We start from the raw sequence: 126,455 nt of genomic DNA on the forward strand, positions 1-126,455 counted from the left end.
TAGAGTGTTTGGAGGTGTATACTGTGAAATAAAATTGGAAAGATAGGTTTAAGCCAGATTGTACAGAGCCTTCAATTATAGGCTGAGAAGTTTTTATTTTATCTTATAGGCGGTAGGGTATCAGTGAAGCTTTTTGAGCAAGGGAGTGGCATAGTAAGCTTTTTGCATTAGGAAGATAATTTTGGCAGATATGTGGATGTGAAGAACAGATCAGAAAAGGGAAAAACAGAAAGCCAGATGACCAGTTTGGAGGCTATTAGGGTAATTCAGGTAAAGAAGATGACAATTTTTTTGAATGGAGAGGATGGATTAGGTTACATTCTAGTGGAATATAGGTTCTTTAAGGGCAAGGACTGTCCATTTATCCCTGAGGCCTAGTATAGTAAACTCTTCTTTTCCCCCCACTTGACACACTTTTAAGTTTAATCTACATAATTAACATTTTCTCCATCACTTTAGGTCTAGCCTGTCAACAAAACAATAAATCAAGTCAATTTGTAGTTTGCTGATTTCTGAAGTGTTAACTAACACTGCTAACACTGACAGTTTAACAATGGGCTGTCACTTGCTGTTCAAGAAATACCCTTGGAAATGGATCATAGTGTATTGTTTTGCTTCTACTTGATTTTCCACTTTGATGGTTTCCTATATTTCATCCATAATATTCTTCAGATTTGTCATTTCTCATGTCCAGTAATATTCCATTACCTATACATGTTATAATTGTTGGACACATGGATTGTTTCTAGGTTTTTTTCTTTCTGTCATGAGGAGTTGGAACATTTTTGAACAAAGAGGACTTTCTCCTGTTGATCACATCCTTAGAATGTAATCTTAGCAATCAAATCAGTAGGTTAAACCTTTCAATTTTGTATCTCTAATATATAATAATGCCACTACCTTCAGTTTTTTCCTACCTACTTTGGCTTGGACTGAAGTTCATACTGACTACGGTGCCAAAAGATGGCCTATAAGCAAATTTTTTTCTGTTTATGTTCTGTTTAAGAACCAGTTTTACACTTGATGGACTGAACCATCAGTGTGTATACATATATGTATGTACCTCTGTGAAAAAGGAATGTAAGTTCCTTGTGGACTGGTATGTTTCATTTGTTTTTGTATGCCCAGTATCTAGTAGAATGGTGCTGGATAAATGGTTGTTGAATGAATGAATGACAGACACTGCGTATGAATGAGTTGGGCCTAGAACTGAACAGGAGTAGAAGGAACAGACTGTATTGTCCTCAGGAAAGTGCCAACTTTAAAAAAAAATGACCTCAAGCTTTTCCCTGAAACAAACCAGCTTCTTCCTATCAATTAAAAGCTAATATTTTCCCACTGATGTTATATAGCTACAAGTTAAATAACACTACAGCCTATAGAAAAATTGAAATTGAGGTTCCTTCTCCCAAAGGGCAATTGAGAGGCATGTGTTACAAAGGACATCATCATTGATATGTACAGTGCAGTGCAAATTAACTGGGATAAAGCATAATAATTTGACACTATCAGCCTTCCAACATGTACTTTTGCTGCAATCACTTCTTTTTCACAATTCAGCATTGAGTTCATGAGATTTTGATACATCCCTTAATTCCTTATTAAACCACACTTGATTTCACATTGGATAATAAGTATAGCTTTGGTGAACAATACAGTTTCATCAGTGTTTTCTGTTGAATGTGTGCAAGACATCTTGAATAGGCTTGGCAAGATGTGGCAACTTGCTAGCTGAAGAAGAGGAAAGAGATAAAGACTATGCCAAGACTGGCCGAGTAGAATGGTGGCATTATCGATCAAAATGGCTGGTTGGAAGGAGAGGCAAGATCAGCAAGAAAGCTGATGTGAAGAAGCATAGATTAATTTGTTGAATTTTGATTTAGAAAGGACATTAATAAGCTTTGAACATCCAGTGTAGGGCATCCAGAATGGTGAAGGGCTTTGAGTCCATGTAATGTGAGGATTCACTGAAGGAACTATTTGTGTATAGCCTGGAGAAGAGGGAGAAAGAGAAGAGGAAGAATGGAACATATTTGTCTTCAAGTACTTGGAATGCTATCACGTGAAAGAGGGATTAGAGTTATTTTGTTTGGTTTCAAGAACATTACTAGAGCAATTTTAAGGAGGCAAGTTTAAGCTTAATGTCAGGAAAATCTTCCTAACATCTAGAACTATCCACAAGTAGAATGGATTAGTCCAGGAGGCAGTGGGTTCACCCTCAGTGGAGATTTTGAAACAAAGAATGGACAACCATTTTTCATGTATACTGTAGTGGGAATCCTTTTTGGGATATGGCTTGGACTAGATGCCTGCTGAGATCTCTTCCAACTATAAACAATTCTGTGAAGTGGAAATGTTTAGAGACCCAGAGAATAAATAATTATGGTATGGTAGAATGACCACTAGATCTGGATTGAGATTCTAGCTCTGCTCTACGTCTGTATGAACTTGAGCAAGTCATTTCCCCTCTTTGGGCCTCATTTTCCTCCTTAGTAAAATGAATTTAGTTAGTCAGCCAACAGGCATTTATTAATGAGCACTTCTATGTGTCAGATTGTTCTAAGTGCTGAAAGTACAAAGAAAGGCAAAAGCAGTCCTTGCTCTCAAAGGAGCTCATATTTTGATGAAGATATCATGCCAATAACTATATACAGACAACATGCAGTGTAAATGGAAGGTAATTTTAGATGGAACGACTGGGAACGCAGGAAAGTAAAGCCTTCCACAAAAGGCTGGATTTGAACTGAGTATTTGTAGCAATCTAGAGAATCAAGGAATCAGCAGTGAGGAGGAGGAGGGAGCATTTCAGGCTTGAGGTGACAGCTTTACTATCTTACTGTCTCACTTTATAGCCTTAAAGACATGGAGTGGAGAGGTGGAGGGCATGAGTAAGGAATAATAAGGTTCTTGGGTTTTTTTAAAGCTTTTATTTAGTATTTTATTTTCCCCCAGTTATATGTAAAAACAACTTTTAACATTCATTTTTAAAACTTTTGAGTTCCAAATTCACTCCCTTCCTCCCCCTCTCCCCATTGAGAAGGCAAGCAATTCCATATAGGTTATACATGTGTAGTCAAGCTAAACATATTCATAATAGGTATGTTGTGAAAGAAAACATAGAAAAGAAAAAAAACTCAAGAAAAATAAAGTTAAAACAAGTATGCTTTGGGGCAGCTAGGTGGCACAGTGAATAGAGAACCAGCCCTCGGGTCAGGAGGACCTGAGTTCAGATCTAGCCTCAGACACTTGACACTTACTAGTTGTGTGACCTTGGGCAAGCCACTTAATCCCGATTGCCTCACTAAACAAACAAACGAACAAAGTATGCTTTAGTCTGTATTTAGATACCAACAGTTCTATCTCCGGGCATGGATAGCATTTTTCATTTTTCATGGTAAGTCTAAAAAGGTTCTTCTTGTTACTGGATTGCAGAATATGTGAAATAGAATGAAGTGTGTAAGAGAACAGGAAACTTGGGCAGGGGCCAGGTCGTGAAGGGCTTTTAAAGTGAAAAGGATTTCAGATTTGATCCTGGAGGTAACAGGGAGGACTTTAAAATGTTGGAAGATCTTATAATCCTGGATGTAATTGGGAACCATTGGAATTTATTAAGGAGGTAGGGCAGGGTGAAGTGGTTAGATCTCTTGTTGGGAAGATTATTTTGGCATCTGATTGGAGGATGATTTGGATCGGAGGTAGAGACCATTTAGAAAGCTATTGCAGTAGTATAGGTGGGTTACCTTCCCACATAGATGCTTTCTTCCTTAAAACTAGGATCCTAAAGGAGCATCATTGATTGTAATGGGGAATAACATACATAGGATTGTACTACAGTGTTGTATTATTTTTTAAAAGCATTTAGCCTTCAATATAACCTTAATTTTTTTAAGTAGTTAGAAATTTTTATTTAGGGTGGGTCCTATTTTTTAATCATTCAGACATATTCACAGCACATTCACATTAGATAGTAAAAACACAGGTGGTAAAAAAACAACTAGCATCTCAGAGGAGGATGGAATGGCTAATATTTTTAAGGAGGGAAAAGGTAGAGGATGGGGAGCTTCCTGACTTAAGTGTAGAATTGATTACAGTAGGTAGAGTACTTGCTAAAAAATGTAATGAGTAGAGACTACACTTTCAGGTTTTAATTCAGAAGTTTAAACTATTTTTAGGAAGAAACACATCCTGCAGTGTATTGGGAATATATAGTGTTTTACAATTAATCACTAGTGAATTATTTTAAGATGTACAGTAAGTCCATAAATTCCATTAAAAATGGAAACGTGATTGATTGCCCCATCTCATATAGGTACTTATCAAGAGTAATAGAAATGTAAAAACTTTTTTTGTAAATGTGAAGAACTCAGATGCAGAACTCTGGTTATCCAAGTTAAGTCTGCAGATTTGGTCCATACACTAAACCCTTTTTTCAATTAGGTTTTTTTTCCTTCCGTTGATTGTCTACTGACTGTGCATTGTTTAGTCTTTCAGCTTCAGATAACAAATGAATGATGAGTAGCTGTGGTAGATAAAGAAAAATTTTGTCATTTTTGGAGATTCTCCACTGATAGGAAATGCATACTAAGAAATTCACATCCTGATGTGAACATCTGAACTTTTTGTCAAGTTAAAATGTGCAAGATTTTGTCATTAGTAGAAAGGAACAATCCCATGGGTTGTTATTCATCAGCCAAAAATTCAGGAGGGTTTTATTTCTATATATATAGTTGCATTTCTTTAGCATCCTACTTCTCACCTGCACAAATCTAAAAAACATAGATGTGATTTTATGAATTTTTTTTTCACGTCTGTAACCTTTCAGAGCAAAGCAGTTTGCCAATATTTTTCCACATCTAAAAATTATATTTCCAAATTAAGGCTATACTTAATTTAATTAGTCAAATGATCTGTCATTAAGTAATTAAAATAAGTGAAAGAATATGTTGGTGCCTTGCAGCATATTCTTCATTTTCCCTGGCATTATTTTTCTGGTTTTCAGAACCTTTCTTCTTGGTGTTCCCCTTCTACTCATATAGGGAATTAGTGGCAAACCCTTCCCATCCTTCCCAGATACTCCTCCCTGGTTCCCTAGGAAGGAGAGTTAGGAACGGAGCCTTAAGGCCCGCCTCTGATTGCCCCAACTCCTGTCTGTGACCTCTGGACATGTTCAACTACCAGGCCTCCAAGGTCACTCCTTTTAAGTTTTCCACAAGTCTTGGCACAGGCCAAGGCGACTGGCACTCTGGGACTGCAAAGCCCTTCTTCAATTGAAGGGTGTTTGGGGAGAAGGGGGTAGGTTGAGCCCTGGCAGGGCTGGGGGCAGGCGGGGATGAGGGAGCGCAAGCTGGGCGGGCGAAGGGCGGAGGAGGGGGTAGCAGGCGCGCTTGGAGAGGTCGGGGCTAGCGACGATTGTACAGCTCCCACGAAGACTTCGTGTGCAAGGCTCAGGGAATCGGGGTGCGTCTTGCCTGCCCCGCCCCTCCCGTTTCCAGAAGCTTCAGCACTGGGGACCAGGACGCAGAGAACTGGGGAAAAAGGAGACCCCAGTCTGAGAAGCGGGTCCGAGGGCCTACTCGCATCTGCCGGTCGATTTGGCCTCCTAGAACTGAGGATGGGGTGGGGTTGGGGGGCGGGGGGGGCAAAGCGCCTCGCGCCGAGAACTCTGCGCCTGCGCAGTGGTATGTAGCGGAAGCGCGTGCGCGGTGACGTGGGAGGGGGGGTGGTGGTGCGCGCGCAGTCTCTTCAGCTGGCTGCAGACACACGGTGTGCGAGCGGAGCGGAATAACCCGCCCCCCACCGGGATGTGAAGGACTCGGGGTGAGCTCTACTGCACCCAGTACGGTAACTCTCGGGCCTGGGTGGAGGGCATTTGTTTAGTACTGGCCCGATAGGGGCTTTCGAGAGTTCGAAGCTCCTGGGTATTTTTTGACTCTGCCGAAGCACTCAGCGGTGAGAGCTTCGCGCGCCCTACCCAGGCCGGGCCCGACGCGGGGGCAGCCTTGGGTGCGCGCGCTTCTAGGCCCCCGACCGAGACTGCGCATGACACCTCTTGCGCGCCCCCGTTCCCACTTCCGGACTGCACTTCTGACGAACTGGAAAAATCGACGCCAAAGGGATCGGCCACGAGGCGGGCGGGGTGAGAAGCGCCCTAGGCGCGGCCCTGCCCTCGCGTGCGTGGGGTGCTGCGCGGCGTGGCACGGTCTGCGTGACGACACTCTCTAGAGTGTGAGTCTCTTACGATTGTGGGCAACGCTTTGAACCATAAGTGCAATAAGCTCCACATCGGGCATCCGAATCGCTGAGAGGGGACGTTGGTAATCCTGTTTTTCGTTGAGGCAGAGCCTGGCTTTGACACCTGTGCACACGTCTCTTCTTACGAGTAATACCAGAACTGATTCTTTGAGGAGTAGCCAATGTACAAAGAAGGAGCCGTCGGCTGCTAGCTGGTGAGGAAGGGAGCAACGTCTGAGCGGGAACTTTAGTAAACAAAGGGTTGATTGCTTGTAAGTGCTTATGAGAAAGGGCTGGGAAAACAGGTGGGGAGAGGAAGTGCTATTTTCTCTTTCCATCAGTGGGGGCAGTCTCAGGCTGCTGCAGCTTTTAAACTGGCCGAGAGTACTGAAATAGATCTTGCACCTTTCCCTGCGTCTTTTAGGTGAGGGGGTGGGGTGTGAATAAGACCTCTCCCAATCCTGTTGCTCTTCTTGTAGTTAGGGCATCTCTGTTGTGCTTGCGAAGTGGAGTAAGTAGAGGTGATTTCTAGTGGTTGAAAGGTGGAAAAGTGTTGTAAGCTTTTTGCTGTGGTTAATTTCTCCTTCGGAGTTTGGGGCCTCTACTTGTAGCGTGGTTCCCTCCATCCAGCACTTAAGCTAGGTGGGGTGGGGTGAAGAGAGCTGAGAGGAGTGGCAGCAACCGAAATGCTGAACCTTTTGAAGTTACAGTGTAGAGAACAGCTCGTCAGGCCTGGTTTCCGTCGCCAGAGCCGACACGTGGATCCTGTAAGAACTTTCGAACCCACCCGAGCTGCATCCGCGCGTGCTGTGGCGGCCTTTGCCGTGGCTTATGCTACTGAGTCTTACGGCTAGCCCTGCAGCTTTACTCCTTACTCCTGGGCACGACGCCGCTTAAGGGCTGCAGGGAAAGTGAATGGGGGCGGGGTGATGGCTCCTCGGATAGGGGCGGGACCAGGAGGGCTTTGAAGCTTTCTGTTGTCTCCACGGTAACAGAATGCTGCACGGCTCCCGCGGAGCTCTTAGCAGGTTCCGGCGGGCTGCACGTGACCCTCGGTGCTACTCTTCCCCGGAAGAGCTTTTTCTGCTGCGGTTCTTCACGTGGTACCCAGCCAGTCAGACGTTGTCTGTGAGAATTACTGACGGAGCTGGCCTTTAGTAGATTATCTGGCCGTTTCTCCAGGGGTGGATGACTTGCTTACATTCCTTTTCGGAAAAATGGACAGCCATCACATGGCCGGCTATTCTAGCTAAATGTGTGTGTGTGTGTGTGTGTGTGTGTGTGTGTGTGTGTGTGTGTGTGTGTGTGTGTCTTGAGCCACCTTACTAGTGGGTAAACGTTTAGAATTTGATGAAACCCTGTATCCTGGGTGTCTCGACTTACCGATCGAGAAGGAGGGGCAGCATCATTTAGGTCATTGTGAGTTTAGTACCCAGAAAAAAAAAAAGCATGAAATTGCCTTCTGTTGGAGAGAGTGAGGTCCTAGTTTGGATGATTTCTAAGCAGGAGAAGCTTCTCTTTACAGGTTTGCTAGGAATAGGAATGAACACTTCTAGCCAAAAAGGGGATTTGCATTAGAGTGGAGGTGCCCTGATTTTGGGAAGCAGAGTACCATCCAGTAAATTGCTTAGATTCTAAAAGTTTCATTTATAAATTAATCTGTGTTCGAAAACAGACTGAGAACATGCTGTGTAGGTGTTTTAAAAATTCCATACTCTCTCCTCCCATTCCGACCTACTGCTTCATAACTCTCCCTCACCCTCCTTTCGAATTTTAAACTTTTAGGGGACTTGGGAGAGGGAACAACTAAATATAGTTTGAATGAATTTGTTTTCTCATCATATCCTCTGAGCCTTAGAAGCTGGAGTGAAAAATTATATTGGAGAGTGTAGATAAATGGAAAGGTTCTTAGAAAACTTCTAGTCCTACAATAAGTAACATCTCATGGGTGTTATGGAGGTAACATTCCTTCTGTAACATTCAGGTCATATTTAAATTACCCTTTCAAGTTGTATGCTTGGTGAAAGCATAAATCTCATTTGGTAATAAATTTTGGGTTTTTGAAAGTCTAAAAATGAGTTCTAGAAATACTTGGTATTTTGTATGTCAGAATTTGATGGTTAGTTGTATATTTTAAAATTTGACTAGGATTTAAGGGACTAGGAATGGAACCTATGATTTTCTTGGTAAACAAGGAATTCCTTGGTGAAAAAACTCCTACTAATGAATATAGTCTTTAGAAAATTTCCTTAAATTAACTTGCTCAGAGTAACACAGGCAGTTATGTGTCAGAGGTAGAACTAAAAATCCAGTTCTTGGCTTGGAGACCAGCCTCCTAGGCCATGCTGTCTCTGTGCATAGGATTTAGTCATTAAATTAGTTAACTCAATTGTAGTTTGAAAGGTGTTATTTTGCAGCCAAAGAGCAATTAGCAGAAAGATCCTGGGGAAAAGTAGATTTAAACTCAGTTTGAAATTGTAACCTTTTGCTTATTGAAATTGCAACATTGCTTCAGTTCAAAATACTCCCTGAGAAGACTATCTTTTTGTTGATTATGTAACTATGAAGACAACTGATAAGGATGTATCATTTCAGAATGTCACTTTGTTTTGATTTTTCCAGATTTAAAATTCTAGTTACTAAAATAATTCTTTGCATACCTAATAGAGAAATGCTGACAATTCTGAAAACTTCTGAATTGTGTTTGGTACTCAAGGCCTGCCACATAGTTTGTGCTTAAATGTTTATTGATTGACAACATCCAAGCCCTGACAGCTAAATCATATTGGATCAATGCACAATGCGCGGTTTCTTCAGTTGCATTTGTGTAGGGGTTCCCCACCCCCCTCCCTGAGGAAACTCCCTCACCAATGCAGAGTAATATCTATGGCAGTTTATAGCCTGAGAATAGCATGGGACCACTGAGAGGTTAAGTGACTTGTACTGAGTCACACAAAGCCTGTAAGTTATTGGAGGTGAGGTGTGGGAATATATATAATCACTTTAAAATTGTACGTTTTGCCCATGCTTAGACATATATCTGGTGGGGATATTAGTACCCCACTTTTATAGTATTGATCTTCCAAGAAGCCCCTATGAAGTGGGTCCATAGGTCAAATCTAAACAAGCTCCTCACAGTCTACAACCCTTCTGCTGCTTTTCATGGTTTCTGCTTATGTGGCTTAAATCCTTGGTTAAAGATACCCAAATATACATTTCAGAGTAGTTGCTTTTAGTTAAATTCTCAGGGTCTGCTATCATTTACATAATTATTTTTGAGCCTGAAAGCAACAACATAACCTCATTTGAATATCTTTCTAATTTAAAAAAAAACATCAAAATTTGTTTTAAAATGCTAGCTGGACTTAGATTTGTTAATTTCTCATAGGATAACGTAAGATTTTCTCCTAAGAAGAGAACTATCATAACATTGCCTTTTTCTTAAAAACATTGGTGTATAAATGGAAGTTATTGTGATTAGGAAATACTGTTGATTTTGATACTTGGAAATTTTTCCGCAATATGAGGAGGAAAGGTAAGTGAATGAAGGGAGGTGTGGCATTAGAGTATTTGGGTATGAATTCTACTTCTGATGCTTAATACTTGTGTGACCTTGGGCACTCACTTAATCTTCCTAAGCCTTAGTTTCCCCCACTGTGAAATGAAGGGATTGGATTTAGATGGCCTCTCAAGTTCCTTTTAGCTCTAGGTCTATGATCTCATGAACCTCCTATTTTAATTCTTCACACATTATTTTTGTGTGTGCAAAAAGTTAATGAAAATAAGTATCCTGAAGTGGAAGTAATTAAAAATTATTACATGTGTCCTATTTGATATGTAATTTTACATAGAATTTGTGCTGTTATTACATGAGTATGTTGTCAGATGATTATTTTATATTTTTTCTATTCTTAAAATTTAAGTGACAAATTTTAATTCTCTAGGGAAAAAGAACTGATAGTATATTGAGAATTAGTATTTAAAGTGAAATATGCCCATGCAGTCAAAATATATGTAACATATAGCTGTGATTTTTTTTTTCTTTTGGTAAATATTTGCACATTGAATTATTACCCCTAAGATTAGAGATGTCACACTTTCAGCCTGTACAAAACTCCTGGCCAGAATCAGATTAAATGTAATTGGGAAACATTTAACAAAATTTAAAAAATACAAACCAATATAGGTAATGTTAATTTGTGATTTTCTAAGTCAGCTTACAGCCTGCAGGGATCTATTTCTATTTAAGTTTGATACTTCTTTCTTAGATTATGACCTCATAGAAGGTTTTTTTTTCTGATTAGTCTTAAATTGGTATTGACTCCCATTGCTTTAAGTTTCTCCTCCCTCCCCCTTCCCATAGTAATGATCTGTAAAGAGATATTATTATATGACATCTTTTCTTTATTCATCTTGAGCCTCTCCTGAATCATGTCACCAATTCACCTATTAGATGTTTCTAACTAGCTGTACCTTAGGCATATCCAGCCCAACATGTCCAAAATATTCCTTCTTCCTTCCCCAAAGCCTCTTTTTTCCCCCCCCAACCTTCCCTATTTCTGTCAAGGGTGTCCTTCAAGTTACCCAAGTTTGCAGACATAGTTAGATTCAGCCTCAGTTCACTTGCTATATCCAATCCAAGTGTTGGCAACTACTCCCTTTTTTTTTTCAATCATATGGCTGCCATCCTACCTCAGACCTTCTCAGACTGTTACAGTGACCCCCAAGTTTGTCCCTCTATCAGTCTGTTCTCTGCACAACTGCCAAAGGGACATTCCTAAAACAGGTCTGACTATAGTGATTTACTTGCTCAAAAAGCTCGAGGAGTCTTCCTTGTGTCCCTGTTGAGCATTCCTTTACAATCTGCAGTTTAAGGCATGCCACCTCCTTGGAAGTTTTCAGCCAGAAGCTGGATAATCGCTTGTTTGATGTTATATTGAGGATTCCTTTTGTGTGTGGGTTGACTTAAGTGGCTGCTGAAGTCCCCTCCAACTGAAATTCCGTGTGATTCCGTGTTACTTTGCTCGGCTTAATACACATCACCCATCTTTATCTACTTTACATTTTAGCAGGACTACTTATGTGCTATAACTAGGTTTCCTTGCCATTCCATAGCTGTCCTCCATGTGTGTAATGCATTCCCTCTTTATCTCTGCCTTCCTTCAAAGTTTGTCTCAAATGCCATATTCATGAAGCTCTCCCCCAAGCTGTTGAACTCCACTCCCCACAAATTCTTGTGTTTATTTTTCATTTTCATTTTCTTTCTTTTTTTTGGTGAGGCAATTGGGGTTAAATGACTTGCCCAGGGTCACACAGCTAGTAAGTGTCATGTGTCTGAATGCACATTTGAACTCAGGTCCTCCTGACTCCAAGGCCAGAGCCCTATCCACCTAGCTGCCCTTCCATTTTTCATTTTCTTAACATTTGAATATGCTTTTCATTTTTAGAATCTAAGCTTTTGGAGGTTAGGTGACTTATCTGTTTTTGTATTTGTTTATAGATTTATATTAATATGTGGTTTTCTAAGTCAGTATATGTCCTACAAAGGATCATAACATGCAATTTAGTGGCCTCCATTTCTCTTCAAAGAGAGCTACTGCTCCAGGCTGTTTGCAGAGAAGATGCTTTGATAGGAATTTCCTCTTCGGGAGTGCCTGATAACAATGAAATCACAGGTATCCAGTCTCTATTCCTTCTTTAAAATAATTATTCTCTTTAAAAAGACTAATAACAATAGGCACAGTTTTAGGAAAGACAAGAGGCAGCAGGATATGCTCTAAAGCAGGAAGCCAGGGAAGCCAATAGGAAGAGACAGGAGGGTGAGCATTGCAGGCTTGGAGGACAGGCAGAGAAAATGCTTAAGAGGGGAGAGATGGAGTATCTCATTTGTGGAACAACAGGGAGATTAGTGTCTCTGGATTGGAGAGTACTTCTTGGTGTAAAATTGGAAAGACAGTTTATTGTGTAAGGGGGTGACATGGTATAGGACCTGTCCTTTAGAAAAATCACTTTGGTGGCTGAGTGGAGGATGAATTGGAGTGGAAACAGACTTGAGGCAAGCATTCCCCTCAATGAGCTAGTTTAATCCACAGGGGCAAGGTGATAAGAACCTGGACTAGAGTGTTGGTGGCAATATCAGAGGAGACAAAAGGGGTGTATTCAAGAGATGATTTAAAGGTGAAATCGTCAGGCTTTGGCAACAGCTTGGACATGGAGGATGAGAGACAGTGAGGAGTCAGGATGACTCCTAGATTGTGAGCCTGAGGAACTGGGAGGATTTGTACTGTACTGCAGTAATAGGGAAAGTAAGAAGTGGGGAGGATTTAGGGGGAAAGACATTGAGTTCAGTTTTGGACATGTTGAGTTTTAGATGTCTACTGAACATCCCTTTCAGGATATCTGAAAGGCAGTTGGAGATGCAAGATTGGATGTCAAAAGAGAATTTGAGGCAGGATAGGTATATTTGAGAATCATCAAGCACAGAGATAGTAATTAAATCTGTGGGAGCTGATGAAATCATCCAAGTGAAGTGGTATATAGAGAGAAGAGGCCCCAGGACAGAACCCTATGGGAGACCTACAATTAGAGTGAATGTCTGGATGAGGATCCAGCAAAGGAGATAGAGATGAAGTGGTCAGATGGGTAGGAAGAGAACCAGCAGACAGTACTATGCTGAAAACCTAGAGAGAAAAGAATAACGAGGAAAGAGAGGATGGTCATAGGTGTTAGAAGCTTGAGAGGAGGTCAAGGAGAATGAAGACTGAGAAACGACCATTGAATTTGGCAAGAAGCAATCATAGGTAACTTTAGAGAGAAGAGTTTTGGTAGAATAAGGCTAGAAGTTGGATTGTAAGTAAAGCATCTGTTTTAGACAGCCTTAAAGAAGTTTAGCCAGAAAGGATAGAAGGGATATACGAAGATAGTTATAGGGGATAGAAGGATCAAGTGAATGTTTTTTCAGGATGGATGAGACATGGGCATGTTTATAGGTAGTAGGGAATGAGGCAGTAGGGAATAAGTGATAGAGGGGGAATGACAGAGACAAATATAAAACACATAAAAATGAATGTTACCTTATTTTTTAAAATACAAGAAAAAAGATTGTATATGATATAATGGACTTGTATTGCATATGACTTTCTTAAAAATAAAATTTTAATCAGTAGTTTTGACACTGAGCTGCTTGTCTCCTGTTCTGAACTACTTTTTATTCTTTTCTAACCATTTTTTGGTTTCACTGACATTCTTTTTCTTGACTATTCTTACATCAAAACAAAAAAGAAACACCATTGTTTTCGCAATAAAAATCTCAGAATGTAGTTTTTTGAAGATTTGGAATAAGCCTCACTTCACTCACCATATCTAGTCTGGTCTTGGAAGTAATGTCACAGTTTGTTTAGGTTGGAACTCACTGTATAGAGTAGAGTAGGAAGTTTTTTGTGAATTGAATTTTTATAGATCTAGAAGAGCTAGATATTTAAAGGAACCCTATGTTGGATCTTTTTGTGAAGCTGAAGACATTTTGTAAAAACACCAACAAAAGTCTTGTAATAATTTAGTGAGCTTGGATCTTTAAGTACTGGGTTTTGCTAAAATAGGGCCATATACTTTTTTATTTGTCGAGATAAGACTTTATAGAATAATTGAGAAATTGTTTGAAATAGATTAAAATAAACTTTTAAAAAATCATCATTAAGGAAATTTACTTCAAACTATTTTCATCTTTAATTTTACTTCAAATTCATTTCCAAATATTTTCTGTCCTTCCTTATCCAGTGTGCCTTGCTTTGTGGAAAAGATTAAAAAAGAAAGAGGAAAGATAAACAGTTTGGTAAAATGAATACATTGACTTTATCTGATAGCATTTGCAGTATTTTCCCACTTCTTTCCCCCCCCCCCCCCCGCATTCCCTGGAAGGAAGGGGGCATGCTTCATATTTCTTTTTCAGGGTTTGTCATTATAATTACATAGTACTTGGTTTTTATTCTTACTCTCTTTCTGTATAGTTGAAGTTACTAGGTATATTGTTTTCCAGGTTCTGCGTAGTTCACTCTACTTTAGTTCATAAAAGTCATCTCATAATTCTCTTAACTTCTTGTCATTTTTGATGGCACAACAGTGTTTGAGTAATTCATGTATCACAATTTGTTCAGCCATTCCTCTACTTTGTTGTCAACCTTTGGCTACCATAGAAAGTGCTATTATGAATATTTTGGTGTATATTTGACCTTTCTGTCACATTTGACCTCCTTAGGGGTACACACCTAGCAGTGGGGTCTCTGAGTCAAAGGATATGACCATTTTAGTCATAGAATGGCTATTACAGTTTTGTAGCAATCAAGTGGTATAGTGAAAGAATTAAGGTATACTTATTAGAATACTTCATCCTTCTCACTATTCAGATTCATTTTTAATATCCTTATTTTAAAAGTAAGTTGTTATCTGTATAATTTTTTGCTAAAGAGGCTTCAGTTATTTATTTTGTTTGTTTTCAGGATGGTGAGAACACAGGACGGGCTGTTTCAATTGTGTGTTGTCTACAGTTAGTTCAAGAGAGAATTTACTACTGAAGTTATTATGGAGCAACAGCAGGTTGCATTGGGTAATCAAGATGGTGGGACTATATCAGCAGCAGCGCCTGCCTTTTTTGTCATCTTGAAACAGCAGCAAGGAAATAGTAAAACTGATCAAGGCATTTTAGTAGCAAACCGAGATGCCTGTGCTTTAGCCAGCAGTGTGTCATCACCAGTAAAAACTAAAGTCAAGACATGCCTTCCAGCTGATTGTACCTCAGGGGGCATCACTGTCACCCTGGATAACAATAGCATGTGGAATGAGTTCTATCATCGAAGCACAGAAATGATTCTGACTAAGCAGGGAAGACGCATGTTTCCTTACTGTCGTTACTGGATAACTGGCTTGAATTCAAATTTAAAGTACATCCTTGTAATGGACATCTCTCCTGTGGATAACCACCGTTATAAATGGAATGGCCGCTGGTGGGAGCCCAGTGGCAAGGCAGAGCCTCACGTCCTGGGGAGGGTGTTCATTCATCCAGAATCTCCTTCTACGGGACATTACTGGATGCATCAACCAGTGTCTTTCTATAAACTGAAACTTACCAACAATACATTGGATCAGGAAGGGCACATTATCTTACACTCTATGCATCGTTATCTGCCACGGCTTCACCTGGTACCTGCAGAAAAGGCTACAGAAATTATACAGCTAAATGGCCCTGATGTCCATACCTTCACCTTCCCGCAGACTGAGTTCTTTGCAGTGACAGCTTATCAGAACATTCAAATTACCCAGTTAAAAATAGATTACAACCCATTTGCCAAAGGGTTTCGGGATGATGGATTGAACAGCAAACCTCAGCGAGATGTGAGACAAAAGAACAGTTCAGACCAGGAAGGGAGTAGTGTTCCCAGTTCTCCTGGTTATCGAGGCCATCTTACTGAAAGTGATGGATCAGAGATACAACAAAGTGTCCCAGATACTGAATTGAGTGGCCATGAGCCATCAGAGGTAGACTTGGAGAAGGCATCCTTTAATGCAGAACGAGATTTTCTTGGTTTTCTAAATTCTGGTTTGACTTCTGATGGGATTCCACAACTAAAGCAAGAAGCTTCTGAAAGGTATGACAGCGTATTTTTGTTTTTATGGAGTGATAGGCGATTATATTATAGTGGCATTATGGAATGATGATTATGGACACTTGGTAGATAGTATATCATACTTGAATTATACAGTAGTAGTTGTTAACTAATGACCATTTCTCATACTTTTCATGCAATGTACTTTTTTCCTTATGAAGGTCAGTTGAATTTAAACATTTCCCCCTCATTATTTATCTTCCTTCCTTTTGGGGGAATTGGTGTGTGTCATCAGTATAAGGAGCTCCCAGTGAGGAACCCCAATCAATGAAGTTTGATAGTTGTCTGGGATGCATTTTTTTTTTTGGCTTCACAGTGGGGTTAAGTGATTTGCACAGGGTTACACAGCTAGTAAATGTTATGTGTCTGAAGCCAGATTTGAACTCAGGTCCTCCTGAATCCAGGGCTGGTGCTCTATCCGTTGCATCACCTAGTTGCCCCTCTGGGATGCTTTAAGACAGAAGTGTCAAACTCTGGTGGCAGCAGATCTTAGCATTAACACCTCAACCAGATTAAAATGACAAGTTTAACAAAATTAACAGTACAGTATAGATAATGTTAATTTGAGATTCTCTAAGTCAATATAGAGCTCTGTTTCTGTTTGGGTTTGACACCACTGCTCTAAGAGGTTAAGTGATTTGCTCAGGATCACAAAGCTAGTTGAATGTGTCAGAGGCAGACTGGACTTAAAACCACATCTTATCATCTTGCAAGCAAATTGCATAAATATTTTTCTCCAGACTTAGTAACTAAAACATGTCTTATTAAAACTATCACGGGTAGTTTGTATTCAGTGTGCTTTGGATTTCAGATATCTGCAAGTTGGTTAACATGGGTAGTACATTACAGCTGCAGTGGAGGCTGAAGTGAGGTTCTGAGTTTAATCACTAAAAGGACCAATGTTAAAAATGTTCAACTGGTATACGCCAGGCCAGACAGAGCCTGGAAGTATGTAATTGATGACCACTTTCCAGTTTTAAAAATTGAAATTTGTTGCTTATTTTCTTTTCCTTCAGATTACATTGAGTAATGTTTGCTCAGATACTTAAAACTCTGTAGAAGTTCTTTAATCAATATTATTGGGGGGGTGATATAATTGTTTTGGGGTTCTTGCATTAGTTTTATACGTATTTTATTTTTTTGGAGTCATTTGGGGTTAAGTGACTTGCCTAGGGTCACACAACTAGTAAGTGTCAAGGGGCTCAGATTTTTAATGAACTAGCTATTGAGAAATCTCAACCCCATTTCCATCTTGAAGGTTTTCACAGACCATTCGAGGCTTCATTGATCACACAACCAAGGACCAGTAACATATTGAATGGATTATGAGACCAGTTAGCTCTCTCATCCAATTATTGATTATACAGTTTGTGAATTATCCATACCCTAAATTGCTTAAATCTCCCTCTTCTTAACTTTTCATCATTAGTACTTCCACCAGAGGCTTAGAGAAAGGAGGGTAGGTAACACTGAAATAAATTGTGGGTGTTTTTTTCCCTTTCTTTCTTTCTTACCTTTTTTTGGCCCCTTAATTGTGGTTAAATAATTTGTTCAGGAGAAGAATGAAACTAGTAGTGAAAATGAGATTTTTGGATTATCTAGATATCTCGTATCTACTCATCCAGTTTCTCATCTTTATCGGTAATTGATAGAATGAACAACAATAGATTGTTGGCTCCTTCATTTGCTTATATCTTTTACCATAGTGTGTGTTTATGTTTCCACATCTGTTTCTCAAGTTTTTTTCTCCCATCTAGGAAGGAGAAACAGCTTGCCTAAAAATTAACTCTTTTTCTTTTCTATTTCACTCTAAAGAGATTTTAGGATGTAGATCTGAAAGGCATCTTGGGAATCATCTAATCCAGCTTCTCACTTTGCAGATGAGAAAACTAATACCTATGGAGTTTTCCAAGATAGTAAATAGAGCTAGAATTTGAACCAGTGTCCTCCAACTCCAAATCCAGTGCTCCTTCTACTTTGTCAGTCATAGATTTATTTCCTTTTCTTTTTTAGCATCTCTAGTTTTTCTTTCTATGGATTCCTTCAAATTTGTGTAGGTCTCTACTTTCTTGAAAACAAAATTCTTATTTCAGAGTTTTATTTATGATTTTTGCTTTTACATGAGCCATTTTTTAAATTAAAATTTTTCTTTAGTTAACCAAAATCCATCTCCCCCCATTGAAAAAGAAAGGAAAACAGAGTCCTTACAACAAATATGTATAGTTAAGCAAAACAGTTTCCCTGATTGGCTTCGTCTAGTAATAGATCTCGGTCTGTGCTCTTGAGTACATAATCTTTCTGTCAGGAGGTAGATAGCGTGCTTCATTATGGTTCATCTGAAATGGTAATTGGTTATCAAGTTGATCATAGTTTTCAAGTTTTTTTTTACAGTATTATTGTTATTGTATAAATAGTCCTCCTTGTTCAGCTGACTTCATTCTTCATCGTTTTGTATGAGTCTAGGATTCCTAGGTTTCTCCAAAATTGTCCCTTTAATCAGAGGTATTAAACTTGCAGACTGAAATCAGCCCAAAAAACTATTGAGTGCTGCCTGAACCAGATTAGAATGTAACTGGGAAGTGTTTAACAAAATAAATTAAAGTACAGTATAATCTCAATAATGTTAACTTGTGCTTTTCTAAGTCAACATAAGCCCTTAGGGTTCTGTTTTTATTTGAGTTTGTCACTACTGCCCTTCATCATTTCCTGCATCTGTCATTTCTTTATATATTCTCTAACTCCTCATCCCACTATTCAGTTGAGCTTTCCATTGTACCAGAGAAAGCTGTAAGAGAATCCGAGGGACACAGCAACTGTCTGATAATAGTATATGTACTGTTTCGCACTTGTAGTCCTCTTTTATCACCTCTGGGTCCAAGATTGGTCATGCTGTATTAAATAGCATTTTTTTGTTTTCCTTCCTTTTAGTGTTATTTTAATCATCAGTGTGTATGTTGATTTCTTCATTCTGCTTACTTCACTCTGTACCATTTCGTAGTCATATTTTCAAAATTCCTTGTATTCATAATTTTACAACACAATCAATTCTGTTACATTCATGTACCAAAATTTGTTTAACTGTTTCCTAATTAATGGGTGCCTATTTTGTTAACAGTTTTTTGTTATTACAAAAAGTGTTGCTATAAATGTTTTGATATTCACAGGGCCTTTCTGTATCATACTTTCTTTTATTAGCTCCCAGATTTCATGTAAGCAGGCAATATAGCTCTGCCCTTTTTCTCTTTTAACTCTTTACTAGTAGGAAGTACTATTTTTACTATACCTCATATACATACATACATACTTGAAGGTCACTAATCATGGACTATTCAGTTGGAAAAGATTTCAGAGGTCATTTAGTCCAACCCATACCTGAAAAAGTAAATCTGCTTTACAACTCCCAGTATACCTTACCATTTAGCCATGTCTTTAAGTCCTCCAGTGATAAGTGATGACTCTCTTTGGAAGTAACCTATTCCACTTGAATAGATCAAATTTGTAGGAAATTTTTTCTGTATAGTAGTAATTTAATGGAAGGAGCACTAGATTTGTTGTATTGACTGTGTAACTTTACCAAGTCAGTCTCTCTGGGCTTTAGTTTTCTTATTTTCAGGTCCCTTCTAGCACAGAAACTGTGATCTCACTTGGGCCTCATGCAGTGCTGTGAGATATATACAAGGATTACCACCATTTTGCAGATGCCAAAACAGAAGGGCATAGAGGTTAGTCAACGAATAATCATTAAGTGGCTACTGTGTGCCAGGCACTGTATTAGGAACTGGGGAATTCAGTAACTATGTGATCCTGTGGGTATCAGAGGTAAAATTTGAACTACTTTTTTGACAGAAAATGCCATCACACTCTCCACTGTTGTGTTGCAGCAAGATGCAGTTACATTCAACAAGTACTTACTAATTACTGTATGACAGGTGCTATACTCAGTGCTGGAGACAAGAAAGACAGAAAATGATAGCCCGTCACCTCAAGGAGCTCATATTTACTGGAACATAAACCATTACATTTATATTCTTTTTTTTCTGTAGGAGGTGGCACCTGACTTGTGCTCTGAAGGAAGCTAAGTATTTATGAAGTGGAGATGAGGAGGGAACTTACTCTAGTTTTAATACTGATTGAGAAACAGTCATTACAATTAGATGGGTTCATGAAATTCCTAGCGTACCCCAAAAGTCAGCTCAGGTCTCATCTGTTAAATGAGGTGTTTCCTTATTTCTTCTCCTCATCTCCTTTCAGTTGCTAGTGTTTTCCTTCTTTAAAATCCCTGCGTATGGAGCAGCTAGGTGATGGTGTGGGTAGAGCACTGGCCCTACAGTCAGGAGGACCCAAGTTCAAATGTGGCCTCAGACCAAACACTTGACACTTACTAGCTGTATGACCTTTGGCAAGTCACTTAACCCCCATTGGGCCCCCCCCCAAAGTAACATCCTCACAAGAAAAGCAAAAGAAAAAATGCCTGTGTGTGTGTTGTATCCTCCTTGTGGAATGAGTTTTCTACTTGAGGGCAAGGACTATTTTTTTTTTTTTAGTATTCTCAGTTTATAGTAAAGTGTCCCTTCCCTTCCTCTTTCCTCCCTCTTTCTTCTTCCTCCCTCCTTCTCCCTATAATACCCTTATCAGCTGGTTATTCTGCCCAAAGAAATGTAAATTTTGTCCCTTGAAACCTCCCTAGATAGGGGGTCTAAAGGTAGATTTTTACTTAGCCACCATGTCTTAAACACAAATCACTCTGGTGCTCATTGATTGGCCAGCAGTAGGTCACAGGCCAAGCCCCACCTGGTCACCATTTTGGGCCCTGATTGTCTCCTAGTGAATGTAAATAGCTGTTGTTTCTGTTTTGGTCAGAAACCCTGAGGATCTTCCCCTCCCAGATTGATTTTTTTTTTAATTTAGGTAAAAGAGGCCTTGACTGCCTCCTTACTTACCTAGCCTTAATCACTGAATGGGCCTTTCCTCAGTCAAACTGAGACAGATTAAAGACCTTACCTCAGTAGACTGGCCAATATGACAAAACAGGAAAATGATCAATGTTGGAGAAGATGGGGGAAAATTGGAACACAAATGCATTGTTGGTGGAGTTGTGAAATGATCCAACCATTTTGGAGAGCAATTTGGAACTATGCCCAAAGGGCTATAAAAATGCGCATAACCTTTGACACAGCTGTATCCCAAAGAGATCATACAAATAGGAAAAGGACCCACATGTACAAAAATATTTATAGCAGCTCTCACAGTGATGGCAAAGATTTGGAAATTGAGAGGATGCCCATCAATTGGGGAATGGCTGAACAAGTTGTGGCATATGAATGTAATGGAATACTGTTGAGCTATAAAAAATGATGAGCAGGTGGACTTTAAAGAAACCTGGAAAGACTTATATTAACTGTTGTTGAGGGAAGTGAGCAGAATCAGGAGAACATTGTACTCAGTAACAGCCACATTGTGCAATGAATAACTTTGATAGACTTAGCTCTTCTCAGCAATGAAACAATCTAAGACAACTCCAAAGGACTCATGATTGAAAATACTATCCACATCCAGAGAAAAATTATGGAGTCTGAATGCAGATTGAAACATACTATTTGCTATTTTTTTCTTCTGTTTTGTTTTCTCTTTCTTGTACTTCCTCCTGTTGGTTCTAATTCTTCCTTACAACATCACTAATGTGAAAATATGTTTAATAGAAATGTATATGTATAGCCTATATCAGATTGCATGCCTTCTTGGGGAGGGAGGTTGGGAGGGAGGGGGGAAAATTTAAAACTCAAAAGCTTATGGAAGTGATTGTTGCTAAATCAAAATTAATTAATTTTTTTTTTTTGGAAAAAGAACAATCATAAACCCAGGGGAAAAAAAAGACTTTACCTCAGGCCTGTAGGGGGCCCCCAGGCAGCTTGCAGTTCCAAAGGATTTCCTCTACCTACAAAGGCTGTTTTCCTCTGCATTTTTCTGCAGGCTGAAAATTCTTTGATTGCTTCAAACTGAAGGGGTCCTGCAGGTTGTTCAGGCCTGCCTTAGCTTAAAAGGCCAAGATCTCTCACTGCATCCAAAGCCATCTTCAGTCCTCCTGATCTGTATCTTTCCACTGGACCCAGTTGGCTCTGGGGGAGAAGGTGAGGCTGGCTTTGCACAGCCCTCCTTACTTAAATCCAGTTCACTTTCATATCTTGGCATCACCTCCCTGATGTCATCCTCTTCAAGAAGGAAGGACAAACAACCTCAGTGACTAGTGAACAAGCTACCCTACTGAGGACCCAGCAGGAACTGGCCAGCTGGGCACCACAGCTCCTCTCCTTTTCCCTTGAAATGTAAATTTTTATTGCTGAAGTCTTGCAAAATATCTTGGGTCTGTGGGCCAGATTTTTTTCGGACCATGCCTTAAACACACACCCATTTTGGCTCTCATTGATTGGCCAGCAATAGGTCCTAGGCGAAGCCCCATTTGCGCCCTTATTGGCTCTGAGTGAATGTAAATAGCAGTTGTTTCTGTTTGGCCAAGAAATTCCCTGAAGGTCTTCCTCTCCTAGATTGCCTCTTTTTTTTTTTTTGACTAGGTAGAAGAGGCCATTCTCTGCCTCCTTTCTTACCTAGCTTTAATCACTTTGCTAAGTTTAGTTCTTTACTGGGTGTGTGGTATGCCGTAGAGGTTTTTTGTTCCTTTAAAAATTTATTTAGACAATAAATATAAAAGCAAGAGTGTTACAAAAGCATATTAAAAAAGGAGTATAGGAAGTGAAACAAAAAAGATTGTAAATGATTAGGTATATATTTGTAACCTTCTGCTGTTTAGATATTAATACCACCCTAAAAGATATTTTTACTGACTTTGACATAGTATTACCCATGTTGTCCTTTACTTCCTGATCTTTTTTGAACCACCTTAACTATGTGTATAACATGAACTTGTTGCTGTTGTTTTTAACTATGTGATTGTAGTTATTATATAAGTTTATTATTTTGGTAATGTTCTTTTTACTCTGTATCACTTCATATAACTTTCCATTTTCTTTTAATTCATGTGTATTGTATCTTGTGGTGCTTTAATCTTTGATTATCTTATATTCATATGCCATGCATACATAAATAATAATTTGTTTAGACTTTTCCCAGTTGATGATGAGCCTCATTTGTTTCCAGGTTTTTACTCTTAAAATAGATTTTTCCCCTCCTTTCCATGTTGTTTTTGATGTGTAGCCCCAGCAATGGTACCGTTATGTCAAAGGATGTGCACAGTTTCTGTAACTTAATTGTACATTGCTTTATAATTGGTTAAACTCTACCAGTAATGTAGGAGCCTTTCCATTTTACAAAACCATGCCAGTACTGATTTTTGTTCTCTTGCATTATCTTTTCCAATTTAATGGGTGTTAGGTGGACTCTGAGTTGTTTGCCTTTCTCTAATTATTGGAGATTTTGAACTTTTTTTTTATGTAGTTGCTAATTAGTTTCATATTTTGAGAACTACCTGTTCATATATTTACTGCATATATATTACTATTATAAATTTGCAATCTTTTCTACATTTTGGATCTAGAAATATTTGCTACAAGTTTTTTCCGGTTTTGTTTCCTTCCTTATTCTGAATACATTGGTTTATCTTGTGGAAAATATTTTTATGGAATCAATCTTTTTTTCTTTTACAGTTTCCTCTAATTTACATTTTAAGATGTTATATATTTCCCATAGTTGTGACGGCTGTAACAGTCTTTTGCCCCATTCTTGAATTTCTTCACATGAGCATATCAGGATAATTTATTCTGCAACTTTTCCTTTTGAGAGCTGGGACTGTTTTATTTTTTGTCTTTATATCCGCAGTGGTTTGCACACAGGTGCTCAGTAAATGATTGTTGAGTTTAATCTTCTTAATACACAGTGCCACTTATCTTTTTAAAAATCTGTTTGGCTAGGTGGTGCAGTGAATAGAGCTGTGGCCTTAGAGTCAGGAGGACCTGAGTTCAAATGCAGCTTCACACACTTAACACTTACTAGCTGTGTGACCCTGGGCAAGTCACTTAACCCGGATTGCCTTACCAAAAAAAAAATCTGTTCATTTTTTAAAATAAGCTATACATTACAAATAGCTATATATTTCATTCTAATCATGAGTCCCATTCCATCAAGTGTCAGTGTCAATATAAAATTGATTTTCTCTCTGAATCAGGATTGCTAGTTCATTCTGTTTCTTACTTGTACTTTTTATATTTGTTTATAGGAGACTGAGAGTTTTATGGCTAGCTTCCTCCTTGGATTTCATTTCCTGTGGACTTCTGGACCTTTAATTAGTGTTTTTCCTCTTCATTTGTTTTAATTGCTTTGTCTGTTTTCTGTCTTAGGATACAGGGCCATCTAGCCCAATCACTGCATTTTACAGATGAGGAAACTGAGAGTCAGATAGGTTGAGTAACTTGTCTAAAGGGATACAAACTTAGGTTCTTTGACTCTAAATCTAGCATTTCTTTCTATTCTGTCCTGCTCCCATGTGAGTATGTGTGTAAAATCACACCCACACACCCACACCAGCCACCTCTGTATCTGCCTATCTATGTAGAATTTTGTCCTTCCCAGCCCTCTTGATCAGATTTCTAAGACACCTAGCCAATATATAGAATCACTGTGTTTATATAATCCATTTCTGTCCAAAGGACTGATTAAGGCTTTGATGTTAAATTGATTTTGAGGACTGAATATCTAGCTTCATGTGAGTATCTAGGTGCATGGCTTATATGCTGTTGATCACCTGCTATAAACAAAATTAGCTTTCATGGCCAAATCAGGATAATAAACAAGTATCTTTCTTTTGTAAGCAAAGGATCAGAATTTTGGAACATGGTCTCACTGTCCCTTCATTAAAGGTATATTTTCTTTGCAAGCATAATGCTTTATATGTCCTACTAGAATGTAAAAATTCAGGGCCTGGTGAAAATTGAATAAAATAGAAATCATGCCCCCCCATACTAGAAGTTAGATCTAGCGATTTGGAGATGATGGAATGCCCATGAATGTGAATTCTGAATTTTAAGAAATAGGATACCACTAAAATATTCTAACAAAATTGAAATTATTAGGTAGGAAAGATAGATCACAATATTTTGAGGGGAAATAGATGTCTATATAGAGGTCATCTAATATTAACTGGAAGAGCAAACTGAGGTCTAGAGAGGTAAAATCATAGAATAATAGATTTAGAGCAGTAAGGGATCTTTGGCTCCATTTAGTGACTTGCTTAGGGTCACACAGGTAGAAAATAATGGACTTAGGATTTGAATCTAGATCCTCTGACTCCAAATCCAGTGTTCTTTCCATTAGGAAACAAGAAAATTGCCATGGCCTTCAAGCAAGAGCAGAGAGATGGCGAAGACACATTTGTCTTTGAAAAATGTTAGACAGGAACTTCGTTTTGCATCCTTTTATCTTTGGTGCTAGTGACTTTCAATAATCCTTTCATCTTCTACCCCTTTTCTTTTTTCTCTTCGTCCTGCCCACCATCTCTGTAAAAGTCACTCAGGTTTCCACCTTTTTTGTCTCAGTGAAAGATGGCATTTGTGAACTTGTAGTCCTGGGGATGCATAATGCAGGGCTAGACTGAGAATTTAATTCAGGGCTTTTCTTTGACATGTGTTAGTTTCACCTTGGCAATAAATTGAAGACGAGTTATTTATGTCAGTTAAGCAAAAATTTATGTTAGTTAAGCACTTTTTGTTGTTGGGAAGTTTTATTGTTGCCCTTTGATTTACCATTACAGTCTGTTTCCAAAATAAGTAAAACCAACCAATCAAGTGACTCTCGCAGCTTCTGCAGCAGCATATAGTGCCTCACTCCTGTGTCAAGAGATGGGAAATGTTTCCTCAAATGTTCCTTGGGACAAAAATTGGTTTTTTACAATTAATTAAAATTCAGCTGCCTTTCAGCATTATTTTCATTTATGTTGCTGTAGTCTTTGTGTACATAGTTTTACTTCTGCTTTCAACTCCCTGTAAACTACACCTGTGTAACAGAGCTACACTTGTTTTTATGTGAGTTATTTGTTCTTATGTGAGTAATCAGAAAACTTTTGAATACTAGAACTTCAGTATGTTAGTAATAGGAAAAGTGCTTAATTATGCTTTACATTTGCTGAATTGATGCCAACTTATTTCCCATAAGCTAGGAGCACTAATTAGCAGTTGAAGATTTTAAGACATTCTTTACGTCCACTACCCTCATCTTTTATAGAAAATTTAAGAAACTAATCCCAAGTGGGTGAGAGTTGTTCACTATCACTATACTCTGATTCTAGGTCTGCCCCCATTATTTTGACTTTTATCTCTACTTTTCTCTCTAAATTCTGACCCAGATTCCCCTTTCATGCTTCCAGAGGTATGAAAGACATACCAAGTTTTAGGTCTTTTTTTTCCTTTTCCTTTTCTATTCTTTTTTTCCTTTCCTTTTTTCTTTCTTTTCTTTTGGAAACTTGGAAATGTAGGGTAATAACTGCTTTTAAAAGATTATAGAGTTTGATAACCCTTCAGTATAGTTTAACATTCAGTATGGCTTAATATTTTTACCCTTCCTTATGTATGTATGCATGTATGCTGTTGATCTGGATATAAGCCATATCTCTAAAATAAGATCTCTGGCAAGGAACAATAAAGATACACACTGAAAAAAAATCAGCTTATTCCACTCGATCTCTTTTCTCAATGATCCAGTTTGGGTCCTTGGTCTTCCTTCTTGAGCAACTACAGGTGCTTCTTTTTCCCAGTTAGTCATTAATGGTTAGGGACATGGTCTTGGCCATATTCCATTGAATTTTTAAAAAATCAGTGCTAGAATGATAAAGGTAACCTGGTTTCACATCTCAGTTCTGCCCCTTATCTATTATCTTTGTGACTTTGAGCAGATCACTTAACTACTCTGTGCTTCAATTTCCTCATTCCTAAAATATAGAGATTGGACTACATGAGCACTATCGGGTTTTTTAACCTCTAAATCTGTGGTTCTGTAGTATGCTTGTCAAGTTTACAAGTATCATAAATATAGGTTAATTAACTAACATGATGATGGATGTCAGTGAAGGATCTAAAAAATCTTGGTTGTCCAGAACAAGGGGTCTTAACGAAAGGTCCATGAACTTAAGTTTATTTTTTAATAACTGTAGTTAGATATAATTGATTTCTTTTATAATTATCTATATTTTATCTTACATATTTAAAAACATTATTCTGAGAAGGGATCCATAGACTTCTTACTAGACTGTCAAAGGAGTGCGTGATAACAATATGTGGTCTAGAATATTGAGCCAAATCTAGACTTGTTCTGCTTTGTCCCAGAGGGAAAAACTAGGAACAACAAGCAGAATTTGTGAAGAAATACATTTAGATTTGATATAGGAAAAAAAAATGCTTTAGGAGAAAGCAAGTACTGGCGTCTTTGAGGTCTTCAAGCAAAGGCTGGGTGCCCAAATGTCAGATATTGTATAGGGAAGTCTTAGTTATTCATGTTTTGTACTAGGTGACCTTTAGAAGGTCCACTGTTTTTAATGTGGGGAGCTCTAGTGGAAAGAAAATGAGTCTGTATACTCCAGAGAGAGGCATTACAAAGAATTCTCTTTTTTAAACTTTTCATAAAAGAGTATCTTAGAAATTATAAAAAAAAATTTGCTTATTTGAATCAGGAGAAAATAGTGGAAGCTGTTAGCTGTTAATAAAAACTACTTCTAAAGTTCTTTTTTCCCCTCTCACAGCTTTAAGAGAAAAGCCCACTTTTAACTGGCCTTTGTTGGCTTTCTGTCACTGATACGAATTTTGAGAAAGGTGCAGCTAAGAAATAACTTTGTGGTAGGTTCTGATTTTGAAATGTGTTATTCTAAGACCAGCTTGGTGAGTTAGGCAGTGTGCCTGATTTGAAAAATCTAATTTCAGCTGCACTATTTTAGTGTGAAACCTCAGATCTTTTATGTAACTATGAGAGGAGGTAGTATGATATTTGGCGTGCTATGATCCATCAAGTCAGGAAGAGTAGGATATGATTGAACGAATAAACAACAGTATGATATCACTTATAATGTTCCACAAATCTAGGAAAAAGAATTGGAGTTGAAGTCAGAATCCCTGTGCTTGATGCTACACTTTTAGCTTTTGACTATGGTCAAAAGTTTTCCTTGCCTTTTTAAGCCTTAGTTTCCATCTGTAAAATGGGGATGATACTTGTACTATTTGTATTGACCTCATCTTCTAAGAAAATGCTTTGTAAATTATGTAAATGTGAACAAGGTTCATATGAAATAATAATAGCATTTATATAGTGCTTTAAAGTTTGCAAAACACTTCATATATATTATCTCATTTGATCCTCAAAACAACACTCTGAGGTTGATGCTTTTATTACCCCTGTTTTGTAGCTGAGGAAACTTTAAACCAAGGCCATCTAGTGACATCATTTATGTAGCATTATGCATTTATTTTAAATGTATAAAATTAGCTGGTATATTTAAGGCACTTCCTGATGTTTGTCATTATTCTTAGATGTGTTGAAAGTCGGTTTGCTTTTCACTGCTGATAAGCAGATAATTGCTTTCTAGGTTTTGAAGTGGTTGAGAGTCATCTTTCTTCCAGTTTTGAGACCAGTTAAAGCATCATTAGGAAAATAAATGAGCTATCAGCAGTCTATTTCTCTACTTGGGGGAGAGCAAGATTGATTTATTTAAAAACTTTGTTCTTTAATGGATATCATGTAGTTGATAGAGTACTTCACAGAACCTTCATTACACAGTTCAGCTTATTATTTTAAGAATGGATGTGAAAAGGTACTTTGTCTCTAGCAGTATCTTAAGTTGTTTTTATATTGCTTGTATACAATTATAGCTTTTTTTCCCTTTCCCCTCCAGTCCTGTTGCCAGTAGTTTTGAAGACAACTCTCATGTAGCATCACCATTAGACCCAAATGAAAACTTTAATGTGGTCATTAAAGAAGAACCCCTAGATGAATATGACTATGAACTTGGTATGTGCCCTGAAGGAGTTACAGTAAAGCAAGAAGATACTGATGAAGAAACTGATGTGTATTCAAACAGCGATGATGAGCCCATACTGGAGAAACAGCTAAGGCGCCATGGAGAAATAGATGACTCAGATGTTGACCATTCTGCCAAACGGCCACTCAGTAGCCCATCGGGTGTTGCTAAAGCCAAAATGTTAAAACTAGATAGTGGCAAGATGCCAGTGGTCTATCTAGAACCTTGTACTGTAACTAAAAGCACAGTAAAGATCTCTGAGCTACCTGAAAATATGTTTTCTCAAAGTCGGAAAGAGAAGTCTCCTGTATTGACTGAATTAGACTATATGCCTGCATATATGGAGAATTCCAGGAAAGCTAGCTTCTGCTTATCCAGAGAAATAGAAAAAGAACTTAGGAAACAACCACCAGAGCTCAGAGCACCACAGAAATACTCCTGCCTTAAAGATCCTGATTGGAAATATTCTGATTTGGGTGAAAACAGCACATCAAAGACACTTAACACTAATCCTAGAAGCTTAGATGGTGATTTTTTTTCAGAAAAAGATGACTTGGGCAGAAAGAGAACAACTGTGTTAAAAATTACAGGGGCTCCAAAAGCCTCCAGTACTACTCAGAATGTCACTCCAAGTGTTCCCGGAAAGAGAGGAAGGCCCAGAAAATTTAAACTCTCCAAGGCAGGGAGACCACCTAAAAGTACAGGAAAATCTATAACAGCCAACAAAACTGCACCTGTGGGACCTTCGAGTGCCTTTCCAGATGTGAAGCCTGATCTCGAAGATGTAGATGGTGTCCTTTTTGTTTCCTTTGCATCAAAGGTAAATTTATTACTTTTAGCATTTTTTTAGGTCGTATAGGAATAATTATAATAATTTGCTTTAACTCTATATTGGTAATGTACCTAGAAATCATAGTTCTTATCACTGAAACCACAGGAGTCCTTCTGAAGTATACATTTTTAAAACATTAGCACCTATTACTATCCTGCTTGGAAATTTCATCATAAGAACTTCGAAGATAAATCCAGGTTAAATCAATATGTATGATTTTTGCTTTAATTGGAAGTAGAATTCATACTATTTAATTTATTGGCATTAAATCTGTAAAGACTTTCATAAACTATTAAAAGTGAGTGTTTTCAAAGATGATAAGGCCATGCCCCTTTTGAGAACCAGAGATTTTCTCTGTAATCAAAGTTACTCTCTATAACTGATTTATATAAAGCTGATTTTGCACAGTAGTGTAACCAAAGTGATTTTCTTCTCTGGCTTCTCCTTTTGGCTCCCTTCATAATCCTTCTCCTATCTGATCATCAGCTCTGTTATCTTGTTGACCACTATGATATTGAATCCTCTCACTGTTTTGTCTTGTTCCCACTGCATCATGGTGTTGAAATGGCTACTGTAATATGGATCCCAACTTTATTGCCCACAAAAAATTGAAGCATATTTAAAAATATATATTTATAATAGTGTTATGACATAATAATTGGTCAGTTAACTATGAGTTTGATATTACATGTAACCCACCTACTTCACTTTTAAGCTCTCACTGTTGCTTTGAAATCTTGTATTTAGGAAGCTCTGGACATTCACACAGTTGATAGAGCAGTTGAAGAACCCACCAATCTTCAGGATTCTGCCACAAGTGATCCAGGTATTCTACATAGCATAAAATTCAGAAATACTGGTATGATTTGACTGTGGAGGTAGATAGATTATAGATAACAAATATTTATTAAACACCTGCTGCTATGTGCCAAGCACTGTATTAAGCACTTTAAAATTATCCTATTTTATACAATAATTCAGGGAGGTGTAGATGCCATTGTTATTCCCATCTTACAGATGAGGAAATTGAAGCAGAGGTTAAGGGACCCCAGACTCCAAGTCCAGGTCTCTAAGTACTGATAATGTAGGATTTTCTTTATTGCATGGTGTACATTTATGCAGCATCTCCCCAGCTGTAAGGACCTAGCAGAGCTCTTGATTAGCACTGAAATAAAAATTATCCTAGAATTTGCCCTGCTCATTCAGAATATTTCTTTACTTAGATCTGGGGTTTGATTCTTGCCTGGTAAGCTAAGCACAGGCCCAGTGATTGACTGTGTTCAGAGGGTTAGTTTAGCTAAGTTTGAAGAGGTTCTATAACTGGTTTGGCTTTAGCGTGATAAATTATTTGTCTACCACAACCTCAAAAGTTTATCTGCTAAGCTGTAGTGAGATTGTAATCTGTCAGTTGAGGGAGTACTCTAAAGTGACAGTATCATAATTTTTGAAATGTTGAAGTATGTGACATAGATTTTACTCTATTACATCTCTACTTTCTGAGCAGGTCGAAGAGCAAGGATTTGCCAGCTGGAACAGGAGTTGTTAGAAGATTTGAAGTCCTTGAGGCATAAACAAGTGATCCATCCTGGTCTTCAAGAAGGTAAGTAGGGAATGGGAGTGGGGAATGGTTTTTATTATAGTTCTAAAAAAGAACTCTTAAGTGAAGTAGATAAAATATTCTCTTGCATAATTCTTTTTTTATTTTGTTAAGTAATTAACAGAATTTATTAACTTTTCATAGAGACAACCTTTGGTTTAATTTGTCCTTTTTCTTATGTCTCTTATGTTTTTACTTTGTTTCCTTTCTATGTTCAATTTATTATGTTGGTCTTTTTCTTTTTCACTGATGCTAGTATTTAGGGCTATGCATTTTCCTCTGACTACAAGTTCTGCACCAAGCTGAAAAATTTTCATATATTGTATTTACATTTTTATTATTAGAAATTATTTTATAAACTAAATTTTGTCTACAAGCTTTCACTAGAAGGATTAATTTTTTTTTCCTTTGGGAACTTTTTTCCCTCTAATATTTTGTGTATTATCTCAGACTGGTATACAGAATTGCTGTCTTTTAAAAGTGTAAATGTATCCTTGTGGACCAGTGTATTTGAGTATTAGTATTGCCACTTACTCTTAGTGACCTTGGGCAATCACTTTATCTTTTTTTTTTTTGGTTTGTTTGTTTTTGCTTTTTGGTGAGGCAGTAGGGGTTAAGTGACTTGCCCAGGGTCACACAGCTAATAAGTGTCAAGTGTCTGAGGTCATATTTGAACTCAGGCCCTCCTGACTCCAAGGCCGGACTTATATCCACTGTGCCACCTGGCTGCCCCTCACTTGCCTTTTTTCAACTTCAGTTTCCTTGTCTCCGTGCTGGGAATAATGTTTGTTCTGGCAGCTAGATGCATGGTAGATAGAGTGCTAAGCCTGGAGTCAAGAAGACCTGAATTCAAATGTGGCTGCAGACACTTAACTAGCTGTGTGACCCTGGGCAAGTTACTTAACCTCTGTTTGCTTTAGTTTCCTCATCTGTAAAATAAGGATGATAATAGCATCTACCTCCCAGGATAATTGTAAAGATGAAATGAAATAATAATTAATTATAAAGTGCTTAGCACAGTGGCTGGAACATGTTAGCGGTCATCATCATCAGTTACCTCATAGGGATGTTCTATGTAAAACTCTTTGTAAAATGAGTACTACATAAATGTAAGTTATTATTTAATGCAGTCAGTACGTATTTTTTTAAGGCTAATTTAGCTCATTTATGTATACTTTTAAAATATATACTAATCAAACAAAATATAAAACTTTTATTTTTTAGTAATACTGTTTTTTTTTTGCTTATGTCTTTCTAAAAGGACTTTAACTTGTATTTCCTTTTATATTATATTAGAAAATAAAAGCATCTTTAATATGTACAGAGAAGCTTCATTATCATTGTTCATCATGCAAGTGCCTGTACTTGTGACGGTTGCATTTTTTTCTCCGTCCAGATCATGGTTCCATATGTTTAGGGATTTCCTGTTGAGAAATTTACTTTACCAGTGCATATCAGAAAAAGTTCTACAGCTGATTTGCACAGGGATAAAGAGCCAATATATGACAGATGGTGGTGGGACTTAAACCTAGGTCTTCCTGAGTTGAGGTCACACAAGTTAGTGTAGGGAAACAAAACATTAAGACAAAGGAATTTTCTCAACTGACTGACTACTTAAAACATTAATCTTTTCTTAAACATCACTACCTTTCTGCTTAACATTAGTGTTTATCTCCAGCTGTTGTCCTTGATTTTGGACATTTTCTTCTGTAATTAGAATATATTTTTTGTTAAATATTAGTACAAACCAAATACTTCTGATTAAACACCTCATGGAATCATGAAAACATGAAAGGTATAGTAATGATATGAAGTTAGAAGTTCCTTAGAAAAGTAGCAAATGAGTAACTGATAAATCTCATGTTCTTTTCACATGCCAGAAGCATGAGTAGTGAGACAGATTGTGAAAACGGGGCTAAGAGGTATGAGAGCAAAACATTCTGAGATGAAAGGTGAAGTGATGTGATAGATGGAAATGCAATTACCAAAATAGAACACTTAGATCTTATCCGAGAATGTTTTACATTTATGTGAAGGCATGTTTTAAATCATTGATAGATATGATTAATTCTGCTTATTAGTAGAAATGCAAACTGATTTGAAAAAAAAAGAGTCTTTAGCTTGTTTATAGGAGTAAAAAGATAGCCAGTCATGGTGGCACAAGCCTGTAATCCCTGCATTATCCGCTTCCGGAGGAGGCTGAGGCTGGTAGATCATTTGATCTCATGAATTCTGAGCTGCCTATAGTTAAAGCCAATCAGATATTTGCTGCCTAAAGAGAGGCAAAATTACCTAGGGTGGAAAGGGAGGGAGTAGCTCAAAACTTTCTTGCTGATAAGCGATGGAGTCCAGTCCATGAGTGCCCCGTTTTACTTCCAGCATGGGGAAAAATAGGGAGGGGGGGAAGGAGAGGGAGGGAGAAGATAGATATTCATGAGTTTTGACTAGTTTAATAAGGTGTTTTTTTTTTCCTGCCAGAAGTTTAAAATAAAAGATGAAAATATAAAGTTCAAGGATTCTTATTTTAGATCATAACCCTGAGCATATTGTTGACACTAATAACTGACAAATGAGGATCTGATGAAATTAGACCACTTAGCATTTGGAGAGACTATCGAACAAGTGCATTCTACATCATAGGGACTGGGAATACAATGTGGTTATAGAAAATTAAATAAAAAATATATGCCAAGTAATTTTCTGTAGGAGGGCACTAACAGCAGGCAGGGTGTTTTTAACCCGCAAGTCCATGGAGGATAGATTTCAGGGGGGAAATTACATCTTTATTTTCACTAACCTCTAATTAAAATTTAGCAGTTAAGTGGTATGAGGGGTCGAATGCTGGGCCTTGAGCCAGGAAGATTAGAGTTCATATCTGGCCTCAGACAGTATCTGTGTGACCCTGGCTAAGTCACTTCTGTCTGTCTCTGTTTCCTCATTTGTAAAATGGGGATAATAGCACCTAAATTCCTGGGGTGATTGTGAGTATCAAATGAGATATTTGTAAAATGCTTAGCACTATGTCTGATAGGTAGAAGGTGCTTAGTAAATGCTTGTTCCTTCTGTTTCCTTCAATTATGAACGTAGGTAACAAGCTAAAGTAGTATTAGTGGTACTTGTGACTTTATTATTACCAACTGAAATATTTTCATTACGTATTATAGTTGTTGCTGATATCTAGAAATATTGTTTACCATCATTACTATTTCAAAATTACTGTAGCTGTTGGACCTGATGCTAGATTGCATGTGATTGCAGTCCTCTTGTCCATAGGCTATATTTTAATTTAATTAAAATGCTCTGTATTTTATTTTATGCATTTAAAAGCATTATGAGGGGTGGCTAGGTGGTGTAATGAGTAGAGTATCAGCCCTGGAGTCAAAAACACCTGAGTTCATATCCACCCTCAGACATTATGTGACCCAGGGGAAGTCAGTTAACTTTAACTCCCCCCAGAATTTAAATAAATAAAAATCAAGGCATTATGTGAGGGATGCATAACGCAAAAAAGGCAAAGAATCATGTTTTAAAGGAAGCTAGGGATCCTTTGGGCTTCTAGAGAAATAACCAGGGCAGGAATCCCAGAGCAAAGGGAAGCCTTGTAGTTCTGTAACTCTGAACCAATGGAGCTTCCCATTTGGCTGACAGTGACTTGTGTCCAGCAGCAGTTTACTTTTGTTCAGACCCAAACGTAGGTCACGAACTTGTAGATCTCAGACCACGGAGGCAGCAATGAGACTTTGTTCTGGTTCAGACTGCTTTGAAACCTCTGAAAACTTGCAAAGTCTTGGGCCTGAGCTATTTCTGAAATACTTAAACAACTCACCACTCAGTACCCAAAGCAGCAACAGGAATATACCCTAAACCTTCCTTCCACAAATACCCAGAACCTGGCTCTAATATGAGGTTCGTTTTCAGGACCTCAGCTGGAAAGATGAACAAATAAAAAAACAAATCCTACCATAAATAGTTATTATGGTGACAAGGACAGTTAAGACATGAACCCAGGAGAAGACAGTGATTTCCAATGCATTTGTAAGCAAAGCCTCAAAGAATAACACAACGTGGGTACACATTCAATTAGAATTTCTGGAACAGATGCATAAAGCAACTGTTTTTTTTTAAAGGTTTTAAAATGTTTTTACCAATGAAAAGGGAATGCTAGAGGAAAAAAATTGGAAAATTAATGGGATATGAAGAAAGGATTATACAAGGAATGAATAACTTGGCACAGCAGGGACCAAAATCAAATTAGAATGGACCAAATAGAAGCCAGTGACTCTATGAAGCAAGAAATATTAAAAAGAACATCCGAAGACTTAAAAAGAAGAAATTTTGTAAGGTATTTGAATAGCAGAAGGAACTGACATGAAAAAGACATTGAGAAGAGAAAATTTAAGAATCATTGGACCACCTGAACACCTTGAGCAAAACAAGAGCCTAAACATCATATTTCAAGAAATCTTAAAAGAAAACTCTCTAGATTTCTTGGAATCAGAGGGCAAAATGGAAATATAAGAAATACATTGGTCATTTCCTCTAACTCCTAGGTGGAAACTCCCAAGAACATTACAGTCCAAATCCAGAGCTTCTAGGACAAAGGAAAAATAGTGTAAGTGGCCAGAAAGAATGAATTCAAGTATTGGGGAGACATGGTCAGGATCACACATGATTTAGCAATTACTGGTATGAATTAGTGGAGAGCTTGAAATACCATATTCTAAAAGATAGAATAAAGACTTATATCCCAGAATTAGTTAATCAGCAAAACTGAGTATAATCTAATATGTGAAAAGTGCACCTTTAATGAAAGAGACTTTTAATCTTTTCCTGATGGGAAAAAAAAACAGAGCTGTGTAGAAACTTTGAAATTCAAACATAAATGAACAAAGATATAAAAAAGTAAGCATGAATGAACTATGATAAAGAACTAAACAAGGACAAACTGCTTACATTCAAATGTGGAGAGATGATATATGTATTCTCTCTCTTCCCTTTCATTAGAGATGATAGTGTCTAGTTAGGCAGACGGCCTAGGAGTAGTTGTGTTGTCTTGATGATCTTAAAAGAATAATGGAATGGGAGAGAAAGAGGAATATACTGGACTACCAGGGTAGGATGAAAGAAGGAAAAGCAAGTTAGGGAAAATTACTTCACCTAATCAGGGTGCACAAGTAGATATCTACCCAGACAAGGGGGGTTTGGGAGGGAGTGACTGACACTTGAACCTCATTGTCATCTGAACTGATAAAAAGAAGGAAGAACACACACACACACAGTTGGATACAGAAATATATTGCTCTCAACAGGGAAATAAGAGGGAAATGGTAGAAAGGTGAAAGAAGAAGGTAGATTAAGTTAAAGGATTAATTCTAAGGAAAACAGACCATAAAGATGTTTGAAAACAGCTCTTTGAGAGGAGAACCTGAGGAGATGCTTATAAGTTGGGAAATGGCTGAACAAGGGTAAAGTATATAAACATGATGGAATAATGTCTTATTGGAAGAGATGATGAACAGGCTAGTTTCAGAGAAAACTGGAAAAATACATATGAACTGATTAAGAACCTGAGCAAGTTATGGAAAGACAACAAGATGATAAAGACAAATAACTTTGAAAGAATTATGTAATGACTATCCATGATTTCAAAGGACTAATGATGAAACATGCTATGTATCTCCTGGTGGAGAGGTGAAAGAAAGAATTGGAACACAGACTAAGATATAAATTTTTTTGGCATGACCAGTGAGGAAATTTGTTTTGCTTGGTTATACGTGTTTTTAACGAGGGTTTTGTTTTTCCTTTATTAGTGAAGTAGGGAGTGTTTTTCAGGGATGGGGATAAGAAGGTGGATTTTTGCTGATAGGAAAAAAATAAAATGTAATTTTAAAAATAGAGACAAAAGATCTGTGGTGTCGTCGGTGCAGGTATTCTTATCTTTAGAGTAACCCCCCCCCTTTTTTTTTTGCTTTTTGGTGAGGCAGTCAGGGTTAAGTGACTTGCCCAAGGTCATACAGCTAGTAAGTTCAAGTGTCTGAGGTCAGATTTGAACTCAGGTCTTCCTGACTCCAAGACCAGAGCTCTATCCACTGTGCCACCTAGCTGCTCCCCCCTCCCCCTTTTTTGGCTTCCTTTTAGTTTCTCTAAAGTAGTAAGATTTTATTTTAATAATAAGTTCAATGATCATAATATTTGCTTTGGTTATCTAGTTGCATTGTTTGGTGTGTTTTTTCCATTGAGGCAAAGAGCTTTGCCATATTTTCTCATTCTGTGTAATTGTTACTCTTTTGTTTCCATAATAATAAAGGAGATATCCCAACATACCAGAGTTGTTGTTCTGATTCTTTTATCACATCAAGGGTAGGTAGCAGTGCAGCATTACGGCTGTCTGGAGATGTTATAGGACTGTCCTGTAGACTTACAGATCTAGAGCTAGAAGGGACCTCAGAGGCCATCTAGTCCAACCCCTCTATTTTACCAATGAAAACCTAGGCCCAGGGAACTTAAGTCATTGACCCAAGGTGACCCAGGCAGGGAAGCATCAGTGGTGGGACTGAAACCCAGGTCCTCTGATTCCAGAGCCAGAGTTCTTTCTCCTGTACCACTGTGCCTCTTTTATTTCTTCAGTCATACTGTCCCAGACTCTTCTATTGATCTCTTGTATACAGATGCTCAAGATGTAAGAGTAATCACTATTTGACACGCCTTGTATTTCTGTGGTTGGTGGGTACGTGCTGTGAATTTTAATTGTTAGAAATGCTGTATTTACTCCAAGTTAAACTGATATGTACAATATACTGTTCAATAATAAAGCACTGAGTTACTTACCAGGAAGGGTAAAGCTTCTTTCCATGTTTCCATGTCACAAAATGGAAACTTCTTAATACTTCTACACTTAATGTGGAGATTCTCTGCTGGGTATTAGTATCACTCAAAGAACAAATTTTACTGCGCTCAGGATAAGGGAAAAGTGTGAACGCTTGAGGTCTGGGAGTATAGATGGCTGGAGTAATTGCAGGCAGGCAGGTCTAGAGCTGTGGACAATAATGACTGGAAGTTAGATGCTCCCTGCTCTTGTCTGAGTAGTTGCAGTAAGTTCCTTCATGCTGCTGGGAAGCCTGAATCTCACGCTCTGGTTCTTAACTGCATAAAGGGCTCATGTCGATGTGGGCTTCTAGGGTACCACAGCCAGGCTAGAGGCATCGCTCAGTATTGCTGTACTGGATCTGTCTGATCAAAGGTGTTACCGTAGGCCTACCATGGCAGTTCAGCCAGACTACTTAAGAATTACGTAATAAACGCTCAGTTCCCAAGGGTGTTAGGGCCAACAAACTAATATGCTGGCATTGTTAGCACAGGTTATCATATACTTAATAAGAACTTAGGCTAAATATATGTAACAGTTATCTTACGTTCATAGAACTGTTAGCTATATTCATGTAAGACCAACATCTAGTTATCATGAGTTACATGGACATATTGCTATATTGCTTATATTCTTTAAAGTGTTTGGGTGTGCTCGCTCCCAGTTCATGACTGAGTCACTCTTGTTAAGAGCCTTTCTATATACAAACCTATTCTCTGTGATACCTTTTACGCTGTTACTTCAGTGCAGATTGGTCTTGATTTTTCTGTTGGCCTTTGGCTTGTACTTCTAAAATTATAAATAGTGATATTCCATGATCTACATATGTGGAGCATCACCAGGAGAATATTAATCTCAGGGATATACTCTTTTTTTTTGGATATTTTAAAATTCAGTTTTATTTTCATTTTCAAATTTTCTCCACCTTCTCACTGATTGAGGAAAGTAGGAATCACAATATCTACATATCTATAACACATATAAAGTTATTCAAAACATATTTCTACATTGGTCATGTGCCAGGAAAAAATAAAAGGAGAGAGGGAGAAAGGAGAGGAGAGGAGGGGAGAGGAGGGAGAATAATACAAAGTTTTAGGGTACGCTCACAGTGAGCATGGCATGGATGATGAATTAGCAAAGGAGGCTTGCTCCCAATTGTCTAACAAACAAAGGACAAATCTTAGGGATATACTCTTGCCAGCAGTTTAGAATTATTAAAAGCACATTTCAGTTACCCAAACAGAATATAACTTTATTTCTTCCTCAATTCTGGGCCCATCTTATTGTCTGTCAGAAGCATCTAAGTGCCCACTGAGCATGTGATATAATCAGTTGTTTCTGGCATGTGAAAAGAACATGTGATGTCAACTTATTTTATATGTCTATATTGCATACATATATAGCTTATGTTTATACCATACTTATCTTTAGATTTTTACAATTATCTTCTAGATGGATAGATAAACACAACACCAAAGTGCCCTTGGTTTTTTTTCTTGTTTTTTGCTTTATTTTTTTATTTCCTGAGACTAATTGGTACTGGAAAAGATTACTTACAGTGAATCCAATTAAAACAGGGACCAACATTTCATAGGAAATAATGGAAAAAAGTTCTGGCATGTCATATTGAAAAGTGAAATTAAAAATTAGGAAAATAAATAAATATCTTATTTTTTAACAACATTTAGGTTATAATCTCAAACATGCTAATTCCTAGAGTGAATAAAGAATGAATCAAAATATGTGGATTTTTGAGGGAGGTGGGTGGCAGCCGCGTAATTTCCCAACAAAACATGGTCGCATAATGTGACTTGGTTCACATGAAGCTTCTTCCCATTTCCAATTCTTTTTGTCCCTAAAAACAGTAGTATTTTCAGATCAGTATTTCCTTTTGGTCTTTGTTTTTCTGCAGGGCATGTGATATATAGTTGATGCTTTTTTGATAAATCAAGTTTTAGGAGTTTGGAGGTGGTTTTTTTAGTGGGGGATAATTTCCCCTACTCCCAAATTCCATTATAGCTTGATAGGCCATCTTTTATTTCAAGTTTGATTTTTTCCTATAGGATCATAAAGATATCAGATAAATATTATAGAGGCCTCATTAATTTCTTTTCCCCCAAAGTCTTCTCTTGATGCTTTCATATTCAGATCATTTTCTTTGATGAGCCTATAGGTTCATCCTCCTCCATACTCTCTTTAATGGTTAACTGATGTAGCTTTGCCAGATCCACATTTGTTAAAGTTTCTAGAATTGAGATGCGTTGCCTATGGCATTATTCAAAATAAGAGCCTTCAATACCATTTTTTCACCTTATTTTTTCTTTCTTCTGGGTGAACGAAATCTCAGTAAAACATACTTTATGTTGTGACTTGTATTTCTGATAGAGAGCCCTTAGGTTTGTTTTTCAATGGTAAGAGATTTTCATTGTATTAATAAAGGCTTTAGTTTTGGTTTTTAAATTGCCATTTACATTTCTGCCAACAAATCAGAGTTACTGAAATTTTCCTTGATTGAAAATCCCTCTCAGGTTGATTTTTATAAAGATTTATCTGTATTATTAATTATATTTCCATTATCTCTTGACCAATGCTCCTTCTATATGTTGATTTTTACACATTTATTATCATTTTAGATCTGCTTTCAGTATCTGCATCATTATTCAAAATAAATGTAAACAGTTGTTTCTGGTATGTGAAGAGAACATGTGACATCAGCTCATTTGTTACATTTTAAAGGATAGTGGCTTCTAATTTAATATCAGCCACAATTTTTACATTTTAATATGCTTCTGTGATGTATTCTATGTCTAACACTTGACTTTAAGCTCGTGGTTATTAAAAAAGAAAGAAATATTTTCTAATTGCAGAAGAAAGTGTTCATAAATAACCAAAGAAGTCATAAATAGCAAATATGTTTACAACATCTGATATGCAGGTTAGTGACAAAGACATTGATATGCTAGACAGGGATATAAACGCTAATGTTAAAGTATTTAAATTAGTATTGGAGAGGGAAACTAATTTTGAAAGTGTTCAAGTAAAGTGAATAATTTTGTTTTATTATAATTTTTTCTTCTGTATACAACTCATAGGGAGGCATTATGGTGTAGTAAATAGAATGTCTGCTTCAAGTCAGGAAGACCTGGGTTCAGGGTCCCACCTTTTATGCATATATGGACTACTTGACCACTGAGCAAGTTGCTTAACCTCTCAGTGCCCAGTGCAACTCTCAGACTGTAAGATGTAGAATGGTTTTGTTGAGTGATACTGTGAGAAGAAGAATATACATCCCTAGAGAGCGCTGTACAATTATGAAACCACAAATTTGGATTAAAAAAAGATGTTTGTGTGTATGTGTGTGTGTATGTGTATTATATGACATTAAACTCATCGTGCTTAAGTTATAACCTAGGAAATTCTGCTTTATTTTTGCAATATGGCCAGTCTCTTAAATTATTTTGGATTTAATTGAAGGGTGTTCGTGGGCTAGATAGTGTTGGTACCATGTTGTCTTTGAATAAGAACATTTGGAAAACCTTATGTAGCAATAGGAATTTTTTCCTTTTTGGGCATATGAATAGGGTCTCTTCCAAGATAATAGTAGACACCTTAGAAGAGAAATTGCTTCCTGTTTTATAGCTTGATGTTGGTTTTCTTTGGATTATTAATTAGCATCATCTGTAATCGCATTTATCAGTCATATTTGTGGGAGATCGCTTACACATAGAGAGTTTGAGGGCAGCAATTTGGTGTCGGTTTAAAAAAACGTGAATAAAAAGGCACAGTTGGATCTTACGTTCTTTATCAATTTTGTGACTATGAATATGTTGTTTGCTATAGACTGAAAAAACCTTATCTTTTGGTTAATTCAAAATTTTCTAAAACTAAGCAAAGAGTTATATCAGTGGGTAATTACTGATTCTTGGTTGCTGATTTCTTGTTATTATTGTTGTTGTTGTCTTGCCTGATCTTTTCTCTTCTAAAAGGCTTTCCTCTAAGTTGCCATGACCTTTGATTCCTGAATGTCCTTTAAATAGAATCACTTTCAGCACAGATTTCTCCTGGACATAGTACATAGTGGATCAGGTCTACTCTCTCTTCCTAACTTCATCTTATGTGCCATCAGCACTTCTTCATATAGTACATTGGGTTACCAAGATGAAATAGTCCAAATGTGGGGTTTTCACTTTTGTTAAAGATGATAATAGATGATCACTTTTACATTTCTGGCAAATCTGTTGTATTTTGTGTTCATTTGTTGTCTTCTTCGAAGTTTCTTCTATAAAAGCCCTTGGAATGATTTGTCTTAGGTGAATTTGATGCCAAGTTTTCTTCAGGCTCTCATTTTCTTTTGAGCTGGTGTTTTATGAACCAGCACTAACTACAATGTTCTGTCATCTTTGTCAGAAATATATTTAATCTGTACCTTCTACTACTTCCATGTGCCCACTGCACAAATTAAACCAAACCAAACCCATAAAACAAATTCCTTGGTAATTACAGCACCTACCTGTATGGGGATCAAATGGGATAATATATGTAAAGAGCTTAGCGCATTACCAGGTACATAATAGGAATGAATAAATCCTTATTCTGTTCCTGCCCCATTATTATCCCCATTTTACAGATGAAGAAACCGAAGCAGACGGGTTAGACTTGCACAGGGTCACATAGCTAATAAATGTCTGAGGCTAGATTTGAATTCAGATTTTCCAAATTCCAAGTCCAGCATTCTGTGCACTACTCTACTATTATAGAAGTATGTGGAACCTTAGATTTCATCTTGTTCAGTCACCTCATTTTGCAAATGAGGAAGCTAGGGCTCAGAGAGGATAGGCTTTCATTCATTCGTTTATTTATTTTATATTCACGCAGCTACAACTGTCCAGTGAAAAGCACATTCTTTCATTGTTTCTTCTGTGGTCTGCTGTTGATAGGAAACTAAGACATGAATGAATACTTATATTGTATAGTGTTACTTTTTTTTGTGTTAGAAATTCAGTTTTGTTTTTGTTAGGTATTTTCAAATAGTCTCTGGTAAAAACTTTGTATTTTGGAGTTAGGCTTATTAATGCCAGCTTTTTTTTTTTTTAACAATTTCTTGAGACACCTTTTGTATGGCTGTGTGGACACTTGGCATATGTAATAGCTTCTTAAAGATTTCTCTTACAACAACAGCTGTTCATAGAATATTATGTGAATTGAAATTGTCTTTGAACACTTCTGCTTAGAACTTCTAGAAATTCTTAATATGTCTCAAGTATATCTTAATATGATGCTCCATTTGATATTATTGGTGGAATGGCCATGGGAAAGTCATTTAACATCTCATTGTAAAATGTAATGTTTTTACTTACATTTGTTTTTGAAAGATTATTTCTTTTAATGCTATATTATGTTATTTCTGACAGTGGGTTTGAAACTGAACTCAGTGGATCCAACAATGAGTATTGACCTTAAATACTTGGGGGTACAGCTGCCTCTGGCTCCTGCCACTAGCTTTCCTCTCTGGAACCTTGGAGGAACCAATCCTGGCTCTCCGGGTGAGTAAATAGCATTTGAAAACTCAAACACCATTTTTATTATTTAGGGCTAAGGTTGTATATGATATGAATGTAAGATAATATTTCTTGAAAAGCAAGTGAAATCAGATCTTATGTGTAATGGTGTGGATCTTACCAAATGACATGTTAAATAGTTGATTGGAATTTTAGTGACTGACTATATGTTGGGTTCTTTCTTTTTCAGATCCTGGATTTCCTTTTGTTTCCAGGACAGGGAAGACCAATGACTTCACGAAGATCAAAGGGTGGAGAGGAAAGTTTCATAGTGCTTCTTCCTCTAAGAATGAAGGTAACCAAACATTTATTTATTTATTTTTTAGGTACCCAAATTTTTAGAATGAAATAATTATTCCCAGAAAATGTTCTATGAAACATGTAATTTGATACTTATTCTTTCCTGCTCCTTCCCTTATAATTTAAATTGAACCAGAAATTGTGAAAAGAAATACATTTTTCTTATATTTATTCTGTTCCCTTCATTTTTGCAAGTATAGCCTTAGTTCTTATTTTTAAGCAATTCAGAATCAGATTATTGCAACAGCTTTCTTATGGCTGCTTAATTCTTTCCATTACATACATGACAACAAAGCAAGAATCATCTTCTGTGTTTGAAGAAAAATGTTTATTTTTCAATTATCAAGTGTCCCCCCCAAAAAAAAAAAGACCTCTGCCAAAAAGAAAGAAAAAATCCTTGTCACAGATATGTATGGTCAAGCAAGACAAATTCACATATTGACCATTTCCAGAAGTGTGTGTCTCGTACTACATGTTAGTATTATCCTCTCTTTGTCAGGAGATAAGTAGCATTCCTCATCTTTGGTCCTTTGAAATCATAGTTTATCATAGCATTGATCAAAATTCTGAAGCCTTACGAAATTGTTTGTTTTTACAGAGTTTTTGTTATAAATTTTTTTCCTAGTTCTTTTCGCTACTCTCTTTTTCAATTTGTACAAATCTTCACAGATTTCTCTGTAATTATATTTTTCATTATTTCTTATAGCACATTAATGTTCCATTATATTCATCTGTCTTAATTGGTTCAATCATTCTCCAGTTGAATGGTACAGTCTTAGCTTCTACTTTTTTACCACTACAAAAAGCTACTATAAATATTTTTCTCCTCATAGGTCCCTTTCAGGTTTCTTGAATCTCTTTGGGGTATAGGCCTAGTAGTTGGAGAATCATCTACTTTAAGCATGATTTTCATCATGTCAGTTATGTTTTCCTTTAGAACCTTTTAAAAAAATTATTATTTTTACATGTTTTTGTTTTTTTATTTTTGTTTTTTAAAATTAATTTATTTTTAGTTTTTAACATTCACTTCCATAAGCTTTTGAGTTTTAAATTTCCTCCCCTTCCCTTTCTGCCTCCTTCCTCAAGATGGCATGCAACTTGATAGAGGCTTTACATATACGTTCCTGTTAAACATATTTTCCATTAGTCACATTGTAAAGAAGAATTAGAACTAATAGGAGGAACCACAAGAAAAAAGAAACAAAACAGAAGGAAAAAATAGCAAATACTATGCTTCAATCTGCATTCAAACTCCATAGTTCTTTCTCTGGATGTGGATAGCATTTTCTATCATGAGACTTTTGGAGATGTCTTAGATGCTTGCATTGCTGAGAAGAGCTAAGTCTTTCAGAGTTAGTCATCTCACAAAGTGTCTGTTGCTGTGTACTGTGTTCTCCTGGTTCTGCTCACTTCACTCAGCGTCAGTCCATACAAGTCTTTCCAGGTTTTTCTGAAGTCTGCTTGCTCATCACATCTTATAGCATAGTAGTATTTCTTTACATTCATATACCACAACTTGTTCAGCCATTCCCCAGTTGATGGGCATCCCCTCAATTTCCAATTCTTTGCCACTGCAGAAAGAGCTGCTGTAAATATTTTTGTACATGTGGGTCCTTTTCCCATTTGTATGATCTTTTTGGGATACAGCCCTAGAAGTGGTATTGCTGGGTCAAAGGGTATGCACATTTTTATGGCCCTTTGGGCATAGTTCCAGTTTGCTCTTCAAAATGGTTGGATCACTTCACAACTCTACCCACAATGCATTAATATTCCAATTTTCCCCTGTCTTCTCCAACATTTGTCATTTTCCTATTTTGTCACGTTAGCCAATCTCCTAGTGTGATGTGGTGCCTCGGAGTTGTTTTGATTTGCATTTCTCTAATCAATAGTGATTTTAGAGCATTTTTTCATATGACTATAGATAGCTTTAATTGCTTCATCTGAAAACTGCCTGTTCATATCCTTTGACCATTTATCAGTTGGGGAGTGACTTGTCTCTTATAAATTTGACTTAGTTCTCTATGTATTTTAGTAATGAGGCCCTTATCAGAGACACTGGTTGTAAAAATTGTTTCCCAGTTTTCTGCTTCCTTCCTAATCTTGGTTGCGTTGGCTTTGTGCAAAACCTTTTTAGTTTAATGTAATCAAAATTATCCATTTTGCATTTCCTGATATTCTCTATCTCTTGTTTTGTCATAAATTCTTCTGTTCTCCATGAAACTGACAGCTGTTCCCCCAGTTTCCTTATAGTGTCAGCCTTTGTATTTAAATCATGTACCCATTTTGACTTTATTTTGGTATATGGTGTAAGATTTTGGTCTATGCCTAGTTTCTTCTGCCATACTGTTTTCCAGTTTTCCCAGCAGTTTTTGTCAAAGAGTGAGTTCTTATCCTAGAAGCTGGGGTCTTTGGGTTTATCAAACAGTAGATTACTGTAGCCATTGACTACTGTGTCTTTTGTATACTTAAACCTATTCCGTTGATCCACCACTCTGTTTCTTAGCCAGTACCAAGTAGTTTTGATGATTGCTGCTTTATAATACAATTTAAGATCTAGAATGGCTAGAGCCTTTTATAGTAATATCCCAGAATCATTATGAATAAGACTTCTGGAACATCCTATGTAAAATACTTTGTGGTAGGTGTGAATATTCTCATTTAAGAAATGTACAAATGAGGCTCAGAGAAGCTAAGTGATTGCCCATAGTCACATAATTTAGAGAGTAGGACAGCTAGAACATGAACACAGCTTTCATCTCTGCATTCTATTCCTCCTCAAACCTCTCCAAGACACATTTTCCTCACTGAATGAAGAAGCCTTCTCTGGTAGCTTCTTAATCACTCCAGCCACCCCTTATTTGTCTGCCTAGACTTAATTATGTGGATATACTTTTTTTGGTTTGTTATCTCAGTTGTGTGTTCTTATATGTATTGTCGCTTCCATTGAAACATAAACTGAAAGATAGAAACTTTATTTTCTACTTTGACTTAAAAACAAAAGAAAACAAAACTTAATCAGTATGAATGAATGTTTAATTATGGTTTTTTCCCCTGTAAAATAATGAAGTTAAACATTGTTGAACAAGAATATGAAGACATAAAAGATTTGCATATGAAACCATGAATCTCTCTTACAGGTTGTTTTTTAAAGTTTATTAAACTTAACATGATTAAACTAACATGGCACTATTTGTGGTCTTTGTACCCTTTTGAATTTCCTTTGATTTGAGATCCTTATACTTATTTATTCCTTTTTATTCTTTAGTTGCTGTTTTTCTCTTCTTCTTTTCCTAATTAAATTTTTAAAGATGAGAAACAATTTTTTAAAAATAGTGTTTTAATTTAATAATGCCTTGTAGATTACCCCTGGCCTCCTTTTTCTCTTGTGCCTCACTCTTAGAAATGCTAATTCTTTAAGATGATGGAGAGGATAGAGTATCAGAGGAGTTTTCTTGTTTCTGATTGTGCAGTTTTTTACTTTCATTTGCAGAGGACAATTTATTTTCTCATTTGCCATGACATCTTCTCTCTGGGTCCATGCCTTCACACTTTTATGGGTGCCAGTTGCCTTCAGGAGTTCTGTTTCCCCTTCTCCTGAAGTAGGATAACTGGTCTCTTTAAGCGCCAAATCCCTGTATATTATACTTACTGTAAGCTCCTATTTCCCATTATCTAATATCTCTCTTCTCCTCATGGGAACATCCTTCAGTTGGATCCTTTCCCACAGATGAAATGAGATTTCTTCCACTTTTTTAAAATTTGTTTTTTGGTGAGATAATTGGGGTTAAGTGACCTGCCCAGGGTCACACGACTAGTTAGTGTCAAGTGTCCGAGGTTGGATTTGAACTCACGTCCTCCTGACTCCAAGGCCAGAGCTCTGTCCACTGGGCCACCTAGTGGCCACCCTTCCACTTATTTTAGTCCCTTCTTTTGCCTTCTCAGTTGTCCTATAAGCCTTCTCACCCCAAGGTGGCTGGTGGGTAAAAGGGCTACTGAGCGAGTAAGGGATTTGTCTTCACTGCTTTTAGTTCATCATTCTTGGTGTTTTAGACTATGGATAATTAAAATTACTTTATCTGTTGTGCATAATTCTTATTTCAAAAAGATTTGAGAGGTCATGAGGGTCAGAGAAAGTCTTGTCTTCTATCTTGTTGGTCACATGACCAGGAAACCCCATTTGAATTTTATTCACTCTTCTGCCTATTTTTACATGTTTCGTAGATGACTTTGTCTTCTTGTTTTGTATCACTGTCATTGCCACCCATTTCTTTCATTTCCCCCCCCCCCGCAAAAAAAAAGTGCTTTTAATAAATACAGCCAAGGAAAGGAGATTCACCCTTTGGCTCATTCTCATTGTGCACCTCTGGTCCATTACTTTTTCACCTAGAGGTAGGAGGCATGCTTCATCAGTCTTGTAGAACCATGATTGTCATTGCATTGACTGGAATTCTTAAGTCTTTTAAGGTAGTAAGTGACAAACTTAGAATGGCATGATAGAGAGGTGGGGAGTCTTTGTTTTGATAACAAAAGCTCTCTGTAATTTTGAGTTAAAGTATATTTTCCTCAACTTTTGAAGACTTTATATCTGCATTGGTAGAGGAATTCCTTTCACTGATGAAATGGCAGATCCCTGAGTGTTCAGGGCATTTTACTAAATTATTGGCATGCAAAAATAGACATGATAACTCTCAGATCATAAGCTCCCTGAAATAAAAGTTTATATTAAGTTCTATTTTGGTATGGGCATGGCTTATTTCATATGCCCAATGTCCCGAACGTTTATGGGCAGGTAGGGGAGATCTCCTTCTCTTTCCCTCCCTTCCTCCTGTTCACACATGCACATGGGACTGTTCACAATCTTCAGAAAATTGGTGATAGAAAGGAGTCTCTTTGACATGTGAGAGACAATTTGAGGAAATATGTAGAAGAGAGAGCAGGAGGAGTCAGTGAAAGATAATACTATGAAAACTAGAAAGTTAGGTTAGAGCCACATAGTAGAGAGCCTTGAATAAACGAATCTAGAATTTGAATAGGCATTGAGGATTCCTTTAAAGGCTTTTGAGAAGAGTTGTGATGAAATTAGTGTGGTGAATTATGAAGATGATTTGAATTGCTTTTTTAAGCGTGAATTGGAAAAGGAATACACAGGAGCAAGAAAATGATACATTTTTTTTTCCTTTTTGGCGAGGCATTTGGGTTAAGTGACTTGTCCAGAGTTACACAGCTAATGAGTGTCAAGTGTCTGAGGCCGAATTTGAACTCAGGTGCAACTGATTACAAGGCTGGAGCTCTATCCACTGCGCCACCTAGCTTCCCCAAAAGATAGAAGTTTTAAAATGCATGGGTTATAGGATTAGTCATTTTTTGTACTACTCTTTTTTTTCTTCTTTCTCAGAATATCTTGTCCAGTAAGTAATGTTCTATTCCAGTGTTGCTCAAAGGCTTGCTTTTTTTATAGTGCATTTTCCAGGATTTATAACTGTACTTTTCTCAAAAATGTGTGTTTTAATTTTAGGTGGCAGTTCAGAGAGTTCCCTGAAGAATCGCTCTGCCTTCTGTAGTGACAAACTTGACGAATATTTAGAAAATGAAGGCAAGCTAATGGAAACGAGCATGGGCTTTTCATCAAATGCTCCCACGTCACCTGTGGTATATCAACTACCAACCAAGAGTACTAGCTATGTACGAACATTAGATAGTGTTCTAAAGAAGCAATCTATAGTTACCCCATCCACATCTTACTCTTCGAAGCCTCATCCTGTACCTTCTGTCCCTCGTAAGACCAAGTCTCTCACTAAACAAGCAGTTTCCAGTGGCCGAACTAAATCATCCTATAAACCCATTTTGCCGTCTCCTGTTTCACCAAAGCAGAAATCATCTCATTTAGCTCCAGGAGATAAGGCCACCAAGACTTCCCCAAATAGCATGTTGGAAAGTCAGGGGGAAAACTTCATTGGACCAACTGTGGATGAAAATGTGTTGCCAAAGCAGATCAATCTTAGGCAGGCACATCACCAACAGCACCCAGCAACTCGTCCTCCAGGACTGTCTAAATCTCAGGTGAAGCTGATGGACTTGGAAGATTGTGCCCTGTGGGAAGGGAAACCACGGACCTACATCACTGAGGAGAGAGCAGATGTGTCTTTAACGACTCTGCTTACAGCTCAAGTATGTACTTTTCACTTTCCAGAAAGTATAAGCTTAGGTGAGAAGGGATGTGATTAGTTTTTTGTTTATTTGTTTTTGGTGAGGCAGTGGTTAAATGACTTGCCCAGAGTCACACACCTAGTGAATATCAGGTCCTCCTGACTCCAGAGCCAGTGCTCTATTCTCCGCGCCACCTAGCTGCCTCCTGATTAGTGAAGGGAGGTTGGAGTGAGGCTTCTCAACAAAAAGAATCAGTTAGTTCATAGCATTTAACTTACTTTATATCTTAGTTACAATTACAAATAAGCTAAGGAGATATACACGGGTTATAGATCTCCTCCCAGCAGAGGGAGACAGTATAATTGTGCTTTTGAATAACATCCCTCTCCTGTGTTAAGGTAGCTTGCTATTCTGAAATCTCCAACTTCAGTCCCCAGAATGTGGATAAGTACATTTTCTGATCTTGTTAAAACAGCTTTGAAAAGTTCTGCTTATAAGGTACTAAATCTCAGAAATTTAATTAAATTTATGACTCTAGGGAGAAAAAGGTAACATTTTGGTTTAAAATTTTTCAATAAGAGTTTTTAAATCGGTACTAATATATACAGTGGTCTTTGGGTACTTGTCAATTGACATTTGATCATATCTTTAAAAAAAAACAATAAAAACAATGAACATAGCACCTTCCACTTTTAATCTTTCGTTTCTTAAATGGAAAATTAGTCCAAAATCTAAGAGGAAGGAGAATCTGATGAGTCTGTTAACCTGGGTTTTATCAGAATCCCAGGGGGACTAAATTCTTTAACTGAAAATCTTTTCATTCAGATGTTGCAACTTTTCTTTGTAGGAAATATTTGTAATTGATAGTCATCCCTAATGCCTAATGAGGAACAAGGGTGTAGTTTATTGATTCTTAAACCCCTAATGCTCCCATTCTACATATGTTGTATTCTCCCTCATCTCTCTTACCTGTTATGTAGAACTCTGCGTGCGTGCGTGCGTGTGTGTGTGTGTGTGTGTGTGTGTGTGTGTGTGTGTTTTCAATTGAGAGTAAGTCCATTCTTGTTGATAAGTTTAATAAGAACATTCTCCTACTTGTCTGTAACCATGAATTCTTGAGAGATATTGCTCCTTGCCCTGGCTATGCAATCACTTTGTCCTTTGAGTTCTAGATGAAAATCTAGATGGTAGTTTTTAGAGATTCTCAAATGAAGAATGGTGTTTCAACGTAGTTATAATGTGGAACGTATTAAAGTTGTAGTTGTGATATTGATGTAGATTATGTGAGACTGCATTTAGTGATGGTTAGGGGTGATGTTAGCAAAAAATTTCAGCCGAATTATAAGTGTTTACTTTAATTTTAGGCCTCTCTCAAAACTAAACCCATCCACAAAATTATCAAGAAACGAGCTCCCCCCTGCAACAATGACTTCTGCCGACTGGGCTGTATATGTGCTAGTCTAGCCTTGGAGAAACGCCAACCTGCTCATTGTCGTCGGCCTGACTGTATGTTTGGCTGCACCTGTTTGAAAAGAAAAGTTGTGCTTGTTAAAGGAAGATCCAAGAAAAAGCGTTTCCTGAGGAAGACTGCTCGAAGAGACTCAGTATTTTCTGGCACCCTTGAGGATCAGAAAAAGGAAGGAGGAAAAGAAGTGACCAGGGAGGAAGATCGGTTGAGAGAAAAAAAGAAGAGAAAGAAGGTGGAATATAGTGAGTATTAATTGGAGTTGAGCAGAGGGGGGGTTTGTGTTATTTGAGAAATCTTTATGAGAATATTTATGTATGTTATGGTTATTTCAGAATTTATCAGTGCATTAGTAATCTATATGATTCTTTTCCACTCAGTGGATTGATGATTTCTGATTTGGAAATTCTTTCCATCAATTCATGTTGCATCCCATCCATACTTGGCCATCCTGTGCATATCTTCTCATAAGTTTGACATGAAATCTACCTGGCTTACCAGAGATCTGCTTTGATTTTTCCTGATATCTTTAGGGTACCGGTAGAATAATCTGGCTGTCCACCTATCATCTGTTGATTAACTCATCTTCTCTTCCTATGATTCAGTTTCTTGATGATATCTTTTACTCATGTTTTTCATAAGCAGCCTGTTTATATCTACCATGCAATTTTTCATTGCCCTCTGTATGTGAATTCACTTTTAATTCTTTGGAGACTTGTATTCCATAAATTTCAGTACTATATATCCAGTATTAGGCATCAAATTTTAAAATAGTTCTTTGTTTTATTTAGTGAGTTTTCTGTCTTTGCTTTCTATCATGCCATTGAGTTATGGTTCTGGTCTTTCATTAGGTGGGCAGAAAGTCCGAAACAGTTTGATTGGCTCAAGGTCAGTTTACATTTCAGAGACCATTATATTGGTTATTTTTGAATGTGTTTTTTCTCTTTCTCTCATTAAGGTAATATGCAATTTAAATAAACAACACACGTTAAGCACTTATGAAGTGTAAGACATTGTGTTAGGTTCTGAGAGTATAAATAGAAACAAAAAAGGGTCCCTTCCCTCATATATGTGTACTCTTGGCATTTTATTGAGTTTACAATAAACCTGGTTTCGATTTACACTTGGGTTTATTCTCTTCCCTTTTCTGTCTTTATAATTAGTTCTCCATTAACCATTATGATAACAAGTTGATATAACCAGCTTCAATTTATTAGAAAATTTAGTTTACCCAGGCTCTTGCTATTGCTTGTCATTCTTAGATGTAATACGACTCATATTAATTAATATGACACCTCATCCAGAGCAAGTGAAAAATCAAACTTGTCCATTTTAATGTACTTCTTGGTCTTTGGGATTATTTCTGGATTCAGTTTTCTATCCCATTCCTTTTACTCATTAGCATGACTAATAGACAAATTTAATAACAAACAAATAAAACCAAATAACAAACAACAGTGTTTGTTAAGCACCTTCTGTGTGTTAGACACTGCACTGAGTCTAGGGAGACAAAACAAAATTGTTACTGTCCTTAAGGAATATTTTACTTTTTATGTTGACTTTACTGGGTGATAGAGACATGTACCTTAATAGATAGAGAGCTAAAGTATTTAGTTAGCATTTATTATATGCCGGGCTTGGTGCTAAGTATAGGGTGTAGGTAGAAGCAAGAGAAACCCAGCATTCACAGAGCTTACATCCTAATGGGAGAAGACAATAACTAAAGGGGAGCTGGAAAGGAATGGAGGTTTAGGTGGAATATGCATGCTTTGTCATGGTGAGGAGATGGCCAGGAAATGGTATGGAGGCTGTAATCCTGGCAAGATAAGGTGAAAGTCTGCCTTTCAGAGCTTGGGGAACCAAGATTGGGGTTGGGGAGTGGTAAATAAAGATGATGGCTGGAGTGTAAGCATTGTGGTGAAGGGATGTGTAGGAAGTGGCATACAGGGTTGACAGCATAAGACGGAAACTTGGCTATCAGTTGGGGGGCTTAGGGATGCCCCAGTTCCAAGTTTGGAATAGGAGGTATGGGGATGTGGATGATGGCTGAGTGTGTGGCAACATGGTGAGACATGGTTCGGAAGTGGTATAGAGGCCATCATCTGTAGATGAGTAAAGAGAAAGTATGTAGTGGGTTTTGGTAGAAGAGTAGAGGAAGAGCAGTGACAGATTTGGGAAACCCATCTTGGATTATTGCTCCTATCGTCCGCCTCCTTTGTTCTTCCAATTCCTGTGCTACTAAATGTGCTGGAGAAAATTGTGGAATGGTTAGGGTATTTTTGCTGTATAATCTCCCCTTGTTGCAGCAGTGCACTCTTTTTACATTTATGTTACTGATTCTCTATCCACTCTCTGCTGTGGCTGTTCAAAACCTTTTCATCCTTCCTCAGGTCTCTCGCACCAGTGCCCTCTCTTATCCTCTCAGTTGAGAACTTTACTTCATACTTTCCCCCCAAAATTGAATCCATTCAATGAGAGCTCTCTCTTCTCTTCTCCACTTCTCATATCACTTATATATCTTCTCCCATTGTTACCTCCTTCACCTCTGCCTCAAATGAAGTGGCTCGTTTCCTTCTCATGTTCTTTAGCAAATTGCCCACACCTTTATTCCCTTTCTTTCTAATTTTCAGTCTCTTGTCTACTGGCTCCTTCCTTGAAGCCTATAAGTATGCCAATATCTCCCTCATCCTTTAAAAAAACAAACTTGTTCTAACTATCACTCCTAGTTATTTCCCTTTATCTTTCCTCTCTTTCTTGGTTAAGCTTTTTTTGTTTTAGGTAATTGGGGTTAAGTGACTTGCCCAGGGTCACACAGCTATTAAGTGTCAAGTGTTTGGTCTGAGGCTGGATTTGAACTCAGGTCCTCCTGACTTCAGGACCTGTGCTGTATCCACTGTGCCGCCTAGCTGCCCCTTGGTTAAGCTTCTTGAGAAAGCTGTTTATACTAGATACCCCTCCTTCTATCCTCTCATTTGCTGCAACTACTCTATCCAAGATCATCAATTATCTTATTAAAAAATTAACAAATATTTATTTTCTCTTCTTCCTACCTTCTTCCACATGTTTGTTAGGTTTTTAAAAATTTTATTAATTTATTTTGATTTATCAGCAATCACTTCCATAACCCCAGAATCCTTCTAAAAATACACATCAGGCAAAACAAATTCTTATATTGGTCATGTCTAAAAATAGAAATCTTATCCAGCATTTTGAGTCTTCTGTTAGGAGGTCGATAGTACTCTCTATTATTGGTGTTCTGGAATGGTACCTGTTCATATTATTGTTTGGGCTAATTAAGTTTTTCAGAGTTGATTGACTTCACGTTGTTGTTGTTGCATAAATTTTTCTTGTGATTCTGCTTACTTCATTTTGCCTTAGTTCAAATAAGACTTCCTAGATTTCTCTGAAAATGTCTCCTTAGTTTTTTTATGGTACAATAGTATTCCATTACATTCATATATTATAATTTGTTTAGCTGTTCTTCAGTGATGGATGCTTCCTTAGTTTCTGATTCTTTGCTTTGATAAGAAAGATCTTCTATAAATATTTTTATGCATATGGGTCCTTTTCCTCTTTCTTCATCTCTTTAGGGCATAGATGTAGTAGTGGTATTGATGCATCAACAGATAAACACAGTGACTTTTAGGGGCTTATTTCCAAATTACTTTTTTTTTTAAATTTAATTTTAGTTTTCATCATTCATTTCCATAAGCTTGAGATTTAAATTTTCTCTCCTTCCCCAAGATGGTGTGCAACTTGATAGAGGCTTTACATATACGTTCCTGTTAAACATATTTTCACATTAGTCACATTGTAAGGAAGAATTAGAACCAATAGGAGGAACCGCAAGAAAGAAGAAACAAAACAGAAGGAAAAAATAGCAAATACTATGCTTCAATCTGCATTCAAACTCCATAGTTCTTTCTCTGGATGTGGATAGCATTTTCTATCATGAGACTTTTGGAGATGTCTTAGATGCTTGCATTGCTGAGAAGAGCTAAGTCTTTCAAAGTTAGTCATCTCACAAAGTGTCTGTTACTGTGTACTGTGTTCTCCTGGTTCTGCTCACTTCACTCAGCGTCAGTCCATACAAGTCTTTCCAGGTTTTTCTGAAGTCTGCTTGCTCATCACATCTTATAGCATAGTAGTATTTCTTTACATTCATATACCACAACTTGTTCAGCCATTCCCCAGTTGATGGGCATCCCCTCAATTTCCAATTCTTTGCCACTGCAGAAAGAGCTGCTGTAAATATTTTTGTACATGTGGGTCCTTTTCCCATTTGTATGATCTTTTTGGGATACAGCCCTAGAAGTGGTATTGCTGGGTCAAAGGGTATGCACATTTTTATGGCCCTTTGGGCATAGTTCCAGTTTGCTCTTCAAAATGGTTGGATCAGTTCAAAACTCCACCCACAATGCATTAATGTTCCAATTTTCTCCTGTCTTCTTCAACATTTGTCATTTTCCTATTTTGTCACGTTAGCCAGTCTCCTAGGTGTGATGTGGTACCTCAGAGTTGTTTTGATTTGCATTTCTCTAATCAATAGTGATTTTAGAGCATTTTTTCATATGACTATAGATAGCTTTAATTGCTTCATCTGAAAACTGCCTGTTCACATCCTTTGACCATTTATCAGTTGGAGAATGACTTGTCTCTTATAAATTTGGCTCAGTTCTCTATATATTTTAGACACTGGTTGTAAAAATTGTTTCCCAGTTTTCTGCTTCCTTCCTAATCTTGGTTGCATTGGCTTTGTGCAAAACCCTTTTAATTTAATGTAATCAAAATTATCCATTTTGTGTTTCATAATGTCCTCTTTCTCTCTTGTTTTGTCATAAATTCTTCTGTTCTCCATGAATCTGACAGGTGAGCTATTCCTTGCTCTCCTAGTTTCCTTATAGTGTCAGCCTTTATATTTAAATCATGTACCCATTTTGACTTTACTTTGGTATATGGTGTAAGATTTTGGTCTATGCCTAGTTTCTTCTGCCACACTGTTTTCCAGTTTTCCCAGCAGTTTTTTTTTTTAAGGCAGTTAGGGTTCAGTGACTAGCCCAGGGTCACACAGCTAGTCAAGTGTTTTTTCTGAGGCCAGATTTGAACTCAGGTCTTCCTGACTTCAGGGCCGGTGCTCTATCCATTGCGCCCCCTACCTGCCCCTTCCTAACAGTTTTTGTCAAATAGTGAGTTCTTATCCCAGAAGCTTGGGTCTTCCAAATTACTTTGTAGAATGATTGTACCATTTAACACTAACGTGCAATGCACTAACGTGCTTATTTTCCCACAGCTCCTCCAACGTTTGTCACTTTTCTTTTTGTAGCTTGACATTTCTGATGGGAGTGAAATAAAGGAACCTGAGTTGCTTTAGTTTTTCCTTTCCCTTGTTATTAGTGATTTGAACAGTTTTTTATATGGCAATTGACAATTTAGATTTCTTCCTTTGAAAGCTGCCTGTTCAAATTATTTGACTATTTATGAATTTGAGAATGATTTATTCTTAAAAATTTGGATTAGTTCTGTATTTTGGAAATCATACCAGATAAACTTATTGTCAAGATTTTTTCCCCAGTTATCTGTTTCCCTTGCAATCTTAACTGCATTTGTTTTGTAAATTTTATATAATCAAAATTACCTTTTTTTATATCATCTGTGTTCTTCTCTATCCCTTGTTTGGTCATGAACTCTTCCTCTTGCCATAGATTCAAAAGATAGTTTCTTCCTTGCTCCTCTAATTGCTAGTCCTTGATTTGCCCCAGGTACGTCACACCCTCCTCACTATCCCTCTGCTCCCCACCCTCCTTTCATGACCTCTCGACATTGATTCACCTGTGGACAGCATGTGGCCAGGCTCTGTCCATCATGCCCCAGGCTGACCTCTCCTCTATTACCTCCACATGATTTCCACCTGTACTCCTGTCTCTTTGTTTAAGTCTTTCTGTGGGGTAGCTAGGTGGCGCAGTGGATAGAGCACAGGCCCTGAAGTCAGGAGGATCTGAGTTCAAATCCATCCTCAGACCAAACAGTTGACACTTGCTAGCTGTGTGACCCTGGGCAAGTCACTTAACCCCAATTGCCTTTAAAAAAAAAAGTCTTTCTGCTGTCACTCTGTTAGTGCTCTTGGCTGCTGCATTTGTTCATCTTACCTGCATTTTGTTGCCTGGGCTGTTTGAAAAGCAAATAATCTCTTCAGGTCTGGTTATCTTTCTGATAATGTTTCAAATATCTCTTTATTATTGAATGTGCATCTTTTTTCATTTATAGTTCACCTCAGATTTGCAGAATAGATCACCTGGGGCTTGCATTCTAAACTGTTGCTCTTCAGAATTCATTTTTCCATTCCTTCTTGAGTTTTCTAGTTGGTGCAGAATAGTCTTGTGTTGTTCAGAATTCATTTCCTTTTTATTTGAAAGTCTTTCTCCTGTTCAACTGCAAAATTTGTTATTTCTGAATAGAATTGTTCAATTTGACTATTCTCTATCCTTAGAGTTTGCATGCTTGGTTTTTTTTCTGGTAGGCGATCAATGTATTCTTTCAGTTGATATTTAATTTGTATTCGGACGTTCTGGACAGCGTTGTTGCATTATTTCTTTCATTGTAATGTCCTGTCTTAGAGATCAGTGTAGATAGAGAATACATTTTCTTTTAATGTTATTCTTTTTTGTTCCTTTTCTAGATTGTCCTTCACTTCTGTGTATTTACATTCCCAGTTCATTGTTCTTTCTTTTGTTTCTTTCATGAGACTTGCTGTCTTAGATTCAAGCTTTTCTTTTTCTCTTCTATTATTTTTGCTTTGCAGGCTGTACATTTTATTGTCATAACTCACATTTCTCTTTTAAACTACTTGGGAAGAGCATATTGTTCCACGTTCTCCATTCCCCAGCCTTCTGTCTCATCAAGTGTTGGATCATTTTCCTTTGTATTGCAGTATTTATTCATAGATGTCTGAACTCATTTACTAGCTCTGGAGGCCATATTTCCTTCTGTTGTTAATGTTTTCCCAGTAGACTTATCTGTTTATATACAAGGTCTTTAGTTTTCCTCTTCTTGAGATATTTGTTAGTTTTGTTCTCTCCTCCAGCTCCCTTATTTTCTTCTATTGGTCCCTTCTTACAGTGCCCCCTCTCATGGTAGTTTTCCTGGTGGCTGGATCTCAAAGTGCCTAAGTCTTCTCCCATTCTGGATAAGCCATGGGTTCATTAGCCTAGATCTCTGCCCCAAATAACTTTTAAGGGAGACAGAAGTGACCCCAGCTGGATGCTGGGCCCTTGACCTTCAGCTTAGTGAAGTGCTATACAGTCCCCTTGCACAGAGGGTCTTGTCCCATTCCCTCTGGCAGTCGTCTGGCGTGGCTGTTCAGAGGGCTGCCACACTGGTCACACTGTCGCTGAGGATGATTTCTGTGTTTTGGAGATTGGGTCTCCAAGGCTATGGGAGGAGGAGAGAGTTGGGGTGTGGGATTGACCTCTGTTTCAAATCCAGACACATGCCCTGTCCCTTACTCTGTGTTCTTCTCCTTTCTGGTAGAAATTTTTTGCAGTACACAAGTGCAGACCTGTGCTGCTGGTCACTAAGGCCCCAGAAAATACTCCAGAGAGTATTACTCTGGAGTCTTGTTCTCTACAACATTAGAAAGAGGGAGGTGGGACTGGGATATGGGGGTTGAGTTTTGTTGCAAGCCCATAGTTTGGGTTGGCTAGTGCAGCTTCATTGCTAGTAGTTTAATGGACCATAGGGAGGGAGAAGAGGTGTTACATGAGCTTGAGGTTGACATCAGTTCATTTTTTAAAATCTTTTTGGGGGTTCTTGGGTGTCCTAGACAAACGGTGTCAAACTCAAATAGAAATGGGGGCACTGATCCATACATAGGGATCCCTGTGGGCCACGTGTTGATTGAGTTTTAAAATGCAATTTCATCTATACTTTTATTTATTTTGTTAGATATTTCTGGATTACATTTTAATCTGGTTCGAGCCACATTTGGGAGTACTGGTCTGTATATGTTTGATATCTATCTCCTAGACTATGGAAACAGCTGAAGTTTTTTTATCTGAGGTTTATAATTTCTCTTCTGAAGAGGTTTGAATGTTTGTGGGGATTAGAGAAAATGTCTGACATTCCATCCTGTTGGTAACATGATCCAGAAGTCCCCTGATGATCTCTTAATTGCCAGATCTTAAAGCTTTTTCTCAAACTCTTATCATTCTTGATCTCGCTCCAGCATTTAACACCATTGATAACCCGCTTTTCTTGAAAACTCTCTTCTTTAGGTTTTCATGACTCTCTTCTCTCTTGGTTCTCGCCTGTGTATCTGACTTTTGTTAGTTTTCTTCGCTGTACCTTCATCCATGTCTCCCCTCACATAAGCAATCTTCACCAAATATTGTCATTTTAACTTTCACATCTCTCATGAATGTCCCTTTCTCTCCACTCCTACAACTACCATCCTTGTGCATGCCCTCCTCACCTCTCACTCTTCTGATTGGTTTCCCTGCCTTAAGTCTCTCTTCACTCCAGTCCATCCTTTACTTAGCTCTGAAAATGATGTTCCTAAAGTGAAGGACTGACCTTATTCCCTGCTTGCTCAATGAGCTCCAGTGTACTTATTTTACCTCCAGGACCCTGTGTTTGGCATTTAAAGCCGCTTAAAACCTGGCCTTTTCCTACCTTTCCCTTCTCGTTTTATTACTTTATGATACTGCTACGCTGGCCTGCTTGCTGTTCTCTCCACATGAGACTCCATCTGTCTGCTGACTAAATGCATTTGCACTAGCTGGAATCCTCTCATTCACCTTTGCCTCCTATCGTCCCTGGCTTCCTTCAAGACTAAAAGTTCCACTTTCTTCAGGAGCCCTACTTCAACCACCCCACTCCCTATATCTTGTCCCTGTCTTGCAAGATTACCTTGTGTTTGTACTGTACGTAATTTGTATGTGCATATTTATTTGCATTTTGTTTCCCTCATTAGAATGTGAACTCCTTGACAGTACAGATCATCTTTTTTGCATCTCTTTGTATCTCTATTGCTTAGAATGTTGCTTGGGACATGCAGAGAATTTAATAAATGCTTATTGAGGTTGAGTCAAAAAAGACTTCTTCTAGGACCTGCCCTTGAACTGAAAGAATTCCAGGACAGTGTAGGTGAGGGAGTTCATTTTTATCACGGTGAACCGCTTCTTCAAGAGTCCAAAAATAGTATGTTGACTTTGGGGAATATCAAATAGGACAATTTGACTAGAAACTAGAGTTAGTGAAGACAAGTAATGAGAAATCAATCTGGAAGGATAGGTTGGAGCCAGATTGTGAAGCATTTTAAATACCAAACATAAGTTTGTATTTTATTGTATTTTATTCTTATTGGCAATAGGAAGCTTTTAAATCTTTTTCAGCAGGGGAATGACATGATCAGACAGTCCAGTTTGGCAGCTGTGTGAGTTGAATTGGAGCAGGGAGAGACTGAAAGCAGGGGAGCTAATTAGGAAGCTGTTGCAGTAGCCCAGGTAAGAGATAAAGAGTGAAGCTTGAATTAGGCTGATGAGTATTTCAGTGGTGATTGTGGAACAGATACAAAATATAGAATCAATAAGATACGGCACCTGATTGGATGGTGTGAGGAAGACATAGGATGATGAAGTATTCGAGATGACTTTAAGGTCACCCATTTGGGTGGCTGGAAACATGAAGGTGCTTTTGCTAAAATTAGGCAAGTTAAGGGGAAGGGTAATTAGTCTTTTTTTGGCTGATGTTGCATTTGTCATGTCTTTGGGTATTGTCTGGTTGGTGATGCCAGCTGGAGCTTAGGGTTGGAGATAAGAAATAGATATGTAGATTTCAGAGTTATCTGCTTAGAGATTATAGTTGAACCCATGGAAGTTGAGTTCACTGAGAAAGGTTATAGACAAAGAAGAGAATCTTCATGCACGTGTGAGGTAGAGCATGGTTGATGATCCTGCACGGGAGAATGAGGGATGGTCAGGCAGGTTGGAAATCAAGAAGAATTGTTAGAAAAAACCTGGGGAGGAGAAAGATATTATGAGGAGGAGGTCGTTCACTGTGTTAACAGATATTAAGAAGGCTCTAAACGCCACAGAATATTTAGCATTTATGAGGTAAGAGGTATTCTTTCTTGGAAAGAGTAGTTTGGGTGAGGTTGGCAGCCATATGGCAAGAAATTGAGAAATGAGTGGATGTTGGAGAAATGAAAGCAGCAGAGTAGAGATGCCTTTTAAAAAAATAAGTTTTTATTAAATTTTTTTTTAACATCACCATAGTTTCCTGAAGTATCCCTTCCTTTCCCATGGGGTTGTTAGCATCAAATGATATATTTGTGAAGCACTTAGCACAGTGCCTTGGGACATAGTAGGTGCTTAATAAATGCCTGTTTGTTCCTCCCTCCTTTCCTTTTTTCCTTTCTCCCGTCATCCCATATAACAAATAATGTTTTAAAAAAAGATGGAAGAGGCAAAAATCAGCATAACTGATAAATAGATCAAACAATTCTGAAGACGTGTAATGAGCAATGCCCGTGAACCTCTTCACCTTGCAAAGAGTTGGTTTTGGGAGTTGTTTCTCACATCTCTTCTTTCAGACCTTTCTTGGTCTTTATAATTTTGTAGTATTCACTTTTGATTTTGTGTGTGGGGTTTTTTTTCTGTTTACATTGTTATAGTCATTGTGTATATTTTCTTGGCTGTAATTCACTATGAATCAATATTCATGTAGCTCTTTCCATGCTTCTCTGCATTCATTTTATTTATCATTTCTTAGAGTACAGTAATATTTCATTACATTTCATGTACCACAGTTTATTTAGCCATTCTTCAAGCACAAGGCATCTTTATTTCCAGTTCTTTGCTGTCACACAAAAAGGCTGTTATAAATATTTTTGCGTGTATATAGATACTTTATTAATAGTAGAAGCTTTTTTCTTATCAGTGTTCTCATTGTAGTATAAGCTCAGTAATAAATTCTCTTGATCAAATATTATGGAAATTTTAGTCACTTTCTTTGCATAATTCCAAGTTGCTTTCCAACATAGATGTATCAGTTCACAGCTCCATCAACAGTGCACCGTTGTGCCTTTCCACAATCTCTCTAATATTAACTGTTGCATTGTAGATACCTTCTTCCAGGAGTTTGGCTATGAAAAAGGGATATATAAGATGATGGGATGGTAGGGCCAATTGGAAATTTTTTTTTTTAGAGAATCAGGGACATCAAGTCATTTTTGTAGAAAGTATGAAACAAGCCAAGGATAAAGAGAAATGTTGGAAGACTAGAGACAATGGAAGGAGCAAGTTCCCGGAGGAAATAAGAAGAGATGCCTGTTGGGAAGGGGTGGGGTGTTGATGTTGACAGTAGAAAGGCTACCTCCTTATCCAAGACTGAGGCAGAAGAAGAAAGAATGGAAGGGATTTAAGATATGGATTGGCTGAATGGGGGACTTCACAATGAATACTTTATTAATTTTTTTCATTTAAGTATGAGGTAAGTTTCTCTGCTGGGGAGGAGTGAATAGGAAATAATGGTGGAGGGGACTTGAAGGAAGCAAGGTGTGAAACATGCTGTTAAAGGTGGGTTAGAGTCAATGAGGGTAGAGTAAAAGGCCTGGTTGAGATTAAATAACACATTTGAGGTATACCTAGTCAGCACAGTTAGGTGACTTAACTCTAGCAACATTGTTTAGTAGAGTGTATAGGTGGGTGGTGTGAGTATTTGGCTTGGAGTTTGGAAAAAAGAGGAGCAACAAGAAGTTGGACTCAAGGAGGCATATGGAGTCGAACTGGTTAACTCTTAAAGTCAGAATTTTGAAGAGAGTGCAGTGAGACCAGTCTAGGGCAAGGGGCATCGGACTTTGAGAAGTGGAGCGATGTTTGATCCATTTATTCAGATTTTAAAATCCTACTAATGAGGCCACCTTTATATATGGCTTTACCTTTACAAAGTGCCAAATGTTTCCTCATTTGATGCTCATAACAACTTCGTGAGATTGACAATGGATCTATCATTATTTCATTTATGAAATATCTTGTACTTCGATTGTAACTTTTAAGGTCAGACACATGGCTAGGTAATTAGTGGTGGAACTAGGATTAGAACCCAGGTCTTTTGATGTCCATGCCTTCTACCAATATATTTTAATACTTGTTTGATGGCATCTCAGTAACTAAACTATTACATGAAAATGTAGTTTTAGATGCATTATAGATTTTAATTCATTTAGTATGTTTCTTTTCCAATATCCATCACATACTGGGATAGTTTAGCGTGCATATGAATGAAAAAATATATTAAACGCTTAACTGTGTCCAAAGCAGTGTGTTAAGCGCTAGGGATACAAATAGGAAAGCAAGACAGTGTTTGTTCCCTGAGGAGCTCACATAATAGTGAGGAAGATATAAGAAATTTCAGTAGCAAGTTAGATGAAAAGGTCTCAAGATCCTTTAAATATAGTAGCAAAGCAGATGGTAATAAATATTTTCTTTAATGCTATTTCCATTGGTAAAACATTTTTGATGTTGAATCACTTGACAGTGCCAAGGATTTTGATGGAGAAAACTTTCTTTTTGGGATCTTGAGTAGCTATGAGTGCTGAAGGGGCTGTAACACCTATAGTAGCAGTTGCCAGATTGAATCTCCAAAAAAGATGAAGCCCTAGTTGAGATTAGATACCAAACTTGTAGTATACCTAGTCGGCACAGTTAGGTGACTTACTCTAGCAACATTATTTGGTAGATCATGGATTTACTGGCTTTTGGATTGTGGCTTTTGGGGCTGTGTTGGGATCAGGGCTATTGGTTGGAGAGTGGGGTGGCGAGCTATTTCTTGGGTTCTTAGGTTCATTGATCTGGGCTGTCTATGTAAGGATATGAGGGGAGTTAGTGGCAGTGATGTAATCTGCCAGGCACATGCCACCTCAAGTCTCACCCTTAAGCATGTCGTACTACTTCTGCTAGGCTGGATTTCCAGCCTTTTTGGTGGTATGTGGTTGGCATTTGATGGCATTTATTAAGGGCCTAGTACATTTCAGACACTGTGGTAAGTACCGTGGATATAAAAATGGCAAAAGACAGTTCCTGCGTTCAGGGAGCTCATATTCTAATGGTGGGGTGTGGTGTGGTGGGGAGACACAACATACCAGCAACTGTGTACAAATAAGCTCTATGTATGGGGTAAATAGGAAATAATCAACAGAAGGAAGGCACTAAAATTAACAGAAACTGGAAAAGGCTTCTTGTAGAAGGTAGGATTTTAGTTGACACTTGAAGGAAGCCAGAAATTGCTCCTTTCAATATTGGGTGTGGGAACTGGACTGGAAGCAGCCAGTGGTCTTTTGGACACTGTTAGCCCAAGTATTCTCAGGCTGTCTTATTGATGGTAGTTGGTCATCAGTTCATAATGGTGGGTCAGTAGGTTGGAAGAAGAGCCAACAGGCTTGGATAAAGGTCTAGAAAGGCAAATTAAGGGTAGATTGTGGAGGATGAAAAAAATTCGTCAACAAACATTTATTATGTGTTCACTGTGTGCCAGGTGGTGTGCTAAGCACTGGGAATAAAAAAAGGGGCAAAATCACAGGAGGAAAAACTAAGGAGTTGGAACTCATTTATAATACAGACACAGAAGAACCTTTAAAGATTGTCGAATGGCAGTTAACATAATGTTTTAGGAAGCTTAATAATGAATAATATACGCTGTTTTTCCTATTGCCTAGCATAATGCCTTATGTATAAAATAATAGGAATAATTAATAAATGAGTTTTCAATTGAATTTAATTATATTAATACTACATATTTATGTAGCACTTTCAGGTGTACAAAATGCTTTTCTCACAGCTCCATTAACTTTATGAAGTAGTAGCAGAGAATTCAGATCTTTAGCCTTCACTGAGTACCCCAACCCACCAGCCTCCCATAAGCAGGGCGCACTGCTGGTGGTCTGGGACCTACTCAACAATTTCTCTCTTGCTATGATATAGGCCTTGCACTCTGCACTATCCATTATCCCAGTTTTCTCTTACAAGCAGTGGACCTCAACTCTGTCTAGCCAGGAGTGGGGGGATCCTTATTTTAGGGGATAAAACTATGAGAGAGAGACAGAGAGAGAGGAGGATCCTTATTTTAGGGGATAAAACTATGTTTTACAGATGAGAAAAAAGAGGCTAAACAACTTGCCCAGGATCACACAGACAGACAGTAAGTGTCTGAAGGTTCAACTCACTACCTCCAATATAGTGCTCTTAAACTATTGTTTTACTTAAGTTGCTCCCTCCTTCTAATTTACAGGAGAATTCTATCAAATTTTTAGGAACAATTACTACCTACACATATTATTCTTAAAAATTTGGAGACACTTTCCAAACTCCTTTTGTGAGACAAATATAGTCCTAATATTGAAACCAGAAAGGGCAAAAGCATAGGAGACCTATAGTTCAATGTCATTAATGAATATCAATTCAGAATTTTAAATAATGTTTTGTGAAACAGACCATAGTAATCTTACCAAGAAAACCATACATTATTATGAAGATGGATTTATATTAGAGATCTGTTATGCCTTCTCCTACCAGCAGGTGATCAAAGAGCATGACATTCCCCTGACCTGGCTTTTTCTTGCCAGCAAGGCATCAAAGAGACCCCTATTCAAGTCAGTAACGACTCAGTAAATATTTATTAAATACCAACTATATGTCAGAAACAGTGCTAAGCATTGGCAGAGGGATGCCATTCCATAGTGTGCTGGTCTCTTCTCACTTGCAGGGGTACCTTCCTATCTATTTGCATAGGACAGGCACTGCTCTTTCCTGTACTTCCCCGCCTATCTTCTGCCCTCGCCTGGGGGATAGGAGAGAAACACCAGTTTATAAGTGCAGAAACCTCTGTAACCCTTCCCCCATCTCCTTACCTGACCTGCCTTAACACCCTGAGTAGACTCCTAAAGCCTGAATACCTCCTAATGTTAATAACCCACCTGAACTCAATTTGTGAATGACTAACAAAATCCCACTCAGCTTATACTCTTACTCATTCCATTAATCCTGAACTCTCTAGCTGCCATTATTCAGACTTATTCTTTTTTTGTTTTGTTTTGTTCTGTTTTTTTTTTTTTTTTGATGAGGCAGTCAGGGTTAAGTGACTTGCCCAGGGTCACACAGCTAGTAAGTGTTATGTGTCTGAGACTGGATTCGAACTCAGGTCCTCCTGACACCAAGGCCAGAGCTCTATGCACTGTGCCACCTAGCTGCCCCATTCAGACTTATTCTTCATCCCTCATTGTGACCTATATCCTTTCACTCCTTATCTCTTTCCCAGGCTATCACCCCTTCTCTGGCTATATACTCCTGCTGTCACCTGTTTATGAACATTTTCAATGCTGTACTCTTCCTTTGAGACTCTTGCCACTTACCATATCACCAGTTCTGACTTGCCAAATTCAGCCCTGGATTACTCTCACCATCTTCTGCCTTCAGTCCTTCTTAAGTAATACTGAATGAAAAGTACCACTGGAGAAAATCATGAAGTTGTGCTGACTAGGTCCACTATAAATTTATGTTATAAAACCTCAACTGGGCTCTCACAATGAGAAGGCAGTCCTTTTATACCTCTCTAATCAACTCACTTTTCCACTCACTATAGCGCTTTTCCAAACCTTTTCATTCTGCTTCAAATGATAGCTTCCATTCCCCCCATCTAAGAATCTTGCCTCATGTTTCACTGAAAAAATTGACCATTCACTAAGAGAGTCCAGTTGATTTTACTTATGTGACATATCTCCTATGTGTCCTTTCTCTCCTCTAATACTGCCACCAACTTGGTCCAGGCCTTTATCATCTCATACCTGGATTATTTTAGTAGCTTTCTGGTTGATGTCCCTGTCAAAAATCTCTTCCCACTGTGGTTCATCCTCTATCAAAGATCTTTCTAAAGCACAGATCTGACCATGTTACCCCTCACCCCCACTCCCATCCCCCCAATAAACTTCACTGACTTCCTATCACTTCTAGAATGAAATACGAATTCTCTGGCTCTGAAAGCCTTTCATAACATGCCCTCTCTTTCTTCCACCGTTCTCATCTTCTTGTTTTTTGTAGTTCAGTGACATTGACCGCCTTGCTGTTCCTCAGATATAGCACTTCATCTCCTGACTCCAGACATTTTTACTAGCTATCTCCAATGACAGGAATGCTCTCTTTCCTCAACTCTACCTACTGGTGCTTCCTTCAAGTCCTAGCTAAAATCCCACCTTCTACTGGAAGCCTTTCCCTTTCCCTTTCCCTCTTAATTCTAGTTTCTTTCCTCTTTTGATTATCTTTGATTTATCCTGTGTATAGCTTGTTTGTACATAGTTATTTCCATGTTTTCTACTCCATTAGACTGTGATCTCCTTGGGAACAGGTACTCTTGCCTTTCTTTTTATTCCTAGTGCTTAGCACAGTGCCTGTGAAATAGTAGACATTTAACAAATATTTTCCAACAAAGATGCACGTGATGGTTTAATGTTAGGAAGAAAATAAACATTTAATTATATTAAGCAAAAACATGCAGAACCTCATGATTATCCTAATGCAGAAAAAGCTTTTGTACCAAACTCATTTATGCCTTGAAAAAAGTGTGTGTGTGTGTGTGTGTGTGTGTGTGTGTGTGTGTAATATGCAGAGGGGGCTGTTGGATGTCATAGAAGCATTTAAAGTCAAAAGGAAGTATCATATACAATGAGAGTACACTAGTAGTTTTCCTAGTAAATACAAGAGTAAGGCAAGGCTGCCCATTCTCTTCACTGTTGTTTTATATATTATAGAAATGCTATCAATAACAGTAAGACGAGAGAGAAATTTAATGTTTAAAGAAGGCAAAGAGAAGATAAAGCTACTCCTATTTACTGTTTGTATTTTTTACCTAGATAAACCTAGGGGTTCATTGAATAAACTAATGGCTTCAGCACAGTTGCAGGCTACCAAATAAGCCCAGAGATATCAATAGCGTTTATGTATAACAAACATAAAAACATGAGGCAAAAATAACTGCATTATGTATAAAATATTTTGGAATAAATCTACCAAAGCAAACGTGGAAATTGTATGTACCCAATTACAAAGTCCTTATTAAAGACATAAAGAACTACTTAAATACCTGTGCTCATGACTAGACTGTTGCCAGTATTATAAAAATGATGATACTACCAAAGTTAATTTACAGTTTTAATGCTATTCCTTATGGACTTTTCAAAGGAATATTTTATAGAATTAAATTATTTGTAGGAACAAACTAAAATATGGGAGAAAATAATGAAAAAAGGGAAGGATACTCTTCAACTACATTATCATGCTGCAGTTATCAAAACCATTTGGTATTGTTTACAAAATATATAACTAGGAGTAGCTAGGTGGTGCAGTGGATAGAGAGCACTGGCCCTGAAATTAGGAGGACCTGAGTTCAAATCCAGCCTCAGACCAAACACTTGACATTTAGTAGCTGTGTGACCTTGGGCAAGTCACTTAACCCCAATTGCCTTTAAAAAAAAAAAGTAAAAAACGTATAACTAGAGGAGAGATTCAGAAATACTGGAATTCAACCCAGTATTTAATAAGCTAGAAAACGTACGTGACAGAGGGAAAAACTTTTTTGTTAGAATTTCTGAGAAAACTTTTATGTATTCTGGCAGACATTAGGCTTAGGATAGCATTTTATACTTTATTCCACAGTTAGTTAAAAAAGGATATGTGATCTGAATGGTAAAAGATGATACCATACAAAAATTAAGAGAAATAAATTATATACCTTTCATAGCTATAGTTAAAAGTTCCATTCTTATCCAAAGTATGGAAATACTTCCAAAAGAGAAAATAGGTGATTTTGATTTATACAGGTCTTCCAATTTCATACAATCAAAATTAACCATTTTCTCTTTTGGAAGTATTTATATGTTTTGGATAAGAATACAACTTCTAGCCATATCTGTGAAAAGTTTATAGTTGTGTGATGTGGACAGACAGGGATGCCAGTGTGTTGTTGATGGAGCTTTTACAACCATTTGGAAAGCAGTTTGGAATTATGAGAGTAAGGTGGCTACAATGTCCATAGCCTTTGACCTAGAGATTCCACTGCTGGCTATATACTTCAAGGTCATTGATCAAAAAGAAAGGCCCCATATACGCCAAAAAACATGGCAGCATTTTTTGTGGTAGCAAAGGAAACAGAACTGAATTCCCTGTACGTTGGGGAATGGCTAGATGTTGGTAATGAATGTAATGGAATATCATTATGCTATCAGACACAATTACTATGATGAATACAGAGAAGTATGGAGAGACTTACATAAACTGATGCAAAGTGTAGTAGCCAAGAAGATAATATACACAATGATTATAACAATGTAAATGGAAGGAACAACACCTGCAATACAATAAAAAATGAATGTTTTAAAGTTATAAAGAACAAGCTTGACTGCAAGGAAGCTGTATGAGAAGACAACAGCTTATCCTTTGAAGGGTGGGAGAAGGGTTAAATTATATGGCTAAGAGAATGTTGACAGCCACTTATGTGCAAATGTCTAAATCTACATTACTCATTTTTCTATTTTCAGCTATTTACTGGACATTTCCACTTAAATGTTTTTTTATATCCTAAACTGAGCATCTTTTTAAAATTATGAACTTGACAGACATTAATAAAAATGAACACATCCACATACAAAAAAACAGAATATGAGCATTGTATAAGAATTTGTTGATCTGTTATGTACAGGGTTTTTTTTTACTGCACATATGAAATGTACCGCTATAATAACACTACCCTACTTGTGTGTTTTCCCATCTGAACTCTGTTCTACTGTGTATTTTTAAAAGTGTTTTATTAATTCTCCTTTCTTATAATCACTATCATTCCCCTACAACTCTCCCACCCCCCCCGCAAAAAAAAAAAGAAAAGCCTTCCCTTTGTAGCAAAATAGTCAAACTCACACATTGGTTGTATCTGAAAATATGTCTCATTTTGTATCTCTAGTCTGTTAACTGTCTCCTGAGATGTGAGAAGCATGCTTCATTGCCAGTGTAATGGAGTTATGATTGCTTGTTGCCTTAATCAGAGTTTTCATTTACTTCTTCAAATCATTTTTTGTCAACTTCTCTAAAGGACAGTCTTCAGGGCCTCAATTTCCTTGTCTGTGAAATGAAAAGGCTTGGACTAGATGATTTAAGATGTCTCTGATGTTCTCTAAACCATTGAACATTGTCTGGTTTAAAATTTTGGAGTCATCTTTGACTTACTTTCCCCCTTTATTATCCTTTCTCAAGGCTGTCTTAATCTTTCTTGTGAAATATATATGATATCCTTGCCTTTTGCACTGTTACTTCCAGTAGCCTAGTCTAGATCTTTATCATGTCCTACTTGGATTGTTACAGGATATCCCTGATTAGTCATGCTTAATCATATCTCTCTTTCATTCATTTTTCACCTGCCAAACTAATCTTTGAAGGACCCCATAATCTTTAATACTGCCTATGCTTACTTACTCTGTTTGCTCTAAGCTTCTGTGTCTTTTTGATGTTTTTTCATTCATATTCACCACTTCTCCCCATTTTTGACTCTTCACCTTTAGTTTGGTCAGGCATCACCCTGTCCCAGAATATGCTGTGTTCGTTCTTTCTATGCTTTCATTCATTGTTTGTCTCTTCTTGAATACCAACATTTTTGTCTATCCAAATACTATATATTCTTTGAGACCTGGTTCAAATCCGATTTCCAGGAATCCTTTTGCAACTTTTCCTTCCAACGTTGATCTCTCTCTGTTTCCTCTGAACTCTAATACTAGCCACACAGTTAAATAGTCTTATGATATAATTTGGCACTTAAATGTTTATTGTTTTCTATACTTTTCATGAGTGAATTACATTGTAAGTAACTATGTTTAGGCTTTTGATGTTTTCATTTAGTACAATGTTGCGAATATAAGTAAGTGCTTATTAGATAGCTGTTTGAAAGAATTAGACTTGATCTTAGCAATCCAGGAACTTTGTCCCACTGGGAAGGTTTTACAAAAGTAACATTGTAAAGCAGTAAAGGATGTACCAAATGTGGTACTGACAATATATGATGCAGGAATTCAGAGATGAGAAAGAATACCTTGGACTAAAGTACATAGGGAAGAAAAAGTTGTTTGAGTGGATGGATTTGAGTTGGGTCTTGATAGGAAAACAGAAGAACAAATAATATTGTTAGTTATTCATCTTTTTATTCTTAAATCTTCAATCAACAGGTATGTATTAACTGTTTACTGTGTAATGTAAAATAGAATATGTGGGGCTATAAACTCTCCCACATTTTTAGTATGCATGACATGCTTACAGAGTACCTAACTTTGTAATAAGTAAATTTGTTAATTGATTAAATTCTGAAAAGATTTTCTCCACATTTAGTATTTCATGCTAATGAAATTTTTCTTTTATTCTGTTATACTTGCCACACACACACACACACACACCCAGCCACCAATGAAGTAGGACAATTTTGCCTTGTGACCTTTGGTGAATCAAAAAGCATGATAAGGAAGTAATTGAAGACCTTCTATTGGGGACAGTTTATTTTTCCAAAGTTTCATGAGAGTTTGAATCATAAACCTGGCCCTTTTTCTATGGGTGTCTTATTTTTATTATCCTGGCAGTGTTTTGAGGAATGTTATTTAGAGAGAGAGTTTGTGTGTGGGGAGGGGGGGTAATTGGGATTAAGTGACTGGCCCAGGGTCACACAGCTAGTGAGTGTTATGTGTCTGAGGCCGGAATTGAACTCAGGTCCTCCTGACTCCAGGGCCAGTGCTCTATGCACTGCAGCACCTAGCTGCTCCTTAGAGCTGAACTTGTTAAAGTCAACCATGGTTTTTGTCTTCTTTCTTTCTTTAGCTATCTGTGATACGGAACCAGAACAGCCCATTCGTCATTATCCCTTATGGGTGAAAGTAGAAGGCGAGGTAGATCCAGAGCCAGTTTATATTCCAACACCTTCTGTTGTTGAGCCCCTGAAACCAACAGTTCTGCCTCATCCAGAGAGTTTGCCTACCAGCAGCAAGAACAAACTTACCAATGGAGTTAAACCAGTGCGTGTGTATACTCCCAAACCCAACCCTGTGGTAAGCCTGGGGCTTCCCTTTTAAAGACAGGACCCTTTTCCCTTTCATATGTAAAAATAGTGCATTTTTTATCAGATTTTTAAATTCTCTATAAATCATTTCTTGTTCCTTTTATTTGACATGTTGTTTTTTCATTTACAAATTGGAGTTCAAAGGTCAGCAAAGGGATAGAGATGTGATATATTGTGACTTCACTTTCTACAGATAGAACTGCTTAAACTAAAAGTTGTAGTCTCTTTTTGATATCCTTATACATAATAATCATTTAATTTTATCATACCTTAGTTTGTAGTATTTTCAGAAGTCTGTTCTTTTGGACTTTTTTTGACTAGGATATACCTTTTGTTTTTCATTACTGAGGTTCATTCATTCCACAGTTCATTTGTTGTGCTTCTGTTATGTGCAAAGTCCTAAGGTAGATGTTTGATAAAGATTTTGATGCAATGTAGCAAAAAGGAGCCTTGCACCATGCTCCTACTTCCCTCACTACCTCAAATTCCGTATTAATGGCCCATGCTATAATGTGAAATCTGTATTGGTACCAAGGACATTTTTCTGTTAGAGACCTTTGTGAAACATTTCATAGTTAGAAACATTAAGTTCTAGATTAGAAAATAATGAGGAACATTGTAATCAGACAGCTGATAGTGCCTGAATTGTATGTCTTGGCAAAGAACAAATTCTTTACCCTGAGGATAAATCTTCCACTCTGATGTGATACCTGTTCAAGAGGCAAGTATCATGAAAATGGTATAGTGGTAAAGATACTGTGAAAGAGTATTTATTATTCATGGTATAGTGAAAAGAGTATTGACCTTGGAGTCAGGAGGCTTGGATTAAAGTCTCATCTTTTGTACTTGCTAGCAGAGTAAATTGTATTGCTTACCCTATCTATCTTACACAGTTATTGTGAGAGTCAAATTTAAAAAAGCCATATAGATGTCACTTTTAAAAAGAATTAGAAAATACTTTATATAAAAACATAAGGTGATGGTATTATGATTATTATCCCTGACATTGTCTAAGTGCTGTTAGCTGTCCTGAAGCTTTGCTTATGCTTTTAATGTTAGTTACTTGTAGTATTTAGTCTTAACTTGCTCTGAAACATTCAGTACTGACAGCAGACATTCATATTTTAAATTCTGAATTTTATTCGTCTTGGTCATTTTTAACTTGTGATCTGGAGTTTGCAAAGCACCTCGATTGCAGTATCACAGTATATATGATGGAATTCTCTTTTATGTAACTTACAGATTCGAGAAGAAGACAAAGATCCTGTATACTTGTACTTTGAGAGCATGATGACTTGTGCTAGAGTTCGAGTATATGAACGGAAACTAGAAGAAGGGGAGCAACCATCACCATTGAGGCAACAAAACTCATGCCAATCTAGCACTAAGAACTATAGCGCAAAGGTGAGATACTGCTTATTCTTTTCTTTTTTAAATAAAAATTAAAAAAAAAATTTGTGTTCATTTTTTTGTTTTGATTTAGAAATTTTTTTCCCCACCCTTGAGGCCCTCCTGTAACCTATTGAGAAGGCAAATGACATAATATCCCTTTTACATATGAAGTCATATAAAGCATTTCCATATTAGCCATGTTCTTCTGCCCCTACCCAAAAAAAAGGCACTAGCCAAGAAAAATAAAGAGAGGATGTACCCGTTTTGACACTATCTTGATATGTGGTGTAAACTGTTGGTCTAAGGTTAATTTCTGCCTGAGTACTTCTGCAGTTTTCTATGAATAGTGAATCTTTGCCCAAAAAGCTTTCATCTTTGGGTTTATCAAAAATTAGATTATTGTCATTTATGTGGTATGTTGTCTATCTAATCTGTTCCACTGATCTACCACTGTTTTTCTTAGCCAGTCACCAGATTGTCTTCATGATTACTACTTTATGAAATATAGTTTGACGTCTGATACTGCTAGGCCACATTCCTACGTTTTTGGTTGTTGTTGTTTTTCATTGATTCCCTTGGTATTCTTGACCTGTTGTTCTTTTAGATGAATTTTGTTCTTATTTTTTCTAGCTTTAGAAAATAATTCTTTGGTAGTTTGGTATAGCACTAAATAAGTAAATTAATTTAGGTGGAATTGTCATTTTGATTATATTGGCTTGGCCTGCCTATGAGCAGTTAATATTTCTTCAGTTGTTTAGAGATGTCTTTATTTTTGTGAAAAGAGTTTTGAAATTGTGTTCATATAGTTTTTGCATATATTTTGGCAGGTAGACTTCCAAGTATTTTATACTGTCTGCAGTTATTTTAAATCGTATTTTACTTTTTACCTCTTCCTGCTGGGTTTTGTTGGGAACATATAGAAATGTTCATAATTTATGTGGGTTTATTTTATATCCTACAACTTTTCTAAAGTTGTTGTTTCAGCTAGTTTTTTAGTTGATTCTCTGGGGTGTTCTGAGTATACCTTCATATCATCTGTAAAGAGTGATAGTTTTGTTTCCTTGTTGCCTGTTCTTACCCTTCAATTTCCTTTTCATATCTTATTGCTATAGCTAGCATTTCTAGTACAACATTGAATAATAATGGTGATAATGGGCATCCTTACTTCACTCCTGATCTTATTGGGAAGACTTCTAGTTTATCCCCAGTACAGATAATATTGTTCTTTGTTTTAGGTAGATATGACTTGCCATTTTAAGAAAGGACCCGTTGAGTTCTGTGTTTTTTAGTGTTTATAATAGGAGTGGGTATTTTATTTTGTCAAAGGATTTTTCTGCATCTCTTGATATAATCATATGATTTGTTGTTTTTGTTATTGATATAGTCAACTATGTTTATAGTTTTCCTAATTTAAACCAGCCCTGCATTCCTGGTATAAATCCCACCTGGTCCTAGTATATGACTGTTGTGATATACTGTAGTCTCCTTGGTACTAGCATTTTTATTTAAATTACTACTTAAATTTTATTTAAAATTTTTTTCATTGATACTCATTCCGGAAATTGGTCCATAGTTTTCTTTCTCTGTTTCTGCTTCCTCAGTTTTAGGTGTCAAAACCATATTTATGCAATAGGAAGCATTTGGTAGGATTCCTTCTTTACCTCTTTTTTTCAAATAGTTTATATAGGATTGGAATCAAATTTTTTTTTTTAATCTTTGGTAGAATTCAGTTGTAAATCCATGTAGTCCTAGGGATTTTTTTTCTCTGGGATTTTCATTCATGACTTGTTCAATTTCTTTCTGTAAGATAGGGTTATTTAAGTATTCTGTTTCCTCTTCTGTTAATCTAGGCGACTTATGCTTTTGTAAATATGTATCCATTTCTGTTCTTTTCCTTTAACTATCCTATTCCCTCCCTTTACTCTTCTTTCCCCATTGAAATAATAATTAGCATTTCTATAGAGCTTCATACTTTTAGTGACATGTAAATGTTAATTCTGCAGTAAGCCTGTGAAATACAGTAGAAAAAAAAACACAAAGTACATAGTTTTTTATATGCCTCTATACGTTCTCTGTAGGCAATTCTGTTCTACATAAAATAACTAAGATCCGTTTCCTCTACGAGTGGAATTCTAAAATGTTTGAAAACTAAAAACTTCTTTGTTTTCTAGCCATATCAAGCAGATATGGTAACACCTCATTTATCTAATGTCTGGTAGAATTATCACAAATTAATTTTTCAGATAACTGACACTTTAAGTGCCAACTTTTTAAAAAAATTTCAATAGAAATCTTAAATGTAATATATGTTTTCTTGTATTTTAAAATAGAAAATGCTGGACAGAATTCAACCTTTATGACTCAGGATCATCCTTATAAACATTAGTTATTGTTCTGTACTGTAGCAATCAGTCATCTCTATCAGAGCATTTGAGATATTTTTGCCTTCCCTAAATGGTCCTAGATTTCAATTGGATTTATATATTTTCTTTAAGTCTGGAATTTATGGAGTTAATAAGTTTTTTAAAAAATTTGTGCCTGCTTCTCACTACACCACCCCATTCACTGATCAAACACCAAACAAAATGTAAAAAAACAAAACCTCAACAAAAAAATGAATTCCTCATTACAAAACTTCCACATTATCTGTGTCTGAAATTGTGTGTCTTATATGAATTGTGTGTTTTGTTTCTTTAAGTTCATCACATCTCTGTTAGGAGGTGGGTGGCATGTTTAATCTTCATTCTTTTGGACTCATGATTTATTGTTTTGTTAATCAGAATTCTGAAATCTTTCAGAATCATTTTTCTGTATAATGTTATCTTTATATAAATTGTCTTTCTAGTTCTGCACACTTTGCTCCATTGATGAAAGTTTTCCAATTTTCCTCTGAAATTGTCAATTTTACCCTCTCTTCTGGCACAGCAATATTCTATTACATTCATGGACCACCATTTATTTAAGTATTGCCCAATAAGGAGGACAGCTCCTGAATCTCCAATTGTCATCTACCAAGAAAGGAACTTTTTAGTATGTAGATTATTTCCCTTTTTCTTTGATTTCTTTGAGTCGTAGACCTAAAGCTAGGCCAAAGGATATACTCTGATAATTTCCTGAGCATAGTTTCAAATTACTTTATGGAATGGCGTAGACCATTTCATGTTGTGCTAGTGTACCTATTCCTGCAGCCTTAGAATATTTGTTATTTTCTAATTTTGTCATCTTTGCTGTTATTGGAGGAGGCACAAAGTGGAACGTTGCTTTAATTTGCATTTCTCCAGTAACTAGTGATTTGTAGCATTTAGCAATATCATTATTGATAGCTTTGGTTTCTTCTTAAGAAAATTGCCTGTTCATATCTTTTGACCATTTATCAGTTGGGGAATGGCTCTTAGTCTTAAATTTTTTAATCAATTCCTTATATATCTTGAAAATGAGACTTTTATCAGAGACAGTTATTAAAGAGATTTATTTTTAGTTATTTCTACTCTAATTTTTATTATGTTGAATATATTTGTGGAAAATTTAATTTTTTAATTATTGAAAATGTCCATCTTATCTTTTGTGATCCTTAAACTCAAGTAGAAACAAGATCACTAAACTGTATGTAAGGGTCCCTGGATGTAGCATATTGACTTAGAAAAACCATATATTAACGTTGTTTGTGTTCTATTGTATTTTTGTTGATTTTGTTAAATATTTCCCATTTATATTTTAATCCCTGCACGTCTCTACTCTGTATTAACTTGTTATTTATCAGGCTTTTGTACTTTTTTGGGTTTTTTTTCCTCCTCTTAATTGTCACAGCCTGACCTTTTGCTTCTTTTAGTGTGCTTGCGTCTTTTCTTGTTTCTGCTTTCTATTTCCAGTTTGGTGTATTTAGAAAACTAGATAGGTAAACTTGTTAGAATTTGGTCCTGTGTATAAAGTGCATGTGCTTTTGTGAACAGACTGCTTACTAATGGTAATATGAGAAGAGCATCAGTAATAAAGCTAGAGGGAGGAGTTGATAGGAACGAAGGAGTAATTTGCTAGTAGGCTAGAATGAGGAAGAACTAGCTATGTTTATTCCCTCACTTTCTTTTTCTTCTCTTATTACTAGTATCAGCATTTCTAATACTATGTCAAATAGAAGAGGTGACAGTGAACATCTTTGTTTTGCCTCTTATTTTATTGGAAAGGGTTCTAATTTATCTCTGTTAGACATAATGATAATTTTTGGGTTTTTATATTTTTATTATTTTAAGGTATATTCTATTCCTATATTTTTTAGTACTTTTAACAGAAATAGATGTATTTTTCAAAAGCTTTTTCTTCATCATTTGCTAAAGTCATATGATTTTGATACTAATATGGGTAATTTTATCATTTTTATAATATTAAAACAAACCCTATGTTTCTGTTATAAATCTAATATGGTGATATGTTTTAATATCTTTGCTAATATTTTAGTTAACTTTTTTTCATCAGTGTTCATTGTGGACATTGAGTTACAGTTTTCTTTTTTGGTTTTGATTCTCTCTGATTTATGTATCAAAAAGAAATCTGTGTTAAAGAAGGAAGTTGGTGGATTCATTCTTTTGCTGTTTTTGCAAAGGTTCTGTCATAGAATTAATTGTTGTTTGAATGTTTTAATAGAATTTACTTGTTAATCTATCTGGTTCTGGGATTTTTTTTCCTTCAGAATTCACTTATGGCATGTTCAGTTTCTTCCTCTGAGATTTTTGTTGTTTAAATTCTATTTCTATTAATTTAGTTATTTTATAATTTTGTAAGTATTTCTCTTACATTATCAATTTTATGGACATGTAGTTGGACTAAAATAGTTTTAAATAATATCCTTTAATTCTAATTAACTTGTAAATTCTCCTTTTTTATTGTTGATACAGATAATTTAATTTGCCACTTTTTTCTTAAAAAAATTTATTTTGATTTATCAACAGTCACTTCCATAAGCTTTTGAGTTTTAAATTTTTCTTCCCCTCCCTCCCCACCTCCCTGCCACTTTTTAAACAGCTTAGCTAGTGGTTTATCTATTTCATTTTATTCCCTCCTTCCCTCCCAAACAACAAAACCCACTCTTAGTTTTATTGTTCATTGTTGTCAGTATCTTTAATAAAGTGTATGCTTATTTCTATTATTTGTTCTTTCACTCACCCATTCTGGGAATAATTTGTTTAGTCTTTAGTTGATATAAAATATTTTAAAATAACCAGGTTACCATGCATACCTGAAAAAATGCGTATTTTCTGTTTCCATTCAATAATCCTCAAACATCTATAATACCTACTTTTTCTAAGATTGTATTCAGGTTGTTAATATCTTTTTTGTCTATGTCTTGGTTAAATTTATTTAGGACTGATTTGGGTCCATTGGGTTTCCCTTTTATGGTTTTATTCTTTCTTTTTCTTTTTTTTTTGTAATTCATTTAGGTTTTCCTTTAAGTATTTAGAAACTCTGCCATTTGGTATATGTACACAAGTCAGCCAGTGATGCAGGGCCATATACTGGCTCTCTGATCCTGGTGAAGTCACTTTGACTCTTAGGCCCTTAGGCATGCTCTCTAGCATTATGACTGATTCTGATCTGCACTAGTAGATGTTTTCACAATAAGTAGTTCTTCGGGTCATTGAAATCACAAGTCTAGTCCCCTCCTGTCTCTGAATAGTCTGTATATATTTATATATGTATATGTTGTTGTCTGCCTCTCAACCCCCCCATCTCTCTCTCCCTCAGTTTAGATATTTGTACCATGATTGTCATGTGAAGGAGTTTAGTAAAGTGTTTTCTTTCTCAGTTCTTGAGACTAATTTTTGCAGCATAGGTATTAATTGATCTTTAAGTGTTTGCTAGAATTCACGCATTAATCTGATTGGATGAAGGATTTTTTCCCTTGATAGTTCTTTTATGGCTTGTTTAATTTTGTTTTTTTCACATTGTTTTTTTTAAGATTTTTATTTTATGTTCTAGCTTATATATCTTATAGATAATCCATTTCCTTTAAGAGTCTCATTAGACTATATAATTATGTTCCGTGGATTTTGATAATTTTTGTCTCTGGCTGTTGCCCGTTATTCATATTTGATTTTCCCATTTCACTTTTGGCCAGGTTAATTAAATGTTGATCAAGTTTTTTGTCATTTTTAGTCTTACAAAGGAATCAGCTTTTAGTTTTTCTGTTGTCTTTCTGTTTTCCATTTTATCTAATTCTTGAGTTTTCAAGATTTCCCCTCTGCTTATTTTAAGTTTGTTTACTCGTTTATTTTCTGTTGTTATAAATGTTTTCAGAGAATTAATTTGACTTATTTAGACTTTAACTTGCATTCTAGAAATTTTAGTGTGTTGTCTCATCATTTTCTTGCACATAGTTAATATGTTTCTGTTATTTATCAGGAGCATTCATTATTTTGGGTGTTAATTCTGTTGAGTAAATTTCGTGTTTCCTTTGTTATTATTTTTATTGCATTGTAGTCTCTGATGGGGATATTTAGTTATTTCTGCCCTTTTCCATTAATTTGCAATTTCACCGTGTTCTACCACAAGGTCATTTTTTGTGAAGGCACCATATGATTCTGAGAAATACATACATTATATATTCTTTAGTGTTCACTTTAGCAACCATTAATCTTGGAGCTTTAACTTCTCCCACAGTTTGATTCTGTACTTTAATTTTCGTTAACCTTGGTTAGAATTGTAAGAAAAGAGTGTTAAAATACCCATATTTTTGGCTAACTTTTCTTTCCCTTCTGACTTTGCCATTTGGAGTAAATGTTGGGCATTGATGTTTTGCCATTTGGAGTAAATGTTGGGCATTGATGTTTTGTCGTTTGTGGCAGTCTGAAACGAGATTAAAATGTAATTAGGCAGTCTTTAACAAAATAAATAACACAATACAGCTGAGATAATTTGTTAATTTGTGGTTTTCTATCTTAATATATGGCCAGTGGGCATATATTTCTATTTGAGTTTGACTGGTTTATGAGTGCCACTGGTCTTAGTCACCTTTAAAAATAATATAATTTCTCTGCCCCCTGTGTGTGTCACAGGGCCTGAAACATAGTAAGCAGTTAATAAATTCTTGCTGATTTATCTGTCTTGATAATTAGAAACTATTTTTATTGTAATATGGTGATTTCAACTTAAGCTTTTCAAAATCATCAGATACATAGTAATTTGTTCCATGCTCTTTTTGATTCTTTATGTTTCTTTTTAGATGTGTTGTTTATATACACCAAATTGTCAGGTTTTGTTTTCCCATACTTTCTATCATGGTTTTTTTTTTCCGTTTTCTGCCATGTTTTTTTCATTTAATTGGCTTGTTTAATCCATGCATATTTTAGATTATGATTATTCAGCCTGTGTTTTCTTCTTTGTTGTATTGCTTTTGTATTGATTTTTTTATTCTCTTCCTCTTGTCAATACTTTGTATGATAGTTTTATTTATGCCGTTTTGGTGCTCTCCATTTTCTTGCTCTTCTTTGAATTTAAATGAATAAGTTTATTTTGTACTCATTTTTCTCTCTCTTTTTGAATCTTCTCTTTTCCAGCTAGATTTGTGGTCCAAAATTTCCCATCTCATCCTCCCCTCCCACCTTTAATTTAAATAACATTATCTTCCAGCATCCTTTTCCAGTGAATTTTCCTTTACTTTGTCTTCCTTCTTTATTCTCTTCTTCTTGTCAGAATTTTATTCTCTAGGGTTTGTTTATTCATAATTCTTTCTATGGCTCTCAAGAGGGTAGAGTTTCAGAAGTACCAAATTGATCCCCTTCTTCTGTGTATTTGTATATACACACATTTGTTGATCTTATCCTCTCTTTTCCCTTCTTCCTTTTAGTTATCATTCTCAATTCATAAAAGAAGTAATATTCACTGGAACCTGCCTTGTTACATGGGATCCACTCTTGAGTCCTGAATCAGGAAGCCTGATTCTCCTCCCTGCCCGTACCATTGTCACACACCATTCCTAAGTCCAGATTATCTTATTTCTCTTTTATGTCTCCTTTTCCTCTACACTCTTAACACTGAAAATTCTTAAGGACTCATTCCCCTTAATCAGTAAAAAAGAATTTGTTAAATGCTTCCTGTGTGCCGGGAATTTAAACTTCACTTTGGGTAATACAAAATATAGAGACAAAAAGGGAACAATCTCTGCCCTCAAAGAGTTTACATTCTGTAGGGAGAGGCAGTGCAAGTGTGCGCGTACACACACACACATACACGCATGCATATACAAAGTAACACAAGGTTATTTTCCAGGTAGGGGAGCACCAGCACCTTGGGGGATCACATCTTCATAAAGAAGGTAGTTTTAAGGAGACATTTCTTGGGGGTAGGATGCAGTTCTAGTGGTATAAGACTTTCTTAGAGAAGGTAGCAAATTACTACCATTTTAAGTTCCCTTAACTTATACTATAGACAAAAATCTTTCTCTGGCTAGATGGCATAGTGGACAGAGTACTGGGCTTGAATTCAGGAAGACCTGAGATCTAGTTTGACCTCAGATGTTTATAAGCTGTATGACTGAGCAAATTATTTAACCTCTGTTTTCTCAGTTGTAAAATGGGAGTGATAATAATACCACCTGCCTCTGAGGGTTGTTGTGAGGATGAAATGCAACATTTGTAAAACTCAGCACTGTGCCTGGCACATAGTAGCTGCTATGTAAACGCTATTGTTGCTGTTTTCCTCTCCTCTTCAGTCATGATACCATCTTTTTTCTCTCCACTTCAGGTTCTCCCCTCCATTGCTTTTATTTTTTCCTACCATAGCCTCTGCTCCTTTTAAGACTTCAAAAGTTAAGGTACTTTTCTCTGGTCGTTGGGCAGGGGTAAGGAGTTGGAAGAAATGGCCATTTTTAACTCCCTTTCGTTTCTTATCTCCCCTCTCCCTATTGAGGCAACTTATTGTTATCCTTACTAAAATGCATGGATTATTATTTTTTAAAAATTTACCTCTTTCTTCCCCTATTCCCTGGTTCTTAAAGTTACCCTTAAATTTTTAGTTCCTTCTGTCCCTTGTTAATTTAATCCCTCCTTTTTTTTTCTATGTTGCAGTTGAATTTCTTTTTTTTAAACATTATCTCGTAAACACGAGAGAATTGATTTCATTATTCTTTGTAATTCTTCTTCTGCCTTTTTGATTGGAGTCTGCAAATCCAGTATTCTGTTTACTTCTGTTTGTGTTTGTTTTCTAGCAGTCCCCCAAATCTCTCTTGTTTGTTAAAGCTCCAATTTTTTTCATTGATGATCAACCTTAGTTTTGCAAGATATATTTCTGTGGGTTATATAGGTTGAGATCCTTTGCTTTTTTGAATATATTTTCTTATTTTCTTTGTTTTCTTCTGATTATGGTGAAATAATCCTAAACTATTTAATTTTTTTATCCATTTATCCATCTATTTGTTTATTTATTTATTTTTGCTTTTTGGTGAGGCAGTTGGAGTTAAGTGACTTGCCCAGAGTTACACAACTAGTAAATGTCAAATGTCTGAGGCTGGATTTGAACTCAGGTCTTCTTGACTCCAAGGCCAGAGCAATATCCACTGTGCCACCTAGCTGCCTCTGGCATTTTTTATATGATGAAAAAGTGATTGCTTGTTTATTGACATTATGAAATTTTACCATTACATACATATCTGGGGATTTTAAAGATGGTTATTTTTCTCTGTAAGTTATTTTTAGATTCAGTTGATCAGTACCGTTTATGTATTCAATAGTTCATTTGTATTCTCCTTTATAGTATTCAGGTTTCTTGATTTATTATGCTCTTCCTGAAGACCTGTGATCTCTAAGTTAGCATTCTGTCTTTAAGGCTAGTCACATATAGAATTAATGTGTTTTATCAGTGCTAGTGCCTCTTCTGTATTTTTGCATTCCAACTCTGCTGCTTTCTCTTTCAGAACCTCTGCTTCTTTGAAGAGATTCTCCATAATTTTTTTCCGTCTTTTTAAATTCTGCATTGAGAGCTCTGCAAATCTTATTTCACTTATCTTCTTAAGTCAGAAAATATAATATCTATGAACCTCCTACCTCTGCCAAAGAGTGGGGCAGAAGTATGCTTTTTCTTTGTAATTTTGCAGCCTTCACTTTTCATTGTTTTTTTGTAATATGCTAAGAGCTTAGACTATTACTGTAAATTTGGAACTGTGCCTAAAAGGCCATAAAACTCTGCATGCCCTTTGACCTAGCAAAGCATTACTAGGTGTGTATCTCAAAGAGTTTAAAAAAGGGGGGGGACAAATATGTATAAAAATATTCATAGCACCTCTTTTTATGGTAGCAGAGAATTGAAATTTGAGGAGATTCCCAAATTGGGGAATGACTGAAGTGATTGTGATGGAATACTGTTGTGCTATAAGAAATGAGGAGCAGGATGCTTTCAGAAAAACCTGGAAAGATTTATAAGAGTAGGTGCAAAGTGAAATGAGCAGAACCAGGAGAACGTTGTACATAGTAATAGCAGTATTGTATGATGATCAACTTGTCACTGACTTCAGCTATTCTCAGCAATATAGTGATGTAAGTGATGTAAGACAATTCCGAAGGACTCATGATAAAAAATGTTATCTACCTCCACAGAAGGTATGGTGGTGTCTGAATGCAGGTTGGAGCTTACTTGCCTTCTCAATGAGGGAAGGGGATGGAGGGAGAGAATTTAAAACTCTTTTTTTTGGGTGCATTTTCTTTCTTTTTTTTTTTTAATTTATTTATTTGAGTTCCAGATTCGCTCCCTTCCTCCTATCCTCCCTCATTGAAAAAGCAAGCAAGTGTATATAGGTTATACATGTGTAGTCATGCAAAACATTTCCATAATAGTCATGTTGTGAAAGAAAACATAGACCAAAAACAAAACTCAAGAAAAATAAAGTTTAAAATGTTTGCTTTCAATCTGTATTCAGACACCATAAGTTCTTTTTTCTGGGGATGGATAGTATTTTTCATTCTAAGTCCTTCAGAATTGTCTTGGATCATTGTATTGCTGAAAACAGCTAAGCCATTCAAAGCTGATCATCTTACATTATTGTTGTGGAACTCAGAATTTTAAAAAAGAATGTTAAGAATCTTTACTTGTAATTGGAAAAAAAATATTATTAGAAAATAATACTATTGCAAATAATAAGAAAGACAGGACCTGTCTTCAAAGAACTTACATTCGGGGCAGGTAGGTGGTGCAGTGGATAGAGCACCTGCCCTGAAGTCAGGAAGACCTGAGTTCAAATCCAGCCTCAGACCAAACACTTGACACGTACTAGCTGTGTGACCTGGGCGAGTTACTTAACCCCAATTGCCTTTAAAAAAAAAAAAAGCAAAAAACAAAGATGGGAGAAGATAACACAATCCAGGGAGCTGAAAAGGGGGGTAAGCTGAGTTTGAGGAGCATGTTAAATACCTGTCCATAGGCATGGTGTTGAAGTCCAGAAAGTCAGAAACAAATCCCAGGGAGAAACGCTCGGCCAAGAATGGGGAACCTGCAGCTCTGAGGCCATGTGTGGCCTCTACGTCCTTGTGTGCGGCCTTTCGACTGAGTCCAGGTTTTACAGAACAGATTCTTTTATTAAGGGGATTTGTTCTGTGAGGTTTGGATTAAGTCAAAGGGCCTGCACTTGAGGACCTACAGGGCCACAGGTAACCTCAAGGCCGCAGGTCCTTCACCCTGGCTGGGCCTCTATTCACAATGAGAGCTCTGGAGGAACTCACCCATGGGAAAAGAGATTCAGCATGGTGGAAGAATGTTTTCAGAGTGAGGAGACTTCACTGTAGTCATTGTGTATATTGTTTCCTTGGCTCTGCTGGTTATTTCTTCTGTTTGAGCCTTGTACACAAGTAATTTGGGGGTGGAGGTGAAGATGCTCAATGAAAGGAATCTTTATATTTAAATTAGGAGGTCTTTCCCTTGGTTGGCATTTGACTTATTTTGGTAAATCAGCCTATATATGGTTCATAATTCCTATTTCTAAGATTTTTGTGTTGGAGAAGTTTGCAGAAAGCGGTTAATTATTCATCTGCTGTAGTCTTTACTTAGAGTACCTGTATGCTACTTTGCAGTGACAGAAATGTGCTCAAGTATAATTTGTTATGTACTTTGTAGATGCTAAGTAAATTTGCTCAGTTTCTTTTTCTCTAATCTCTCTCATAGGAACATGATTCTGAACATCAACCCATGAAGCAGAATACTTATGAAATGGAGAAAGATATTGATAAATCAGGAGGTAAAAACTAAAACTTTCTATTATAGTGTAGTTGCCTTAAGTTTCAATTAAATAAAATGATCCATTTCTCTGAAACCAGACTTAGTATACCTGCCCCTTCACCTAAGAATAAATGCACTAAATTAAAATTATTAGTGGGTCTCTTTTATAAATTGCAGCTTTTATTGATATCCTTTGTTTTTATATCACTTTAATTCCACAATGAATCTCTTAACCCCCCCCCCACAGTAGTTATCCATTATTATAAAGAATAAAAAATAGAAAAATTAAACAACAAAACAAAAACCAGTTCAGCAAAATTTAAGCAGTGCATCAACCAAGTTATTGGTAGTCTATGTTCTTTACTTATGGTCCCTTACTTTTACAAAGAAGAGAAGGAGATACATTATCATAGCTCTTTTTTGGGGCCAGCCTTGGCTGTTAACAATTTTTCACAACATTCAATTTCAAATTTTATTTGTGTTTTTCCATTTACATTGTTGTAGTCATTATGTTTGTATGTTTTCCTGGTAGTGCTTGCTTGCTTCAGTTTGCATTGGTTCATATAAGGCTTCACATGCTTCTCTGTATTCTTCATATTCATCATTTCTTAGAACAATACTAATCAATTAATTCATGTAAGCACAATTTTTTAAGCCATTCTCCAGTAGATGGAAATCTACTTTGTTTCCATTTCTTTTCTCCTATAGAAGTAAACTTTTTCAGTTAAAGCATTTTCTTCCTTCAGTGGTGAAACAGTTATTTCAGGGGGGGATACCAGGAGGATTTAGTTATTAAAGTAGACTCCTTGCGGGTCTGACTTGGGGGAGAAACATTCTTTTCCAATTGATTTTTACCCACCCTCTCCTGGACAAAGGTACTTTGTCTGTAGGAGCTTGTTTCCTCAGGAATGAGGAAGAAAGATTGTGTCCTGGAATAGGTGTGAAGGAAAGAGAAGTGACTGTGGTTTTCTCATTTCCATAGGTACCTAAATGATTAAGAGATAGTAGACTGGAATTTGTTGGGCAGTTGCTTATTAAAATCTACCTATCTTTATTGCACACTAATAACTACACAGCAGATGAAGTGGAGGCTAGTGAGGAGGTGGAGATGCAAGAGCCTTATGTAGAAGCAATTTCAGAGCAACTTGCAGTAGGAACCTTTGAAGGTAGAATATGCAGCTTGTTGCCATAACAACATCTTTTTTGATCTGAAGGACTAGTCAGACTCTTCGTATGTTAAATGGCTAAACATCTTGTTCATGCTTGATTTGCATTTATGAATGGTAGAATATGACAAAAGCTTAGCCTTGGTTACAGACCTGTCAAGAAAGCTCTTTCTAATGTAGGATTTTCATAAAAATTCTGTTAACACGATTTTACAGGCTTAAAATTTCTACTCAGTGGGGTAATGAAAGTGTTGGTGACCTCTTCTTCCTGGATCATATCCTTGAGAAAGGGAAAACCTGTCCTCCTAAAATGGAAAATTGTGGGACTGACACTATCTGTTTTAGAGCCACACAGAGATGAAATATACAGTGCTATGTTTGCCCAGGTGCTTTTTTGAACTGTTAGAGAAAATATGAATTGATCACAGTTTAGCCTCAAGATGGTTTGATAAAACTTATTTTAATTCTTTATCAGAAAAAAGCTGGAGGTCCTCCTGCAATGAAGGGGAATCATCTTCTACCTCGTACATGCATCAGACTTCCCCTGGTGGGCCCACCAAACTGATAGAGATCATCTCAGACTGTAATTGGGAGGAAGATCGAAACAAGATCTTGAGCATTCTGTCCCAGCACATCAATAGCAATATGCCACCACAGTCCCTCAAGGTGGGCAGCTTCATAATTGAGTTGGCTTCTCAGAGAAAGAGTCGGGGTGAAAAGAACCCTCCCATTTATTCTTCTCGGGTGAAAATATCTATGCCATCATGCCAAGATCAGGATGATACCGCTGAAAACTCTGACTCAGAGACTCCCGATGGTTCACCATCACACAGAAAAGTAGATGATACCACCTTTGAACAGACAAATGCCCTAGAAGCACTGAGGGAAAAATTGCATGGAGGCAAAGCTCTGCCTTTCTATGCTGGACTTTCTCCTGCAGGGAAGCTAGTGGCCTATAAACAAAAACCCAGTTCAAGGACATCAGGACTAATAGAGGTGAGAACTATCTTTAATCTGTATATAACATTTGCTACTTAATTTGGAAAAATAAATCTGCTTTTATGACCCTTTGTGGTCCTAATGCTATTCTCATGTGTGGTAGCTGGGTGGCAAATAATCAAATCTTTCATAAATGAGGAAAGCCAGGCCTTGGCTAGAGGCATGAATTGGCCAAAATCACAGTGGAAACCAATAACAAAGCCAGAAATAGCTGTAGAGATAGATACCTTGCCCAAGTATTAGGCTGCATTTTCTTTTTGATTTTCCCATGAACTTCTTACTACGAACAAGATTAATTGGAGTGTAATCTGTACACTATAATTTGTCATTGATAATAGTCAATTATTAATCCATCTTTAGGATGGGGTATTTTATTGAATAGTTGCTTCGATATATTCATTCCTAAAATAGGAAATATACTTGCATGTTTTTAGATATTTAGGTTTTTTGTTTTTCTAGTGGTTTCAGGAACAAAAGAAGATGGACTTTTTCCAGTAGTTTTATAAGTTGATCGTGTGTCATCCTGACTTCTTAGCACCATAGGATACCTTCCCTAGTGTCATTTAGAACATAATTTTTGGGACATTGTAACAGCACTAATTTACCCATCTTATCCACTGCAAAGTAAATTAGACCAGATTTTGTTTTAGAAAAACTTAGAGATGGTGAATTCTCTAAGTAGAAACTGAAGGCCTAATCACAGGGCTATTTTTTCCTCAATATATCTACCTTTTAGCTGCTACTCATCATGTGAGAGAACCTATTTGCTACAGGCCATTGTTCTAGTCTTTGTGACATACATGAGGAAAATCATAGCCTGCAAATCCAAGCATACCCTGTCTAACATTGATTGCTTTTGCAAAAATATATTGTTAGGTGAAATGGGCAGTTGGTTCCATAGGAGCAGGATTCTGCACGGTCACTTTAAACTTTCATAACTTTATGGTAAGGTTTTGTTATAACTTATTATGTTTCTGAGAAACAGTTTGGATCAGTGGCAATGTTACATAGATGTGCCTGTGATAACTTTATAATTTATGGCTATTGAGTTATCTGAGTGCCTTATATCCACATTATTAACCGTTTCTCAGGAAGTGCCTCAAAGGAGAAATTGAGTATTCTATTTTACGCTAATGATTTTACAGATGGATAAATTTGAAGCAAAGTGATCTCTTGTTGAAGGTCTCATGCTATGAGATTCTTTTCCCTGAGAGCTGGTTACGGAAGTCTTTTCTTTCTCTAAGAATCATTAAACTATTTTGGGAAGCCAGCTTACTGTAAGCAGGTTTATCAGGCCAATATAATCTGCACTTTTGAAGTTATTGACTAGTCTTCAGGGGTTGTCCTTAAGAAGTATATCATAATCTGGATCTCACAAAGCCTAAAAAGTTACATTGAGGTTCTTGGTGAGAAAGAAAGATCTCATTCTTTGCACTAAACTTGAACTTTGCTGATGTAGTGTTTCTGGCATTGACCCAGGTTATTTATGTCAGTTGTCAGAATCTTTAGGACAGGGAATTTTGTTAGCCAGTTCTTATTTTTTCTTGTCACTCATTCTGTTTTGGTGAAGAGACAGGAGTTATTTCTCTAACTTTATAAATGGAAAAATGGAGGCACAAAAATAGTGCATCTTATTTAGAGTCACCTAACAAGTTGATAAACAATAGGGAAAGAAATATTTTGTTTCTTAACATCCAGATGTATATTTTTTCTGTGCTATCTCTTATGATAATGATAACCTATTTCTTTAACCTAGGTGGTAGGTTACTATATCCTCTTCCTAACTCCACCACTACTTACTTACTCTTGCTAGTTTGATTTTTCAAATGAGCTGGGTTGAATCTCAGCCAGTTGTCTTATTGCTAGCCCAGCTTTGTTAAACCTTGAGAAAATGAGGTATCATTCCTGATTTTTGACGACTAAAAACTGATTTGACTTAGCAGCTGAAGCTGTAGAGGGCTTACTTATTAAAGTGAGGTTGGACATAAGAGGTAACAGAATGAAAACCTTTGGTATCCTGCAAAAAAGAGCCTCAGTAGGATTTTATGGTACTCTCTAAAGGAAACTTTCAGGAGCATAACTCATTTCCCTCTTTCTGGCAATTAAATTATTGAAACATAGTTGATTGTTAGCAAGCAAAAATCCTGGTTGATTTGATATCATTTTCCCTCAATTGCAGTGCTGAGAAATAAACAGCATCTAACATTCTCTTTTTTCAGACTACCAAGTGAACACCAGAGACATTTAGGATATTTAGATAGCAGTATTCTCTCTCACCCCTTGATTACTCAGATCATCCTGAGTAAAAAGAATCTAATTTTCCCTTTTTAAATTTGAAAAAAAGGCCCACTGAAATAGTGTGTTTTTTTTTTAATAAGCTGCACTTGTCAAGGGAGGTGAGTTAGCAAGAGAATTTTATTTTTACAGAATTTCTCTTTGCCACTTGTTTCAGGTTAATGGTAAAAGTTACCCGCAGGCTAAGTTGCTATTGGGACAGATGGGGGCATTGCATCCAGCCAATAGGCTAGCTGCATATATCACAGGCAGGTTGCGACCCTCAGTCCTGGACCTCTCAACCCTCAGTACTGTCATCTCCAAGGTAGCATCCAATGCCAAGGTGGCTGCATCCAGGATACCACGCACCCAGGTGCCTTCGCCTTCCACTTCCCAAACGATGTCCTCCAGCACTACAACAGCCTCTACGATGACGACTCTGAAGGCGTTCGTCCCGGCACAGAGGCCAATTGGTAAGTTAGAACTCATTTGTCTTTCTATATGGTTTGTAGCTAAGTACTTCAAGGTTAGGTGCAAATAGAGATTAGGAGCAAGAGTTGTGTTCTTGATGTCTGTTTTGCACAATATTTTTCCTTTTTCTAGTTCTCTTAAGTAGTGTTATTTTTGATAATTGGTTGACCTAGAGCACCATATAATTTGAATTTTTACTAGATGTCATGAGCTGAACTTTGCATTTAGGAACTACCCTTTTTACAGGTTGTTTGCAGATCTTTTGGATCGCTGGGAATATTAGATTCAGCAATATTCTGTTAGACTCAGACATTGATGGTAGTGCTGATTGAGATCTCTGAATTGGCCAAAAGCTGGAGTTGTGCCAAGGAAGATGTGTTGTGTTCCTTGACAGATCTCATTTTCACTTATTAGGGAACAGCTTTAACTGATGTTAAAAATGCAGTCTTCTCCTGCCCTTTTCTCAAAAGGATATATGGATGGTTCAGGAATATGAAGGACTCTAGTCCTGACATTCAAGAGTCAGGCAGTGAAGGAGGTGGAGGTGCTGGGAGAGGAGGAAGATGGTGAAGAATATCTTGCATAAGAGTTTTAAGAGAAATCTCTTAGGTTCTCATGCTGCATCTGTTCCATGTGATAAGATTGTGTGCTGCTTTATATTGTCTTTCTAGTGTCACAACAACCTGAGTCTTTTATATGGCCAGAAAAAAATAAGTTCATTAGGCAGACTGAAAAAAGCCCTATTCTCTGAGTAGTGAAAGGGGGTTGGACATCGAAGAGAATTGCATTAAACTTTTATGGGTGGAAATTGGCATGTATAATGCAGGTAGGTGGTACCTGTAAGAAGATTGACCCAACAGTGCATAACAAATGTTAACAAACACAGTCACTCAGAGGGTGAAGGATGGGAGCCTGTTGAAATTTTTGACCTGCAAATTTTTATTTGCAGCAGTTCGACCCTCTCCTGGTGGTGTGTTCACACAGTTTGTGATGAGTAAAGTTGGAGCCCTGCAGCAGAAGATACCTGGCGTTAGCACACCCCAACCCCTAACAGGGCCACAGAAGTTCAGTATCAGGCCTTCTCCAGTAATGGTCGTCACACCTGTGGTTTCTTCCAAGCCATCTCAGGTGTGCAACCTTGTGACGGAACCAGTCACTACCACCACCCCTCAAGTATCTTTAGAAAGTATTACTACTGTGACATCTCCTGTGACTGCTGTTTCCAGCTTGGGAACTAAAGAAACTACTCATTCTCCTTCTGGCACCACTTCTGCAGGGACTGTTGAGATCTCTGAAACTAGCGTCAGCACCCCTATTACACCCACCCTGCCTTCAATCACTGTGAACGTTACCAAAGCTACTGGGATAGCTGCCCCTATAACTACCATTGCTTTACCTAAACCTATAGTATCTTCACCAACCGTCACTCTTCCTGTTGCTTCCACTGCCTCCACCTCTGTAGTCATAGTGACCACAGCTGCATCTTCTTCCGTGGTGACCACACCAACTTCATCTCTTGGCTCTGTTCCTATTATACTCTCGGGAATTAATGCGAGTCCACCAGTGAGCCAGAGACCAGGTAAGGCCTAGATGCTATTAGCTGATTTGCTGTATAAATGCTGTCATCACTTTTTTGGTTTGGTTGTGATAGGATTGTAGATGTGTCAAGTGAGAAAGTACAGAAAATGGAACGCCTTAATAGGAGTGGACCCCCACAAACTCATGTCAAATGCTTGTATTCAACTCAAGGCAGCAAATGACAGAATGTTTTAACTTTTACTTGTTGACTTGGTCAGATGAATTCTTAATGGGAATTTCTTGTTTTCTGTTATTAACTTTTTATCTAAAACATTTGATCAGCAAGTATTGATTAAGAGCCTGCTCTGTGCTAGACAGTTGCATGTGATTTGTTTTATTCAGAAGAGAAGTAAGATGGTCAAAGTAAGGATCTTTGAAAGATGTGTGTCTTGGTCCTGTTCACGCTGGGTCCACTGCTTCTCGTGGTAGCACTTCTACTTTAGTTTCTGGTTTTTTTCCTTCCACTGAACAAATCTTGTTTTGAATTTAGCTCATATTCCTGATGGTCCACTAAAATATGACTAGCTAAAGGGGTCAGTGATACAACCAGAACCAGAATGGTGGGGGTATACTCCTGTTTGTTTGTTTGTTTGTTTGTTTGTTTGTGTTTGTTTTTACCATATAATAATAAGAAAATATAGATAGTTATAGGTCTGTATCTATCTATAGATAGCTGTCTGTCTGTGTGGATGATAGTTTAGGCATTGAAGTTTGGGAAGTGGAGTCATTGGTTGAATGTTTGTGGAGCCATAAAGTAGTGATAATACAGATTCAGCCACCTGAACTCTCCTGTGACTTCTTCTGGTGAGCCTCTCTCAAACATCTAGATTTCCTCCCTTCCCCCAATACATAGAAAAGATAAAACTTTTTATAGGAGAAAAGAAGCTGTACATATAATTTCTTTTCATGGGAACATTTTAGGTTTTGAATAATTTACCAGATTAAAGTGAAACACCAAGTAAGTAATGCCTAATGATATTTTAAAAGTTTGTAAAATTATTTCCCTTTTGCATAGGAAAAACCACTTTTTTCCTTTCTGTACAAATTTGTGTTCAGATTCTAATTAGTTGGGGCTTTTTTTTTTGTTTGTTTTTTTGGCCAAGGTAGGTCTTGTTTCTATAATGTACAACTTCTTTGACTAATGTAAATCTTAAGGATATGGTTCTTCTTTTATCAACTTGGTTGTGTAATGTGTGGAACAAGCAGTTCTGATGCCGGTCATTATTATTGATTCTGGTTAATTTAAGTTCCTACTACATAGTAGTGGGTTTATGTGAATATACTTTTAAGGCAAATACACCAATCTTAAATGGTTTTGTTGGTTACTAGAAGTTTTCTACTCTTCTCTATCCTTGTAGCTAATTACATAACTTCCCTTTTCTTTCCTTAAGACTAATTTTGTGTCTAAATTTATCCCATAAGTTTAGACATAAAAATAAAAGCTCTTTCATAATGTTTTTTAACTATTTTAGGTCACTTGTACTTAAGTATTATAACAATCTCTACTGTTTTTTGCTTGTTTTTTAACATCATATCTCACCTTTTCCTGTCCAGCCTCTGTGTAGCTTTCATTCCCTTTAGCTCTGTGGCTTCATTTGGATTACCCCCTGGATTCTATTAACAGGTGGAGTCTTCCTTTTTTACCCCTTCTGAAAATATTTATTAAATATCTTAAAACTTCTGCCCACTGTTTAATGAATTATGAAATCAGGCACCTTTTACAAGTCATATTAGTGCCCCTGGTTTCATCTGATGTGAATTTGAACCAAGTATGTTTCTTGTGATTTTACAACATTACCAGCGTGCTTGTACAGTGCTGCCAAGCTTCAAGCAGTACTTCACACTAAGAGTAGTGCAAGTATGAGGGATTTATAAATTCTAAATTTATAAAAATAATTTTATGTATTATTAATTTTATCATGTTATATATATTTATAAATATAAATATATATTTATTATATATTATTATTCATTTATAAAAATAATATAAAATTTTTATATAAATTCTGAATTTTTCTGGAGTGCCCAAATTGTATATAGCTTTGTCTGTGTTTCTTATAAAGCAGAATCATTATCCCTTATTGAATTGTCCTTCCTAACATTAGATAATTCTTCTTTTAAACATTCTAAATGCATTTTTCTAGCAAAGTCTGTAACTTTTTAAATTTAAAATTATATCTAGAAGGCAATTTTTTATAACATAACAGAGCCATAGTTCTGTGAAGGGTCTATCTAGAGCTTTAGGATTTTCCCAGTTTCTTAATTTAAGCATCTTGAAAGGCAATTTGCAGTTGGATTAGAACCCATGGCATTAATGGTTTCTGTTTGTGGGGAAGGAAGGTTGGGATACCATGTGTCTATTCCTTGTTTTTCAGAAAGTGCTGCTCAGATTCCAGTGGCTACCTCTCCAGTCTCTCCTAGCCCAGAAAAGCGTGCTGGACCTCGACTACTCTTGATCCCTGTGCAGCAAGGTTCTCCTGGTCTTCGACCCCTCCAAAACATGCAACTTGTTCAGGGTCAGAGGATGCTCCTACAACCTGTCAGGAGCCCTAGTGGAATGAACCTGTTCAGACACCCCAATGGTCAGATTGTCCAGCTTGTTCCTTTGCAACAGGTGCGGGGCTCTAGTACACAGCCCACCTTACAGCCTGTTATGCTTCGGAACCCAGGTACAGGAGTCATTTTCATAAACTTTTCTCTCACCGGACAGTTCCTGTTTTTGTTTTTTTTTTTTTTCCTCCTCTGAAATTAGTTGAATGGAATTAGCTCTGTATATCTTGTTTGGAACAGAAAAGTATTTATTAGGTGCTTACTATGTGCTAAAACACTATGTTGAGTACTGGAGATATAGCTAGAAAGACAGGGGAGCAGCTAAGTGGCACAGTGCTCTATCGAGCACTGACCCTGGAGTCAGGAGGACTTGAGTTCATGTCCAGCCTTAGACACTTAACTAACCCTGATTACCTCCAAAAAAAAAAAAGAAAAAGAAAGTTAAGCTAATCCCTGCTTTCAAGGAGCAGATGTTCTAATTGAGAGAGACCACACATTAAAAAAGGGTCATATTTATGTTCATTTCATGGCAGATGAAAGGTCAGGTAGAACTTTGTCAAAGAAGGGAGCAAATTAAGACACTGGGGATCCAGATTTTGTTATAGTGAGTGAAGTGCATATTCGTTGAATCTCTCAGAAAGTGACATGTCCTATATAAGAAAAGAGACTCTATTTGGGGAATGACAATTTGTCATTTCATTTTTCTTGTAGGGTCTGCAGTAGGAATCCGCTTACCTGCACCTTCCAAACCTCCTGAAACAACACCTTCTTCTGCCTCTCCTTCAACTTTCTCAACCATGAATCCCATGATTCAAACTGTTGGCTCTTCTCCACCTATGAATTTAATTACTCAGGCATCATCTGTGCTTTCCACTGTGCCTAGCTTTGTGTCTCAAGCTGGTACTTTGACCTTGCGGATATCCCCTCCGGGAGCAGGCAGCTTTGCAAGTCAGACAGGCTCAGAATCCAAAATAACTTACAGCTCAGGTGGGCAGCCAGTTGGCACAGCTAGTCTCATTCCTCTGCAGTCTGGTAGTTTTGCTTTGCTGCAGCTTCCAGGACAGAAGCCAGTTCCCAACTCAATTATTCAGCATGTTGCTTCACTGCAGATGAAGCGAGAGTCTCAAAATCTGGATCATAAAGATGAAACAACTTCCTTGAAGCAGAACAGTCATAAAAAGGCTTTACGTTCAAAAGAGGGAGTTGTCAGAGAGCCAGAGAATGATTTAGGACTGGCAGCAGAATTACCTGGTAGAACTGAGGTACCTTTGACTGATACAGTAAAGCAAAACCAAGCTGCTACTGCTTCTGAGGTAGCCCAGAAAGATCTCCAAGAAGGTGGGGGTGGTCCTTCAAGTAAAGATCCCCTTTTACAAGAGGACATTCCTGCTGATGTCATATCCTCAGACCACTCCTATATCAGTGGGTCACGGGCAAATGAAAGCAATAAAGAAGTTGATGAAGCGAAAGAGAATTGTAATCTCAGTGGTTCAGAAGAAAAAATGAATGAGATTCTAGAAGATAAATGTATTCCCCAAGAAGTCAAAAATAAAGCAGTTCAAACAATGAATAATGTACAGCTGAAAAGCTCTAATGTTCAGGGAGAGACGTCTCAGCTGAGAAACATAAATGAGGAGCAGAAAGGTATAAAGAACCCAGAAGAAAAACTGATGAACAGTGACCTTTTAACTAGCTCTAAGGAAGACAAATTATCCAGGAGTAAAGTGGTGCAGGAAGAGGTGACAATACAGCCTGAAGCAAAAGAGAAGGATTGTGTGACTTCCATAGAGAAAAAAGACTCGACAAGAGAAAGTCAGGAAAACCACCTGAAGGAGAATTTGATCCAGAAATGCGATGATATTTCAAAAGAACATGTGCAAGCTGGAGATGAGCATTTGACTGAAGAAACTGAAACAAGTCAGGAAAACCCTAACGTTCTTGGTCAAAAGCAAGGCTCTTCTGGCTTATTGGAGGAAAGTGAAATTGGTAAGAGCACTAGAAATTTTAATGTCGAGTCTGATACTTGGAACAAGATTCCTAATTCTTCAGCCTTTTCCATTGTTCCTCAAATGGTTGAGAGAGCCGAAAAAGGGGATAAAGTTGTCCAAGGTCATTTGCTCATACCAGGAGAACAAATACAACAACATCTAAAGCAAAGGAAGAAGGGTGGGAGAACCATTGTTGACCTCCCTGTTTCAGATGTGGAAGAAGAAGAGGAAGAGGAGGAGGAAGAGGAGAAAACTGATGATTCTGCTGATGATATGGTTGATGGCATCTCTGACTACCAGAGTGAAGAAGTTGAAGAAGTAGAAAAGGTGGTAAGCCCCTTTTTGTTTTAACTGCAAAGTTTCTAGAATTCAGTAGTTTGATACAACCAGTAGCCCTTCAGAGGATCACCAAGACCTTATTGATATCTTCAATTAGGTGTTTAGACTTAAGTCATAAGTAAATAAATTATTTTTCTATTTTTAGTTTCCATACTGTCAGGCAACATGTACAGATTGCTGACCATATTAAGAGCACATTTTTGACACTTGTTTGAATATCTGAAATGGTTGAAAAATAACTTTGGCTCTCTTGAGACTTTGTGGTAATAGTCACACTAACAAATTATGTTTTAATTTTTTTCAAACCATTATTCTATTTAATATGATTGAGGTTCAGTACTGTTCTCTATAGGAGCCTCAGTGTTGATATCACAGCTGTGTTAGCATAGAACCCACCTACCTCCATTTCTATTAAATGAGTCCTTTTTACATTGGAATATGTATTTTTAAAATATGAAGTAACCATGTTTAAAGTCTTTTTAACTTAATCTGGTCATAATGAATTTTCACCTCTTTCAAAAACAGATCTTTGTCTCTCGAATTCTTACTCTTTAATCACATTTCCCTGTAACTTAATGTATTTTTTAACCCTTTTCTTACTAAACAGTAGGTAGCTGCCGTAGTGTCAAATTTAGGGGGCTTGCATGTAGCCTGAGATTTTTCTGAATGACCTTTAGCTGTCCACCTGGATTTCACCATCCCCACTCTATCTTTCTTCTTTTAGCATTGTTACCTGGTTACCCTAAATATACTCTACTTGAAGCTTTTTCATTCACCCCTTCTCTGTTATTCACCCATACCCTGCTGTCACCTTTTTTGTGTTGATATAGCTCTTTATTTTCCTATTTGAAAATTTAAGCATATTTGAGCAAGAATAAAAACCATACTTAATTTTGTGGGGATGTAGGGAACTAAGCTTAAAATAATTAAGTACTTCAGGAATCTGTAATTTTATCAGCATGGGTCCTTAGTGCATTGAAGCAGGTTGCGGTCCCTCTGTGACATAATAAATGGTGTTCAGAAATTTTCTTTGACCAGAGAATTAACCATTATGCAGCATGGTGATGAGCCTCTCTAAACTTGAGTAAACTTCCTCAGACAACAGATGGACAATCAGTCAGTAAACCCATAATTGAAATCTGTTAAACTTGTTAAGCTCTGCCAACTCCACTGCTATAACCTAAATCACCACTGTGTTGTAGAGATATTGGAGTAGGATGTTAGTGAAATAAAACATTCAGAATGTGTTTATGCCAATATCTTATTATGATTCAGCTGTTTGCTATCGCTTAGTCGTCTCCAGTGGATTACAATGAAGTTGAAAGACAAGTTTCTCTAATCCAGTGACCCTGGAGTCTGTATTATTGGAAATAGTAAGCTTTTTGTGGAGTCTTCTGTTTTAAGTAGTACTAAATTTAAAAAACAAAACAAGAATAATCTAGCTTTTAAAACCAGCAAATTGTTGTAGCTAGTAACATTGTATAACAGCAACATGTTTGCTCTTTTGGCCAACCTACCAAAAAAAAAGATGGTTTTGCATGCACTATTTTTCTTTTTTTGCATGTGTTTATATCTGATGCTCACAATATTTCTCAGCTGACATTTTACTGTTGGAAGAATGTGGTGGTTGTCTTATCCTTCCCTTATTTAAATCCATTTCTGGAAGGTATGTCAGTTAGCGTGCCCAGCAGAAGACATCCATTTGGTATTTGGTAGATAAAAAAACTTCTAGTTTAAATTACATATGGCATCTGGCACATCCCTAGGCAACTACCAAGTGTTGACTTAGTTGTTAGATTATATCACTGTTTCCCTTTTAGCTTCATGGAATTCATTGCTTGTTTGAGGTAGTTAGATCTCCTGTATATCCAAGTTATAAAGGGTGTGAAGTAGGCTTTTTAAGAGCAATAGAGTAGCAATGCCTCTTGGAAGAGCTCCATCCCCAGAAGAATTTTTGGTCAGGGTGGAAGGGTTGGTGTTCATTCAGAAAAGGGCACTTAGACTGCTTTCTTAGGTTGAACAGCAAAACAAATCAGTAATTACTTTATGATTGTGGAAAACAAGTGTTCAGTAACCTTGCTTTTGTCTGCCAAGCTGAAGGAAGAGTCTGGCTTCTGTTTCACTCATTAATAGTGGCAAGTTCAGTGGGGTTGGAGAGGGTATGATGGAATAAATCTCAACAATTACAGATTTTGTTAGGCAGTTAGAAGGTACTGCTTAATTTGAGTTATACTCATGCCTGACACTTTATAGAGAAGTTTTAAATAAGTCTTCCTTATTTCTGTTGTGAGAAATAACTGTTTTGAAAGCTAGAGAATGATGATAACATCTGGTTATATAATACTTTATGTTAGCAAAGCACTTTCACTTTATCTTGTTTTGAGTCTCACAACTCTGAGGCAGGAAGAAAAAATAATTTTTCCCATTTTGCAGCTGAAGAAACACGTTTTGGGGAGGAAGGTTTAAGTGATTTAACCAATGACACACAATTAGAAAGTGGCAAAGCCAGGATTCAGACTTGATTTCTGACTAAAAGTTAGTTGTTCTTTTCATCGCACTGCACCAAATCTTTTAATATAGATGCACCCTATACTGATGTTAAAATGACTGTATCGTATACCATTTTAAGTACAATGTTGTATGCATAGTTTGCTCAGTAAATTCTTATAAATTGACATGACATAATATAGTAGATAATTCAGTATAGAACTTGTTTTGGAATCTGAACTTTTTCAAAAACAAGCAATAGGATTGAAAAATGTGCCAGGTGTTTTATTCTGGTTCTGTAGATACTTTGAGAAAGCCTGTCATGCTTTGTGATTGTCCAGCATAACATTTCACTTTAAACCGATCCTTGATTGCTGAATTTTTTTTCCTTAAAAAATCCTGAATCAGACTCTTGCTATTCTTGTGAGGTTCATTTAAGTTTTTAAGATTACCTTTCATAAAAATTAGTATTGGCATGAGTTAGGTTATGTAGTCCTTTGAGACTCAGATTTTTTTTTTCAGTCTGAAGATCTGTGTCCTGATGTGACAGTAGCTAATAAGTATCTCTTATAGGTTGAATTGCAGGCTGTCCAGTCTAATCACCTTTTTTTCTAAATGAAGAAACTGAGGTCCATGGCAGTTAAGTGACTTGCCTAAAGTCTGCAGGTAGTGAGAATCAGAATCAGGATTTGAACCAAGGTCCTCTGACTCCCTGCTGTGTTGCACTGCTTTATCAAGCTTAATTTCATGATGGGAGAAATAATCTGAAAGCTCCAGATTTGATCTGTTTTAGCTAGTATATAGCTTACCATTTAAAATTACTTATTTCAGAATAACTCTATGGATTACACTGAAGAAGAAGAGCAAGTAGACATTGAAACTGTTGAGGAATTTTCAGAGAAAATTAATATTGCTCGCTTGAAGGCCACAGCTGCTCATATGCGTTCTTCTAAGCAACTGTAAGTTTTTCTCCTTAATTTGTTCTTCAGTAATTTTAATTTAATGTCATATTTAGAAACTTTGGGTAACTGTCCTGGTTTCTTTCTAGCCTCTTAGCTTTGTTCTAGATAATAGAAGAATATGAGTTAAAATTCAAAAGGTATACTCCGTTCTCTTGAAATTACTAAATTATGAATTTGCTCACTGTTATGCTTGTCATTGTTTTACAACTACCTGTCTTTCTTCCTGGAGAGGGAGATATATGAATTCTGTATATTAATCTTATTTAGATTTATACAAAACTCCTATAAAATAGCTCAAGGAATTTTACATTAAATTTTGAAATTAATAGTAGATAACATTTTAGACTCAACCACAAAATGGAAAAATAGGAACAGTTGGTTAGTAGTACAGTTATTGAAAGAAAAGTTGTGGAAAATGACAAATTGGAGCACAAAAGAAAAAGCAAAGGCAGGTAAACGTAACATTGAGGTGAACAGATAATTAGGCAGCAGACAGAGTTTCTTATGAAAAAAAGTTGGTCTTTCAAAAGTCACAAGTGGTTTTTAGGGATATGCAGTGAAGACTGCCTCTTGTGGATTGTCTTCTAGGTTAAGCACACCATCATTTCCTACCTATGTTTCCATTTTATGTAGATTACATAGCACAATACTTACTTCATAGGTAGAGAGACCTAGGATTTCACTGATATAGGGTTGTCCTGGATGAGAAGTGTCTTCTCTGCCATATGTGGACTGAGAGTGTTGCCTTAGTGGTTAGATAACTTACCTAGGGCCATATGTTATGTCACAAGGAAGATTTGAACTCAGGTCTTCTTGGCTCTAGGGCCAGTTCTCTATCCCCTACTTTATAGCTGCATCTCATCTCCTCTGTGCAGAAAAGAGAAAGGATAGGACTTTAGATGAGCAGCTTACCCCATCTTCTTTTTCATTGAGCCATATTTTGATAGGGAATAGAGAAAGCGCAACAAACCTTCTTTAACTGCATTTATTTCCCTCTTATCATCATTAAATGCATTTCAGTAAATGATACCAAGTGTCTACCATCTATAAGACACTGCTAAATTTTAGGTGTTCAAAGATATAAATAAGAGTCTTCCCTCAATGATATTACATCATACTGGTGGGGTATATACAATGTCTACGCTAATGAATATAATACAAGCAAAATTTGGGAAGAGAGCACATATTAGTGTTGGGAACTTGAGAGACTAATAGTTTCTTTTCTCTCCAAAACTGTTTATGAATTGCCTTAAGAGTGGACATAATTCAAGTATATTGTAAATGCAGTGTAATTTGATACGATTTCAAGGTGTATTCAAGTGTTTTTACATTTGTATTTATTAGATAAGAGGTGCCAGAGAACTGTTTCAATACAGATTTGCTGTCATATCATAAAATTCCAATTATACAGTGTTGGGAAATGACTCTGTCTACCTTTTCAGGTGCCATAGCCATGTTCCTTCAGAAGAGAAAGCACCTGAGAAGAGTCGAAAGGTCTGTTCAAATATATATTCTTTCTTTCTTTCTTTCTTTCTTTCTTTCTTTCTTTCTTTCTTTCTTTCTTTCTTTCTTTCTTTCTTTCTTCCTTCCTTCCTTCCTTCCTTCCTTCCTTCCTTCCTTCCTCCTTCCTTCCTTCCTTCCTTCCTTCCTTCCTTCCTTCCTTCCTTCCTTCTTTCTTTCTTTCTTTCTTTCTTTCTTTCTTTCTTCTTTCTTTCTCTCTCTCTCTCTCTTTCTCTCTCTCTCTCTCTTTCTTTCTTTCTTTCCTTCTTTCTCTCTCTCCTTTCTCTCTCTTTTTCTTTCCCCTTCTCTTTTTCTCTTTCATTTTCTCTCCCTTTCCCCCTCCTTCCCTCCTTTCCTTCCTTATTAGTAGAAATGAAGGGCCAGGTACATACTTGGGTCTTTGTTGAAAGTTTGTTATTCATTCTTTATTGAAGGCAACTTGGCTGGCTGGTATCCTGTCAATACTTTGAATGAATAAGTGTCATGCCATAATGAGTTCTTTACTTACGGTTTTCCCACAATTGTTGCTCTGCATTTTTGTGAATCTTAACATTACAATATAGCCTTCTTACATATCTCAGCCCCACTCTTCCCAATGCAGGGGTGCACACACACCATTCTCCTCATGCTACAGCTGCTTCTTCCCCCCCCCCCCAAAAAAAAAAAAGTTTGAGTCTATCAGAGAACTGATTTCCTACCCTAGTTCCTAAGGGTAACTTTTTTTTTAAGGCAGTTGGGGTTAAGTGACTTGCCCAGGGTCACACAGATAGTTAAATGGCAAGTGTGTGGTCTGAGACTGGATTTGAACTCAGGTCCCACTGACTTTAGGGCCGATGCTCTATCCACTGCGCCACCTAGCTGCCTACTAAATATTCTTAATAAAATAAAATTGAAAATAGCTTTTTTAAGAAACAAAGATCTCTATCTCTTTCTTTTCTGTGTACTCATCTGCATCTAATATTTTTAATGGTTTTTATCAGGTAGATACTCGTAGGTAAAAAGTCAAAAATTCTTGTCCAGGTTTCCATAGGGCAAGGCTCATGGAGTATAATTACATCATCATACCTTCTTCCTGGTGCTATACAGAGAGGGATTTCATATCAATTTATTTCTCACCTATCACTCCCAATTGGCATTCTCTCAGTATTCTCTCTGCATCTTAAAGTTACAGTTATGTGGTAATCTGAGTTCCTATATGGCTATTAAAAAGACAGTAACAGACCCAGTAGTCTCTGTAAAGCAGCCATTCTAAGGAAGGTTTACATTTCTCCCTGCAGCCAAAAATTTTCAGTCACCTTAAAATAGTTTAAGGGTACATCAAGTCCACAGTACATTGTATATACATCTTACTACAAAATTTACCACCTGACAGGATGATATGCATGACACTCATACACAGAGAGAAGAAATACATTATTAATATGCATTTATGAAACAGTGCAGCATTATAAATAAACATTGCATTACATGTAGCTAAAGAAGTAACCATTTCTCCTGAAATACCTTTATATAACCTATTTATAGGTTAGTGTAGGCCTGAGTCTCTTGACCTATTGATCTCTACCTAACCCTAATTGATGTTATAAAGTTTTATGTTATAAACTCATCATCCATCTTTGTCTTTGCACCTTTCAGTGAGCAAAACTGCCAGAATTTGAAAGGAGTACACCCTTAAAACAGGAAAAATGTCAGTTCAGTGGTATAGTTTTGGTTTTCCAATTAGGTCTCAATGCATTTGGATGAGTTAGTTTAAAATTTGGTTGATGTGTCTATTTTTGATTTTGATAGGACCCACCAATTCCTGTAAAACTGAAACCTGAATTCTGGAGTGAAAAACTACAAAAAGAAGCAGAAGCTTTTGCTTACTATCGCCGAACACACACTGCCAATGAACGGCGTCGACGTGGTGAAATGCGGGATCTCTTTGAGAAATTGAAGATAACATTGGGTTTGCTTCATTCTTCTAAGGTCTCCAAAAGCCTCATTCTCACAAGGGTGAGTATTCTACCCAATTGGTATTTATGGATTGAGCCCAAAGGGTATTTCCAGAGAGATTAAGAGGAGGATTATTGACTACCTTCTGATAATCTCTGGTAACTTTGGATGGATGTAGTTTACATTCAGAAGTAGGCTATTGAAAATCTAATCACTGAAGCACAGTGATATTTTCATGTTTGGGGAATTTTCATTTGTTCCCAAATGGCCAGATTATCCCATAATTGAATGAAGTTAAGAAGGGAAATGATTCACAGAGGGGATCACATTCTCTCTACTTCATAATTTCCTACAATATCAAGTACTTTGCTGTATATAAAATATATTAATAAATGTTTGGAAGTAATAAGGAAGAAGGAGAACAGTTTCCCTATGTTAGGTTATTGAGTATATCCTATTTGTGTTAACATAAGAGGATCTTAAAGTCTTAAATCATAGAGGTGATCTAGCACAGCTTGTATGAAGGCATTAGAACATTTTAGTCAAAGTACTTTCTCCAGATTCAGTTTAACAGTTGAATAAGTACTACTCTATAACATATTAATAGTTGTGGGTTTTTTTTTAAAGAAAAATTATGTTACAGCCTCAGGCACATGATACTTATTAAGTGTGTGACCCTGGGCAGGTCACTTAACCCAGATTGCTTCGCCAAAAAAGAAATAATATGATAAAAATCTTTTAATATGCAAATAGAGTGATTTGGTGAGTTAAGTCACCGATTATGAAGCCATTTTAATTGTAAAAGCACAGTTAAACAAATTGATGGCTTTACAGTAGTGTATTATTAACCACTGGCTGGATCTGCCGAATGAGTACCCCATAGGAATAGTTCCTTGTCAGTATGATATTAACCATCCAGTGATATACTTTGGAAATAACAATAATGATCAGGGCTTTGATAATATAAAGCATCTAACCATCTGTAATTTTTAAAATGAACAAAACCCTTCAATACTTTCTGGATTTTTAAAATGACATCTTAAAGTTTTCTTTCATGCGTGACTTTTAATATTTCTCTATATTGATTATATAATGGCAGACCTCACCATAAAACATAATAGGAAACCATTCTAAAGAAAGTGAATTTGACTGACGTTGTGGGATTACTTTTCTCCTAGGCCTTTGGAGAGATCCAGGGACTAACAGACCAAGCAGACAAATTGATAGGGCAGAAAAACCTCCTAACTCGAAAACGGAATAATCTGATCCGCAAAGTGTCTTCTCTTTCAGGTAAGGCTTTTAGATGGGGAAGAAAAGGAATAGTAGCTCTAGGAAAGAAACAAACCTTGGCAGATTTCAAGTATTTTGAGAGATTTGATGTGTACTGGCTTTAACTCATGAGGAAATTTCTTCAGAGGTGTAGTCAGTGCTGCTTTACAAAAGCTGTTCTTGCCTGTGTGACGAAGCAAATGGATTTCAGTTGCTGTTTCTCATTTTTATCTGGGCCATAGATAGTGAGAGAAGATTGCTTAGATTCTTTTTAACATATAGGTAAGACAGAAGAAGTTGTCCTGAAGAAGCTGGAATACATTTATGCCAAACAGCAAGCATTAGAAGCACAAAAGAAAAAGAAGAAGATGGACCAGGATGAGCCTACTGTGCCCCCTCGAGCAGTCAAACAGCAGGAAGGAGCTTCTACATCCTCTGTAGAGCTGGGGCAGGTGGTTATGACCAGCAGACGAGGGAAGCCATTAATACTCGCCAGGAAAAGAGCACCATCCACAGGTAGGAAGTGTGTTTCATGATCATTTCAAGAATGCTATAAAAAAAATCTAAGTTGCCGAACTATTACCTTCTCTTGGCTTTTGTTTGCTCTTCTGTTAAATATACTAAAAAACAAAATTGTGTATCCAGTTATGTTATATGATAAATTTTAAGTGTTTCCTCTTCAGTATATATTTAGAGGAGAATTTATTTACCAATCCCGATCAAATTCTAAAAAACTTACATAATTGATAACTAAGACCTGCCTTTTATACAAATCTAAACTGATATTTTGAATATTTGATTTCAACCAAGGTGGCATAGTGGTTGAAAACAAAAGGCCATACCCCAAAACAAAAACCCAGTCTGTGATTAGAGCATCATTTATCTGCTAATTTGAAATGATCACAATGTGAGAAAAAGATTCTTAGGATACTGATTTCAGACTTTGGCTACATTCAGTTCTTGTTCTGGTAGCTCTATCTCTAAGTTGGGTTCCTAGTACTTCTAGGTATAGCTTAGATAAATGGCAACCCAAAAATATAATTGTGATTTAGGGAGGAAGATGATTTTTTACTTAAAACTTCTATTTGCTACTCATTTTCTACCAGTAGGAAGCAAAATGGACTAGTTTGAGTTTCTGTTCCTTCTTCACTCTAAGGTACTATGAGACAACTAAATTAAGAAGGAAAGAGCAAACTAATCAGCCACTTAGTAGCTAAAATTTGTCCAAAGCTATATAGTTAAATTGAACTTTTTGATGATTAATGAGTAATAAATATGGTTGAAAACATGTTGTTGAATCCTGAGTAAGACTTATTTTCACAAGTTGTCAATTCATAGAATTTTATAGCAGGATGGGACTTTAGAGATAATGTAGTCCATCCTCCATGTTTTAAAATTAATAAACCATGGGGCAGCTGGGTGGTGAGGTGGATAGAGCACTGGCTCTGGAGTCAGGAGGACCTGAGTTCAAATCTGCACTCATGCACTTGACAGTTAACTAGCTGTAGCTGAAACCCCAAATCAGTAACTGTTTTGTGGCAGGTCTAGTGCTAGAATCCAGATTTACCGACTCAGTGTCATTGCTCTTTCCTCTGTACTTAGAGGCAGCTACCTGGTGTAGTGGATAGCATGCTGGACCTGGAGTAAGGAAGATTTGTATTGAAATTTGGCCTCAGATGGTGGTTGTGTAACCTTTATCAAGTTCCATAACTGCTGCCTCAGTTTTCTCCTCTGTAAAATGAGGATAATGAAAGCACCTACTTTTCAGGGTTGTGAGGATAAAATGAAATATTTCTAAAGCACTTTGTAATCCTTAAAGAACTATGTAAATGCATGCTTGCTATTATACTATATTACCCTAGATTTCCATAAAGGTTAACAAGCTGATGTTTTGATTATCTTGCACAACTTTGTGAAATCTTGTTGTGTTTGCTGAAATTGTTGTCATAGTACCTCTTTGAATCAGTACTTTCTTATTTTTAATCTTTATTTATTTGTTTGTTTTTTTAGGCAGTTGGGGTTAAGCTCAGAGTCACACAGCTAGTAAGTGTTAAGTGTTTGATCTGAGGCCGGATTTGAACTCAGGTACTCCTGACTTCAGGTTGGGTGCTCTATCCACTGCGCCACCTAGCTGCCCCTTGAATCAGTACTTTCAAAGATGGGTTCTTTAATAGGAAAAATATCTCCATGTGGAGCAATAGTAAACAAAGAACTGAAACTAACTCCTTGTTTCACTCTGATTCAGAAAAAAATGTAGCTCCTGACCTTCTTTAAAATTAAGCTGTTTGCCTATTAAAAGAGGGAATGATTTTAGAGATTTAAATTAGACTCCTAGGTTTATTTAAAGACTTTCCATCCCAACTGACTTCTGATCTTCTTTATAGAAAAGATTTCACCTTCTCACACAGTACATAATACTGCCAGTCTTGTGATGACTCCGCAAGGGCAAGTGCTCACCTTAAAGGGACCTTTAGTCTCAGGACCAATGGTAACTGTTTCTCCTGCTCTTCTACAAAGTGACTGAAGCCTCAAATGACCAACAGTGCTGTAGTTCAGCAAGGTATGTCAATGAAGAAATTTGTGTCTGACATCTCCCAATGGCCGAAGCAGCTTTTGCATCTGACAGTCTTTGGTCTTGCTAGCATTTATCCCATCAGGTGTGATCCTGTCTAGATGTAGTTTTTGCCTGATTTTGTCTTTGCAGTTTTTATTAATCTGGCCTCTTTTGGGCTTGCGGCTGATCGCCTTCAACATGAGAGGCAATATTTGAAATATCTACTAATTTACCAAAAGAGACTTGTTGGAATACATTACTATCTCCTGTGCTTTTAGGATCTCCAGTTAACATTCTGATTTTTAAATGTCAGTAAATATGTGAAATTAGGATTAGGTCCAACTTTAGTAGGTCATTTTGGGATGAAGGAAGAAAATTGGAAAAATACAGATAATGGGGAAAGGAAGAAGGACTGAAGAAGCTTTGGGGGGGTAGGCAATGGGGTTAAATGACTTGCCCAAGGTCACACATCTAGTAAGTGTTATGTGTAACACTTGAACTCAGGTCCTCCTGACTCCAGGGCTAGTGGTCTATCCACTGCACCACCTAGCTGCCCCAGAAGCCTTTCTTATTTACTTGTTACTATGCCAAAATTCCTCCGGGTTTGGTCATGTGACCTTGTGTATGTGCCTTTTTTGGCCTTCAGCCTCATCATGCAGGATTTTAAATGCTAAGCCACTTAGGGAAAATGAATGAACAATTTACACAGGACTTTGTTTACTTCTAGAATATGGATTTCCAATATCAGGGCTCTTGAACCTAAGAGGCAGATCATCAGGCAAATATAGGGGCTAGAAAGGGCTACTGTTCTAGTCAGCTTCTGGATATGCCAGTTCCTATCCAAATGAAAGGCATGTTCACCATCTCCTTAGTCCCAGTCATGCTCTCTTCTAGTGACAGTACCGCCAGGCCTTTAATGGTGACAGTAGCCTTGAACCTACTTTGGGTTAACAAGTCAGTAATTTGTGTTCTTTCATTGGGCTCTGTTTTTCCCTATGGAATGGGGTAAGCAAGACCGAGATCTGAGTGTCTGTCTTAGGATAAAAGAATGGATCCTTAGAACTAGCCAGGAGTGGGCTTAGGAGGCATGTCCTTAACATAGAACACTTAAGAACTTATCAAAATAGGATATAAGGAGACTGTCTTCAGGCCAGGGCTTAATTGACATTATTTTGTTGTTAGCCTTTGTCTAATATTCTAAGGAATGCTGCTATTTTCAGGGGACAAGTAGGTAGTGTATTGATTGAATGGTGGGTCTTGAATATAACTACTTGGGCTATTTAGTTGTTGTATTTAATAGAAGAAAACATGGATACCACTGCAGATCTTAATGAGTTCTTTTTGTCTTGGTTTTGCAGAAAGTGATGACTTGTTTATGATGCCCAGGATTGTTAATGTGACCTCACTGGCCACAGATGGAGGCCTCGGCTTAGATGTGGGTGCCAGCAAGCATTCTCTTGAAGGTTCTCATGCCAAGTCAACTGACCAGACTCTAAAAGAAACCATCAGAAATGAGAATACATCCCTGGAAGATCTGTCAAGAAACTCCTCTGGGAACAGTCACGGAGATGGGAGAATAGTGCCAAGGCCAACACAGGATTTTGTGGAAAACAAAGACATTAGTTTTCCACAAATAGTCAATGTTTCTAGTATGCGGACACCTCTAGAGACCTTATCCAGAAAAGTTTCTGGAGGAGTTGTGAGTGGGAGCCAATGTAGGAGGAAAGAGACTGAATCAGGAGGTGAGAGGTTGAAATTAAAGGAGATCCCATTTCGCAAACTGCAGGTGAAAGATCTTAAGGATTCAAGTATAGAGATAGAGCTGAGAAAAGTGGCCTCTGCCATTGAAGAAGCAACGCTGGACCCTAATGAGCTTCTGTCTAGCATGGAGGAGGAGGATGACACAGATGAGACACTCACCTCATTGCTCAATGAGATTACCTTCCTCAATCAGCAGCTAAATGATGACTCTTCCAGCATGACTGAGCCCCCCAGCTCCATAGGTGCAGAATTCCCTAGGTTGGCGAATGCCCGTCGGGCTGTTGCCAGCAAGCTGGCCTCTGGCAGTAGAGCCACTTTTCAGCTTGGCACCCTTGGGAGTAGTTTGAAAGAGCTGCCTGAGGTACAGGAAGCCAGTGGTTCCATCAGTCCCCTCCTCTTGCACCTGGAGGATGATGACCTTGCTGAGGGTGAAAGGCAACCTACAGAAACAGATGTCCTTAAGATTGTTATTGACCCAGAGATAAAAGAATCATTTTCTTCCCATAAAAGGCCCAGTGATGCTGGAAAAATGACCTCCAGCTTCCCAGCTGAGCCTGAAAACATGTCCTCACCCCCTATTCTTCATATGAAGACTGGACAAGAGAGCAGCAGCACAGATACTTTATGGAGGCCCATGCCAAAATTAGCACCTCTAGGGCTTAAATTAGCTAATCCTCCCAGTGATGTAGATGGACAGGGTCTTAAAGTGATGCCTTGCTTGGCACCTATAGTTGCCAAAGGAGCGCCAGTTGGGCTGAAAACTACAGTAGCAGGCCATAATGACCAAGAAGGACAGGAGAACAAAGTGATGCCGACGTTAGCACCTGTGGTGGCTAAATTGAGTAACTCTGGGCCCTCCTCTAGTCCTTCAGGCAAAATGAGGAAGTTTGTCCAGAAGCTAAGTGAAAAAGCCTGAAACTGTTAAGGCTGTAAAGGGAAAAAAACTGCCTCCTGCTCACTCTCTTTTCTGTAGGCATCTTCTTATTTTTTTGTCATGGGACTATGGTCCTTGAATTTGAGGGTGGGGTAAGTGATGGGAAGTGTTGGCCCTGGAATCAGTGCTATGAAATTCTGATCATGCTTAAGTTTGTTACCTCACTTTTGGTGCTGGGTTCCATTATTCTCTGGGGGAGGATCCATCGTTGCTGGACATAGGGAACCCTTTTTACCAAGGAATTTTTCCAAGCATGGGAAAGTAGCCCCTGATTTCTTCCTTCCAGAGAAAAAAAGCTGCTTAAAGCTGAGGAGCTGCTATGAATTCTGCTCCTGGTACAGTGAACTGTCTATGCAGATGCAGGGTTGTTTGTGTCTGAAGTTTCTGCAGAACCCAAGGAACTCGATGAGCTTGTGCAAAGGAATCCAGAGGAACTTATTGGTATACCAGGAGTTAGGGGGTGGAGGGAATAAATTCTGTGGAATACCAAAGGGAGGAATTTTCTCAGCAAAAGCTTCACTTTCCTCATATCATAAACTTCCACTCCAAAATCTTTTCTGCTATAAGCCCAAACCTTTCAGTAGAATAGGGAAGCTTTTAAATGTCTCAAAGCTAATTAGCCTAATTCATTTAATAGCTATATTCTTTCTCACTCTCCTAATGGGTTCCTAGATTAGCATTTTATTACCCCAGAAAATACCTCCTGGAGTACTCCTAAGGGTGTATATGGAAATCCTTTCATCCCTTCTCTGCCCTGGGTCACCCCAGTGACAACCCTGCTAAGATAGGTTTTGGTTCACGGAGGGTATGCTTTTTTCCCCAAGACAACAGCCAAAAAAAAATTGTGGGGCTGTTTGCTAGATCAAACTAGTCTCCTCTGCATACAAGAATGGTGCTTGGACAAGGTTTTGCTGCACTTGCACAGGGTTGTATAGCAAAAAAAATAATAATAATAAAAATTAAGTCATAGCAGACACTCATTACCAGGGAAATAGGGCAGTATTTGAATCACAAGATGTATTTTTTATTCTCTGCCACCATGGATTCAATGATATATAGAGCCTTTTCACTTATAAGCTATCAGGTTGTTAAGGCCTGGCAGCCTGTATAGATATTTATATTTTTGTACACAGTTGTTTTCATAGCTTCCTTAAAGGCTGAAGTTTTCAACCTAAGAGATGAGATTTGTAATGCGTATAGAAATGTTTTTTCCTATCTGGTTTGTAAATAAGTAGGAATCATGGTGCACTTGAGGGGTCTCTTGGAAACTCCTGGAAGTGAGAATCACTGCTCTGAAATTGTACTGACTCTGGGATCTAGCTGCTGCATTTTGCCTTTCTTACGTAATTGTATTTTGGAATGTAACCCTTGTCTTCACCACCTTCATTGGCAGGATTTCCTTGTGTTGTGGAACACTGGCACAAGAGCTTCCAGCTTTTGAAGCTCCTGGGCAGTGCCTAGGAGATGCTGTCTCTTTCCTCTCCCTTCTTCTCTTTACCCTGCATCCCACACAGCATATCTTCCCAAACTGGGTTTGTGAGGTTGTTTGATATGGTTTTGGCAGGTGAATTCTTTCTAACTTCTGTGTTTGGCATCCTTCCTGCCAGTCTTGAAAGAGTGGGATGTCTTCCCTGCAGTCTTATTATATACAAAGATATTGGCAAGGTAAGAGCCCAGTAAGTATAAATTCTTTGTTGGTCTTGTACTGTTAATGCTAAGACCTAGAAGTCATGAGCTCTGACCTCCTTGTTCCCAAATGAAGAAAGAAGTAGGTGAAGGATACCCCTTCCTCACCTTTTTTCCGCTTTCCATGTCCAAAAGATTTCATCCAATGCCTTAGCCAAGGAGACCAGCATCTGCCTCCCTTGCTTGTCCCCTCTTAACTGTTCCTCCTGCCTTCTCCAGGCTCCTTTGGTGGCTGTTAGTGGAGGGTCCACTCAGCAGTAACCGAAGGAATCATCCTCAGGATAAAAGGAGCATTTTAGACTCTAAACATTTTTCTTTCTCTTTCTTGGAAGAAAACAAATAACCTCTTCCTATCTGGAGGACATGTTTGGCTCTGGTATTGTGTAACTACACGAAGACTTGAATAGGTGGCCCGAGGTTCTCAGGAATAACTGCTGCAAATGGTGTACTACCCAATTGTGTAGTACTCTTGAGCTGCCTAATGCTAATATTTGGCAAGGACAGCTTGGGAAGGGCTCAGACTTCGGAGAGAAATAGAGTCTGCATGTCTTTTTCCTGTAACTTGCCAGCAATCTGAAATCTCCAAGGCCCCCTCTTCTCCCACTAATTTTAGTGGCTCCTCACTGATCCCAGACTTACTCTTATCCCAAGGGATTGAATGAAAATTACGTATGTGATTTATGAAAGATGTAGCTGTGTGGAGAGGGATTGTGAAATCAGGACAGTGGGCTTTCACCCCCACCCTGCAAAGAGCATGTTCTTGCTAGACCAAGAATCCTGTTTTTTTTTTATACATCTGTAAATAGATGGAATGTTTTTAAGAATATAATAATGTCAAATTTAGCTTTTCCTTTTATATATTAAAAATATAACTTTCCCTCTTTTCTGCTTTTGAAAAATGATTATTTTTTTAGAAATCTAACAATAGGAAATGTTTGGTGACTGACCTGAAATAAATCAATCATGTTAATTAAAGCAGGATCTGGTGTTGGGAGGTTTGTGCTCGTTTGGAGAGGGGGATGGAAATACTGAGACACACCTTAACACTGAAAGTTTATCTTTGACTGGCCTTTTTCTTGGAAACCTCCCGCCATACCTTTCGGGAAGAGTTTTGAGATACTTTAAGGTGTGGGTGACTTCAAAACTTCATATACCATTTATCTCAAGTATCTAGGTCTTAGAAGAAGTCTTTGTACCACGGTGAACTGAGGCTAGCAGTACGCAAAAGCACTGTTTTAATTGTGGCTTTTTGGAGTTGCAAAGGACATGGAAGACAACCTTTTTAAAAAAGTGAACAGGAATATCTTACTTTGATAAACTCACTATTATATTGCAGAAAATCTCTTCCCTTTGTAGAAAAGATTCACTGAAGAGTCCCTTTCAATATTGTGCTCCGTTAGTGCCTTTGTTTTGTGATCATTAACTACAGGTAACATGCCATTATGTGAATGCCATGCAAATATTTCTCTTTGTAGAATTTAAAAATGAACATATTGTTAGAAATGCTGTTTGAGAGCTGGAGGTCAAGTAGGTGATACCCAACCAGTAAAAAGTGTTTTGAACATAAAGGAAAGAGGGACATGTGTGGTTTGTTTGGGTTTGGGAATTTAGCTGGGGTTTTCTGGAAGAGCTGGTTGAGATTGAGAAAGAGATGAGGTAAGTTGAAGGATAAATGTTGTTTGAGGACAATCCAACATACCTGACTCCTAAGAAATGTACCCTGTGATAAGGAACACAAGATCCTATTACCTTTTTAAAAAGTGATTTAGATGGTGAGAGACCACTGAAGACATTCAGGATTATTCACTCAGCAAACTAATCATTGCAAAACATGAAGCTGCTATTAATACTTTCATGTAATGGTATTATCACTAGTGAAATTTTACCAAGATGCTAGGATGTAGAGAAACTTTTTTGTAGATGTGATTCTATTTTTGGTATAGTTTTAGGAATGTAACATTTTCAATCATTTAAATATTAAATTTTTTATTAGTACTTTTAAAAAACTTTATTTATGAATATATCACTCCCCCTACTCCTATTCCTCTATTGTAAGAAGGATTACAAAAGAAAGAAAGAAGGCAGTTCAGTCACAACCCACTGATGATAGCTCACAGTATATGCAATATTTCACACCCCTAGCCCATAACCACTAATGCTGAGAACTTTTAAAATGTTAAGAAACAGGATCTCAAGAGCTGAAAAGGGTCTTCAGGGCCATCAGGGAGAATCCATACTACAGTATCCCCACCTAATGATTAGCTTTCATTTAAAGAATTCAAGTGAGAGAGAATCCATTAATTCCAGAGTCAGTCCATTCCTTGTTTTCTAATCATTAGGTCTTCCTTACATTGAGTTGGGTTGTAGACTTTATCCTCCCCAGAGTCAAGAATTGTCTCATTTAGGTATTTGTATCTTAAAAGCACCTAGCAAAATGCCTGCGCTTAATAATTACTCATTGATTGAAAAGCACAGTTTTGCCACCTGAATTTGTTAGACTAGTCTTGCTTTCTGGAACTATCACTCACTGGTCCCATTTTTATTCTGTGGGTCGAAGTCTAATCTCATTTCTTTATGACAAGTCTAAAGATACTTAAAGATATCCATCATTTCCCCCCTTGTATCCCACCCCCCAAAAAAAAAAGTTTTCCAGACTAAACCTCCAACAGAATCTCAAGGCTGTTTCTTATCCTAGTCACTCTTCTCTGTGTGGGTTCTAGTTCATCACTGTCCGAGTTAAAATGAAGCACCTAAAACTGAACCTGTCTATCCAAAGACCTTTGGGAAAGATCTTTGGGTTTTATACAGATGTTCCCTACCAGAGCAAAATAAAATGGGATAATTACCTGCTTCAAAAGCAGATTAGGTTCGGATTAAAAAATTTTTTTTTAAACCGCATCATACAGTTGTTAATTCATTCAGCTTGGACTCTACTAAAACCCCTAGTTCTTTTTTAGACAAACAACTATGTAGATGCTCTACCATTTTGTACTTGAGCATTTTGATTTTTTTGAACCCAAGTTTAATACTTTACACTTAGGCCAATTAAATTTCAGTTGTTCTACCCTGTTTTATCTTTTTGAATCTCACAACTTTGTCATTTGGAAGCTAGTTGTAATCCCAGCTATGGTTTAATTTAAATTTTCATTGATCTTTTGTTTTTTGTATGATTGAAGTTTTCCCCTTGTAAAATGCCTTTCAGAACCATTCCAAGTAAACATAGTATTTTATTTTTCCTAACAGAAAGGAAAAAGTCAACACAATCATTACATTGAAAAAATGGAAAAACTTGTTGCAGTATCTCTTCTTTCAAATGATACTTTTCTTCATAATTTTGCAATGTTCATTTTTTTATTTGCATGTAGTTATTCTTTCCGTTTACATTGGTGGTTGTCATTGTGTATGTTGTTTTCTTGGCAGTGCTTGCTTCTTCATCACCTAGATCTTTCTCTGTATTTATCACATCATTTCTTACAGTATAGCAACCCATTTATGTACCACAATTTATTTAGCCATTCCTTAAATCAAAAGGCATCTACTTTGCTTCCAATTCTTTGCTATCACAAAAAGTGGTACAATATTTTGTCATATATGGGAAATTTCTTATCAATGACCTTGGAATAAGGTCAGTAATGGAATCTCTGGGTCAAGGAGTATGGACATTTTAGTCACGTTATTTGCTTTTCTAAGTTGCTTTTTAGAATGGTTGTGCCAATTCACAGCTACACTAAATGTGCCTGTCTTCCTACAACTGGTTTCATTTAAACCACAGATGATAAAAATTGACCATTACAAAGCAAAAGACAATTCTCTGCCACTCCACTATAGAAACCCCCAACCATAGCTGAAATTGCTTCATAGTTGCCTAGCTGTTCAGTCAGTTCCAAATCCACCTAACTGTACTGTCACTTAGTCTGCATCTTACTACCTTGGCCACAAGTCTCCTGTCAGATTGTGTCTGTGGTATATAGACTACCTGTCGTGATCAGAAGTTCATTCTTTTCCAAGTATTGCTGAGCAAAAGGACCATCTCTTCCCCCTCATTAAAAGAAGTTGGGCACAGTGATGAAGAATGAAAAAGTGTTTAATTCTTTTATCTGCAACACCACAGAACTGAATGGGGCCTAGATATGAGTGGTGTAGTGAGGAGTTGATTCTCTTAATTCAGTGTTCAATGAGCTATTATTTTTTTTTCCCCTAGCTAGGCAGTGGGGTTAAGTGACTTGCTCAGGGTCGCAGCTAGTAAGTGTCAAGTGTCTCAGGCCGGATTTTAACTCCGGTCCTCCTGACTCCAGGGCCTGTGCTCCATGTACCCCCCCCCAAAAAAAAAGTCTAGCCCTGAAGGAATTTGTATTTTATGAGGGGAGTTGTTCTCCAGGAGTGGGGAACCTTTGCCCTCGAGGCCACATGTGGCCTTCTAAGTCTTGGGGTGCAGCCTTTTGACTGAGTCCAAATTTTACAGAACAGATCTTTTAAGGGGATTTGTTCTGTGAAGTTTGGATTTAGTCGAAGGGTCAAGCCTGAGGACCTAGAGGGCCATGTGTGGCCTGGAGGCTGAAGGTTCCCTACCCCTGTAATAGACCAAGTTTTGCCTATACAAAAAGAAATGAGGAATGGGAAAAACGTATACAAATATTTTTGTTAATCTCAAATGGGTCCCTAGGTAGCAAGGCAATTAGCTTACTCCTAATTGATTCCCTAGTCCATGCTGAATTGAAGCTGTACTAGGCTCCCATCAAACCCTGTCTGTGGGTTGAAGATTTTACCTCAATACTTTACTGAAACTATCTGATTTCTTCACATCTCATAATCCTTTAAGGTAATTTACTACTATTCTTTTAGTCTCTGAAGAGGTCTCTGAAGAGAGCCCTCTACGTGTACTCAAGTACGTTACTTTCTGTCTTGCAGATTTCTGCATGATTTTAACTTTTCTATAGACCACTCTGAAATCTCTAATCTCCCGTATGTAATGTTCCTTTCCCTGCTGCCCAAGTCTTCTCTAGACTTAACCCTCCTTAAAGTTATTTTCCTATCTTTCCTGTTTTCAGTGAGATTCGTAAGAATAAATTAAAACTTTCAGTGGCCCCTTTTTCTCACTTCTCAACCCTTTGAAATTTGGATTCTGGCCTCATCACTCAGCTGAAACTGCTTTCTCCACAATTAATTTTTTAATTTTCTTAATTGCCAGATCTAATGGCTTCAGTCCCCATTGTTGACACCTTTGTAGTGTTTGACACTTGTCCATCTCCTGTGGATTTTAATGACACTACTCTCCTGATTTTTGGACTACTCTGTTACCTTTCCCAGATCATCATCTACACCCCACTTCCCAACTCTGTGTAACATAAGACTTTGTCTTAGGCCCTTTTTTCCACACTCTTCATTTGGTGACTTCAACACCTGTGGGTTTCATTCTCTATGTGCAGAAGTTTTCCAGGTCTATACATCCAAGCCTCTTCAGCCACCTAGGTGGTATAGTGGATAGCATTGCTGGGACTGGAGTCAGGAAGGTGAGTTCAAGTATGACCCCAGACACTCTGAGCATGTCATTTTAATATGCCTCAATTTCATTAATGGCAAAGTAGGGACAATAATGGCACCTGTTCAGGGTTATCCTGAACCAATGAGGTAATTGCGAAAAGTCACTTAGTGTAGTTCCTGATGGCAGGCACTTTAAAATGATTTTTCTATCCCTTCCCTGGTCTCTTTGTTGAACGCCAGTCCCAAAACAATAAGCTGTTTTCAACTGGATGTCCCATCTCAAGCTCAGTGTGTCCAACGTAGAACTCTTCCCTCCATCTCCCCCCCCCCGGCCACCCATTCTGAACCTCATTCCCTAAAGAGCACTGGCAGCCATCTAGTCATTCAGGTCCACAGCCTTGGAGTCATCTTCAGCTCACTCTTCCTTACCTAATAAGCTAGCAGGTCTTAGTGCCTCTACCTTTACAGGATGTCTATATGAAGTCTTTCCTGTGCATCTCCCCCAAGTTGCTAGTGCTTTCCTGTCCAGAATTCCTTTGTGTTTATTTGATGTATTTTGGGGGTAGGTTTTTGGCTTTTTGTTTGTGGTATATGATATGGAGCCCGAAGAAATAGATTTAAATATCAGCCTTGACCCAGTGGGTCACCATGAGTAAGGCATTGAACCACTTTGAACCTCACTTCCCAGGACTAATTGGCAAAATCATTCAAATAAAGATTGAAAATTTTGTAAAGGCAGTAGGAAGTGATTGGTTATGCACACTAAGCACCAAAATTCTGGACTTGGGAACTACTATCATTTTCACTAATCCTTTTCTTAAACTTTACTGTGTTAGGTGAGTTCCTCAATGTGTCTGAAAGCCTTTTACAAGATGAAGTCTTTGTGATCACAAATATTGATCAGCGTTGTCCTGTAGGAGCTCAATAAACATTCGTCAAGCCAGGAAGTGACTGTTGACTACAGCCTTCAGTTTTCCTAATTCCAGCAAACCGATACTGCTCTTCATAGTATGAGTTATCAACATTTGTGTCTGTTCAGATACAATGCTAAGCAAAATTATGTGAAGTCTGTGCCAATACGTTTGAAATTTTAGAATATTAGACACTATACATGTTTAGAACAGATAAAAATGACAAAATTGGTCAAGTGCCTTTTTAGGTATTAATAGTATTAAAGTTGATATAAGGTGAGGTACGTTAGAAGGGAGATAGGGAACAGTATTGAATTCATTCTGAGCCAGTGACGAGTTATTTCTAAGAAATAGTTTGTATAGAAATCAGTGGCATATCTGAAAATTTTTGTTGAATTGGAGGTCTGTGAAGATAGCTGGAGGAGGAGTCTTTTATCCATAATGGTTCTGATGATTTCATTTGACTAGATCATCTCTGGATAAAGATCAGATGTCATAGGACCTTGGAGTTGCCTCTATGAATACACCTAGTTTGGCTTGAGGATCTAGAATAGTTTTTTACGTCATGGACTCATGTGAATCCTGTGGACCTCTTCTCAGAATAGCACTTTAAAATACATAAAGTAAAATGGGATTAACAAAGGAAATCAATCACATTGAAATAGTTTAAAGTTCACAGAAACCAGGTTAAAGCCCTGATTTAAAGCCCTAGGTTGAAACCTGTAGTACCCAAAAAGTAACACTTGGTGGCACAATTGGATACCGTAGAAATTTTTTATCCTGGTATGGTAGGTGGACCATCTGCTGTTATCTATAGGGAAAATGTATGCCCTATCTTCTGGGCATTCCTTAGGAAACATGTAAATGTGCTACAAAGGAGATTTCCTGAAAAGAAGCAATTTCCTGATCACTTTAGCCCCTAACTTTGATTCAGACTAGTGAATTTCGGTGATACAGGGAACTCCTACCAATGCAGATTGGTAACTTTCTGTAATTTATAATAGAGTGCTTGGGGGCCGTGAGAGAGGCACACAACCAGTACGTGTCAGAGATGAACTTGAACCCAGATCTTGGCTGCCATCCTACCTTTCAGCTCTTAACAATTTAATTTTGTCTACATACCTATCATTTAAGGACTGGAGCTTACCCTTAAGTTACTTTGTTCCTGGGAGATGCCAGTGACTGCTTAAAAACAGCCAACTCCTTCATTTCCCACCTGCTTTACTGCTTGGTTTCAATTCTGTTACCATTCCCCGGAAGGATAAGCTCCTCACCAAGTGTTATGGAGATTGCTTCAGCTTTTGTACTCTTACCTTTTTAGTACTCAATTGTCTCTGTCCCTCCGATTGGAGGTTGGACAAAAAACCACTCCTGAAGCCTACCTTTAAACAGGGCCCAGAAGGTCAGCCAGTCTTTATTTCCCAACAGTTACACTGCTTGATTTTGATTTCACCATCATTTCTTCCTCCCCTCCATGGGGTACCCTCCTCAGCTTTTCAGCTTCTTTTTGTGTTTTATCCCCCATTAGACTGTAAGCTCCTGGAGGGCAAGGTCTTTTTCTTATTTGTATCCCAGCACTTAGCACAATGTTTGGCACATAGATGCTTAATAAATATTGTATTATATTACAAATGACTTCTTACCAGCTTGTCGTCTATTAAGTATATGAGGATGAATTCCAGCGTAGGTGGAATTCAGAGATGACAACTGGGGATTTACACTTAGGTCATTTTCCTGACTCTGAAGATAGCTTTTTATCCACTGTATTTCATCCAGTCTGACCTCAAGTCCAGCTACGTCTTATCTGCTCTGCTACTCTACCTTTTCATGACAGTGGTAGGGATAGAGTGGGGAAAGAGTAATTTTGGGTCCCAAGGGAACCTGGTGGTATCTCAGCAGAAGATCTGGATCTCCAATCAGATGGTCTAATTTGAGTGATAATCTCTCTCCCAGTCCCAGTCCCAAGCCCCACCTCCTCACCCCAACTTCTCTGCCACTGGTCTTATCAGAAACACTCACTGTAAAGACCTTCGTCACTTTCCACCTGTCTCATTAAATGAGAATATTTGTAAAAAGCACTTCACACAGAGCTTGACATGAGGTAGGTGCTTAATACATGCTCAATTCCTTGTTTCCTTTCCCCATCCCCAATGTAAAGAGGAGATGGATTAGCTAGCAAGTGACTTTGGAGGGTAGTGCACTGAATTGGTAAGTTGGGATATGGGGAGATTGAAAACAATAGGAGTCAGCAGGTAGGGAGCTGGAAAAGGGTATGACCACTCCAACTCAAAAAGCTTCAGTATTTTCCTGTTTCCTCTAGAATAAAATACAAACAGTCTGGCATTTAGAACCTTTCACAATCTACCTCCAACCAACCTTTCCAGACAATTCACATTACTTTCCTTCAGGCACTGTAAGCTCAGCTATAGTGGATTAATAGCAATTCTGACAACTTGGCATTTCATTTCCCCTTTAAGTTATACTGGTATTGCTTAGGAGGTGGTACCTCATTAAAGCTGAGCTTTAAAGGAAGCTAAGGATTCCACGAGCCATAGGTGAGCCTAAAATGCATTCCATGTGTGGAGGATGCACAGAGACAGGATATAGGATGTCATGTACATGGGATTACAGATTTTGAACAAGAAGAGAACTTGGAAGTCATTTAAGACAACTGACTATAGTAAATTGGGCCCAGAGAATTTATATGACTTGCTCAACATCAAATTATGTACATCAAAATTTGAACTCAGTTCCTACACGGGAAAGGGAGAGTTGTCTTCATTATAGGCTATTCTCATGTCTAGAATGTACTCCTTCCTCACCTCACCTTGTATAGGACTGTCAGCTCCTATTCAAGCACTGGCTAATACACTGAATGCAGGAAAGGCTTTATTTCACCCCAAAGAAAAGGGGATTCACATCAGAGTCTATAATCTGGCTTCCATCCCACCACAACTGAAACTTCACTGATCTCTATTAATGGCTTTTCTCAGTCCTCATCCTTCATCATCTCTGCACCTGACACTGTTGACTACTTCCTGCTCTTCTGGCTTTCTTCTTTTCGCTTCTCTGTCTTAAGAGAATCATCATCCATGTCACGGCTCCTACCTGTGGGTTGTTCCCCAGGGGCTGTGTCCTTAGCCCTCTTCTCTTGTGGTGATATCATTGGCTTTCATGTATTCTATTTGGGGCAGGTAGATGGCACAATAGCTGGAGTGCCAGTCCTGGAGTCAGAAATACTCATTTTCCTGAGTTCAACTCTGGCATTAGATACTAGCTGTGTGACTCTGGGATAATCACTTAACCCTGTTTGCCTCAATTTCTTCATCTGTAAAATGAGAGAAGGAAGTGGCAAACCAGTCTCTTTGCTACAAAAACCCCAAATGGGATCACGAAGAGTCGACACAACTGAAGTGACTGCACAACAAACAAATTCAACTATCATCTTTATGCAGGTAACTCCTAAATTAATATTTATCACCTTCAACTCTTTGATTTCTAGTTTTGACTCTCCAGTTGTCTGCTGGATTTCTTACCTGGATGTCTTTAAACATTTCAAATTCCACATGTCCACACCAGACAGAACTTTTAAGAACTTTCTCCCTAAAGCCACATTTTGTTCTAACTTGCTTATTTCTGTCAAGGGCACCACTAGTCTTCCTATCCTTGAGTTTGCAACCTAGAAGTCGACTTTGAGCTCCTTTCCTTCATTCCCATATTCAGTCACTTGCTTTCAAGTCTAATTGATTCCTCCTCTCCCATCTCTCTCACATCTGTCCCCTTTTCTCTGCTCCTACCACAGCCACACTATCCAGGGCCTCATCACCTTTTGCTTCCTAGTTGGTCCCTACCTTGCCTGTATAGCCTTTTAACTAGTCTCCCTTCATCTAGTTCCTTCCAACTTCAATTCTTCATCTACACAGCTACCAAATTGAAATTCCTAAAGCACAAGTCTGACCGTGTCACTTCCCTGCTCAAGAAGTTCCAGTGGTGGCTTGTTGTTTTTAGGATAAAATACAAACTCATTAGTTTGGCATTTAAAGCCCTTTAAAGTCAGGAAGACCTGAGCTCAAATCTTGCCTCGGACACCAATCAGCCAAGTGACTTTGGGCAAGTCATTGAACTTCTCAGTCTCAGTTTCTTTGTCTGTAAAATGGGGATAATTATATGTAACCCTCACTGGGTGGTTGTGAGAATCAAAGGAGATAACTTAGGTAAAGTACTTTGCAAACCTTAAAGCATTAAATAAAAGCTGCTATTATTATTGCTTGAAGACCACCAATGAGGGAGAATCCATAAGGTCCCAAGGCAGCACATTCCAGGACAGCTCTTCAGGAAATTTTTCTTGACATTAAGCCTAAATTTGTCTCTTTGCAACATCCACCCACGACTCTTGTTTCTGCTGTATTAGAACAAACAGGACCAACCTAGTCTGTATAATATGTGAACACTGCTGTCGCATACCCCGAAGTGTTTTCTATAGGCAAACTATCCCTAGCTCTTCCAGCCAGTGCTCACACGAGGTGGACTCGAGGTCATCCTGGTTGCTCTCTAGATAATCTCCACTTTATCAATGTCATTCTTAAACTGTCACCCCCATAATTAATCACAAAACTATAGATGTAGTCTGAGCAGGGCAAGATATGGGGAAAAAAATATCACCTCTTTGTGACTGATGCCTATGCTCATTAAGCCCAAGATTGCATTAGCTTTTTTAGCTGCCACATCACAGTGCTGACTCATTTTTAGCAGTGCATTAAAACATCCAAATCTTTTTTTTCAGGCAGACTTTGTCCAGCCAGGCTATCCCCATCCTATACTTGTGTTGATTATCTGAACCAGTGTTACTCGAGTAGGAGCAGTAAGGTCCTACCCTACCCCCGGAGCAATGAGGTCCTATCCTGTCCTCCACATCCTGAGCAGGCAACTACTCTGCTCGTGGCCCACTCGATCACCAATGACCTCGTGGTCTAGGGACTGTCCCCAGGTTGCGCAAGCGCAGTGAGACTTCACTGGCCAACAGTAACCTATGTGACATCAAAGCCTCCATGAATATTTCATAAATATGTAAATCGAAGCCTTCCCATCCGTCAGGCCTAGATCCCAACCTCATCTCATATCCCCCTCCCTGCCCTCACTTCGAGCCTCCCACTTCCTGATCTTCTACCCACAAAACCCCCCAACTCTGCTCAACCGACCAGCCAACCAGTCTGGTTCTGTTTGCTTTTGCAATAATAAAGCTTCACCCACTGGGAAACGAGTGTGGCTTATGGGTAGTTTTTATCTTTTGAACTAGTCTCCCACTGCATTTCTTGGTGCCAAAAGCCTGGAGGGAAATTGGAGAGAAGCTCTAAGCGCCTCCCCTTCTCGCGTCCCCGCCCCCCGTCCCCCGTCCCCCGAACTCTGGGTGAATATTTGCAATTTGGCCGCCGCCCAGGGTCGGGTAAGTCCTTACTTTCCTCTCGCTGGCCTTCCCTTTCCCTCCCTCTCGCCCTGCCACTGACTCTGGGATCTTTCCAGGAGGTCCCCACTCCTAGAAACTATCGGATGATGCCGGCTCTGGGGACCAGCGGCTCGCTGTGCAGCCTCTTGCACCTGGCCATCGGGGGGATGCTTCGGTTGGAACACGGCCTTAATCCTATCGATCCTTTGCGATGCCAAAGCTTCGGTAGCTGAGTCAGTCTTGGGGCAGGGAGCGTCTGTCCCTCCCAGCTTCCCCTGGGGGATGTCTCCTTAAGAACTGGGACAAATTCTTGGGACACGATCTGAGGAGGAAACTTATGGTCTTTTGTTGCGATATCGCCTGGCCTCAATATAGCCTTGAAAATCAGGAAAAATGGCCCGAAAATGGCCCCTCTTTCACTTCCCAGATTACCCAAGGGGTCTCAAAAGCTGTAGGTATTACCTTTCATCTCCATACCGCATGGCACCCCCAGGCTTCAGGGAAAGTTAAAAAAGCTAAACCAAACCCTTATCAAAATGAGTCAGAAGTCTTAAGCAGGATTGGGTTAAAACTCCTCCCCACCTTGCCTTCTCCGTGCCAGAATTGCACCCCAAAAAGGCATTAAGTTGAGCCCTTTCCAGGTCCTCTGTGGGCACCCCTTTCTCATTACAGATCTTCTCTTTGATTCTGACACTTCCTCGATTTCTGGGTGTGTTACCCAACTCAAACAGATGAGGTTGGCCCTTCAAAAATATGTCGACTCAGTCTCACCAGGACCAAGCAGAAAGTCACGTAGCTCTCTTTACTAATCTGGTGATCTAGTATATCTGAAAGATTGGCATAAAGATCAAAATCATTCTCATCTATTGCCCAAAGGGAAGGGCCCTCTCAAGGTAATCCTTTCGAGGCACAGCCCACCTGGACTCACTGGACCCGAGTCAAACCTGCCCCTGCGAGGACTCTGGCCCTGATACTGCCTACTGCTCCCATTTCTGTGAACTGGTGGAGGATTTCTCTTCAAAAGACATTAGACTCACTGCCACTTGATCAAGACTTGCTACTATTTGCTGTCATCCTGCTCTTCCTTACTTTCCTCTTACAGTGTAGGGGATGACCCACGAATAGTCATGTACCTCTACTCATTTAGAGCGGGGTCCTTCCTAGCCATCCTAACCCTTTGTGCATCCCTCCACCTTTATTCGGGGCAGCTAAGGACACTGTCCATCTTTTCAACTGGACTTCCTGCTGGCTTTGCCCTGGGGACCCTAACTCCATTAAGATTGTTCCCCTATCCCTTGAAAGATGGGGAGAGATCACTCTAAATGTCACCAGTCCTTTAAACTTGCAGAACCTCCATGAGCATTCTGGGGCTATCCCCGAAGCTCTACTCCAGAACTCAGCAAGGTTGGGATCACCTTTCCTGGACCATAAGTACTCTCTTTCTGGGACCCCCTATGCTCCTCTCCATCTCACCAGGAGAAACATTCATTTTGTTTCCTAGCAAATCCCGACACCAAGGACCCCTGGGATGATATGGGTAACCTCTCTACAACCTTCTGTGACCGATTGTTCCTCCTGCAAACTGGACCCCTGGTCCCCTCCGATGGCCAGGGCAGCGGTTCTGTCAAAGTCTCCTGCCCCAAGGTTTCTCTTATAGAAGGTGAGGTGCAAGACACTTACCCTACTTGGACAAATACCATTTTGCCAAGGCAGACCTGACGGTACCTGGGCAGATAGGTATTACCTCCTAAACACCCATTTTACTGAAGGTAGCTGCAAAACCCTTACTGATAG

At 37.6% G+C, this 126,455-nt stretch overlaps 1 protein-coding gene across 1 annotated transcript; it reads left to right on the forward strand.

The window, feature by feature from the left end:
• The first annotated feature begins 5,690 nt into the window (after positions 1 to 5,690).
• On the forward strand, positions 5,691 to 120,863 carry MGA (MAX dimerization protein MGA). The gene is given in 25 exon segments (XM_078151352.1): positions 5,691 to 6,446; positions 14,727 to 15,872; positions 28,771 to 29,716; positions 30,476 to 30,554; positions 31,233 to 31,328; positions 43,602 to 43,733; positions 43,939 to 44,043; positions 49,564 to 50,216; positions 51,560 to 51,905; positions 72,552 to 72,778; positions 74,032 to 74,193; positions 86,320 to 86,392; positions 88,015 to 88,535; positions 90,991 to 91,285; positions 92,233 to 92,862; positions 95,237 to 95,530; positions 96,123 to 97,729; positions 101,057 to 101,184; positions 102,630 to 102,681; positions 104,476 to 104,682; positions 105,801 to 105,912; positions 106,174 to 106,407; positions 108,276 to 108,410; positions 108,413 to 108,451; positions 109,804 to 120,863. Coding segments are annotated over 24 exon segments (9,456 nt in total). The 5' UTR covers positions 5,691 to 6,446; positions 14,727 to 14,808; the 3' UTR covers positions 111,123 to 120,863.
• The last annotated feature ends 5,592 nt before the right edge of the window (positions 120,864 to 126,455 follow it).

This window comes from Phascolarctos cinereus, unplaced genomic scaffold, assembly GCF_003287225.1.
Source record: "Phascolarctos cinereus isolate Bilbo 61053 unplaced genomic scaffold, phaCin_HiC Scaffold_3;HRSCAF=262, whole genome shotgun sequence".
Taxonomy (NCBI): domain Eukaryota; kingdom Metazoa; phylum Chordata; class Mammalia; order Diprotodontia; family Phascolarctidae; genus Phascolarctos; species Phascolarctos cinereus.